At 31.7% G+C, this 144179-nt stretch overlaps 3 protein-coding genes across 8 annotated transcripts; 2 read left to right on the plus strand and 1 right to left on the minus strand.

The window, feature by feature from the left end:
- Positions 1 to 21665: 21665 nt before the first annotated feature.
- On the plus strand, positions 21666 to 104506 carry LOC134724860 (tyrosine-protein phosphatase non-receptor type 13-like). 6 transcript variants are annotated; one of them, XM_063588167.1, is made up of 42 exons: positions 21666 to 21798; positions 25478 to 25611; positions 26341 to 26474; positions 37746 to 37811; positions 40281 to 40373; positions 41956 to 42051; positions 42694 to 42907; positions 46812 to 47222; positions 60662 to 60791; positions 61970 to 62081; positions 62775 to 62849; positions 63605 to 63773; positions 64245 to 64395; positions 65559 to 65850; positions 66327 to 66377; positions 69312 to 69532; positions 70405 to 70490; positions 71315 to 71385; positions 72045 to 72103; positions 73065 to 73210; positions 73938 to 73994; positions 74984 to 75649; positions 76508 to 76673; positions 77660 to 77738; positions 78260 to 78353; positions 79469 to 79804; positions 81074 to 81288; positions 82294 to 82386; positions 84660 to 85397; positions 85954 to 86106; positions 86341 to 86499; positions 87958 to 88332; positions 88790 to 88890; positions 89795 to 89861; positions 91323 to 91414; positions 92063 to 92618; positions 94049 to 94139; positions 96166 to 96427; positions 98267 to 98432; positions 99108 to 99236; positions 100209 to 100271; positions 100917 to 104506. In XM_063588167.1, exons 2-42 carry the CDS (start codon positions 25488 to 25490, stop codon positions 100974 to 100976), a joined length of 7419 nt encoding a protein of 2472 aa, XP_063444237.1. In that variant the 5' UTR covers positions 21666 to 21798; positions 25478 to 25487; the 3' UTR covers positions 100977 to 104506. The 6 variants fall into 6 exon arrangements, with proteins under 6 accessions (XP_063444237.1, XP_063444236.1, XP_063444235.1 ...); XM_063588166.1 differs by lacking the exon at positions 89795 to 89861 and adding an exon at positions 89908 to 89974; XM_063588165.1 differs by lacking the exon at positions 89795 to 89861 and adding an exon at positions 90247 to 90313.
- Positions 104507 to 110213: 5707 nt separating this feature from the next.
- LOC134726316 (QRFP-like peptide receptor) lies at positions 110214 to 117896 on the plus strand. The gene is made up of 3 exons (XM_063590717.1): positions 110214 to 110222; positions 110959 to 111011; positions 116900 to 117896. The coding sequence occupies exons 1-3, from the start codon at positions 110214 to 110216 to the stop codon at positions 117894 to 117896; spliced, it is 1059 nt and encodes a 352-aa protein (XP_063446787.1).
- An 11899-nt stretch (positions 117897 to 129795) lies between these two features.
- On the minus strand, positions 129796 to 135467 carry LOC134724861 (chromobox protein homolog 8-like). Its single transcript, XM_063588171.1, has 5 exons — positions 135284 to 135467; positions 135131 to 135174; positions 134942 to 135007; positions 134589 to 134643; positions 129796 to 130889 (listed from the first exon to the last, which is right to left on the minus strand). Exons 1-5 carry the CDS (start codon positions 135350 to 135352, stop codon positions 129927 to 129929), a joined length of 1197 nt encoding a protein of 398 aa, XP_063444241.1. The 5' UTR covers positions 135353 to 135467; the 3' UTR covers positions 129796 to 129926.
- Between the last annotated feature and the right edge of the window lie 8712 nt (positions 135468 to 144179).

The raw sequence follows: 144179 nt of genomic DNA on the forward strand, positions 1-144179 counted from the left end.
TTGTCGCTTTGACACATTCCCCGTTTCCTTTCTCAATTTTACGGTCTTAAACCATAAATAAAAACAATACCACAATTCTATAGCCTGTTTTCCTATTTTTCAAAGAAAAACTGTATTCAAACCAAACTTACCAGTGTAAAGTGTGAGAGACATAAGCATTAGGTATTATGAAATGTATCTGTTCTTTTTTTCTGTTAACAAATGATGCTCTTACAAGTAGAAGGTCTTAGGATAAAAAGCTTTTAAATGATGTTTCAAAGTTCACAAGATAAAATCGAGAGCGATCTATGGCTACAATTAATGATCGGAACCGTCTATGAATGCACTCAATAGAATAACACCGTATAAGTATTATTCTAATTTTTACATCTATGCTAACACATTCGCTTAATTTCATTGAAAAACATTCAAGCGTTTCTTAGAGACATGACGGTAACAACGTTTATTCATTAGATCCATAGTTTAATTAAATTTGTTTCCAAAAGATCAAACATGATAAAAATCGTCCTGTAATTGGAAATTGGTGATTTTTTTCATTAGTCATTAGTTTCATTAGAGCAATAAGTAGCAAGCCTATCTCGCCAGATATAGCATTTTGACGAGTAGGGCAAGGTATTCACACGAACCTTGTCTGGCAACTTTACGATAATTTAACAATGCAACCGTGGTATGATTGTAATTTGAAATATTGAATAAGAATTAAATGCTTCCTCTTTGAATGTATCGACAACGGAAATGAAAATATTTTATTTACTACTATGGATTATAAATCGTGATATATATCTGATTGTTTGATTTAAATACGTGTCTTTCTACTTATAGAACTTGTCAATTTCTGAATCCTGCGCCTTACTTGGCTGTCTGCATATCTGTTGATTTAGATTTTTGCACTATTGCATAATGCTTAGCAAACTATCAAGTCTGTCTCTATTTCAACTAAACTAATGGCAATCATACCACATCTTCTTTTTTTATAATGTATTATAAAGGCGAAAGTTTTTCTCGTTATGGAAGATTATCATCGAACTAAAATACGATAGCATGTAAGATCTTGTCAGCATTACTCTCGGGTAACTGCGCATCTACAAAATCTTATATATAAACAATGAGATGTTGACAATCACAAGCTTCCCTTGAGTTGGTTAAATTTTGTCACATGCGAATGTTGCAAATGATCATGGGTAAATTGTCATGATTGTCAATACATTTTTATTGTTGCTGAACACTCATTTGGAGTTGATGTTATTCTTAGCGAGTTGCTAATAGGCAGTTTAAACCGATCACCAGACTTTACAACAAGTTTTTAATATAACTGATGATGAAATATATGCTTACTTTTGCGAAGCACTTCTTTAGCATACACGTCTGGTGAAATGATTGATATATGTCAATGAGATAGCAATCAATTCAAACATTTAAAGGTCAATATTCGATCTTTGTTTATATAGACAACTTCACAAGTGTCTTTACTAGTATATTAATCTACCAAGCTCTAAAATGCGTCTATTATATCATAGACGGATTTTGCCATGTATTATTCTATATATAGTATATATAAAAAGTTGATAAAAACTATATCCCCAAAGGGTGAAAATTTTTAACTATCGCCTACTGAGGTTAAAAGATCTCTGAATTGTTCATTGTCGTGTGAAAACACAGATAAAACCTAAAAGTTCGTTTTTACTGATAATCAAATCATGCAGTCGAACAATCTATAGTTGTTCAATGTAATTATATGCACTGCTACTGCATATCCATTTAATGAGCTGTTTAAACCAGTTCTTTGTCTAAAATTTGAACAAAAGAAAGAAAAGAAAAAACACAACTCTATATTGTTCCAGGATTTATTCTATCAACCAATTTATTTTTTTTGGAAAACTTTAAGAGAATCAAAGATTTTTACAACATAATCATAGCTATAACCATTGTTATTCGGCAGAACGAAAAGATAAAAAGAACACTAAAAAATAAAATTCAACAACTGTCAATCGATAAATCATATTTCATATCATGTATCATGCACATTTAATATCACAATCTAATAAAAGGCTTTTTAGAAAATTCACAGCAATGAAACATTTTTACTTTTAGTATTATTTCAAAAAATGCAAACTGCTTTTGCAGACATGTGCGTATCGAACCAACCGTTTTGGCATCATCATAAAGCATCCGGAAAGGTCACAAGTAATTGAAAATGTATCCAGCAAGTTTTGATTTATTTCCGCAATAGTTCACAAGTATTTGAAAATGTATCTTTCAGAAGTTGTGATTTGTTTCGTAAGTGTAACCATGCAATAATTTTCATGGATGTGATAAAGCTGAGAGCCTCAGATAGTTAACTGCTTATAATTTGGCAATTAATTTTCAATACAACAAATGCAAGCAGAATATTAAATCCTTGCAAAGGTTTGTAGATTTCGTCATTGCATTGCGGTTCCAATTAGGAAACGATCATTAATTTCAAATTATGGGGAGGGTTATGGCTATTTCATATAAGAAATGATCTTAACTCAATTCGATATCAAATAAATTGCGGTCATGCAGATGACAAAAAAAATTATTCTGAATCAAAATTAAGTGCTAAATTTTGAGAGAAAAACATAATTTGATTAAAAGCGTCGTAAAAATAAAAAATAATATTATCGCGCTTTGTGCGTATGCTAAAAAGCAAGACACAACTTCTCTACAGTTTGCTTCAACCAAATGTTATGAAACATCAAGTCTGAATTTGGATGGCGTCATATTTACCGTTTTAGAGTAATGTCCCTTTACAAATGAAAAAAATATTGAATTTACTAACTAAAGCCTCAACCAACTCTTATGAAACTTATACACAATGCTTATTAAAATACAGATGAAGTTCGAATTTAGGTGGCGCCACTTTTACAGTTCTTGAGATACTTCCCTTTATAACTTTATAATGGGCATTATGTTTTTGTCTGTGCGTCCGGATTGTCCGTCCGTCCAATGGTTTGTCCCTCCGTTCGTCTGTGCTGCAGATTACAGTTTTGGTCTTTCGGGTTTAAGTTTTTGGTCAAGGTAGTTTTTTTATCAAGGCAGCATATGTTTTTCTAAGAAGTTGAAGTTCAATCAACTTGAAACTTAGTACACATGTTTCCTATGATATGATCTTTTTAATTGTAATGCCAAATTAGAGTTTTTATCCCATTTCACGGTTCACTAAACATAGAAAATGAAAGTGCGAGTCGGGCATCAGTGTTCTATGGACACATTCTTAAAGCTGTTTTCAGATAAATCCAATATGTTGAATAAAGCACATTAAAAGATTTAAAGGTGCTTTAAAAATGTATCGTATATATGAAATATGATATAACCTGATCAGGACTAAAGTCTATATTATTTTAAACTTTGCTGTTTTTTGGTTTGTTTTTTTAATAAAACCCTTTCTTTTTTAAAAGAATAATAAACATACCAGTAACCTTTTCAAACATCCTGCTAGCATAGAACTTCTTTCATGAAAAGCAATTTAAAACCTTAATCTTAATTGATTTCTCTTGTTTCCCTAGGCTGTTTAATGCAGTCAATTCAATGCAATATTCCGACTTAGTGGTTTATGCATTAGATGTAATTGATTAGGGTAAAAATAAGAAATTTTCATAGAATTCAAATCCAAAAATGTCAACAGAAAATAGATGAACAGTCTTTTAACATTTTTAGTTATTTAGAAACGTCAGATTGCTTCAACAAACAAACACGATGTAATTAGGTGCGTGAATTGTAAAATGGTTATATATTCAACCATGAAAATTGCATTGTATGTATGCATGTGAATACAAAGCAATCAAAACTTGTCATTCGCTAGCTGTAAGTGAAGCACAAAAGTAATCTCCTTTGATATATTTTATTTTGCGATTGGAAACAAAAAATAAAGAGATGGAGCAATTATATCACATGATACAGTAACACCAGGTACTTTCTATACTAACGGGACTCGTCTCCATTGATTTTAACTAATTGACAACGCCGCTCGTCTAAAGCTAGTACCATACAATAAGCATAGTGTCGTACCTTTTATATAACAAAGTTTATAGCGGTTATTTGCGTATTTTAAGAATGTACGAATGCAACACCGAATGGCACCGATAGTTAGTACAGAAAGTCCCTGGATAAACCACGAACAAATTTGGTTACATGATTTGGAATTCTATATTTATATAATAAGCAGTTGCAAATGGCATGGAAAATTTGCTCTAAGTTACTATCATTTAAAAAAAAAACACGTAATAAGACAAAGAGAAACATCGCGAAAGAAACAACTTTAGACTTAGATAACAGAAAAAAGGATGATCTAGCACGAAACCATAAAAGAGGGACGAGAGATACCAAAGGGACAGTCATAAAACATTCGGCAAACCAGTGGATTGAACTCAAACGATAGGCAATGACTTGGCCAATAGTGACACATATTGTGATGCCTATATGTAGATGATAAGTCCATTCTAATAATAAATGCATGACTGTAGAATAAAAGGGAAGACATGCTTTCGACGACAGAAAATGCACATGTCCGCAGCGTACCGTTTGCAGAACAGATCTAGACATTTACCATAGTACACAATAATGTTACATTCACCAATTAGAGTTCGATGTCGATAATGGGGACTTATATGACTCTTATTGTAAATCTGTTGGCTGATATGGTCAAGCTTTTTGATATTGGAGAGTTATATATACACCCCCTTTTTAAATTTGTCATAAAGTTCGTTTTTTCGTTAATACTTTTTTAAAGCAACAAAATCAATACATCACTTTGAGAAAAAAGGGTCAAATTTTCTTGTAGCTAAGTTGAATTTAAATCAGTTAAACTGAAACATATAGTCTAAGAACTTATTCAAATATTTGAAAACTTCTCTTAAATGTGTATTTATACTCATTACAGAATTTAATATCATTTTAAATGTCAATAATTATAGATTATTCCTTCTGGCTTACCTACTTGTGGTATAAATTATGAAATTAAAGTTTTGATGATAAATCAGATGATATTTTAGACTTAAAGTTGATGTGAGGAAGTATTACGTGTACTTTGGACCTGATCAGACAAAATAAAAGTAAATGATTGGAATTGCTGCTGTTTCAGACCTCTTAAAAAAAACGAACTTTATTTTGAATATAAAAGAGGGACGAAAGACACCAAAGGGACAGTCAAACTCATAAATCTAAAACAAACTGAAAACGCCATGGCTGAAAATGAAAAAGACAAAAGTACAGGGTTATATATATATTGGATGCTCATTTGACCTTATTTTTCCAGAATTGTGCCATGGTAAATTTTTGTATCTTTGCCTTTAATTTTTACCACTGTGCCTTGTCTGTATGTTATTTTGTGGTTTTTTGTTACATATTTGTTTGTTAAATGGTGAAAAATCACTATGTTGACTGCTGTGCCCCTATTTTTGACCTATTTACTAATATGTCTATTTTGTTTTGTTCACATATCGTTGCCAATACAATGTAATCTAATGCTACTGTCATACAATTGAGAGGTTTGGCTAGCAATAAGATAAGGTTTAATCTACCATTTTCTACATGATAAAATGGCTGTACCAAGTCAGGAATTTGACAGTTGTTATCCACTCGTTTGATGTGTTTGAGCTTTTGATTTTTACTTTAATTACCGTATGGAATTTCCTCGGAGTTCGGTATCTTTTTAATTTTACTTTTTGTTCATTCATAGTATATATTTTATAAAAAAAAAAAGTTTACAAAACTTCGATCTGAATTTATATTCGTTGGATACCAATTTTCGTGGATTTCGTGAGTACAGGAGAACCACGAATTTAAATGTGAGACGAATTAGATATTTTCTAAAGGAATGTATGCAGACTTTGTCAAAAATTCATAGTATAGACAGGTATGCCTTTGGTACTTTTTGTTTCGAAACTATCATATTAATCAACTTTGAAATGTTAAAATTGCAAAGCAAGTCATTTTTGTTATTACGTATTTTAATAACTACTGTAACAGTTGAAATTAAACTGAATACTGCGGTATTTAATAAAATCATACAAATTATTTATGATTATAGTTTTGTATTTATCTTATCAAATCAATCATTTTCTTTCTATTTACTTCGATTTCCAATTAGAATATTTTCTAAATTGTGCTTTGCCTCCATAAATTTATTGTTGAAGAGGATATTGGTTGTATGAATTTTCTGTGATAACTTTTGATTCAAGTACTTTTGAATACTGTAATGTCACCGTATATGGTATTTGCTAGCACTGAATCAATAAAATGATTTAAAAGTGGTATAATTTCAGGAATTAATATCAAAGTCTCATTTCCATTGCAGTTCCTATAAAAATAACCCATAAAGATAAATTTAAACTTTTATTGTCCATACCTCAATACACCACTGTCTACAATTATACGGCCTAACGTCCGATAAACTGATGCATTGTCAGACATGTATCATCACAGTGCGTGAAGTGATCATCGATAATGGCAAATAATTATTCCGATAATTTCAAATGATCGAGCGTTTTTATTTGCTAATTTAAAATTAATTAGCTGAATAAAATCATTTAAGACAGCAAAGAAGATAATTCTATTTTACATGTAATTGTTTATTGCTATTTATACTGTTTATGATGTCGTCATACTTATTTATAATAAACGACAAATTGTTGAAATTAGATAACATGTTTTTATCGGTGCATGTATTATAATTTCATATCAACTATGAACTTTTATGTCAAATGTTTGGGGTTTATTTGTTTTAACTTTGCATTTTATGTAATATGATTTTGATTCCTTTTTATAAAACATAGCATAACAAGCTGAGACTCTGGCCTACATGTGTTATCATCAGTATGATGATGGTTTCTGGCTGACTGTCTTAAACAAGTTCACACTACAACGTCTCATGCTCGCTTTCATTGGTTACAAATCTTTCAGATAAACTCATCCAGAGACATATAATACATAATATTGTATTATATGTCTCTGACTCTTCATACTGAGATACCAGGATTAAATTTTTTTTACGCCAGACGCCTGTTTCGTCTACAAAAGACTCACCAGTGACGCTCGAATCAATATGTTAAAAATGCCAATAAAAGTACGAATTTGAAGAGCATTGAAAACCAAAAATTCTACGACCCATGATTTGGTCAAATTCAGACAGCTGATGAAAACTTGAATATTTAATGATGTGTATACTGAAAACGGGTTTTAACAATTTCACAAACATGTTTATCATTAAAATTTCATTCAATGTAATCAATAATAAACATTGATACTGAACAAACTTTTGATAAAGTTTTGTAAATTTTTACATCTTTTCGTAGGATTCTGCATTTGCAAATAATTTGCGGAATCATAATAAGCATTTGTTTTATTTCTCTTGAATACAATATGCGGCTTTTTTCTGTCAATTTAACAGTATGGTTGAAATTTTCTTTCTAGTTTGGAAATTCTCAATGTGCAAAAATTGTTAAACTGTTTCTACCATTCACTTTGCCTGTACTAAGTCGGGAAATAAAAGTTTTTGTCCATTCGTTTGCTATGTTTTATCATTTGATTTTTGCCATTTGATTAGGGACTTTTGAAATACATTCAGGGGGGGGGGGGGTCTAATTTAAATTTGAATAACTGATCAACTTATTTAATGACATATCACTGCCAAGATTTGAAATTCCTTCCTTCCTTCCTTCCTCGTTCGTTCGTTCGTTCGTTCGTTCATTCGTTCGTTCGTTCGTTCGTTCGTTCGTTCGTTCGTTCGTTTAATTCATTCATTCATTCATTCGTTCGTTCGTTCGTTCGTTCGTTCGTTCGTTCGTTCATTCATTCATTTATTCATTCATTCATTATTCATTCATTCATTCCATACTTTCTATTTTTATAATGCATATCGAATAAAGACTAATGAATTTATGACGTACATATGTGTACACATATAATTTGTATTTTAATTAACAATTAGAAACGAATTTGTAAGGCAAACGGTTATAAATAATTGATACAGAATAAATAGTTACAATAACTTCTGTGTGAAAATGGGATTTCTGTCATATAAATAATTCGTATGTTGTTCCCGGGTACTTAGTATATACTTATATTTGAATATACATTATATTTTATTGACTTTTGAACATTCTTCGGTATTACTAGTATATGATATTAAAAAACAGTCCGATTCAAAATTTACAATAACGATTATTTTTTTATAAAAATATTAGTATGGCATTTAATTGGTGTCACTTGTACTATTGCCATTTCAATAATTAATTTTACACGTGGACAATTTATATCAATATGATACATACTATGCAACGCCACAGCTGTGATACTCTCAGTCTCTGATATTACGTTATGTTGTTTAATTAATACTTGATGATATTTCACCTTACATGAAAAGTAAAAACACAAAAATACTGAACTCCGAGGAAAATTCAAAAAGGAAAATCAAAAATCAAAAGGCAAAATCAAAAGTCCAAACACATCAAACTAATGGATAACAACTGTCATATTCCTGACTTGGTACAGGCATTTTCTTATGTAGGAAATGGTGGATTGAACCTGGTTTTATAGCTAGCTAAACCTCTCACTTGTATGACAGTCGCATCAAATTCCATTACATTGTCAACGATGTATGAACAAAACAAACATACTCAAAGAGTAAAGATGTCAAAAATAGGGGTACAACAGTCAATATTGTGTTATCATCTTAATATCACTATAAAAACAACAAATGTAACGAAGAATCACAAAAAGGCATACATCAAATTTAACATACTCATTTTGCTTTTCTTGTACCACTTAATTTATGTATATAAAGTCTACCCGAAAAGGAAAGAAGGTTTTCATTGCTGGTGTAAAATTGCGCGTTTGAAATTCGTACAGGTAGACATAAAAATAATTTCGTCGTTCAAAGTATGAAGGCATACATACTTGCATCACAATAAAAACAACAAATGTAACGAAGAAGCACTAAAAGGCATACATCAAAAATATACTCATTTTGCTTTTCTTATACCACATAATTTATCTATATAAAGTCTACAGTAAAGGATAGAAGGTTTTCATTGCTGGTGTAAAATAGCGCGTTTGAAATTCGCACAGGTAGACATAAAAATAATTTTGTTGTTCAAAGTATGAAGACATACATACATGCATAGTCACGTAAACTTGATATAACAAACAACAGACTAAACAGTATAGGTAATAATAATAAATAAATAACGTGTGGTTCAAAGTATGACGGGATACATACGTACAGTATCACGTCAAATGAACAGACTTAACAGAAAAAGTATTATTATTAGATAAAATAATTTTGTCATTCATAGTATGTCAAGATCCATAAGTAAGAGTAATTTAAGTAAATGAAATAATTTTGTCGTTCAAAGTATGATGTTTTTATATAACCACAGAGTCAATCAAAAGAATATCTCAAAAATTGACTTAACAGTACAAGTAATATTAATAAAGACTAATAAAATAATACTATAACACGTTATTAAGATGATAACCAACATCAGTACGCAAAATCTATACTTCAAGACCATCTTGTATTATTTGTGAAGTTGATACGGAATATTTATTAACGAGTTCTGGGTATCTTCCGATGAACTTTTTTAGAAAAAGGACGAGACGTTCTTTTACTTACCCCTGGTTCATCAACTTTCTGCTCAGACACTGGTGACGTTTTACAAAGTCTGAATAGGAGCTGCAAGCTCTTGAATACCTAATAAGTTGGGAAATGTATATTCCATATGCAGGTGAAGTTGGTATATTACTACTAAGGTGGGGGAAATTGATAATTTCAAAATTAAAGTCGTCTCGTTTGTCATAGATTCTGGTACTGAGATGACAAATTGTATGTCAAATTCGAGGTATAAGTCTAAAAATGAGGCGGAGGAAGCCGTGTCTGTGGTCTCTTTAATTTCTAGTTTTGGTGGGTATATTAATGGAACCCAATCAGAAAAGTTCGGATTGTTAATGGAAAGAACATCATCAACATATCTGAAAGTGAAATTAAATAACCTGGCTTCTCTGATCTTCTTGTTTTTAACAAGTGTCTGAAGGAACTCCGATTCATATGAAAATAAGAAGAGGTCGGCAAGGAGTGGCGCAAAGTTCGTTCCCATAGGAATGCCGACAATTTGTTGAAAAAGTCTACCTCCAAATTCAACAAATATATTGTCAATAAGAAACTCTAGCATACTGATCACTTGTTCCTCTGTGTAGTATGTTTTACCCTTCTGTTCCTTATTAACAAAATATGCCTTATGGTATCCCAACGTGATAAATTTAAAGCGTATGCTACCATTTTTATGATGAAAAGCATTGTGAATTATTTCTTTTAGACGGTTTTTCAATTTCACATGGGGAATGGTTGTATACAAGGTTGAAAAATCACCCACAAAAGTTTTAATAGAACTAATTTCAGAAAAAGATCGAGATTTAAAATTATCCAGAAGTTCTTTAGAGTTTTTAAGAATCCACATATGATTAATACCACTACGTGAGTAAACAGTTTCACAGTATATCTGAAGACCCTCTTTAACTGCGGACAGAATTTTAGTCAATCTAATGGACAATTATTTAGTAGAACAAGCAGATGAGCCAGCAATGTACCGTTGTTTGTACGGAATTTTGTGAAGTTTAGGTATCCAATACAAACAAGGTAAGTCCTCCGATTTGTTGTCCAATGTAATGTTCATAGAAGCCATGAAGGACTTATGATTCGCTTAAATCTCATCCTTGTCAAATGATATGTTTTTGTATGTGGGATTACCTGAGTGCTCATTTATTCCTAATTCTTTTATAAGACACTCGTAGTAATACGATTTACATATAAAGACAATATTATTTGAAGCTTTGTCCGCAGGAACAACAACATACTTATCTTGAAGAGATGATAGACATTTTACAGCCTCTTTGTCACTAAAAATGGACTTGGGTCGATCATTCACACAGTTCTTCAACTTATGAATGCGACATTTTATCAGAGATCTGATTGTTTTGACCCATTCTGACAATGTGTCCAGTTGAACTTCTTCTCGTTTAGCCCATGCTCTGGCATATTTATCAATGGAATCCATAATAATTTTGAAGTTATGGTTCCAATTGATGTGTTGGGGTTCTCTGAACTTGGGACCACGGGAAATCACCTTTCGGAGATTTTCATGTTGAATTATGTTTAGATCCCCAGTCAGAATAACATGGCCAGAGGGGCTGTAATTGTAAGGCGAGTGGGAACAGTCACATGTCAGAGGTTTGTTAGGTATTGTTCTAAATCAAGGTCCTGTAATGCTTGTTTATAGTTAAATATTTTGGGTCAATGGTTTTGGTGTAACTGTAGGATACAATAGGAACAGACTGATTTTGAAAATAAATAGGAATTTTTTATGTTACCTCCTTGTGATGTAGAACGTTGCTGATGTTGATTGCATCAATTCCTCTATTGGTAAAGTGAACAGGAAGGAATTTCCTCTTTTCCTCATGTAAAGGTTCCGATCTTACTGGTTTAAAGAGACGGAAAAGAGCTACATCACAAATTATACTGACAAGTCTGTATATTGGAGAAAATGTATTGGTGCCTCCTTTGTCAAGTGCATAATTAATCTCTCAAACATTTTAGAAAATTAACCGGCAGTGAAAACAGAATAGTTCTAATGTAATGTAACCCTAACGGATGATGTAGATGAGAAAGAAGGTCATCAAAGCTTCCAGAGGCCGATCTCGATTTGCAAGACTTTTTTACATTAGGCCGGTGGTAACGTTAAATGGTTTTGATATAACGTAATGAGATTTTTTGCTTCATATTACTGTTATCATTACATTACGATGTTTGAACATTTTACGATTTCACACTGCAACCATATACTACCCTTCAAACAATATAAAAACAGCCTTGAATATGACTAAACAGTCTACATAAGATGGACAATGGTGGCTATGTGTGATATTTGACAAAGTAAGCATATCTTTTGTAAGTTACTTTTTAATGTCGGATTGGCATACTTAATGTACTATAATAATCTTACCTGACAATGTCGAGAGATCACCACTATCAGATGATTCAGTTGTAGTATTGTTATCTGTCGAGATTGCTGCAGCATGGCTACTTGACGATTGGATTGTTGCATGGATACCTGTCGAGATTGTTGCAGCATGGCTATCTGACGATTCGGTTGTAGCATGGTTACCTGGCGAGATTGCTGCAATTCGGCTACCTGACGATGTTTTTGCAATGATGTTTCTGGAAAACAATGCTAAAATAAAGAGAAGGTAGACATTGTAAAAGGGTCATGACTTTATTTATGTCACCCTGACGGAGGTCGGGTGACATATTGTTATTGTACGATTCTTTTTTTATTATTATTATTCCACACTTTTTTGTACAGACTATTTCTGAGAATAGGATGGACCAATTGTTATGGAACTATACCAAAATGTTAATGGCCATGTGCAGAAGTGCAGTCGATGGTTGGCATATCCAACATGGCTGCCGTTGTCATGGAAACAGAGAGAATGTAAAAATGTAATGGAACATTCTAGAACATTAGTGTTAAAGTAAATCTACGGCCATATAATGTTATATAATGGTATAATATTTTTGGGAGCACAATATGAAGCAGCAGTATGACTTTGGAATTTTCAAACGTTGCCATGGAAACTGTTAAAAAAAAGCAAAATTTTGAAAATTCTACAAACATGTATGAAACGTTACAGAAATGTTAACATTAATCTAAATGCGGCATTCAATTTTGGAATTTCCAAAATGGCTGCCGTTACCATGGCTGCTGTTTAGTGGCAATTGGTGGACCAGGGTGACATCCGCTATTGCTTGCAATGGCAATTCTAGTTTTATTTGTTATTTTGTGGTTATATCTTGAGTCTGAACGTGGTTGAGTTATAATGCTATTTTTACGGATACGTTTTTATAATAATTATTAATATACCGTAAAACTCTTTTTAAATTCGTAATAAAATACCACTATTATTCCATGGTACCGCTTACTCAGCATCCAGTGTTTCGGTATTGGCATGGTCTTAAATAAACATTCCCATTCTTAAAACTGTTAGTAATTTTATCATGTTCAAAAAAGATTTAAGCATCCATGACCTTCTATGATTAAAACATTCCAATTTAGCCTTTTGAGATTGTCATTTCACATGCTGTATATTGTAAAGTGTATACAGGAGAAACTCCATAAAAAATGTATCTGATCCTATCTGTATTATTGATAAATACACCTATACATATTCAGAACTATATTCTTAAATTGTTTCGTTTCGTGATTGTAGAGAAGCACACCAAAACTTTGTTCTTTTTTTCTATAATATTCGAAAACATATCGTTATATTTTCACAAATTCTACATTTAGAATATGATCAAAACATGCCTGTATCACACTTCTTCCCGGTCCAACCCCGTTGACATCCCCTTGGTCCGCATGAATCAGATAGTATTCCACATACGTCATTGCCACGGCAGTGACCACACGCCTTGTCACACGAAGTCTTATTATGCCGTGTAGTTTCACCTGTAGGATCAAATTAAAACTAGTTCTAAAAATAAGCCATTCCCGAACAGCTTCTGTCTAAATGTAATATGGTTTTCGTTCGTGTTTTTTTTGCTATCCGAATTACTAAATGCAAATATTTCGAACTAAACACATACAGAGACACCTTAGTGGGTTCTTTTTGGTCAATATTGCACTATTTGGACATCTTGAAAAGTTGCCATTATTCATTTATTCTTTATTTATTCGTAGTATTGATGACCTAATACAATCCTCATGGTCATCCCTGATTTTGTTGTGTTTATGCTGATATCTTTTGTTTTCTTTGTGTTGTTTCGTGAAATTGTTTGTCCAATTGTCTTTTTTCTTTCACAATGATGTTGTCTGTCCTTTTAGTGCATGTATTGTCCTTGTGTATGCATTCCATTTGTTGTACCTTTGGTTGTATATAATTTTAGAAAATGAAGAATTATTGTTGTTTTGTACTGATTGATATTCATTGGTTTCTTCTTATTGTTTTCCGAATGATTTTCATTATAGTTGGGATGTGTGGTAGAGGATGGTTTCATCTCGAATTCTTGAGAAAGTGATTTTTCGTACGGGTATGGATAGTAAACCCCAAATTGACAGAAACAATTGCCTGTGATTAAACTGGCTAGTCACGAGAATTAAACAAGCAATTCCACCCTCATTCATGGTTGTGAGAGAGAGCTATTTTATTTATAAAAAACGCTCGACAGACATTAGGAGCGATACAAATACTAATATCACAAGCCCACATGTATAAAAGACAACTTCTATTCAGTCTGATTTGAATACAGATTCCGAGTCCAAGCTTTGAATACAAGCCTTCTAAGCGAAGCTTGAATACGACTGGTTTAAACACCGAATGATCTCGATTTGAATCAGATTGGACTAATATTATAGTTGTAGTGCACTTATGATTTCGGTTTGATGCATGTGATTTTCTCCTGTGATATAGTAACATTTTTTTGTGTTTAAGTATAAAAAGAAGATGTGGTATGATTGCAATGAGACAACTGTCCACAAGAGACCAAAATGACACAGACATTAACAACTATAGATTACCGTACGGTCTTCAACAATGAGCAAAGCCCATACCGCATAGTCTATATAAAATGGCTGAATAAATATTTTTGAAATATACACAACTTTTTAAACCCCCTCATATTATGTGTTGCGATATTTAACGATCATTCAAAGCATAAATATGAGCTAAAACCATTAATTGTTGCTTACCTTTTCGTTGCACCTGTTCTCAAAACGGCATTGAATCTAATACGGGGAGTTCATTAATTCAACGATTTTTGCGCCGTATTTTTGTTTTGGGATAGCAGACCTGTGTATTTCGAAACTTAACATGTTTCAGCATCACATTCGATGTCCCCTTTTGTACAGTTACTGTTATTTCAAAGTAGAAGTATGTCAAAATAAATAGATTTGCACTTACTTTACCCCTGATATCTCAAATCCCTTATATTTCAAATTGTTTTGTCGCTCTGATCAATTTTTACATAATGGGTGTCGACTGTATTTCTTGCTTTCGATAACACAGCAAAACAGTTTAAAATACCGACATACATGTATTTTGCTTCTCTATACTAGTAATTGATACATCATCATGACAGGGGCGGATACAGCCATTTTAAAAGGGGGGGTCCTAACCCAGGAATTAAGGGGGTTCCAATTACATGTCCCCATTCACATGTATCGATCGTCCAAAAAAAAGGGGGTTACAACCCCCGGACCCCCCCCCCCCCCCCTCTGGATCCGCACCTGCATGACCACATCAGTGACTTATTTATCTACAAACCGTTAGTTACCTGGTGAGTAAAATCTCCATAAGCCATCATTGTTACTGTTTGTCATTATACCTATCCCTTTAATCTCTATCGGGTTAGTATTATCAGTCCATTCAAAATTAAGGTTACAGTCTTGTACAAGCTGAATTTTCCCATGGGACCATTGAATCGTAAAATTTCTAAATACATAACGATCCAGTATGGTATGATTTGCCACTATGGATGAATATGGTGATTTCCAGGTTGAATTTACTTGCTTCATCAGATTAAATTTCAAATTATTGCCTACTCCTATTCCTATGGCATAATACCTCTCAGAACGTAGGTTCACAGCTGATGATAACAAAATGGAGGCAAACGGACTTGCTTTCACACTAAACGTAAACGACTTAGTTTTGGGAGGATAGAAGCTGTAATTGCTTAAACTGACATAGTGTTCGTTTAGCTTCTTGAATGCTGTTATTTGCGACCCACGGAACGTTCTTACTTCCAAATATCCTGTAAATTACAGTAAAAAACATGAAAATACTTCAGGCGAAACGGCATCAAAATATGTCAGAAAAGTATACTATACATATTGGTGAATCTACAACTAAAAATATCATTATTTCCACTCAAAAGTATTACAACAAGAACACATTTCATTCTCAATTTTAATTCTTTGATATGATTTCACTTTTCTGTGCTATATTGTTTTTGTTTACTTAAGAATTGAATGCTTCTTTTTGTAAATTTAGTGGGGTGTAAAAGCGTTGACCGAAGTACATTTTGTATGAAGCGCGGAAGCGCTTCATTCTAAAAATGTACGCACGGTCAACGCTTTTACAACCCTATAAAGTTACAAAAAGAAACATTCAATACTTATAATTACATTTTTTAGATAGGATTATAAAAACACGATTTTCATGAAGTTTAATTTTTAAATTCACCTGTGCACTTTATTGTGGGACCTCGTGTCATCATGAATGAAATGTTATTGTCTCATGCAATTGCTTACGGAATAACATGTGATGTGCAATTAGCCAATCAGAATAACGTATTATAATGAAACATACATCTAATGTAATTATAATTAAAAAGACTGATCATTGCTTCAATGGTTTGGTTCATATCATAAGGAGATGTACGTAAAAGGAAACATTCCAGAACCATGATAAAATTTTAAATGATAAATGATAAAAAGATCTAGGTGTCAACAAATTGCTATAGTCAAGTCTAATACGATAAAAATGAGTACATCATATTTAAAACTTGGAATATATCGTGTTTAGTAAAGCTATGAAGAGATTTAACTTTAACCCAGATAAATAACCACTAACACTTATACTACATTTGATAAAATCAACCTTTGAGCTAAGTTCGAACGAAATAAAATCAGAATGGTAAAGTTCTGACCCTTGCAACATACGAATATCAGGGTCAGAGTCAAACAGATAAAGGAAAGGGAACCAGGCTGGAGAAACCCCACTTACAAAGTCCCTTACTTGGGATCTGAATCCCACTAACATGTTTAACCACCGAATAGTGTAGCACTTGCCTGACCGATATCAGAGGTTTCCAGATTTGCTACCGTACCAACCGTAGAACGAAGTGGGAGCCGTCATTAAACTTTTGAAAATTATTGATGTATACACTTTATATCAACAAATGTTTTAGAAATCATGTGCAGAACTGTTTTGAGAATTTTTGGCTGTAATTTGGGACTAATTTCATGTGGTTTCTTCTTGTATTCGTAGGAAACAATAGTGTGTGCACTTGATTATGCTTTCAAGCAACCGTTGCAAGTAACCGTCGGTACGAAAGGTTTATAGTTAAGAGTTATTTCCCCGTGAAACTACTTAGATACAAATAAGCTAAATTACAAAACAAATTAAAAACTTTATAAATTTTGTTTGTAATAACTTTATGTATCATTATAAAATGTTAAAGTTTTGTATTTATTTTGGTAAATTTTTAGAAAACATGATCAAATAAAATGTATTTGAACAAAATAAATTGACTTTTATAACAAAAGAAAAAATGACAAAATTAATATAAAACCAATTATTTGCTCAGTCCGGTCGCGTTAAGTCTGTGTACACTTGCAACGGGATATAGAAATAAGATATAATAACGTCCAGGGAGACATGCTATTTATCAAAAATTGACACTCCGTTACAATTGGTCCTGTTAATTTTATTACTATGATTTACTAGAAACCGAAGGTGTCAAAACGTTTGATTTCTAATTATTGTACTGATTATGTGTGTCATAATTATACTTTTAAATAACATTGCCTTGTGATCATTTTGTGTAAATAATATGTAATATATCTGTTGTATATGTATGTTGAAGAATTGAATAAAGATAGAAAAATAATCAGACGTCCGAAATGAAGTTATAAAAAATACAAGGTCGTTTACATCTTCAATTTAAACAATTATGCATAGAGATATATATGGCTGATATCGAAGTTACTTGGCATCCTTCCTTTTGGACAATCATCTTTACCGTCGGGCTTAAAGTTTTTCTTTATAAAAAATAACCCTCATGAAATCAATATGATCTATAAATTTTAGAAAAATGCCCTTTTTTAAAACACAACTGTTCATATATATTTTTCGCAGTAAGCCGAGAGAGAAAACTCAGAAAAACTGGAGTTGAACTATTTAAAGTAATATCGTATTCATGATACAAGTACATACAAACCTGAACAAATTACATAGAACCATTTACCAACCGATGAAAATTATCCTTAATTCGGAGTCCATAAATCAGTGTAAATGGTGCAAAAGACATTACATAGCAACATAGTATTTCCCGTAAAACATATTCATATTGAATTAGACTAAGTGTAAATATAGCGTCAAATTATTGCCGTTATCAGTGAACAAGTTCGCTGTGTTGTATGAAGTTTTTTCTGGCAATGCTGTACGACAAAAGGATTAATGGATGGATATTGGTTTAACATTACCCCTCGTTGATTATTTTATACTACTCACAGACACGTGCAATACACTATTTGACTTGCGACAATATTTACAAATATTAATGTAATTACAATGTCTAGTAACATAATAATAATAAGCTAACACGATGAAGTACATGTAACATCGTGATGATAAATATTTCGACTCAAAAAATGGTTTTCGATAGTGTCATAAAATTTATATTTATTCTTTAAGTAATTAATATAATCAACAATTTTATTAAAAAGTTCAGTAACAAAATATAAGGAAAAAGATAGATCGATAGTTTTACAATGTGTTTTGCGTTTTATGAAAAAAAATGTTGCTCAAATGATCGAAAAGATGGCTTAATTAGTGAAAAATTATTTTAATGAGAAATCAACGTACTCATTTTTGCCATTAGCACGTGTACTAGTTCAGTGACGCATCCAGAACTTTTCATAAAATGAGGGGGGGGGGGGGGAGGCGGCGCTCCTTCCATGCTTCAGTGATTCCCAAAATATTTAACCAAATTTTTGCCACGAAAAAGGGGGAGGGGAGTCCCCCTTCCCCTGGATCTGTCTATGTAGTCATTAACGACACCAGTAAGGTGCAAGTAAGATATTAGATATTATTAATAAGTCATTTCTAATTATTCCAAATTATATTTAAGTATTAGAAAACATTCTTTATTCTAATCCTTTTACTAATATACAGAAAACAAAAACATAGCCATACAGAAACGCAAATCTATATTTAGAATATAAAGGTCGAGGCAACTCAGTTCCAGTAAGGACTGTTTGATTAATTGTCTTTTGCACAAAATTAATTTTATCGTATACAATCACGTGCAAGGTTTTCTAGAAGCAGTGAAATCGTAATAAAATAAAAGATTTAGGTTTTTATCACTGATATGCAATTTTGTTTCTCTATTTTTATCATGATACATATATTAATCTCATGCATTAAGTGAACCTCCCAAACAGCACCAACGGTTGAGTTACGTACCAACCGTACCTGATACGTAGCAAATGTGGAAACCTCTACTAGGAGCCTGTATTTCAGGAGTTGTCGTTTTTTATTGTGTTACATATTGGTTTTTCATTCATCTTTTTGTACACAAATAAGGTCGTTAGTTTTTTGTTTAAATTGTTTACATTTGACATTTTTGGGCCTTTTAATAGCTGATTATGCAGTAATGGCTTTGCTCGTTGTTGAAGGCCGTACGGTAACCTATAGTTATTAATTTTTGAGTCAGTTTGTCTCTTGTGAAGAGTTTTTCTCATAGTCACTCATGCATATCACATCTCCTTTTTTATATGCATTAGTCAAGACTTCTTGGACACCTTCTTTGTATCTTCAACAGATGAATTACAAACACATTTCATCCATATAGTTCTAGAGTCTTACTACAAAAGTTCGGTTTGAATACACAGTCTCTTTTTCAAAATAAGTCGCTGCATGAGCAGAAAACTTTTTAATAGATAATGTGTACTGCATTGTTATGCGTTAAATTGTATGTTTACAAGAATTGCATTATAAAAGTATATTTTTGAGGGAAAGTATCTGTGAATTTTTTAAAATGTTCTGTGTGAAACTTGAGTTAATAGAATTTAAAATGAAAAATAATTTACAATAAACAAACATTTGTTAGACATTCTCAGGGACACGAAAGGCACCAAACCTCTACAATCTAAAAATGTATTGGAAGATATAAGCCAAAAATTCTTGACCTAAGAATTGGTAAAACAAACCCTAGACCATTCAAAAATATACAAGATATAACAAGACATGGAACTTTTAAACCTCAGGTAAGGACCATCATAGGATGATACAAGAACTTATCGAACTAAAACCTAACAAAACACCAGACCAAGACAATCCAAAAATATATACATGTATATAGTATAATACAAGACAAAGACCTTATAATAGATACGAAAGGCACCACTCCACAGACCTTGACAATCCAAAATATATAAGATGATATTACAAATTAGACCTTAACGATCTAAAAGCGAACAAAGAAAATAGACCTAGACAATCCAAAAATATATAGGATGACTCAAGACAAAGACTTTTAAAAACTTAGAAGACACCAAACGTAAACAATCTAAATTGAACATACATGTATGATCATGACAAGACATACCTTCTGAAACCATAAAAAAAAACCAAGACGACAGACGCCGAAACATAAATAATCGCTCAATTGTCCTAAAAGACAAAGTGAAATAAACAAGCCCGTCATAAAATAAAGTATAAATATATCTTACAGATGGTATAATTTAGAAAAGAGTTGAAATACTATTATCAGTATTCATGTATATGATAGTAGAGTCAGTTGTTTGGGCCTTTCCATTCAATCGTGATCGCGGATCATATAATCGATTTATTCTTCTTAGTTATATAAAGACCAATACTTATAAGATAGTCTTACAGCAAAGGAATTATTCAAGGCATTGTACATACCAGTAACTAGCGTAATCCAAACAGCAAGATGTATTAGATGCTGCATCTTTGTGATATAATGACGTTGGACTAAACTACATGGGACTTTTCAGATGATTGGAAATAAACTTGATATATTGACGTGTGTACACTTTCTATTATCTTAATTTGTGTTTTATTAAAAATCTTAACAGCAAATTAAACAATTGACCATCTAAATATTTTGCTTTTTGTTGTTTTAATTTACTATGTCAGATAAGACAGCTGTCGAGGTTCATTATTTAATGGTTTCTGTTTCGTCATGGGAATATCATATTGACAAGAACTACATCATATGATGCTTACATGGTTTTCTATACATGTGATAACATTTTTTTACATCGAAAATAAAATGCTTACATGGCTTTCTATACATGTGATTACATTTTTTTACATTGAAAAAAAAAACAAATATGTAAAAATTTGCAGTTATATTTTTTTATTTTTTTTATAAATTTGACAGGATTCTGATGCATGCAACTTGAGTTTGTCTCCTATAATTGAAAATTAATAAAAAAAAAAAAAAATGAAAGAGAATTTTTAACATGAAGATTTGATGTTTAAAATGATTCTTATTAAAATTTTTGAACACAGTTAAAAATATGATTTTTTGTTATACTTATAAATAGACATAACGGCTTGCAATAAATTTAAAATTAGGTGCTGTAACAATTAAAATTGTTTGCTATTTCGATATTCAAATGTCATTGTTTCTCTAAAGTGTTCAGTATTATTAAATCTATAAGTCAAACTTTGGTAGAACTCGTTCATAATGTTTCTTACAAACAAGTTTGAAAATGTAAATTATTTTTTTTACCATAGTGTATTTTTTCATAAATAACGCGGACGTCTTCGAGGACACCTTTACTTCAAAAGGAAAAGAGTTAACTTTTCTTGACAGTGATCTTCCAAAACTTTGAGCCAATCAAAATCGCAGAAACAAACATCAACAAATTAGGATTGACAGGCAATGGCGGCTAAAAGTTACACTCTTCTGTGCTTAAAAACTTTTCGATGACAATTTACACAGTTAAATAGTATCTTCTTTTGAAGATTTTGGTAAGATGATGATCTGACACACTTTATAAAGCATGAGGACAATGTAAACAACTCGGACATGACGCACATCGATTTCAAATAAAAAGAATCAAGTTTGAAAGTCGACGAACTCATTATAATTTTTAGCAACTTACATGTACTCACTTAGTCATTTTCGTTTATACGATCGCGTTCTATCTTAGTTATTTGATAAACTATACCCGTTTATTGGTGTCAAGGGATCAGATTGTCACTAGAAATTGCTGATCTCCGTACTAGCGGTCTAAGATTTTATCATATGAAAACAATTCAACAAATTGTGTGAACATGGTGAACAAATATTGAAATAAGAAAATCAATAATACTAAAAAATCAGTAAAAGAATAATTTAATGTTGAATCCAACATCATAATTTTTATTACAACCTTTGCATGGTGCATGTCTTGGTGATGAAGGCTATCATGTTGGTATAATGTTCCACATATTCTAAATAAAATTGAGTTAAGGTTGCAATTCTGTATTATATATACTCAACGCAATTTCCCATATGAACTTCTTTTGTATCTAAAACTGTGACTCTTTTAATATGAAGTTTCGTGAAAAATTATATCCCAGACACTACAATTTTATTTAAAGTTCAAAATACAGGGCTGTGCGGAATACAATCTCATAAAAATCTGATGTTCTCATATGCTACTCTCCACATTAGCATATCAGAACATCGGATTTTAATGAGATTGTGCGGCATATTTTCAACATTTTCATGTATATGCGCTAAACTTCTAAGAGTAAATTCTTATATTAAAATTCTATCCTACCCCTACCTCCTCGTTTTGGACCTAAGAATTAAATTTTAGGTGCTACCATGTTTTTCTAAACTGGTAACATTTCCAAGTCATGGCTCTATGAGATGAAACACAGAGAAGATATCTGGAAACCAGGATTTTAACAAGTTAGCATACATGTAATCATGTATCTATGAGGCCAAAATAAAAAACATGTTTGTTTCCCCTCGCCCCGACCAGGTCAAAAATAAGCCCCCAGGTCAAAAAATTATTTGCCCAAAAAAAATCGGATTTTTTTTTATTCCCTAAAATAATTCGTTTCCATTCCGACATTGGTTCCGATATTACCGGAAGTCTCCCCCGAACTTTCTGGAGTTATCTATCAATTAAGCGGTATGTATCGAGGGTAAACTGTCTGCTTGAGAGATGGGCGACAAGATCGCATTGTCGTCTTTAGCTGCGAAAACGTAGCTCTTAAGGTCCTTTTGATGACTATGGCAAAAAGAAATCAAAGGACAATAGAGCTACGTTTTCGCAGCTATGTCGTCTTCTGTACGAATTCAGTACAAGGACGCGACAAAGGTGTTACCCATTGTGGTAAATAGATTATACAGCTTTTCAAAAATGTGCACATGGAACGACCTGTTGAACAATTTAACTACAGATGATGGTCACAACATAGTCCGAGATTACTCTGACGAGATTACTCTGACGTCTGATGACGTCCGACGGGTGCTTTGCCAGGCAAGCTGGGGCCGTGGGACCGTGGCCCCAGCTTGTCTGGCAAAACAGCCGTCAGACGTCAGAGTAATCTCGGACTAGTCATAACATAGATAAATTAGATGAAGTGACAGTTTCTGTGTCTGATAAGATGGCTAATGGTGTGATTTGAGCCCATTTTGCCGAAGAAATAAGAGTTGTTCATGATTTTGACAAGAGACTCAAATACGTCCAATTTGACATTATAAGGCACGCACCACCTTCAAATGACAAAAACAATAATCAGACTAATAGTAATGCTCAAAATGCATTTGATGTCCTAATGAGAAAAGCTAATACTCAGGCAAACTCGAAAGTGCCTTCCAAACTTGATGAAACAGCACCAAGATAATACTGGTATTAGTAAGTTAAAATTATTTAAGGTAAGAATTTTCTTTATTTTCTTGAAGGCTTGAGATGTTGTATGGTTCATGTCATTATAAATTAACCTGCCCCACACCAACTCAATTTCTATCTACATCCCAAACTTTTGGCCTGGAAAATGGTGTGGGAGGGGCTAAAATGGTAGCTTCCTAGGCGAAATGCTGCTGAAATTTTTTACAGGTGTGGACCTTGTCATTTTTTATACCCCGCCACATGAGTGGCGAGGGAGGTATTAAGTGATATCCTCTGAAAATTTGTAGGTGTAAAGGGGAAATATTATATACCAAACATGATAGTGATTAATTAAGTCACACCATTAGCAATCTTATCAGACACAGAAACTGTCACTTCATCTAATTTATCTATGTTGTGACTATCATCTGTACATGTAGTTAAATCATTCAACACGTCGTTCCATGTGCACCTTTTTGAAAAGCTGTATAATCTATTTACCACGATGGGTAAAACACCTTTGACACGTCCTTGTACTTAATTGATAAAGTACTACATATGTTAAAACTTTTATTTCCAGTTCTATATTTTGGAAGAAATCAAAAGAAACAGACTCTTAATTATTAATCTAGTACAGTTGATATAAAAGTTTGTTCAGTGGCTCTTTTCATTCTAGTCATTGTGTGTTCTATTGTTCAAACCAGACATTCTGTTCTAGTCAGACACTTTAAATGTATTATTATATAAAATACATATATATATGATAACTGCAAAGTTTGATTTTCTTAATGTTATTTCCAGTTTTATATTTTCGAGATTTTTGTGCCAGGGTAAATATCCTGGAATTGAATACAGTATACATGTATAACAATCAACAAACTATGGCAATTTGGAATCTACACCTTGTCATACATGTATTAATATGTTATTAATAAAAGCTTAAATAACTGTCAAATCAGAAAGTAGTAAATATAGACTTTAATGCTACATTATAATTAGTTTTATGCACTAAATGTGCATATTTTGAATAGTGCTTGAAAGCAAAAGGATTGATAATCTAAATAAATACACTCAAATTGAGCACTAACATTGCTGATAAGTGGCCTCCAGTGGACAAGTCAAACCATCCATGACATCCAGTTGAAAAAAAAAAAATTACCTGCCTGCCTGGTCTGTTTACAAAGAGTAGACCCGGGGAGGGGAAACAGACATTCTTTTAAATGTGGCCTGAATATTATATATCTCCCCAAAAGAGTTGTGGCTTGTGAAACTGCTGTACCCTTCCTCATATTTTTCTGGTTTATAATTTTATAACAGTCTTCCTAATCTCTTAGTCTGACTATCAACAAGGAGACAAAAATAGTGACAAGAGATGAGAAGAAAAAAAATAGACTTTTCAAGTCTTTTCACTTATAAATCATTTTCTTTTTCATTATTTCTGTTTAATGCAATAGGGATTTTGGTATGCTTTTTGCCCTCTGCAACTCACTGGCAGAGAACTGAAATTTGTAACAAAATGTCCTATTGGTATATGCATTATTAAACCAGTATTACAAATGTATATGTTGTACATGTATCATGTGTACATGTATCTTTATTGTTTGTTTATGTTGATTTTGATAAAACTGAATTATGATTATGTCTTTGTCACTGTCCCTTAGGATATTGAATGTGGCACATGACCTACCTACCCTGTTTTCTATCCAGCATATTAACATGATTAACACACATACATTTTTGGGGCTTAAAAGAGTGTTTTTTTAAATAGTCCTTTAAACATGTTAAACAATGTTATATATTTCATTTTCAACTAATTTTAGATAAGGCAAAATGCCTACAGCTGAAATTACCGTAACACTACGTGAAGTACTAGAGTATCGTGGTAGTCCACTCCTGGAAACAGAAATATGGAGTGTACTCCACCAGTCAATGGTATACCTACAAGCAAGGTTAGGTAAGTACAATTGTAATGTACAATAGTGTAGGTTTAATTATTCATTCTTGATCATGTTAAGTCAAGTAAAACAAGTAAAAAAATGTAACATGCAAGGTAATTACTGTGTATGTTTATGTAAATAATTGAAACAATAAATAACTGACTTTGAAAGTAAGATTAATGTTACCATGGTTACTGGGGCCACCTGTAATAAATTCTTTGTTTGTTTTTGCTAATCCATGCCTTGTAGGGTTGTAGGTAGGACTAAGGTAGGGATAAAAAAAAAAGGCCAACTATATACATTTGTACATGTAAGTTACATGTAAATGTACATATTTTAGACCGGAAAACAATGTTTGAGCAGAAATAATGTTAAAAAAAATTGGAACCACATGTCATAATTTTTTTCTCTCTGCAAGGCTGCTTTTTAGGTGATTAGATACATATCAGTGTCAGATTCAGAACTTCCTATAAGGGGGGGGGGAGTCCGCACCATTAAGTACATGTTATGCCTCAGAGATTCAAAAATTGTAATGGAGGAAAATATAAAAAAGAGAAGAAAAACAATCGACCACATTTTCATATTTTCAATGTACCCATTTTCTCTCAATTCCTCCAACAGACTTCCCCCTTATTTTATACGTATCTGTAATTATTTACTGTAAGAATTTGAAAAGCTGTGCTTTTCGAGATTCGAAAATTTTATTAATTGAGACAATTCTGACAATGTTAAACTTAATTCAACAGGTGAAGGAAATACAGGTGTACTGCATTTCGTTATTACACCACGTTCCATAGCTTTTACCTCTGCAGGTAGTGTGATATTGTCAACAGATAGAACCAGTAAAGGGAACCAGTATGACTCAGCTGTACAGGATAAGGTAAGAACAAATTTAATTGCTCTATCTCAAGCAGGAGGCTAGAAGCTGCTTCTTCTTTGAATGTTGAAAAGAATTATGGTTTTTGGATGTTATCTTTTGAACGATATCTCCTACTTTTACTTACAACATCTACATGGTAATAGTTTTGATCTGCAAATGCTTCATGCTTGAAAAATGTAACATATCTTAACAGGATAATTTCTTTGATAAAGTCACACTGGTCAAAATTGTCAGTTGTCTCCTTATAGAATATGCCCTCACCCTTTGATGATAGTCTGTATCAAATTTAAGCATTCTTGGTTGAAACTATTGATTGGTTGATTGTGTGTATTTTAACACCACTTTCAGCACTTTTGGATGTTCCGGGCTGTCTGTTTTGATTTGTAGAGTAAGTTCGAGTCATCACATTAGAGTGCCCCATAAAAACAATCTTAGTCAATTAAGATTGGAGTCTAACACACCTACATGTACAATGTACCATGTGCTGGTTTCAAATTCACAACCTCTGTTTGGACAGGCTAGTGATACATGTATGTTTTTGACTACTGGCCACCAATGCAAGGCTCCAAGAAACTATAGAAGAAAGAGTGAAACAGTAAACAACATAATAAATCAACAAAATAAGATCAAGATCTACATTTAATTTAAAATGCAGGGTTCTCACTAAAGCTAGTCCATGAGTCCTGGACTCACCATTTTCAAAACTGATGAGTCCAAAGATGCATCAAGATTGAAATATTTTGTATAAACTGAACACACACATCATCATTTTATAGCAAAAGTTTAAAAGTAATCTGAATTTAATGTCAATGCATTACTCTATTACATTTTTGTAAGTCATAGAGACTAAAATAATAAATTGTATTGCAATAAAATATCTTCTTCTTACTGTTGGACTCACCATTGCCAAAAATTATGAGTCCCTGGACTCGCCTTCAAAAATCCTTAGCAAGAACCCTGAAATGTTTAAATTGTTAATCGCCTTCTAGCATGAGTTGTGTCTAAATCAAAGTTTTAACTGTTTTTCGTATTTGCCTAATGTACAAAATACATTGAAAGAATAAACATGGTGAATGAATAGACAACACATGGTACACTAAAACTGCGTTCTGCAAAACTATTCAACTTAATACTCTACATAAATATTCTTGTATCATATATATTGGTTGCAAAAATACCAGATGAGATTAACAGACTCCTTGCAATTGATGCCTCTTGTTAATTGCATAATTACTGTATGACAATGATCTATCATCATGATTTCATTCAAGAGACTTGGTTTAATATAGGACCCTATGGGAAATACATACAAATGTCTTCTTTTGGAGAACCACTGAATTTAATGAAACCAAACATAACATAAATGTTCCTTTCTTAATGAGGTGCTGGCTAAGTTTTTGTTACTTTGTAGCCAAATTTTACAATGTATCTTTTTTATATGATTTCAAAAACCCAAGTGGAATCAGGTGAGCTATACAGGCTTTTGAGAGCCTCTAGTTTAATTTGTTGTGAACTGTTTTTTTGCCAAAGTAGAGGTGTTGTTAATATGTTGACAGACCCCCTATTGCCCCCCTGATCAAAGTATATTATTGATAGAATTGAAATAAAAATGACATTGTAACTACATGCATCACAGCATCATCAATTTTTACTGAAGTATATGTTGGTGCAATTTCTTTGATTCAGAGATAAATTGAAATTCTGTGTTACATGCTGATCACAAGAATTGGCTGAGTATCAGAACTATCCTAAAACATATATGTGTGTTTACTGATGATTCACCATTTATTTGTATTGTAAGTTCTAGTTGATTAGAGGTAATTTTCTACCTCATATTATCAGTCAGAAATGTTAAAATTGCCATATTATTTCTGTATCTATGGTTATTGATTAACATGATTAGTGTATGTATATCTGGTGCAGTATAATTGTTACAGTTTGTGTAATTACAAACATGTACTATCATTTGCTGGTGGACTGTTAATGTTATTCCCTGGTGTTATGACCAGCCCAGTAGCCAATACTTATGGAACAGTCATTGTTAAGCAGCTGGGGGTTTGGTTGTTTTTATTTTATTTTTTTTTGGGGGGGGTGAAAATATTTTTGATGATCTTATATTGGGGGGGAGGGGGGGTGAAAAAAATGTTCCAATATAAAATGGGGGGTCAAATTTTTCAAACAGTATTTTCAACTACTAAAAATGTTATAACTTCTCCTTTCTTGACACAGGAATTCCTTTGTTTAATTAATATTGTTATCTTTGTTTCTTTACAAAGAAAACAAAATATAGTGAAAATATATCATATTCGGATTTCTCTTCACACATGCTCTTCTATTTTTGAAGATGACCCAAAAAAAATGGATTCCTGAATGAAGTTTGATTTTAGTTTAAATATTTAGATGAAAAAATTCAAACCTTGAAAACAAAAATCTTATCATTTTTATACGACCGCAAATTTTGAAAAAATTTTCGTCGTATATTGCTATCACGTTGGCGTCGTCGTCGTCGTCCGAAAAACTTTTAGTTTTCGCACTCTAACTTTAGTAAAAGTGAATAGAAATCTATGAAATTTTAACACAAGGTTTATGACCATAAAAGGAAGGTTGGTATTGATTTTGGGAGTTTTGGTCCCAACATTTTAGGAATTAGGGGCCAAAAAGGGCCCAATTAAGCATTTTCTTGGTTTTCGCACTATAACTTTAGTTTAAGTTAATAGAAATCTATGAAATTTTGACACAAGGTTTATGACCACAAAAGAAAGGTTGGGATTGATTTTGGGAGTTTTGGTTTAAACAGTTTAGGAATTAGGGGCCAAAAAAGGGCACAAATAAGCATTATTCTTGGTTTTTGCACAATAACTTTAGTTTAAGTAAATAGAAATCAATGAAATTTAAACACAATGTTTATGACCACAAAAGAAAGGTTGGGATTGATTTTGGGAGTTTTGGTTTCAACAGTTTAGGAATTAGGGGCCAAAAAAGGGCACAAATAAGCATTATTCTTGGTTTTTGCACAATAACTTTAGTTTAAGTAAATAGAAATCAATGAAATTTAAACACAATGTTTATGACCACAAAAGAAAGGTTGGGATTGATTTTGGGAGTTTTGGTCATAACAGTTTAGGAAAAAGGGGCCCAAAGGGTCCAAAATTAAACTTTGTTTGATTTCATCAAAATTGAATAATTGAGGTTCTTTGATATGCCGAATCTAACTGTGTATGTAGATTCTTAACTTTTGGTCATGTTTTCAAATTGGTCTACATTAAGGTCCAAAGGGTCCAAAATTAAACTTAGTTTGATTTTGACAAAAAATGAATCGGTTGGGTTCTTTGATATGTTGAATCTAAAAATGTACTTAGATTCTTGATTATTGGCCCAGTTTTCAAGTTGGTCCAAATCTGGGTCCAAAATTAAACTTTATTTGATTTCATCAAAAATTGAATAAATGGGGTTTTTTGATATGCCAAATCTAACTGTGTATGTCATTTTTGGTCCCGTTTTCAAATTGGCCTACATTAAGGTTCAAAGGGTCCAAAATTTAACTAAGTTTGATATTAACAAAAATTAAATTCTTGGGCCTCTTTGATACGCTGAATCTAAACATGTACTTAGATTTTTGATTATGGGCCCAGTTTTCAAGTTGGTCCAAATCAGGATCTAAAATTATTATATTAAGTATTGTGCAATAGCAAGTCTTTTCAATTGCACAGTATTGTGCAATGGCAAGAAATATCTAATTTCACAATATTGTGAAATAGCAATTTTTTTTTTAATTAGAGTTATCTTTCTTTGTCCAGAATAGTAAGCAAGAAATATCTTATTGCAAGATTTTTTTTTAATTGGAGTTATCTTTTTTTGTCCAGAATCAACTTAAATCTTTGTTATATACAATATACAATGTATATTCACTTTTTACTACCAACTGATAAATTTAAATAATCTTTACCATTTAGTGATAACAAGCAGTTTTTTTTACATCTTTATATTTTATGATGTATTTAAATGAGTAGTTATTGTTAGAATATTTTAATTGAGATTAGTTTTGGAATAAGGGAAAGGGGGATGTTCAATTTTTCTCATTTGAAATTTCATAAATAAAAAGAAAATTTCTTCAAACATTTTTTTGAGAGGATTAATATTCAACAGCATAGTGAATTGCTCTTAAGAGAAAACAAAAATTTTAAGTTCATTAGAACACATTCATTCTGTGTCAGAAACCTATGCTGTGTCAACTATTAAATCACAATCCAAATTTAGAGCTGAATCCAGCTTGAATGTTGTGTCCATACTTGCCCCAACCGTTCAGGGTTCAACCTCTGCGGTCGTATAAAGCTACGCCCTGCGGAGCATCTGGTTATTTTTATTTTGTATTTAATAATATTTGATAAATTGATTATTTACAACTGATGAAATTAAACTTAAATACAATGTTCTGTTTTATTTTTGTTGAATCAGGTAAAAAAAGATGATAACATTTTTTTGTATTCTATAACTATTGCTACATGTATACGGCTATTGCTTAAGTTGATGCTTTTGAATACACATTTTATACCTCATTTGTATGTCTCTAGCCACAATATAGTTACTCTGTGCAATATTAATTAAGATGATTGTGTTGCTACATTCTAGTTTTAAAATCATTTACACTATCAGAACTTAATACATGTAGCTGATGTGGTAATAAACATTTGAAAATCCTGCTCTGAAACAATTTTAACCATAACTACCCAGGCACTTGTATCAGTTTTTTGTTCCCTCCTATATATACCTTGATATTCAAATATGAATTTAGACAAGTAGAATTTTAAGGGGCCTGACATATTATTTTTATCATCCTTAAACATGCATAATTAACAGCCAGATTTGTTTATTATTAAAGAAATTGTTTCATACTCTGAGCATCTGATAATTGAAAACATATTTATTCAACATGATTAATAAAAGCATTTAGCTAGAAAATATTGCTAATCTAATATTTACAAACGTAAGGCAATATAAATTACAAAAGTTCATTTGAAATAAAATAGGTCTATAGAGATATACTAATGTAGTTGCTAACAGTCGAAGTCCAGTCTCAATCTTTCAGATATATTTTATTAGTCTATCATGATTTCAATAATTGTTTTATCTTTGATGAATGTTCCCAGCATAGGTTTGACAATTCCTTCTGTTATTACTGTTGGGTAAAGGATCCTCCACAATTTTCCACTTGATCAGTTGACAAATTTATCTGCAATTATCTACCATAACATTCTGACTGTAAAACAAACAAATTGAAAATAGTATTAACTGAGAAAACTTCATTATATTGATGCCCAATTATTTATATTATTAATAAACTTATGCACTTTTATAAACCTTTCTCCTACTTGACAATTCAATTCAGCAGGGTTAATTTACCAATTGTATTAAATATGGTATGCATGTTGTATATCCAAGATTTTGAATCAAACAATTCAACTCAACAGAAAAAAAAATATTACCAAACTTTACATTTCTAAATAATACCTCTACTTACCAGAGTTTTTGAGAATAAGCATATATTATTATATATGTAATACATGTATGATTAGGACAAGAAATTCAGAAAAAAATATGAAAAATGCTTTAAGGACCAGTTTCTTCCAAACTTAAGTATGTTTCATTGGTGACTACCAATTCAGGAATCCCGTTTTTTTTTACACAATTTGGGAAATTGCAGGAAATCAATAACACACATGTACAAATTACAAGTGTCGAATCTAGTGTATCCAGCATGTTTCAAAGTGAATAAAGCACATAATAGACTCTTGAAAAATTATGATTTGGTAATTGTGTAGGCTGTAAAGTTATTGAATATGGAAGTAATTTGTGATGGAATAGAAATTCTTTATAATATAAGTTCTAAATATGATCAGTTAGGTGTGAAGAACAGAGGTAAAAAGTGATTAGTAATCATTGGCCCATATCTCCAGGAACCATAATATTATAATTAGGTGGACCCTTAGGATTAATATACATTGTACTATACTGGAGTGGCAGTTTTACTTCTGGAAAAGCTTTTCAATAAAAAAAGTGCAAAAAGGCTAAAAAGAAACTTAATCTGAAAAATCCAATCTTGCATATTTTCTGTTTAAGGTGGTACCTAACACTTTAACTCAAATTAATTTGGCTCGTTTAATTTTCTTAAAATTTCGACAAAGTATTCACTTTGACCGTTTGACAAAAATATAAAAATTTCAAAAAATTTGAACCAACCGTTTTATCAGAAAAATTACACTGGTTATATAGCAGTTTGACAAACACTTATTTTGATCATTGAGAAGCTTAATATTCCCTTATGAACACTACGTCATAAAAACGTTCTACTGATTTTACAGAGTTATCTCCCTGTAGTGTTAGGTACCACCGTAAGTCATTTTTTGGCCAATATGACCATTTGTGGACCCTTTGAGCCTGGATAATTTTAATAAACACAATCTTATACTTTTCAATCCTTTTTCTTATACTGTATGAATTACATGTTAAGTTATTTGGAGAACTTTGTGTTGTTGGACCATGCATTTTTCATTCATTCTTTCTGTCTGTGTTATTTATTCATCATGAATGATGGACAACACATGCTGGAGAGCTTGGCAGACAATGTATTTTTTTGGGGCCTGTCTATTGTTGAATATATATATATTGTCATTTAGTCTGTGCGTCAGTTTGTTCGTCTGTTCATCCTTCTGTTCTTTCATCCTTCAGTCTGTCCTGCTTCATGTTAAAGATTTTGAACAAGGTAGTTTTTGATGAAGTTGAAGTCCATTAAACTTGAAACTAAATACAAATGTTTCTTATGGTTTGATCTTTCTAATTGTTATGCCGAATTGGAGTTTTTACCCCTTTTTGTGGTCCACTGAACTTGATAATGATAGTACAAATGGGGCACCCATGTTCTATGAACACTTCCTGTTTCTAGTAAGTTAATAAAAGTTTAAATGTTCAAATTAGGAATTGGAGATTCTGTTTGCTGTGAAGATATTAAAAATAGTAAAGTAATTTGTCATGGAATAGAATTTCTTTATAATATAAGTTCCGAGTTGGATCACTTAGGTGCCAGGGTAAAAAGTGATTAGTAACCATTAGCCCATATCTCCTGTAGCCATTAATATTATAATAAGGAATAAAGGAGGACGGACACTCAGGATAAATATACTATACTGGAGTGGTAGGTTTACTTCTGGAAAAGCATTTCAAAACAAAACAAGTGCATAAAGGCTATTGAGAAACCTTATCCCAAATTTCTGTGTAAAATAATATCTTGACCTGAACTCCAATTTTCCATTTGGTCAATACCATTTAATTAGGTCAAGCCTGGCAAATATGACCCTTTTTGGACCCTTGGTGCCTTCTTAATGGGTGATTTCAATGAACCCCTTCTGCCTTTTAGTCATGCCTTTTAAGCAAAAAAGTTTGACAAACAAAATTAATAAAAAAATCTGGGAATTTGGGAATAGGGAATTTCCTAACCAATATTAAAAATGAAATATTCCCTATAGAACTGAGAATATATACTTATATCATTACTGCCCTCAAACATACCTTGTAGCTGCCTTCATTACTTACAAAATTCTTATCAAATTGCTTGTCTAATGTTGTAATTATTACTTGTTTAGTTACTTGGAGAACTTTGTGTCGGTGGTCCAAAACTACAAATAACAGCGTATTATTTGAACCTGAAATTATTTTGAAGATGGAATTTGCATAATATCTTGTGCTTGAAATTTTTAATAAATTTTATGTTTATTTGGTATTGTGATGTTTTGAGCAGTTCATATAACACTTCCCATACATTTTATGTTGTGCACGGCACAGTATATTCTATTGAAAATATACTATCTTTTTTGTAATAGAAAGTGTTGTGCACAGCACAGAACATTATTGTACAAAATAAACATGGAATTTATTAAAAATTTCAACCACAAGAAATTATGCTAATTCCATAATTAAAAATAATTTCAAGTTTAGATAATAGCCTGTTAAATGTTCATCCTTTGTTTGACCAAGATTTCTTAGTGTACTGAACATGATAATGTGATAGTGTTAGGGGGCTTTGTGTCCTATGGATGCATATTCTTACATTTGACTTATTTAACATCATTATCACGGGTGTCATTCGGTTTATCGAGAGAAATGGGCGTGAAAGAATATCTAACGGCGGTAAAGTATTGAAAGACGATCGTGAAAGTTCTTGTAACGGATCGTGAAAGGCATTTAAAATACATTTTAGTTCAGAATCTTTGAAAAAATCGCTTAATTTTCAAAACGCGGAACAAATCCGAACAAACAAATATGTCTGTCAAAATAGTTTAACTTCCTCAACATAACTGTGAAAGAAGATAAAGAAAATATGAAGTACTTTTTGAAAAAACACAAAAGGCGAAATGCGTGTCTATGAAATGTATTACATATAACACGCTTTGTGGACCTATAATGGTCATATTTCAGAATATCATGATATATTTGAAATTTAATCTTTGGTGTATCTGATAGAACAGTAAAATTAAAGTATGTTCTTCCATTGAAAGCGTTAATTTGTTAATGAAAACCTTGAATTTGTTTAATTTCCATCAAACTTGATCGTGAAAGATCAGGCAACGTATTTTTTCGATCGTGAAAGAAAATGCGTGTCCAGACTTAATACTAGTAATCAGAAATCAGTATTTCTTTTACCATTTAAGTTCTTTATAAACAACGCAGAAAAGGATTAAATTTAACTATATAGTACATATTATAGAATACCAAAGCGCAAATGCTGTAATGTCTTGTTTGCTTTACTTATGATAGTATATTTGTTGAACGTCTATAATATCAAGGGTTTTACTAGAAGTGTCAAATGCGCTTAAGATTATCAATGTTTGATAAAAAAAAAAAAAAAAAAAAAAAGTCAAGGTCAAATGAACCATGCCATACAGATCTCTACAAATATCCCGTACACCAAATAAATGTGTTCCGATCCTTACAGTGCCTTATAAACTGGCAAATGTAAAAGTTATCCTTTAAAAGTGTCCTGTACCAAGTCAGGAAGATGGCCATTGTTATAATATAGTTCGTTTCTGTGTGTGTTGCATTTTAACGTTGAGTCGTTTGTGTTTTCTCTTATTTTAGAGATATTGAGATAAGATGTGGCACGGTACTTGTCTATCCCAAATTCATGTATTTGGTTTTGATGTTATATTTGTTATTCTCGTGGTGTTTTGTCTGTTGCTTGGTCCGTTTCGGTGTTGAGTCGTTGTTCTCTTTTATTTAATGCGTTTCCCTCGGTTTTAGTTTGTAACCCCGATTTTTTTTTCTCATGGATTTATGAGTTTTGAACTGGGGTATACTACTGTTGCCTTTATGTATCTCAAGAATGAAAACAACGCCGTATTTGGCACAACCTTTTTCAACTTTTGATCTTCAGTGTTGTACAACTTTGTACTTTTTTTTTCACTTTCGATCTTGTATATCTGGGCGTCACTGGTAAGTCTTGTGTGGACGAGGCGCGTTTTTGGCGTATTGAATTTTAGACCTGATGCTTTTTGTTATCTATTAATCATGTGTTTCTTTGTCTAATATGTTCTCCTATTTATTGTAGTCCTGTAATGTTGTGTTGTCATTTCAAAATTATATTTAACTTTGCCATTAAAGTGCGAGGTTTGGCATGCCACAAAACCAGGTTCAACCCACCACTTTTATTCCCCTTTAAAAGTGTCCTGTACCAAGTCAGGAAGGTGGCCATTGTTAAATTATTGTTCGTTTATGTGTGTGTTGCATTTTAACGTTGAGTCGTTTGTGTTTTCTCTTATTTTTGAGATATTGAGATAAGACGTGGCACGGTACTTGTCTATCCCAAATTCATGTATTTGGTTTTCATGTTATATTTGTTATTCTCGTGGTGTTTTGTCTGATGCTTGGTCCGTTTCTGTGTGTGTTACTTTTCGGTGTTATGTCGTTGTTCTCCTCTTATATTTAATGCGTTTCCCTCGGTTTTAGTTTGATACCCCGATTTTGTTTTTTGTCCATGGATTTATGAGTTTTGAACAGCGGTATACTACTGTTGCCTTTATTTAGCCAATTAGTTCAAAACATAAGGTCAAAAGTATATGAACTCTGACCGACAGCCAGACATAGACATCTTTCTATCATTTAATAAATCAAACAATGGAAATCATCATGGTCATATAAGAAACATGCAGACAGACATGTAAACCATACACGAACCACCTTGTCGCTATTGCATACATGTATATATTCAAATGGCCAAACAACATAAAACAAAAAACAAACATTTTACCAATGATAACAATTGGTAATAACTTTACTATCTCATTCATTTCCACATCATCTTTACAATATATGTGTTTTGCTTCTGTAACAATATCTGCATCTTCATCCTCTTCCATTGGCTCACCTTCACTGGATTGTTTTTTCGGCGTTTTGTTACCCACTGTCTTTTCTTATTGCCGTAATTGTAATTTCTTTTTCTTTCATTTTCTGAAAATATTAATACTTTGAAATGCTTAAACCTATGGAGGATATTGACCTATCTAGCCTGTCTCAATACCAATAACAAATATCAATTATCATATAAAGGAAGAATAATTTGAACGTCTTCGTAGCATCAGATCTTTCACGATCCTTTTCACGATCTTCAAAAATGCGGTACGTGATCTTTCACGATCCAAAAAATCAATTTTGTGTGAATAGTTCTTTATTTACCAAGTTTCAGATTATATTTATACAAAATAACTATGAGAACCGTTTAATTAATTCAAATGCAATGCCCTTATTTTGATAAACGTATTTTATCAAGTCGAATTTATGAAAAAATCGAGTTTGTTTACATTTTTTATGTCATTGAAATGTCGAGAAGCAATCTGCCTTTTGTCGTTTTGTAATAACTGTGAACTTTTGAAACTGGATATTCTGACATACTGATCATAATGTTGAACCATTTTGACAGACAGTTTTATTTTATCGTAAATGTGTCTGTGTAATTAATTAAATTAGAATATTTACTGACCTTTCATATGTCTTCTCGATTAAATGTCTTTCACGATCCGTTACCAGAACTTTCACGATCGTCTCTCAATACTTGACCGCCGTTAGATATTCTTTCACGCCCATTTCTCTCGATAAACCGAATGACACCCGTGATTATGTACTATGGCAATCATTGTTATTTTAGAACTGGCTAAAAAAACTTTATTTCAATTGACTTTGTTCATCACTGATTTTATAGAACTGACTCAGATACATTTATTTCAGTTGACCTTATTCTCCCTGGGATCATCGCTGATTGAAGCAGCTGAATATGGGCTTCCTAAAGGAATGGTAAGTCAATAACAATGTGATAACATTTATATCATATAATTTACAGATCATATGTTGGTTATGTTCACATATTAGGCCAAATACAACAGATTGTCTGTTAAGGGTCCTTTCCAAAGAAAAATAAGGTACATGTTACGTGATCCAGGAACATAGATATACTTATCCTAGAGTGATCCAAGAAATATTTCTTATTTTTCTGAGTATTTTTCATAGAATATTTTGAGACCTGAAATACTGTTTCAATTAAATATCAATAATATTAAAAAAAAATAGGTAGGTAATCTCAAGCCTTAAAGATATGGGAAGTAAAAACACCAGCATAAACATTTTTATTCATTTTGCCTAACAAGTGTGTGGTGGCCAACAGATTTATTCATTCATATATTCCTATGAATATTGCTCTACCAAACATTTCTCTGTTTCCTTTAATTAATATTTCAAAGATTGTTTTCAACGCGGATCAAAGGGGGGGGGGTTACGGGGGTTGGAAACCCCTCCCCCCTTTTTTATTTGGACGATCAATGCATTTGAATGGGGACATGTAATTGGACCCCCCTTTTTTAAATGGATGGATCCGCCCCTGGTTTTGTTGTTTCTGCAGTACAAAAGTTAACCAACAGCTTTTACTCAAAATTACTTGGCATACTGATTTTTTTTTTTAGAAAATCATAAAAAAATCTTTATACTGAGTTTAATTTTTTTATGGAAATTAAGCTTTTGTTTTCCACACAAATTATCTCACAGTTATCCCCTTAATCCCTTTTCAATAAAACACCACATAATAGTGAATGTGGTTTAAAGGAAGTCGTGGAAAAGTTAAAAAAGACTTAATTATAATTTGTCTTCTGATCTCATTGTGATCCGATTTATTTTTTTACGATCAGAGGAAAAATTTCCTTTGTTTACATAACTAAGAATGAATATATAAAAGCAAATATGAATGATAGATATAAAGTGATAAGTAATAAAAAAAATAATAAGTTTAAGATTGAAAATGATCCTATTATAAACAAGTTTGACTTAGTGCTCTAAGAAGATTAAAATAATCATTGATATTATGATGTAAAAAGAACTATATTTATAATGAAGGAAAATCAAAATGTAATGTTGCGTAAATCATTTTCTTTTGATTATTTTTATTATTGTCTAAGCTTTCTAGTTTTGAATTGTTTTGAGGTTTAAAAACACATGAATAAATCACCTGAACTCATTTTCCTAAAGTTCATCATAGAGAAATTTTGATGTACAGATAAATGATGCTTATAGAAAGCTGGTTGTGCATAACAAATTCTTGATACATTAACAAAACTGTAAACAATTGTAAAATAAATCATGAAAAATCTGTCTTCCAGAAATAAATAGTGTGCATGCACTACAATGCCTTCTTGTACTAAATGTATATTGATCTGACCAAATTTATAATTTATTGACTTTGAAAAAGTTTTTTAAGCTATCCATGCTACATTGTACTTAGTTTCATCAAATATTAATACATATTTTTATGGCATATATATATCCTTAAATTACATGATTACTAGAAATATTTGCAAAACCATTTGTTAAAAATATTTTCCCTGTTTTAAGTAAATACATATATCATGTATATATGCACTGCATGTGTAAGTATGTACAATATGTGGTTATGAAAATAAACATTTGATCATCAGAAATTAAGTTTGTGCTGATCCACATGATTCTCAATAATTCATACAATTTTAGTTTGAGCAGTTGAAAACAGTGTCCCTTATGAAATATAACTTTTATTCCAATTATAACGTCTCAGCACCAGGGGCGTATCCAGCCATTTTAAAAAGGGGGGGGGTCCCAACCCAGGACAAAGGAGGGGGTCCAACTATATGTCCCCATTCAAATACATTGATCGTCCAAAAAAAGGTTGGGTTCCAACCCTTGGAACCCCCTTGATCTGCCACTGAGCATGGTCCTTTAACTCTGATATAAAACAATTGTCTTTAAGCAGACTGAAAAAGTTTTTATTTACATATATAAGGATATACTTCAGGTAATGCCGTTTAATTTGCTTTTTAGTTTAATTTTGAGTGTTTTAAAGAAAGATAAAGAGATTTGGTATGATTGCAACTAAAACAGATATCCACTAAAGATCAAAGGACTTGGATACATGTACAAAATGTATTCAACAACAGCTCCCTGTGAGGCCTTTAACAATGAGCAAAACCCATACTGAATTTATGATGAGCTTTGTAAAGTTTCAAGATGACAAAATGAGAAATAATTCAGAGAAAAACAATGACCTGATTTAGGCTAATTAAATGAAACAAATAGACAATTATTGCAGACAGAAACAAATGGCTATCATTGGACTACATGCTCCTAGCTTGAAACAAGTTCTCTTGAAAATACGTAATTAATTATTTAAATCTTTTTAACCTTCAAGAATATATAATTCACATTCATTTATAAACTAACATATATGTATTCCTTGTATTTTAGCCAGTAAACATAAGTAATGATTTAGAGTATGTATTGTATGCCATGTGTGATAAGAATGGAGAACAGATACCAGAGGTGTCCCAATTGATGGAGGTAATACTCATTATAATAATTTATTACATTATTAAAACTTGATATGACAGGTTGCTATATGTCAATTGATAATGTTACATAAACTACATTATGCTTTGTGCAACAGATTGTTGAAATTTAATGTAAGTCCTGAAGTGTTTTTTTCAACATCTATGCAACTAATTGTCATTTTTTAGAATTGGATTGTCACTTTTTAAAATTGTTTTCTCAGAACCTGCTTTGCCAATATTTAATTTCTTAAAACTCATCATTTTGTTGCATATTTATGAACTCTTTATTCATAGCATTAAATTTGATCATGGCCAGCCCAGGCACTTTCCTCTGAAATAAATAGCCTACCGTATCTGGTTATTTTCGTGTGTGTTAATTTTGGGATTTTCATTGAATAAGGTATAGAAATATTTTGGCAGTTTCATATTTTTTATGCCCCACCTACGATAGTAGAGGGGCATTATGTTTTCTGGTCTGTACGTCCGTCCGTCTGTCCGTTCATCTGAATGTTCTTCCCACTTCAGGTTAAAGTTTTGGCCTAGGTAGTTTTTGATGAAGCTGAAGTCAAATCAACTTGAAACTTAGTACACATGTTCCTTATGATATAATCTTTTTAATTTTAAAGCCAAATTAGACTTTTGACCCCAATTTCACGGTCCATTGAACACAGAAAATAATACCATTAAGTCAAATCAACTTGAAACTTGGTACATATGTTCCTTATAATATGATCTTTCTAATTTTACAGCCAAATAAGATTTTTTACCCAATTTCACGGTCCATTGGACATGGAAAATGATTATGCGAGTGCCCTGTGCATCTGTGTACTTTGGACATATTCTTGTTATCAATACATTTGCATGTACTCATTTAAATTGGCAGAATTTATTTTGGCGATTATGTTCTATCTGCGAAACTTTACACCCTTCAAGAACCTTAATTTAAAACAAGTACTCAACTCACATATCAGAAAAGTCTGTCACTGATTTGCATTTAAATTTCAGAATGTTCAGAATTTTAACTCAGAATGTGATTTCTTAATATTATGATAGGCACCTAGTTGAAATATTTCTGAATAGTATAGTATTTTGATTCCATGGTTGTCAACACCACTGGAACATGTTAGGTACAAAATTCAAAGACAATATTAAGAATATTTTCTGTGTTCTCCCAAAGAGAGGTTAAATTTCTGATTTGAGAATTGCTTATAGCTACAATATAAGCACACAGATCTATAATGAACCTTCCTCAGTGAGATTTATCTTAATGGTAGCGGAAATAGACTATTATTTAGTATGCACAATAGCCCTAGCTATAGTAAAAAAGATTTTAAAAAACCTAACTCATATCATGCGGAAGTCTGTAAATATTTGCCAAATTTGAACAGATGCCTTTAAAAACAATCTGATATGGTTAAATTGAAGGTGTATGCATTGTAAGTTATGAAAGAGATGTATGATCAATGATCTTGTTACATGTATATATGAATAATTCAAGTGCATTGATGAATACTCTGTTATAGTATTAAAAATCAAGAACACAATTTCATAATGTTTTGTATTAAACTCGCTGCATTTCTCTACATTGTTAGGCTTGTGCAGGTTTTCAAGAGGAAAACTTTGGATTGGACTCCTTTTCCCAGTATACAAGAGACTTGTATAATGCTATTCTTGGCAGTGGAAGTGAGGCAAGTATTTTAAAGTTTTTATATGTTAATTGGAAAGTCAACCTAATGAGGTTACTACACTGAAAAAAAGTTGATGACCTAAAGAACATTAATATTGATATGAATTGTTACAAATGCTTTTAATGCCCTGTTGTATACCTGTAACACTTAAAATCTTCATACTATGATCTACTTTTAAAACAAAGTTAAACAACATAATGAATTTGATCTCACTTTATGTGTTTAAACACCACTCTGATACTTTAACTATATATGTTTTGCTGTACCTTTTATATTCACAATTCATCAGTCAAACTCCCTTTTAGGATCAGTTTGGATATCAAGATAGCTTGATTTCTGACAGATCGCTGATACAATTATAATATGCATAAGTTGCTCTATGATTTAAACACCTGAAAAAAGGCTTTAAAGGGTTATATTTGTACTGACTTGATGACAAAAGTTGAATAGTCTTTTAACCAAGTTATTCCTTCTTTCTGAAGTGTTCTTATGACATTAGGATTCTGCCCTTTTAAAATTTTGGCTGGGACATTGAGTATCTGTCAGATTTAACTTGTTTGTAAAAAAAAGTCATATTAATTACATTAATTAGATATTCAGGTGAACTTATTTTTAGAAATGTTTGGTTTTCTTTTACTTCAGGGTGAACTGTCCCCAGATGCTGCTGCCATTGATGAATATAGCCGCCATTATAGTAACAATTACAACTCCCTGTCTAAAGAAAACAGACCTGCAAGGTCAAGGGGAAAGTACAAGTATACACATCATCGGGACAACAGAAGGCCAAGGTCATACTCAGGGTCACAATCTAGATCAAGATCAAGGTCAAGGTCACCAACAAGAAGTTATGGTGAAGGTGAGTTACAATCTGAAATAAAGGAGGAAAATAAGACAAAGAGTTTAAAAAAAAATGAAATGAAATAATTCATGAAATGAAAAATTTTAATGCAGTAAGATCATAATATCATAGCAATGGTAGAATTATACAATTCACACATCGATTAAAAATGAAAGCATTTGTACATTGATATAAATCTTCATTTAGAAAAGAATATGATTTGTTATTTAGTTTATGCTCTTGTACAGCAAAATTATCTATCTTATATAGTGGTTTAAATATAGAATTTGATACCATTTAAATCTCATAATATAAAATATAAAAAATCCTCTTATTCTCAAATTTGTTAGTATCCTATACAGAATAGATCTTTTATCCAATTTCACTGAATATCTCAAAATACATTTATTTGATATATTATTTAGTGTACTCTAATGTATCTTATGGAGCCATGTGGGTTTCTGAATTTATTATAGAATGTTATAAAAATGGTGCTATGGTTATAAGGAAATATTTGTTGTTCAAAAACTGATGTGCATTTTGAAAATACTGGAAAGAACAAGTCATAAAATGGCACCATAAAAAAAATGAGATTAAAAAAATAAACTTTTCCTGCTTTTGTTTGGTATTTTTTTCTAATCTGAAGATGGGTTAGGAAGATTGAGTGCATATATATGACATTAAGATTGAAATCCTTTTAAATTTTTGTATTGATTTAAAAAGAAAAAAAGATAAAAAGAGTTTTATGTCTCTAAAAAAGTTTCAATACTAAGTAGGCTTAATAATACTACACTAATTACAAGGCAGAATGTTATTGTTATTATAAAACATTTTAGTGCCTCAAATATTGACACTGTTTCAATTCTAACAATATTAATTATATGTATTACTTAAAGTTTTACTTGGTAATGGATTATTGACCAGAAAGCGTAAAATATTTATGACTCTTTTCTATATGTAGCATTGATTGGCATCAGATCTTCAGATTTTTCTTTTCAGACGTATATTTTTCGTAACCTTTATTCTACTTTTCCATTATTAATATCTTTGTAGAAATTGATAATCTTATGAATTGTTTTTTAACAAAGTTTATTTTTCGGTCTTGATTTAAAAGGCGGGTTTAATCTATTTCATAGATTAATGAAACAACAGACATGTCGGAATTGTATTAGTTGCCATGGCTGATAGTGAAAAGGCTTTTTCTGCTTTTGTGTCTGCAGATTCAAAGCCTTTCAATATAGAATCAAGAAATGGAATCTTTTTTAGAACAATATTGAACTAAAAAAAAATAATTAAATAGCTCAAATGGTACATATGATACAGCATATAAAAAGTCATTTTTTTATGTGATATTTTTTTGTTTATGATACTTCCTTCTTCTGATATAAAGTTTTTATGTCTTAGGCATAATTCTAATGTCTGTCAGCTATATGAATTTTTAAATATTTATATGAAATTTCTGCTCTACAATTCAAGACAAAAGTCAATATAAAAAAGAAGATGTGGTATGATTGCCAATGAGACAACTGTCCACAAGAGACCAAAATGACACAGACATTCACAACTAACGGTATAGGTAACCGTACGGCCTTCAACAATGAGCAAAGCCCATACAGCATAGTCAGCTACTAAAGGCCCTGATAAGACAATGTAAAACAATTTAAACGAGAAAACAAACGGCCTTATTTATATAAAAAAAAAATGAATGAAAAACAAATATGTAACACATAAACAAAAGACAACCACTGAATTACAGGCTCCTGACTTGGGACAGGCATATACATGAATAATGTGGCAGGGTTAAACATGTAAGTGGGATCCCTACCCTCCCCCTAACCTGGCTGGGACAGTGGTATAACATTACAACATAAAAACAAACTATAAAAATCAGTAGAAAAAGGCTTTACACCACTGGGTCGATGCCACTGCTGGTGGACGTTTCGTCCCCGAGGGTATCACCAACCCAGTAGTCAGCACTTCAGTGTTGACATGAATATCAATTATATGGTAATTTTTATAAATTTTCTGTTTACAAAACATTGAATTTTTCGAAAAAACTAAGGATTTTCTTACCCCAGGAGTAGATGACCTTAGCCGTATTTGGCACAACTTTTTGGAATTTTGGGTCCTCAATGCTCCTCAACTTTGTATTTGTTTTGGCTTTTTAACTATTTTGATCTGAGCGTCACTGATGAGTCTTATGTAGACAAAATGCGCGTCTGGCGTATAAAATTATAATCCTGGTACTTTTGATAACTGTTTACACCACTGGGTCGATGGTACTGCTGGTGGACGTTTCGTCCCCGAGGGTATCACCGTAACCCAGTAGTCAGCACTTCGGTGTTGACATGAATATCAATTATATGGTAATTTTTATAAATTTTCTGTTTACAAAACATTGAATTTTTCGAAAAAACTAAGGATTTTCTTACCCCAGGAGTAGATGACCTTAGCCGTATTTGGCACAACTTTTTGGAATTTTGGGTCCTCAATGCTCCTCAACTTTGTATTTGTTTTGGCTTTTTAACTATTTTGATCTGAGCGTCACTGATGAGTCTTATGTAGAAGAAACGCACATCTGGCGTATAAAATTATAATCCTGCTACTTTTGATAACTGTTTACACCACTGGGTCGATGCCACTGCTGGTGGACGTTTCGTCCCCGAGGGTATCACCAACCCAGTAGTCAGCACTTCGGTGTTGACATGAATATCAATTATATGGTAATTTTTATAAATTTTCTGTTTACAAAACATTGAATTTTTCGAAAAAACTAAGGATTTTCTTACCCCAGGAGTAGATGACCTTAGCCGTATTTGGCACAACTTTTTGGAATTTTGGGTCCTCAATGCTCCTCAACTTTGTATTTGTTTTGGCTTTTTAACTATTTTGATCTGAGCGTCACTGATGAGTCTAATGTAGACGAAACGCGCGTCTGGCGTATAAAATTATAATCCTGGTACTTTTGATAACTGTTTACACCACTGGGTCGATGCCACTGCTGGTGGACGTTTCGTCCCCGAGGGTATCACCAACCCAGTAGTCAGCACTTCGGTGTTGACATGAATATCAATTATATGGTAATTTTTATAAATTTTCTGTTTACAAAACATTGAATTTTTCGAAAAAACTAAGGATTTTCTTACCCCAGGAGTAGATGACCTTAGCCGTATTTGGCACAACTTTTTGGAATTTTGGGTCCTCAATGCTCCTCAACTTTGTATTTGTTTTGGCTTTTTAACTATTTTGATCTGAGCGTCACTGATGAGTCTTATGTAGACGAAACGCGCGTCTGGCGTATAAAATTATAATCCTGGTACTTTTGATAACTGTTAACTCATCAGATGGACAAAAATAAGTTTTGTACTCCATGCAAATAAGTTTGGACAAAGAATGCTCACTAAGAATATTGATAATTATCCTGTTTTTTTTCTGATCACTTGGCATTTCAGGAATATGAACATAACAATCAAATGTAACTAACTGTGTAAAATTACTCAAACCAAGTGAATTATTTTAAAGAAATTTGTAGTTATTAATTGACCACTTTCTAAGATATACATGTAGTTTCAGTTCAGACTCATTGCTGCAACTTCATGATATCATAGAAGTAATTTAGTAATGCTTGCATATTCAGCATCACATTAAAAAAGTGTTATGAAATCAAGGGAACACTTTCAGCAATTTAAACAATGCAATAAAGTTGAAACTAGATGACATAATTACATTGATTCCCTGCTTTCTCTGCACTTCAGAACTGTGATCTGTAATTAGTTAGCTTTGTGCACTCTTTTACAGAATAATCCCTTCTTGATTTCATTAGGTATTTTTGAATATTAAGTTCTTTTAATATAATATAATTATATAATATAAAATCAGTCGTAAGAAGTAATTGATTTTTTCGTAATTTGAATTATTTCAGAAAAACGCCATAGAAACCACAAATCGTCATCAGACACATACTTTGATGGACAGAGTGTGTACCACCCATCATCTATGCAGACAGAAGTCTCCCCAACCACTGGACGGTCATATCACCTCTCTGACATCACTTTCTCTTCACATCAAAATGGCAATCAGAAAGTTAAACAAAGTGAAGTTAAGAAACAAATTAAACCTAAGTCCAAATCATTTGCAACTGGTGAACACATGGGTCAGTCAGCTTACGAAAAATACCTAAGGATAAAAGAAAGGCAGAAGAAGTTGAAAGTTTTAAGGCGTGGGCTGATTGGTGAAGACAGTGATGATGAACAGCCAATCAGAATGGCTGATCGTTATGATCACATGACAGCAGATACAAGATCACTTATTTCAACAACATCCTATCAGCAAGGTATATTTATGTCATATCTGTTTTCAGAAATCAACGTATAATAATGTTGTATCTGTTTTCCTAAACCTTCGATTGTCCAAAATTTAATGTGTGTTTTAGAAAACCAATCCTTGGAATGTTATAGGGTGTTTATATACACTTCATTTGTTTAAGAGTATCTGAAAGTATCATAATGGAATGGTAATGTTTACACTGTATTTTGGCCCAACCTCCTCTTTGCTTCAGTAATCCAAGGCGTAATATAATCTACATGCCACTTTTCAGTGTCAAATTACTGTGTATGTGCATGGTGTATGAACAATAAATATATTGATTGGATGTACAAATACAATCGGTAACATTTCGAATATTATTGGTGTATTTATTATTTAACAAAAATTGCAATTTGTGATAATATGAAAATTCTCTGCCATTTGTCACACTGTGTCAAGAAATTGATTACTCTATCCTACATTATACCTTTCTAATATTACAAAAAAACAAATGAATGTAATTGTATCCCAACTGGCTGAGATAATGTGTTTCAAGTATTTTGATAAACTGTTCTTCTATTCATGTCCTGAACATGCATGAAATATTTGCCACTGGATATTAAATAACCAACAATCAATCAATCTAATATTGGACCTGTTGAAATGAATAGGAAGTTTATTTTGTTTCCTCTTGTTGCACATTTAACTTGAAATCATAATGGGAAATGGGAAATTATTAGAAAAAAGTATCTCATAACAAATTAAAGAGCTAACAAGAAACTCAACTTGTTTGATCAATTGAAAGTCCAAAAATCATTTACTCAACTATAGATTTTCTCCCAGTAATTGGAAAGTCAATATTTGTTTGTGTATTTCTTTGCTTTGGAATAAAAAAGAATATCGTGGTGACGACTGTCCTTTGTTATACATGTATAACAAGCATACGGTTGCCACCAATTATAAAAGTGACATATATGATATAATTTTTTGTAAAACCAAGACCTTGTTTCATCCTCTATCATCAGAGTATCATTAATATACATAATTAGTTATTGCAAGCAGTTCTTTTAATCTTAAAAAGCAGGCCAAATTCTGCAGTCTTTCATCTTTAAAAATTTCTATAAAATTTAAAATTTTCTATTCAAATTCATCAGAATCTTATTGTTTGCATACAACATGTACAAACACATGTATGTATGAAACTAATGATGCATCTAAAAATGAATTTTACATAAAATATGTATAGCTTTTGTTATTTTAAAGAGCAATGCAGCTTTTTGTACGCATATATATATATGATAAAAAGATGACAACTAATAGGGATGTTTGGAAAATTTTGTCTGATGATAAAAATAAACAAAACATTAAATTTACTTTAGAGATATATCTCTTTACTTTTTGGCAGAACTTTTTCTGCTAAAAATGTGAAACCAACTTATTGGAAAATCAGAAACCTTTTATAATAATTTGGTTAACAATTTACCCAAATTTATGCTAAAAGATGCATTTAGTCTTTGCTTCATGTTTATAAAAACAAATAGGAGCATAAAATCTGATTAGAGATATTTTGTTGATTTGACTTTGACCTTAAAGAATAATTGTTTTCTATCTGCTGATAAAAACAAAGACATATTATGTATATAGCATGCATTAATAATTATTGGTTTTAACAGGTTCATGAGGTTAATCATGTTTAGCTTGATAAATTTTGAGCTTGATAATTTTTCAAATCTATTAAAGATTTTATTTAAGTTTCCATTTCCAATTCTATATATATTTATTTTCTATAAAGTTCCTAGAAAGTCAACCTAACAATGTTACATGTAAAGGTTAATCTGATTCTTTACCTCCTCCCCTACATGCCCTAGCAGGACTGGAATCTATACATTAATTATTTCTCTTGTCAATTCTATACAAAAACTCCCCCCTAGCAGTGAGTAAACACCTTATCCCCCTCCTCTAACCATAGCTGACATAATATATAAATATATATATATATAAATTTATATAATGAATACAAAATCTGTTCTAAATGTTGAAAACAGAACATCCTTAGATTGAATATCATGAAGAAATATCATTTATTTTGTATGCATGAAATGTAAGCATGTTAAAAGACTTTTACAATTTGATATGAAACCCCATGCACGGAATTTGATGAATTATCTAGATATGCCCACTTAAACTCAAATTGAAGGTATTGGATTTTTTTCTCAAAGCATTGACTTCCACATCTAAACTTCCCCGCCAACAGGACATCCTATTGTGAATGATAATCTGTTTTCTATTTTCTAATAGTAATTAGCATATCAGATTTCTTGGTAACATTGTCAAATGACAGATTACACAGAGTAAACAATGACAATTGTTTAACGTGTTCAAAGTGAAATTTGAATAATCTCCGTAGATAATATCTTTTATGGAAGTGGCTTTACAGATGATTCTGTGTGTTATAGAAATAAGATCGCAAACAGGAATTGTTGAAATTGAAAAAATTGATTTCATTTGTCAGACATGCACTAAATTGGTGTTAACTACGTTTTGTACATTTCAATTACAATGTATCGGAAGAAAATCAGTTTGTTTTTCTGGTATCTAAATGTGACAGATATATAATGCCATAGGAAGTAAGGAATTTAACAAGAGTTTTGTTTTTATCAAATGGGGTTTTGAAGATAGAAACATTACACAGCCTACATAGACTGATTGTATGGCATTATATCAAAATGCTTAAAACAAATTTTGATGAAATTGTGATCTGAAATCTCCATTTCATCTACAAAAAAATAGTTATTGTATAAAAAATAAGTTTTTGTCCTGTTCTAAATACTAACATGTATTTGTGTCAAACCCTGCTAGCAAAATATGTTGCAAATTAATAAAAGCCAAAAATACCTGTTTTCACTTATAGAGCTAATGAATGTTGCAATAAGGATGCCTATCTAAATATATCTGGTTGTTTATGTTCAGCCTTACATGTATGTGAAACCATTATATGCCATTAATTCAAAATAATTTGTTCTGAATGGAAAATCATGAAAATTGGAGATATGCTTTTACTGAACATGTAGATAATGTGTGATAATGCATATTAATGATAATTAAATGAATAATTTGTTGATTTGGGAAGGTCTTTGAATGGCCTCAAAAGAATTTTCCAGTATTTTATTTCATTGCTATATTTTTCAAATATATATATGTCTTTCTAGATGTATATAGATAGAGTATTGATCAATCAAAAAAAATTAATTGTATCTTTTATGAAATGCTTTTCAGTATATAATATTTATAATTTAATTTTGATCAAATATCTACAGGTCAATACTTCAAAAGTACAGGTAAATAAGTACACAAATGGGAATGTACTCACTTTATATGGTTGCATATATAATTATGTAGTAAATTCAAAATTACACTATCTTTTTTGTTGTTGTAACGTACTGTGGATTCAATATTATTCGTTGGATACCAATTTTTGTGGGTTTTGTGGGTAAGGGTGAACCACGAATTCAAATGTTCAACGAATAACATATTTTCATTAGGCTTTATATACAGAGATCGGCAAAACCACAAAATCAAATATCCACGAAAATGCAAGTTTTCAGCAATCTACAAAAATGGATACCCATGAAAATAAATGAATCAACAGTTATTTCAGAAGTCATGGTTCGTATATTGCTATCACGTTGGCGTCGTCGTCGTCGTTGTCGTCGTCCTCGTCGTCGTCGTCCGAATACTTTTAGTTTTCGCACTCTAACTTTAGTAAAAGTGAATAGAAATCTATGAAATTTTAACACAAGGTTTATGACCATAAAAGAAAGGCTGGTATTGATTTTGGGAGTTTTGGTCCCAACATTTTAGGAATTAGGGGCCAAAAAGGGCCCAGATAAGCATTTTCTTGGTTTTCGCACTATAACTTTAGTTTAAGTTAATAGAAATCTATGAAATTTTGACACAAGGTTTATGACCACAAAAGAAAGGTTGGGATTGATTTTGGGAGTTTTGGTTTCAACAGTTTAGGAATTAGGGGCCAAAAAAGGGCCCAAATAAGCATTATTCTTGGTTTTCGCACAATAACTTTAGTTAAAGAAAATAGAAATCAATGAAATTTAAACACAATGTTTATGACCACAAAAGGAAGGTTGGTATTGATTTTGGGAGTTTCGGTCCCAACAGTTTAGGAATTAGGGGCCAAAAAGGGACCCAAATAAGCATTTTTCTTGGTTTTCGCACCATAGCGTTAGTATAAGTAAATAGAAATCTATGAAATTTAAACACAAGGTTTATGACTATAAAAGGAAGGTTGGTATTGATTTTGGGAGTTTTGGTCCCAACAGTTAAGGAAAAAGGGGCCCAAAGGGTCCAAAATTAAACTTTGTTTGATTTCATCAAAATTGAATAATTGGGGTTCTTTAATATGCCGAATCTAACTGTGTATGTAGATTCTTAATTTTTGGTCCCGTTTTCAAATTGGTCTACATTAAGGTCCAAAGGGTCCAAACTTAGTTTAATTTTAACAAAAATTGAAACCTTGGGGTTCTTTGATATGCTGAATCTAAAAATGTACTTAGATTTTTGATTATTGGCCCAGTTTTCAAGTTGGCCCAAATCGAGGTCCAAAATTAAACATTGTTTGATTTCATCAAAAATTGAATAATTGGGGTTCTTTGAAATGCCAAATCTGACTGTGTATGTAGATTCTTAATTTTTGGTCCAGTTTTAAAATTGGTCTAAATTAAAGTGCAAAGGGGCCAAAATTAAACTAAGTTTGATTTCAACAAAAATTAAATTCTTGGGCCTCTTTGATATGCTGAATCTAAACATGTACTTAGATCTTTGATTATGGGCCCAGTTTTCAATTTGGTCCAAATCAGGATCTAAAATTATTATATTAAGTATTGTGCAATAGCAAGTCTTTTCAATTGCACAGTATTGTGCAATGGCAAGAAATATCTAATTTCACAATATTGTGAAATAGCTATTTTTTATACGACCGCAAATTTTGAAAAAAATTTCGTCGTATATTGCTATCACGTTGGTGTCGTCGTCGTCGTCGTCGTCTTCCGAATACTTTTAGTTTTCGCACTCTAACTTTAGTAAAAGTGAATAGAAATCTATGAAATTTTAACACAAGGTTTATGACCATAAAAGGAAGGCTGGTATTGATTTTGGGAGTTTTGGTCCCAACATTTTAGGAATTAGGGGCCAAAAAGGGCCCAGATAAGCATTTTCTTGGTTTTCGCACTATAACTTTAGTTTAAGTTAATAGAAATCTATGAAATTTTGACACAAGCTTTATGACCACAAAAGAAAGGTTGGGATTGATTTTGGGAGTTTTGGTTTCAACAGTTTAGGAATTAGGGGCCAAAAAAGGGCCCAAATAAGCATTTTTCTTGGTTTTCGCACTATAACTTTAGTTAAAGTAAATAGAAATCAATGAAATTTAAACACAATGTTTATGACCACAAAAGGAAGGTTGGTATTGATTTTGAGAGTTTTGGTCCCAACAGTTAAGGAAAAAGGGGCCCAAAGGGTCCAAAATTAAACTTTGTTTGATTTCATCAAAATTGAATAATTGGGGTTCTTTAATATGCCGAATCTAACTGTGTATGTAGGTTCTTAATTTTTGGTCCCGTTTTCAAATTGGTCTACATTAAGGTCCAAAGGGTCCAAAATTAAACTTAGTTTGATTTTAACAAAAATTGAAACCTTGGGGTTCTTTGATATGCCAAATCTAACTGTGTATGTAGATTCTTAATTTTTGGTCCAGTTTTCAAATTGGTCTAGATTAAAGTGCAAAGGGTCCAAAATTAAACTAAGTTTGATTTTAACAAAAATTAAATTCTTGGGCCTCTTTGATATGCTGAATCTAAACATGTACTTAGATTTTTGATTATGGGCCCAGTTTTCAAGTTGGTCCAAATCAGGATCAAAAATTATTATATTAAGTATTGTGCAATAGCAAGTCTTTTCAATTGCACAGTATTGTGCAATGGCAAGAAATATCTAATTTCACAATATTGTGAAATTGCAAATTTTTTTTTAATTAAGAGTTATCTTTCTTTGTCCAGTATAGTAAGCAAGAAATATCTGCAAGAATTTTTTTTAATTGGAGTTATCTTTCTTTGTCCAGAATCAACTTAAATCTTTGTTATATACAATATACAATGTATATTCACTTTTTACTACCAACTGATAAATTTAAATAATCTTTACCATTCAGTGATAACAAGCAGTTTTTTTACATCTTAATATTTTATGATGTATTTAAATGAGTAGTAATTGTTGCAAACTCCATTAAATATTTTAATTGAAATTAGTTTTGGAATAAGGGAAAGGGGGATGTGATTAAAAAATTGGGTTCAATTTTTCTCATTTGAAATTTCATAAATAAAAAGAAAATTTCTTCAAACATTTTTTTGAGAGGATTAATATTCAACAGCATAGTGAATTGCTTTAAGAGAAAACAAAATTTTTAAGTTCATTTGAATACATTCATTCTGTGTCAGAAACCTATGCTGTGTCAACTATTTAATCACAATCCAAATTTAGAGCAAAATCCAGCTTGAATGTTGTGTCCATACTTGCCCCAACTGTTCAGGGTTCAACCTCTGCGGTCGTATAAAGCTACGCCCTGCGGAGCATCTGGTTTTTTAATAAAGAGTTATCTTTCTTTGTCCAGTATAGTAAGCAAGAAATATCTGCAAGAATTTTTTTTAATTGGAGTTATCTTTCTTTGTCCAGAATCAACTTAAATCTTTGTTATATACAATATACATTCACTTTTTACTACCAACTGATAAATTTAAATAATCTTTACCATTCAGTGATAACAAGCAGTTTTTTTACATCTTAATATTTTATGATGTATTTAAATGAGTAGTAATTGTTGCAAACTCCATTAGAATATTTTAATTGAAATTAGTTTTGGAATAAGGGAAATGGGGATGTGATTAAAAAATTGGGTTCAATTTTTCTCATTTGAAATTTCATAAATAAAAAGAAAATTTCTTCAAACATTTTTTTGAGAGGATTAATATTCAACAGCATAGTGAATTGCTCTAAGATAAAACAAAAATTTTAAGTTCATTTGAATACATTCATTCTGTGTCAGAAACCTATGCTGTGTCAACTATTTAATCACAATCCAAATTTAGAGCAGAATCCAGCTTGAATGTTGTGTCCATACTTGCCCCAACAGTTCAGGGTTCAACCTCTGCGGTCGTATAAAGCTACGCCCTGCGGAGCATCTGGTTTATTGTTGCTAATGAAGTTTTCAGTCACATGGGAGACAAGTCTGTCTGCATTTATTTTTTAATTTTGTAATTTTCAAATTGCATGTAGTGAATCACAAAATTAATTTTTGGAGAATATAATTAAAAATATATAAATATTTTAAAATGAAAAAATAGTAATTTTTTATATATGTCATGCAGCACAATTTTATTGCATATATAGAATGCATCAATATTCTTGCATAGAAAATGTTTGAAAAAGTAAATTAGTACAAGCAAGTCAGTCTTGATATGCTTTTTGGGTTCTTGTGGCACTAATCAAGTTTATTGTTCTGCAAATAATCAGCATGAAAAGGTATTAGTTATAATGATGGTCTATTAATTATGTGTTTCTTAATTTATCTAGAATGAAATAAAAATGTTAACATCGCAGTCTATATATGACCTTCAACTACGAGCAAGGATCCATGTTGTAACAAGCTATTAGAATTTGAAGGCTTCTTGTTATAAATTAAACAGGGTATGTGTGGGAGAAATAAAAGGAATGAATATAAGTTATGTAAGCTATATTCATAATAGCAGATCTAGAATGGTGCAATTATAAAGTTTCTGTTTTTTAACAAACACAACTAGTATATGTCATGTATGTGTTCAGGTTAATCATCTATGTTCATACTTTTCCCATATGCACCTATTCTTTCACATAAAAATAGTTGTTTTTCAGTAAAACAAAGCAGAACTTAAGGTGGTACCTAACACTACAGGGAGATAACTCTGTAAAATCAGTTTTGATTACGTTGTGTTGTTAAGGGAATATTGAGCTTCTCAATGATCAAAATAAATGTTTGTCAAACTGCTATATAACCAGTGTAATTTTTCTGATAAAACGGTTGGTTCAATTTTTTTGAAATTTTTATATTTTTGTCAAATGGTCATAGTCAATGATAGTAAATACTTTGTCAAAATTTTAAGAAAAATTAAACAAGCCAAATTAATTTTAGCTAAAGTGTTGGGTACCACCTTAAGAATAATCTTTATTGGTCTTTACTCATCAGGTTGTTACTGATGGCAACACTATATATAAAGAAACAAAGACAATTGTATTTTATAATCTATACCATTGCACTTAGCTATATATAGTTTTCTTGTTTGAATTGTTTCACGTTTTTCATATCTGGCCTTTTACAGCTTTTATCTTTGTTATTTGAACTCTAGTGGATAGTTGTGTCATTGGCAATCATACTACATCTCCTTATTTATATATGACTGCCGTAAGAGGGGGCCTGCTACAGTCATGTTTCAATGATTCCTTGTATAATCAATCAAATTTTCCCAACAAAAGGGGGCCTGGTTAGATACATACATGACTGACAGAGGATGATACATAGTAGGTTGTTACATGTAAGTTAGGGATGCCACAAAATGTTAGGTCTTTTCAAATAATTACCTGAGATATGTATATACTTTACTAGAGTGAAATATCTCAGCTAATCCTGCAATTTGATTGGTCACCTTGATAGGGAATATAAGCATATATCACCCTGGTAAGGGAATATTAGCACATATCACCTTGGTAAGGGAATATAAGCACATATACCCTGTGAACAAAAATGAAGATAAGAATGGTTAACGATATTAAAATCCAGTAAAAATATAATTGTTATTCAGGCTTCAGTGGAGATATAGGCTCATATTTCCTTTAAGTGCCCTCCGCCTGACAAAGCAGGAGATATACATTGTAGAACACTGACCGGGAATAAAGAGTCCATATCGCTTGTGAAGATCCTGAATAACATATACATGTATATATGCAAATAAGGAGATACGATATGATTGCCAATGAGACAACTATCCTATAAACTTCAAATGAAGTGGATGTAAGCTATTATAGGTAACCTTACAATCTTCAACAATAAGAAAAAAAACATACTTTGAAGTACAGCATAATATTTTCAATTAACTATAATGTAGCACATCACTAAACTTAGTGTACTAAATACATGTATACTGTAGTCAATAATGATTGTATTTTGTACTACTAATTATATTTTAATTGTTGCCTAGTTGACAGCATCACATATGTAAACCACAACCCAGTTCAAGGAAGTGTTTATTTCGACTTAGGGACATTTTAATTTATTATATATAATGCAACTTTGCATATATATTAAATTCTTTTTATAAGTATTATATATAAGTATTCACTTCAGAGACCTACAAATACAACAACAAAAGGAGCTGAATCAGTCTTTTATTATATATTGATAATTAATTTGTGATTAGTTTGAAATCAAATTATAAGGTGTCTGGCTTTTCATGCTTGTAGAGTTAAACATTGTCATTATTTTCAATGTTACAGAATTAATTATATTTCCACCATTTGATGCATGAGGAAAGTCTATAATTGGTATACCTCTTTACGGTTAGAATTTGAATGAAATACTATAAATAATACTATTTATAGGTTTTTTTATGCAGTCAAAAGTAGTTAATTCTTTTTTAAGGATTAAAGGAAATTCAATTTTGAGCCCACTCGTGCAGTTTCATCCCAACTGTGATGCATATGCAGAACTTGAACTTATCTCAACATGCTCAAGTTAGCATTACAAGTCAAATACGCAAATCAAAACAGTGTAATATTTTTTCTGGCAGGAGTCATTTTGGATTAAAACTAAAGTAATTGTACAAATAAAATAATGAGTGGAAGATTAATGTAGTTTTTCATTGTTCCCTATGGGATTCATGATCAAGTGTTTTTCGATTATTTTTAATACAGTTTTGGTCACACTTTGATTGGTCATATCTGATCACTGTAATTGGTTTTCTAATTAAGAAAATTGAACTAGAAAACATTGAACAAAGATCATAATCCTGGTAATTACAACTTGTATGAATTTTTAAAATGCTAACTATGAACTGAAGGACACAAACACTATTTAAACCGGATGTGTAAGAGTACAAAATATTTCTGGATAGCTGTAATATTCAGTTGAGACGGTGATAAATTTATCCGGCATTAAATTCATTAATTTTGTTATAAAGTGCCTATTAAAAACATGATATATGTCTCTAATTTAAATAAATATTTTCACTGAAAAGAAAACAATACACAACTAAAATTAAGTGATTACACACAAAAAAAAAATCAAAGGAGTAACTGTAACTGTGAAACATCTTCAAAACTGTTCATGTCAATAGAATCCCCCCCCCCCCCCCCCTAACAAAAGTTTACAACAATCATTTTCAGAAATTTGAACCAATGCAGACATGACATTTGCATGACAACCTGTTAAGCAATATTAAGTGTTCTATTTGATTCTTTGTAACGCTGCTATTTCGATAGGGTTATAATTTTGCAATAGACGTGCAGTGAGGGAAATTTGTAAAATATCTCCATAAATGATATTTCCATTAAATAAAATTGTTTTATGATATCGTGTTGTTAACCACCAATAATGCACTTATTTACAATAATAGAAATCTAAAAACACTCGGGAAATGTAAAGAAAATAAACTTAAATAGAAATTCTTAATGCATGTGCCAAGAAATGACGATTTGTTTTTACAGCTATTCCCAGTATGTGGTAGAGCTTTGCACACTTTGGAAAATTGTTGAATTTTATGGTCACTTACTTGAAATTGGAAAAAATGTATGATAAATTATTTATATGCAGTCTTTTATGGAATGAGGAAGTAGATTTTTGGTGTTATTGTTAAATCATTATTTATTCAGACATGATCTATTAAAGAGTACCGATAGCATCCTCTTTTGACATTGTCTCTGTAACGTTTGTCCTAGATCGCCTTTCATTAAAATTAAAAATTTAAAGATGTAATAGAAAAATTTCAATCTGTCACCTAGGGAATATATGATAAGACACCTACATATAGGTGTAATTTCACCCATTGAAAAATATAATTAAAATGAAAATGATAAAAATGAATTTCATTTTGATGTTGCTCGCTTCTCTTATCACCAGAATGATCAAGTCTATATCATTTTCCATACTGTGACACCTTACATTGTTTAATTTGATATTGATTATGAAATATACAACTATTTTAATCAGCTTTGTTATCCAACCTCATATTGATTATTCTAACTGAAACTGTTAAATATATTCAAATCTAGCACTTTTTTTGTTTGCTTTTTAATGGAATTGAAGGAAAATATTGATTGAACATCATTTTAACAAGATCCTAGCTAAGGTATTACAAAAAAGTAATATTATTCTATTCTTTTATTTACCATGATAACAGAAGGTGGCTTAGTCTAATGTTATTTGATTTTTTTAAACTCCAAGGTAAAAAAAGAGAGGTATAAATTATTAAATTCAATAGTTGTCCTGATTATAGTTCTCTTTTGATCTTTGTTCTGGAGAAGTATTGAAAGTCTATGCATAAATTGTCAGGTTTTGTTATCCTACTTATGGAATAACATTCCTGGTCAAAGGGAGCTAAATCTGTAAAAAAATAAGTTGTATGCAATGCAAAGACTTTGGCAATTTTTTTCTGATTTCAGATTACAGAAATAGAAAGAAATTTCATTCATATATTAATATATTTTATTGTTTATATCACAAAAGCAAAGAATTGAGTATAAATTCAAATCTAAGTTCTTTGGCTACACTTATTCTGTGTCAGTAACGGATTATTTGTAAAATTTCAATTACAATCCAAATTCAATGGGAAGGGGTGGGAGGGGTCCTGATTACGAAATCCCGGGGTTAAAAGCATGAAATCCTGAGGTCTCAAATTTAAAGCAATTTAATTCCGTACATCCTGAAATTTGAAAAAAGAATTCCCATATCCTGAAAGGATCAATCTCAAAATCCTGAGCTTAAAGAGACCTGATCCGGATGTACTGAAAAAGGTCCTGCCTTCCCTCTTCTAACCTGTATCAAGCGTGAATAGTTTATCCATTTTTGCCCCAACAGTTCAGGGTTGGACCTCTGCAGTTGTATCCAGCTGAGCTCAGAGAAGCAATTTATTAACAGGTTTATAGAATTAGAAGAGAAAGGGTATTGCTATTTCCTCATATTTCTAAATCTTTTGTTTTATGAAAAAAATAATACAGATTATACCATTTTAATGTGAATTTGATCTTTCATTATTTTTTTATTTCCTCTATTGTTAGATTTAGACAGGAATATGTTTCTTTTGAAAGTATATTTTCACATTTTCCATGTCATTTAATCTCTTTATATAATAGAAGGACTTTGGTTTTAAAGAATAATAAGAACCTTATTAATATTACATTAATGTTTGGTAAAATGAATGGTGAATGAAGTATTATATACATGCTGTATTGTTTTCATGTACTCACAAAGTCACACTCACCCTTGTCATAATAGAACCCATTAATCGAACAATAAACCTAGTGTACCCTGTTTGACTGATAATTTCACATGCATAATACATGAAGTTTTGTCATAAAAGATGCAGATAAAGCTATCATACAAAATATTTTTATCATATTTTATATCTTTTTAATAGAAATATATTTACACCTACGATGATCTAATGGGATGAAGATTTTATGACAGAAATGAATTCTTTTCAAAACATTTGGTAAACAGCCATTGTTTTATATTTCGACAAAATACCAGAATAAAAAGGATAAACTGGATTGAACTGGTTGAAGTTGACTTTGCTGTTTGTTGTTTCAAAATCTCAAAAATGAATGAAAACTCTGCCAGTGTTATATATATTCAAATTGTTAAAACATTGGTTAGCTTTATAATGAGATGAGTACAAAAAGCGCTATGAAAAAAAAAGCCTGTTATCATAAATTATATTGTTTGCTTCTGACCCCTACTGATCCTTATAAGGTTAGTTAAATCCCTAGGGCATAAGTGGGAAGGGGGAGGAAGGCTATATCTACTATGGATTTTATTGACTCTCTACAGATCTGTAGGGGATCAATAGAGAACAGTTACTGGCAAGTTTTGTATAAAGATAATCCTTCAAATACAGTAACACAAGTAGGCTGAACAAGTTATCAGGTTTAAAATGATTAGTTCTAAGTTACATCTTTAGATAAAGGCCTACACACATGAGCTTCATTTTCCAATGTTAGCTGTTATCGGACAAATGTTGTTCAAAGTTGTTTTTGTGTTTACAGTAAAAATACTATCAGGCTTCAGATTTCATCAGAAGTGTACATTTAAGCCAGAAAATCTTCTGAAACTTTGAAAAGTTATTTTATAAACTGTCTTTTTCTTTACAATAGGCGCTTATTCACCAGCTATTCACATGCAGTATGGTTCAGAAGTTGCATTACGAATGGGTCGGACAGAATCAGACAGAGAAAGCATCATCAGTAGCGAAGTTTCTGCATTTAACAACCAGAATGCTATGAGGTAAGATTATCAATATTATACTGTCCATACATGGCATTATGTTTGGGATAGGCTAATTGCAGGCATGGAGGAAAATATTTTAGGCTTGAAAGTAATAATAAGATATATATACAAGTGGTACTATACATGGACTAAAAAAAAGAGCTTTACAAGTCCCCTATGATGAACTTATACATGGACTAGACAAAAGAGCTTTATTAGTCCCCTACCTACTGACAAAGTCTAAAAAGGAGGGGGGGGGGCTGTATCATTGTCATATTCTTTATATATCTCCTTTAAGTCTTTAGGACATTAGTTTTCTGTAACTTAGAAGGTATTTGACTTATGTAAACCTTAAGTTTTTTTATTACTAGAAAAAAAATCAGTTCAAAAGTGTAAGTCAGATTTGTAGTAGAAATATCAACAATTGATTAATCAGTGGTGTATTATTATGTATTAGTATAGAGGATTTTAACCTTAAGATATTTAAGCCTTATTGACATCAGTTTCAATTTGAAACTTCAGAAATGTTTTGAAATGAAGGAGATTGAATTGCATTATGGTAATTGATATATATTTTACCTAAAGAAATAATATTAGCTTTTAATACCTTGTTGAAAGACTTAAAAGATAAAAAAAAAAAACAAACATCAATAATGGCATATAGATGATTTATCTAATACTACAAGGATACAAGACTTGGCATATGAATAAAACATGAAGATAGTGATGACTTCTTAATAATTTCAAATCAAATGAGATTAAATGTGTACCTTTTTCTTCCTCGTCAAGACAGCAAGGTGTTCCTTTTTATTCTTATAATCTTCAGAATAAATTTAAACAATAGAGAGTTTTTTTTATTATTATTGTTTTCTTTTTCCACAGAAGGTGTTAAAAAAAACAGATCATAAAAAGGGAGTTTTGTACCTCAAACAGTAGAACATACATTTAACAAAATCAGCTTTAATGCTTTTTCAAATTTTGAGAAAGTAGAGTTCAACTGTAACTTTTGCTCAAAGCAGAAAGAGCAGCTATGTGATGATTTTCAAATTCTACTAAAGTTTTTTCCTTAGATATCAAAACATGATTGTTCTGAAGTTTTTTAGTAGATTGCAATTTGACCTACTTTGTTTCAAGATTTATATGGTTGTACATGAGCATATGAATATATTTAAATAATTTTTCTGTTATCTTTACAGATCCATGGAACATCATTCTCATCATGACAAATTCCTCCTACCACCTCCACCTTCACGACAACCTCCACCCAGACCTCATGTGTCTAATGGAACGATGCCAAAAAGAACCAGAGTAAGTAATTCCTCTTACCTCCTACACCTACATGTCAGCCTCCGCCCAGACCTCATGTGTCTAGTGGAACGATGCCAAAAAGAACCAGAGTAAGCTACTCAAATGTCTTTCTATATTACTGTGGGCTCTTAATTGTTCTAGGGGTATTATTTTTCATGCATTTTGTGGGTCAAGATACCTCATGAATTTAAGGTGTTCTACTAAGTAATTAATTCCTTTGTATTAGTATGCAGGGGGGCTCAATAGCCGATTGGTCTAAGTAGTTACTACTAGTTGCCAGTCAACACTGAAGTTGTGATTTTGAATGCCAATTTAGACAATTGTTCTTCAAATTGAAATTTTATAGCAAACTACGGGTCTCAATATAGCCTTCAGAAACAAAAACAAAAACAACCTTGGTTTGGGACTGGAATGCACAAAATTTGGCAGTGTTAAACCAGATTATTAGCATTCAAACTGACCCCTAACCTGGGATAGTGGTGTAACAACACAACATTACAACAAATTGAAAAGGGCCTGACTCATAAGTTCAGTCTCAGAACTAATCACCAAATTATTATATATTTGTGACAAGTATGGCATTTTATTTGCAATCTTTCTAATGGTAACTATATTTAAAGAGTTATTCCCAATATTTAACGAGTAATATGAGATTTAGTAAATTTTATGGTAAATTCAACTATATTATTTCAGGATTATTATGGACCAGAATTTGTACACAGGTCATCTAACCCTATCATTAGGATCCCTATACCATTGCAGGGAGAGGTATGTGTGTAACATGTTATCATATATATAAAAAAGTTCATTTATACCCACAAATCTGAAGTTAAAATATATTTTTGCTAAACCAATATGATTGTATGTAGCCCTGTGCACATTTCATTAATTTGATCCACTTTTCATTAATATTATGAATATGCACCTTTAAAAATTTAGTTTTTGCAACTATTGTTTACCATATGGGATCTTAAAGCAAACAAGAGCATTATATAAGAATTGTACTTATTTTTTGTCAAGCCATAAATATTATCCACTTTGAAAGCACAAAATTGCCTTTGGTTATTTAGAATATTATAGCATGCCTAGTTTGTTGCTTTTTTGGAATCAAAATGTAGTTAGTTCAAACAAAATAGTCACTGCACTAAAATTTTCATTTTGACAAGAATTTGAAAATGACACCCATTTTTTAAAAAGATGTCACAAATTTTAATAAAGAATTTAATGGGTCTGTTTTATTTTATTGGGGGTAAAAGCTATTACCAAAGCACTTTTTGTATGCCAAAAAAAATAAGAAAATTTGCCTTGATCAAAGCTTTCAAAAAAATGGGTTCTAATGAAACATATTGGTAATGTAATTTTTCTTGATTGAAACTGAATAAATTTATTTTTTTATCAGAAAAAGTGTCTTTTGTATGTTAGACACACAGTATTTGTTAGAATATATCACAAAATGACAGATTTGAATTTAAAATAATAGAATTTTTTAACAAGACATACAAATTTTTTTATTTTGATTTCAGAGTTTAAAGAATCCAACTCATGTTAGACGAGTTGTGATTGTGTTATTAACAGGACAGAAACTGGAAGCAATGTGTGACCCCAGTACAACAGGTCAACAATTGTTTGAAGCTGTAATTACTCATGCAGAACTGCCAGAATTTTTCTTCTTTGGATTGTCATACATTAATGGTATGTCTTTTTACGGTAAAATATCTTTGATAAAATCTTCATTTTATGAAATTGGAAAAAGTGTTGACATATTCTTGTTATGGATTCTGTAATATGTGAAAAAAAAATGGATGTTACGAAATTTCCATTATTGCAATAAACTTGTTTTAGTACATGGTCTAGTTTTACAAATGACTGTAAAATAAATAACTTATGATAAAATTAATTTCAAGTCAGTAATGTAAATCACCTGTGAATTTTGAGAATAATGAGTTGAATTTTATACAGTTGAATAATTTTTTTATTGAAAATGACAAAATGGTTGTTTGATAGTCTTTCAGGTTATATGTCTAATTGACTTTTCAATTTTTCATTTGCAAAATTTAATTTACCTGAACATTATCATGATTATAACCGTTGATGAAATTTTTAATTTATTAAACTTAATTTGAACCTGAATTTCCTTGATGAAATAAACTAATTGATATTTAGATGGAGAGCATTTTTTCATTGATGGTGATAGTAAGTTACATAAAGTAGCCCCTGAGGGATGGAAGGATGGATGGAAAGGAAACATGCCACCACTTACATTCACTGTGTACCTCAGAATGAAGTTTTATCCAGAACATCTGGGAATGTTGAGGTACCACAAGTATAGATAACTTTCAAATGTGGGCATTTCCCCATAAAATTTCTATGTTAGAATGCTTCCCAATTTCCATTCTCAATTGTATTATGTTATATAATGTCGAGAACCAATTCTTCAAGAATATCCTGTATGCTGATTGACTTCTAGTAAACTCATTCATAAAAGCAACTCTAGTAATCAATTTTGGTTTACACTTAAGACATATAGTTTCTTTTTTTGTAACGGTAAACTTTAAACTTGCCTTTCTTTGAACCCTTAAAATATTTATAAACAAAAATTATGAAATAAAATGATACATTTATATTCACATGTATTTATACCATATTGTAAGGATATCAATGGTTGTAATAAGTGGGATAGCTTAATAATAATAATAATAATAATAATAATAATAATAATAATTCTTTATTTAAAGAGGGTTACACAGTTAGCTATAAAGCTAATCTTCCCTGAGGCCCTCATGAAATACAATGAAATATGACAAACAATTACAAAATATCAAACAGACACACATACATGAATAATGAAATAAAAAATTGTCATGAAGTATACAATTTTCAAAACAGGTAAAAATTACAAATCCACATATGACATATATTTATAGTAATAACATCAACAATAACAAGTTTGAGTAAGTGTGTGAAAATTATTATGCATATAAAAATACACTCAGCTTCTTAATGTTCCAACCAGTAATTTTTTTAATCTTTTTTGAATGAGCTTGTACTTGATGTTGATTTTTTCAGGGATATTGGTAAATTATTCCATAAAATATAATGAAAATAGGCACGGTCTTCAGCAGTACAAAATTAAAACAAGACGGGGGAAAATGCATCACCTCATACTATTATAACTATAACTTATAAGAAATGTTGATTTTGAGAAGAAATCTTTTGATATAAAATAAAAGATGTTAAATATTATCCCTTTATATTGCATATAGTGATAACATAATAGCAAGAAGTTGTGGTATGATTGCCAATGAGACAACTCAAAACCAGAGACCACACGACATTGAAGTTTACAACTAAAGGTATCTGTTAAGCCTTCAACAATAAACAAAACCCATGCTGCATAGTCATAAATATATATTAATATTTAAATAGTCAGTGCCTTTAAAACTGTAATTTCTTACCATTAAAAGTTTTTTGCTTTAGACACAGTGTATCAAGACATCAGCTATACCTTCAATTACGACATGATTTGTTGGAAGAACGATTACTCTGTAACGATGAGAAAACCCTTGCACTCTCTGGATTAGCAATACAGGCTGAGTATGGTGATTATGACCAAGAGACCATGGGCAAGAACTACTTCATACCAGAGCATTATTATAGTGGGCGTGTCATCAAACGAGTGGGCGTCGGCTACATCAGAGATAACACAGCTGATTCCCATTGTAAATATACAGGACTATCACAGACGCAGGCTGAGGTGGAATTCATCAAGGTTTGTTGTTGACCTTCTTATCCAATTATACTTGCTGTTCTTTAAATCAATATAACACTGCACATGGCAGGTGCATGTTTGATTATAACACTGCACATGACAGGTGCATGTTTGATTCCAATCTGATGGTGATTCTATCTGTGCACTCAAGACTCCTGCACCAATAAAACTGGTCACTATTATATACCTGATACTGATGAAAGTGGCATTAAACACCAATAATTAATCAGTTATTGATATTATAAGAAAGAAGATGTGGTATGATTGCCAATGAGACAACTATCCACAAAAGACCAAAATGACACATTAACAACTGTAGGTCACCGTATTACTTTTTCTGATGAAAGAAGTTTTGCCCGTACAAAGACCTGCTTGTGTTATAAAACCTTCAAAAATATCAATAAAAAAAATTGTTTTTTTTTTCAGTCTTTATATGTAAATTTTATATTTCTATAAATTCATTTTTTTCTTTACAGATGAGCCAACAACTTCCAGAATATGGTGTCCATTTTCATAAATTACTGAAGGTATGACCTACTTATTATATAAACGATAGTTAAATTGCTAAAGGTATGACCTACTTATTATATAAACGATAGTTAAATTGCTAAAGGTATGACCTACTTATTATATAAACAATAGTTAAATTGTTGAAGGTATGACCTACTTATTCTATAAACGATAGTTAAATTGCTGAAGGTATGACCTACTTATTCTATAAACGATAGTTAAATTGCTAAAGGTATGACCTACTTATTCTATAAACGATAGCTAAATTGCTGAAGATATGACCTACTTATTCTATAAACGATTGTTAAACTGCCGAAGGTATGACATACTTATTCTATAAACAATAGTTAAGTTGCTGAAGGTATGACCTACTTATTCTATAAACAATAGTTAAACTGCTGAAGGTATGACCTACTTATTATATAAACGATTGTTAAACTGCTGAAGGCATGACCTACTTATTCTATAAACAATAGTTAAGTTGCTGAAGGTATGACCTACTTATTCTATAAAGGATAGTGTAATTGCTGCAGGTATGACCTACTTATTATATAAACGATAGTTAAATTGCTGAAGGTATGACCTACTTATTCTATAAAGGATAGTTAAGTTGCTGAAGGTTTGACCTACTAATTCTATAAACGATAGTTAAATTGCTGAAGGTTTGACCTACTTATTCTATAAACAATAGTTAAATTGCTGAAGGTATGACCTACTTATTCTATAAAGGATAGTTAAGTTGCTGAAGGTATGACCTACTTATTCTATAAACGATAGTTAAATTGCTGAAGGTTTGACCTACTTATTCTATAAACAATAGTTAAATTGCTGAAGGTATGACCTACTTATTCTATAAACAATAGTTAAATTGCTGAAGGTATGACCTACTTATTCTATAAACAATAGTTAAATTGCTGAAGGTTTGACCTACTTATTCTATAAATGATAGTTAAATTGCTGAAGGTATGACCTACTTATTCTGTAAACTTTTATTAAATTGCTGAAGGTTTGACCTACTTATTCTATAAAAGATAGTTAAATTGCTGAAGGTATGAGCTACTTATTCTATAAACAATATTTAAATTGCTGAAGGTATGACCTACTTATTCTATAAACGATAGTTAAATTGCTGAAGGTATGACCTACTTATTCTATAAACAATAGTTAAATTGCTGAAGGTATGACCTACTTATTCTATAAAAGATAGTTAAATTGCTGATGGTATGAGCTACTTATTCTATAAACAATAGTTAAATTGCTGAAGTCTGAAGATATGAGCTACTTATTCTATAAATAATAGTTGAATTGCTGAAGGGTTATAGTAATAATATATACCCACAGAAACTTGATGTATATTAGTTCTGTTGCATTGATGGGAAGCGTTTCTTTTTATTAATATATTACATACTATATACTATAAGCCAAAGGAAACTCCTGCTTTATTAATCATATTTAACAAGAACTCCAACAACTTAACTAGATGAAAAGTTAAGTTTTACATGTCTGCGTATTTACAATTAGTTCAAACAATAATTGTGAGATTAAAACATCTTACATTAGAACATGCATTCAGTAAAGTTAAGAAGATTTTTTTTTCAGTGCACTTCTAGGGTTAATAGTAAAAAAAATTGTAAGAGTTCCGCGGAACCCAGTGTCTCGCCTACTTTTGCTGAAATTCACAGGCTCAACAAAATGAGGAAAAAAATCAATAAAAATATTACTCTTGATACTATCTTTTGATTTTAAGTAGCTTCTGTCCAAGTTTAGTAAAAATCCAGGATAGTTTATGAATCTAATAAATGTTTAAAAACTTTAACTGCAGACTGTATGTAATGTTAACTGGAAGAAAACTTAGTCCATTTATAAGTAAAATACTGATACACAGGTACAAAATATTATCAAAATTTCCTTCTAAACACTAGCTTATGATCTTAAACAAGCTTCTGTCTAAGTTTGGTACAAATTAAAAGTAGCAAAAGAAAGTTTTGGTTTTTTTTAAATTTAACCACAGAGTGAACATGTTATTTCCTGGCAGAAAATCTAAGTACATTTAAAAGTAAAATACAGAAAAAATGGATTTATTTTTTTACAAAATTTCCTTATGCATATTATCTTTTGATCATAAACTAGCTTCTGTCTAAGTTTGGTAAAAACCCAGGATAGTTTAAGAAAGTTATTAAAATTTTAAAAACTTGAACCACAGAGTGACTGTAATGTTTCCCCGCAGAAAAACTAAGTCCATTTATATAAAGTAAAATACGGAAAAAATGGAATTTTATTTTTACAAAATTATCATTTGGATACTATCTTATGATCATAAACATGCTTCTGTCCATGTTTGGAAGTAATCCAGTATAGTTTAAGAAAGTTATTACAATTTCAAAAACTTTAACCACAGAGTGAATATAATGTTTCCCTGAAGAAAAACTAAGTCCATCTATAAGTAAAATACGGAAAAAAAGGAATTTTATTTTTACAAAATTTCCTTCTGGATACTATCTTATGATCATAAACAAGCTTCTGTCCACGTTTGGAAGTAATCCAGTATAGTTTAAGAAGGTTATTAAAATTTCAAAAACTTTAACCACAGAGTGAATATTTGTGGACGCCGCCGACGACGACGCCGACGCCGACGGAATGTAGGATCGCTTAGTCTCGCTTTTTCGACAAAAGTCGAAGGCTCGACAAAAATCACATTTATTTTTAAAAAACTCCATTGTAATAGCACATGTGTATCTTAACCATGTTAACAATACTCCTTATCAAATCAAATGAAAGGTTAATTGATGGCTGAATTGATGATACAGAGCAAAGGTTAACTTGAACACTGTTCAGTATTATATTGTTTACAGTTAAACAGATTTTTACAGATTTTACCATAAATAGACTTATTCCTTCTTTTTTATCGTAAATAAATATATTTCTACAGATTTTACTGTAAATAATTTCAGAATAAGAATGACTCCAACAGTTTGACATGGGTCGGTATTACAGTGAAATGTTTAGTGTTGGCAGATAATCATGGGATACAGAGAAACATCACACAACAGCTTGGTTGGCATACCATCATGAAAATCTCATTCAATAAACGTAGATTTAGTGTTCAGCCCAAACCTGACGTAGGACAGACCAAACCACCAAAGATCAATTACTTCACTAATAGCTTTAGAAAGTAAGTTTCAGAGATCAATTACTTCACTATTAGCTTCAGAAAGTAAGTTTCCAAACCACCAAAGATCAATTACTTCACGAATAGCTTCAGAAAGTAAGTTTCAAAGATCAATTACTTCACTATTAGCTTTAGGAAGTAAGTTTCCAAACCACCAAAGATCAATTACTTCACTAATAGCTTTAGAAAGAAAGTTTCCAAACCACCAAAGATCAATTACTTCACTAATAGCTTTAGAAAGTAAGTTTCAGCTACAAATACAATATGCTATTTTTATAACAAGATTGTTATTTTGGTCACAAGATGCTATTTTTATAACAAGATTATTATTTTCGTCACAAGATTAAATTTCATTTATTTAAAAATGTATAGTTTTAAAAGGCCTGATTTAAATGCGATTCTGAATGATAAAGTTGTTATTTTAGAATTGGAGAATATCATATGGCTTTTTTATATCATACTTGTATAAACCAGAGACTCAAATATAATCAAATAGGCTTTAAATACATTGTGGTGTCAGATATTTTGTATTATGACATCAAAATTTAACAGGAATGATAATGTCTAGAAATGATAGACAAATAGCGATAAGGTGTATTAATATCTTTATAATCATTGGTGGCAGATGCAGAAAGATTGCCATTAATTATATTACACATTAAATAACCTAGATGGGTTTCTAACTATACCATAAAGGTAGAAAAATATAAATAATTATTTTCCTAAAATGTGAAAATTCACAACTTCAAAAAATCGATAAATTACATTTTGCAAAATACCAGATTATGATAAAAAGGCAAAAAAGGAAAAATCATGACAAACTTACTGAAATGTGAAATAGCATTTGGCTTTAACTGAATCAATTTATATTACAGAGGTAGATACTTGCTGCAGTTCTCCACAGCACAACATAGATTCCAGTTAAAGATGAGGGCAAGAGAAACTAATCCTGATCAACACGGTATGAGGTTTTTAAATAGATACATAAAAGTTTGATTCAATATGGGAAGATCTGTTGGTGGCCTTAGGCTGTTTTCTGCTCTTTGGTTAGGTTGTTGTCTCTTTGACACATTCTCCATTTCCATTTTCCATTTTATTGGTATGTTTGAACTGAAACGTCAGTCTTATGTAGAAACTTAAATGACAGCAATTTAAATTATAATAAAAGTAAAGGTAAACTTCATAGACTTAAAAGATATCAGGTCAAAGGTAGACAACTGTGTCTGCACAGCTTCAGTTCAAGCTGTCATTTGTGGATAATGTAATTACTGAGCGCTTTTCAGTATTTTTAGGTCTATAAATTCAGAAATTACTGCATGCATGTATTTTTGCAATTTTTGTCACATTAGACTAAAACACGATTTTTTGCGATATTAAGAAATATCCTGTTCAATCCATAATAAACAATAATTTCTGAATTTATAGTTACCAAAACAAAAGTAATTTAAAAACAATTTTGTGAAATCTCAAATTATTGGTTATTTACAGATTTCTACAGTTTTCTTGCCATTCTGGTTGAAAATAGATTCCATTACCTTTAGTCCTCATGGGCAAGCATGTACTGTCACAATTATTGCAACCCTGAAAAATAAACTATTTACCTGAAGATTACTGATAGATGAATTGTTGCTTTCTAATGTCATGCAGATAAAGTTATCTTTATGTTCCTATATTATTTTTATCAACACATCTCTTTCAATGACTTTTAAATCATTAAACATATCTCATTCAAGGACTTAACCATTAAACAGGAACCATAACTCTATATTTTTTATTTATTTTCAGACGTGTTAGATACAACAGATATGAAACAAGACAATGGTGAAGATGTTACATTTACACCTGAGTTCTTACAGGTAAATCAATTTCATTAGTGTCTGTCAACGTTTTTATTCTAGTAAAAAAAAGTTAAGAGGAAATATTTTTCAAGGTTATAGAAAAGAATTTTTTTTTACATCATATGATATTGTGGTTAATCAACTGATTAGATTATTTTAAAAAAGTACAATAGTATTTTAATTAAATCATACTTGGTTTAATTAATTATTAATTTTACCACCTGTGGTGTTGCATTAAAGGTTATAGCCTTATAATGTATAGCCAGTCAAGGTTGTTAAAAATTTTCATCATTATAGCCCTAATATTCGCGTAAATGTCATTGGAGTTGGCACTGTTTCAGGACTTTTTGAAATTGTACAATTCATTATTTAGTTGATTAGATAAAATACCTGTTATGTCCATGTCAAAAGACAATACAAAAGACAATACTGGTGAGAAGAAAGTAGTTTTTATCACCATCTTATAACAAAAAGACATTTTTCTGTCTTCCTTTCTTGTGTACTTTTGACAAAAAAATGTCTAGTTAAAAATTTTCATGAAATGTAAATTTTAATAAAGGTTAGTAGTGAAATAGATTTTGCAAAAGTATTTAAAATATTTGATAATTAAGGTGACATTCATCTTTGATGGTCAAAGTTTAGAACCCTAAAACATTTTCTGTTTTTCTTGATTGCAGGAAAGTTTTAATAGTGATGATGAAATACAGCACAAATCTGATCCTTTACCCTATAGATTGTAAGTATTTCAGTCCATGAGAATATCAATGTGACTTTTTCTTCTTGGTTATTTTGAATAGTGATAAGATCAGAATAATTTGCCATGTGAGCATGAATTTGTTCCCTACAATTTCTTTGCAAAATGTGTTTAGTTGTTTATATGTTGTTAATGCTAAACCGTTGAAACTGAAATATATATGTTTTTCTGCATGTTATATTTGATTATGTTTATGTATTGTTCTTAGTTCTTAAAAGTCTATGATGAAATATATGACTCTAACTTATGTAATAATATTTGTTCTAAAACTAGTCTGCATCTAAATAATATACATATATTAACTTTGTAGCATGTGACTTACTCTTAAATACAGGATTTTGGGGATTTTACAAATTAAAATTTTAAAAAACTTTATTAGAATCTTCAACTATATTGCCATTATTCACTTTTTATATTGCTGATTGATTTTGTGAAAATTATTTGAGGTGCCCTTATTAAAAACTCTGATTTTGATATTTGTTTGGAGCAGGGTTATCATTCTTATGAAATTTTCTTGCAGTACCTCTAGTTATGTTTGTCATGTTGTTATTAGAATAATAAAACTACCTGAAATTTGATCATTATATACACTTTGCAAAATATGTCAAAGGAAAGCTTCAATCTTGATTTATTTCATTGTGAGGTGATAAGAAACTGTTGACTGGAGTCACAGGACACAGTTTCCTGTTGGCACATTTTTAATTTGATTAACTACCAAATATTAAAAACTTAATTCTGAGTTGAAATCAATCAAGAAACATCAGCTATGGATGAAAATATTTGAACAGCTAATCTATGGATGAAAATATTTGAACAGCTAATCTATGGTGATTCTGTATATACATGCATTTTGTATGGTTGAAGTCAAATTTTCTCTAGTAAACTGTTACTTAAACAAAGCATTTTGATTGCATGTATTACTGTTCTTTGCATGTTTGATCAGGCCTCCGCCATACAAAACAGATACCAGTATAAGTATGATGGATTTACGACCACCCCGTGATACCGGGGAAAGATTGCATGCTGCATCTATGAGTGATATACATTCTGCATTACAAAGGGATGGAGAAATTGAGGCTTATGTGATAGGTATGGCAGGAACAATAACATTATACAATCTTCATCATTAAGGTGGTACCCAACACCTTCACTAAAATTAATTGGGCTCCTTTAATTTTCATAAATTTTTGACATAGTATTTACTTTGACCCTGTGAACAAAATATAAACAAATCTAAAAATTTCAACCAACCATTTTATAAAAAAAAATACACGGGTTATATAGAAGTTTGACAATCACTTATTTTGATCATTGAGAAGCTTTATGTTCTCTTAACGCAACGTAATTAAAACATTTAACTGAATTTACAGAGTTATCTCTATCTCTGTTTTTATACAAATGCTGAAATTATAAATACTGAAAATTGTGAAATACATATTAATAGGTTTTTTTTATTCTCATTTATTAATAAGACAAATAGTTGAAAACAACATTTCTCCAAAATATTGCTTACTATATATGTATTTTTAAAAGTTTAAAAAAAAACAGGAAATCTATTGCCCATTGTAGAAAAACCACATCCACATCATTTAATATCAGGCAGACGACAGGTGTCATATTGGCAGTATACATGCCACCACTCCTTATTTTGATATTTACTAATTTTTCCTTTTACACAATTTACAGTTACTATTATATTATTTTAACAGATAAATAATTGAAAAAAAAATTATATGAAATGTTTGACAAGCAATATAAAAAGTATTAACTTTCATATACTCAGAGTTTGATATAAATATAATTTAATGTATTTCAGAGCCGAGCAGCCAGTCCCTGGATATGGTAGCATCACCTGTTAATGAAACCATTAATTGTAAGTATGAATGAAACTGTTTTGCTTTTAAAAAAAAAACTAGGTTATTCAAATATATGTTAGATAGTAAAAATTATATTGACTGTAAATGTGCAGATTAATAAGTTAAGTTTTTTGTCGGATTTTGTCTAATGCTTAGTCCATTTCTGTGTATGTTACATTTTAAAGTTGTGTTGTTGTTCTCCTCTTATATTTAATGTGTTTCCCTCAATTTTAGTTTGTTACCCCAAATTTGTTTTTTGTCAATAGATTTATGAGTTTTGAACAGCAGTATACTACTTTTGCCTTTATTTAAATGACTTATCTCATAGAGAAAGCATTATTGCTTATTGTCAACTTGAAAAAAATAGCTCAGTAAAGGTTATATTGTGATGGTTTTATAACCATTGTTTGATACTTGAAATAAAGGTTATTGTTTTTCGTCATCATCAGAGTGTCTACATGGAGGAAAATTTATAGATTCTTTCCTTCATTCATAGTTAAAAAAAATGATTGCTCGTTAAAATGCATGATACTCCTTGCCTCTCTTAGGCAAAGCCTTGTCCATAATATACCTATACTAATGATAATTGATTTATTAATGGAACTAGATATAAGTGTATCATGGAATTGTAAGGGGTAACAACTGAATATTTAAAATCAAGAACACAATACAAATACTGTAAACCAACTTATTTTCACGGATACTTTATTTCGCGTTTTATCTTTACAAGTCCACTTCGCACTATTTAATTTGGCAATTTTAAATTTATATGAAGTAGTTTAATAAGGAAAGATCCTTGTTTTACATTTTCGCGACCATTTATTTTCGCGTTAGTTTTCTACTTGCGAAAGTCGCAAAAACAGATCGCTCAAGAAAATAAGTTGGTTTACAGTACTTGACAACTGCAGGAAAGAATTGCCATCAATGTTCTGCAGACATTGTATGAATAGATATACAAGAGAAACTACTATTGTTTTATATTTTAATTGTATTTGATTCTTTTTAGCAACACTTCAGCATAGATTTGACAATGAGCTCCTTTCTCCAGAAAAACAAAATGGTGGCAGAATATTTGAAGTTGTTCTGGAAAAAGAACCTCAGTTTGGGATTGGCATCACCATTGTAGGAGGGGAAAACCCCAACAAAACAGACCTGGGAATATTTGTGAAAACAGTGACACCTGGTGGACCAGCTGACAAAGATGGACGAATTCATCCAGGGGACCGCTTGCTTGCAATCAATGACCAAACTATTGAAGGAATGCAACAAGCAGTTCAGCTGATCCGCGAGGCTCAAAACTTTGTGAAATTATATGTGTGTCAGATAAAAGCACCCAAGTCTGTACGCAGGAAAATGTGTGATGATGTCATCTCGACCAAGTTAAAACAATCTATGGCTGATCCATCAGACCCTCTCATTTATCATGAAAATATAAACCCATTGCATGACGATTCCGATGAAAGTTTTGATGATGATGATGATGATGATGTATATAATTCAGAATCACCTCATACTAATGTATATACAGATGTACAGCATGATGTACGCACTGATGTACATACCGATGTATATACCGATGTACATACAGCTGATGTATCTACTATGTCACAGATTGAATCTATAAAAAGTGAAATTGTTGAAATCCCACAACAATATGCCCCATGTAATACTGGTAAGTATGCACCATATAGATAAAAAAAAATGGATTCATTTATTTTGTGGGTACAAATTTTTGTGCATTGAGGAAACTGGCGTTTTGGTTGATATTTTATTTCATAATTTGCTAAAAATCTGCATACATTTCTATGGAAAATTTGTATTACTGTGGATTCATTTATTTTGTGGGTACAAGTTTTTGTGCATTGAGGAAACTGGCGTTTTGGTTGATTTTTTATTTCATGATTTGCTAAAAATCTGCATACATATCTATGGAAAATTTGCATTTCTTCGACTATTTTTAAAAATTTTGTATTCCCGTGTACCCATGAAATCCATATTGGTATACATTGTACAACAAATTATGATGAATCCACAGTAATATATGCTGTAACATCTAATAATTTTCTGTTCATGTTTTTTTTCATCAAATAATATTTCTATACCACTTTTTGGAATATCTCATCTTATATTCCCTTTCTTCTCTCTTTAAATCATTTTAATTTGAAAACTGTAAACCAAATTATTTTTGAGTTTTTTACCCTTTCTTGACCACTTCGTGGCTATTTGATTTCAGGATTATCTGATTTACTTGATGAAGTTTATATAGGAAAGATCAAAGATTGACATATTCACGACAATTTATATTCGTGTTATTTTTCCACTTGCAAAAGTTGCGAAAATAAATCGCTCACGAAAATAATTTGGTTTACAGTATAAGAAGATGTAAATGAAGAGAAAAAAAATAATTTCATTACCAGTTATATATTAGAGTAAATAATTGCAATAATAGCCATTACTTTATAATTTGGAACAAAAGATACGCAATATGAAATAAAAAGTATGTGATTTTTGTTCATCTGTTTCTTTATAGTGATAGAATCTGATACAGATTCAGACTTTGACCAAGCTATAGAATGTGTACAGGAAGACAAGCCATTAAAAGAAGTCCTGCAAGAGGAAGTACATGCTGAACCAAATAAAGAAAAACAGATAAATGTAGTTCAACAAGAGGAAGTAATAGTTGAGTCAGTACTCAAGTAAGAATTAATCATTGTGTGTCTCTTATTACTTAGAGTCTATCTCTTGTCATTTCTAACATTTTTATGAAGTTGTTGTAATTTTGTTACTTAAAAGTTAATATCAGTTGAGATCTCACAAACATGTTTAACCCCGCCGCATTTTTGCGCCTGTCAGGAGCCTCTGGCCTTTGTTAGTCTTGTTTTATTTTAAGTTTAGTTTCTTGTGTACAATTTGGAAATTAGTATGGCATTCATTATTACTGAACTAGTATATATTTGTTTTGGGGCCAGCTGAAGGATGCCTCTGGGTGTGGGAATTTCTTGCTACATTAAAGACCTGTTGGTGACCTTCTGCTGTTGTTTTTTTATTTGGTCGGGTTGTTGTCTCTTTGACGCATTCCCTATTTCCATTCTCAATTTTATTATAGTTTTTAACGTGAAAAAATGCAATTTTATTGAAAGAATAATGGCTGTATTGAAATGATGGAGTAAAATGTAATGCAGATTTATAGAAGTTTCTCTTCACGGTTCAATTGGTAGATGATTGACGTTCACAAGCACACAATTGTTTCATCCGTTAAGTTAAGTACCAAGTAACCAGGTAATCCAAAGTTTTGTTACATATTTTTAGATATGAACTTTTATACGTTAAAATAATATATTAGATTGGTATTTAAATTTGTAATTTTTAAGATAAATTATTTAACACAAATAGAAAAAATCATTTTACACAAATCATTTTACACAAATAGAAAAAATCATTTTACACAAATCATTTTACACAAATAGAAAAAATCATTTTACACAGATCATTTTACACAAATAGAAAAAATCATTTTACACAAATCATTTTACACAAATAGAAAAAATCATTTTACACAGATCATTTTACACAAATAAAAAAAATCATTTTACATAAATCATATTACACAAATAGAAAAAATCATTTTGTAAAGATTTGTCTCCCCTGTATTATATATAGTAATCCTTTGCATTCATTACAGAGAAAGGAAAGAGGTGTCTATAGAAAGTTACGAAGTATATTTGACAAAGAAAGATGGCAGCTTTGGATTAAATGTCACAGTATGTCACTACTATTTATCATATTTTACTATCATATTCAAATTAATAAAGCATTTCATTTCCCTTATTCCCACGGCTAAAAGTTTGCTGAAACTATACATGAATATAGATTGAACGCAACGTTTCAAGGAAAATTTGTCAAACTAGCAAGCAATCACATAAATCTTAGATCATGAGGAATGTTATTAAGTTTGTACTTATAGTAAAACATAAAATCACAAAAATACTGAACTTAGAGGAAAATCAATTCGGAAAGTCCATAATTACATGGCAAAATCAAATAACAAAATGCATCAAAAACAAATGGACAAGAACTGTCACATTCCTGACTTAGTACAGGCATTTTCAAATATAGAAAATGGTGGATTAAACCTGGTTCTACAGGGCTAACCCTCTCACTTTAATGACAGTTTCATCAAATTTGGTTATATTTACATTGATGCATTAAATAAACAGACACAATAGATAAAATAGTCAAAATATGGGTACATCTGTAAAGTTCTCCATATTTTATGTTACAGGGTGGTGTAAACACTACAGTTAGACATGGTGGAATATACGTGAAGTCCTTTATACCTGATGGTGCTGCTGACACTGATGGAACAATACACAAAGGTAAGTTCAGTGATGAGGTTCTTCTCTTTTAAAACCAGGTTTAATCCACCATTTTCTATATTTGAAAATGCCTGTACCAAGTCAGGAATATGACAGTTCTTGTCCATTCGTTTTTGATGCGTTTGTAATTTGATTTTCCTCTAGGTTCAGTATTTTTGTGATTTTACTTTTTATAGAATTTATTAATTGTAATTTGACAACCCTCTGTTAGATGACTGAATCAAAAAGAGAAATTTATATGAATTGGATATAGATTGGTGAAACACTGGGAAATTACCAAATGTATCAATGAAAGTATTTTATTTTGCTCTTCCTTAGATATTTGCTGGAATATTTGATTTTATGAGCTTAAGGTGGTACCTAACCCTGCAGGGAGATAACTCTGTATTTTAATTATGTTATGTTGCAAAGTGAATATAAAGCTTCTCAATGATCAAAATTGGTGTTGTCAAACTGCTATATAACCAGTGTGATTTTTCTGACAAAACGGTTGGTTCAAAATTTTCAAAATTAAATTTTTGTGAAGGGTCAAAGAAAATACATTGTCAAATTTTATGAAAATTAAACAAGCCAAAGTGTTGGGTACCACCTTAAATACCACAACCTAGAGAAAGATTCATTCTACTCCAGAAACATCTTGGTTAATTCTTTATTTCTTGTCTGTTCCCCAAGATAATAAAATTGAGAAAAGTAATGGGGAATATGTCAAAGAGAGAACAACACATCCAAACAGCAGATAACTGTGATGCAGCCGAAGGCCACCAATGGGCATGCTTAGCAGCAAGAAAAAACTGCTTCCAGAGATGGGCCTCAGCTGGCCCCTAAATAAAAATGTATACTGTGGATTCATTAATCCACGTGGGTACCAATTTTCTTAGATTGAGGAAACTTTGTTTTTTTGTGGACATTTGATTTCATGGTTTTACGAAGGCCTGCATATTAGCCTGTAGGAAATTGGTACTTCTTTGATCATTTAAATTCGTGGTTTACCTATTACCACTTAATCAACGAAAATTGGTATCCCACGAATAATAATGAATCCACAGTATTGGTTCAGTGAAAGTGGACATCATACTTAAATCCAAAACATACACATGATATTTACTTTTACCTAGGTGACAGAATACTGGAGATCAATGGTAAAAGTCTGGTTGGTGTGACCCACAAACAGGCTGTTGAGATTATCAGGGATGCTACTGAGAGCTGCTTGTTAGTGATGGAGCGAGGACATTCTCTATCATCAAGAAGTTCTGTGAAGTCATCTAGATCTTCTGCAGGGTCTACTGGCCAGCCTGGTACTAAAGACATGACTGACGTGAATGTGTCACCGCCAGTGGCAGATCAGGTGTTCAGAACGAACTCCAATGCTGACACTGAGGATGGTAGTGGTACAGGGAGTAATACATCTGAGACTGAATCTAAAAGCAAACCATATCCATTTGTTGACAAGGGTAAGACATTTTTAAATGCTCAATGCTCAATGCTCTTCAACTTTTTACTTGTTTGGCTTTATTAATATTTTGATATGAGCGTCACTGACGAGTCTTATGTAGATGAAAGGCGTGTCTGCCGTGCTAAATTATAATCCTGGTACCTTTGATAACCAATTAAAATTTGTTCATGTGATGATCATTGATGATAGATCAGAAAGTGAGAAACACACCCCTTTTTCTATCCCCTTTTCATAGCCAGGGTAAAACAGAAACATGCTATATATTTTGCTTGAAAGTTCCTAAAGATGCCAACAAAGCACATAATGGAGTGAAAATATTTTCCTTACCAGAGGCATAGCACTCAAATTTATATTGGTACGGCAGGATTGTTTATGGGTTGTGAGCGACTCATCCCGCTAATGAGGCAGATATTTGGCAGGGGTTCAGGGCCTAAAAATGTTTTTAGATAAATGGTGCAAAATCCTGACCCTTTCTGGACACTTAAATTTAACTAATTAAAACATCAGTTTTAAGCAACAATTTGACTTATGACACTTTTTAAAGTCAAATTCAAAATATAGGGAAAAAAAGGAATTTGAAACATGAAATGTGTCAAGAAGTCAACAATCCAAATGGATAAAAAAGTGGAATTTCTTAGCTAACAATAATACTTTCAATTTGTGTCTGATGCCATGCTAGGAGTTTTAGCACACAGGGGCAGATCCAGGATTTTTCCGAGGGTAGAGAGGTGAATTTTTGTTGGACCTTTTGCTCAAAAACATATAATAGGTGTAAAATGCACTAATTAAAGAGTTCCTGACCTGGGGCATGTATAAATTATTAAGTCAGTACAGTGTAAGGGTTAAACATTTGATGCCATATTCTCTTACATTAAATGTCTATTTTAAATTAATATTGATTGGATGGATCCAAAGTTATATACCAATATATTATGTAGGATTTGTAAGTGAAAAATAGACATAGAAAAATTCTCCCTAGGTAAGTCGGTCACTGTAATAGAGGTCATAACTAGTAACTGCAGAATGCATTGTGAATTTCTTATTAAAATTTATTTTGAGTTTCTAGAGATGACTTCTATACAGATCTTTCGTCAAAGCCAAATAACTAGGGTTCAACTTCAACAGAAGTATATTCCTCTGATTTCGTGGAGAAAATCGTCAATGATTCTGTCATAGTCAAGACAAATGTTTTTATAGATATAAAAAAGTAAAAGGGCATTTAAGCGTTAAACAATACGCCTGTTTTTAATACATTTGCATTTTCCAGATAACACATTAGAAGTTGATCTAGTGAAAGGAAATAGTGGTTTGGGGTTTAGTGTCCTAGGTGTACAGGATGTACCTGTTGGTGACCCATCTCATGGACTACCCAGAATAAAGAAGATATTCCCACTAGGAGCAGCAATGGATTCTGGGAAGTTAGAAGTAGGAGATGTGATATTAGAAGTGAATGGTCAGTCTGTCAAAGATTTATCTCATGCAGTAAGTAGGAAAAAATTATCATGTATATAAAGTTAGATCTACAAAAGTTCATTGATAATAGTTTTGAGCTGCATTTGCATGTAAAAAAATATTTTCAAAGTTATTTGAATTCATTATTCTGAGTTGTGTTGAGATTTAAATAAAATACTGAAATAGTAAGAAGCTTTTTCATCTCAATTGAAAAAAAAAATGTTTTGAAATTTTGAAATTTTTGGTTAAGAAAAAAATGGAAAAAACAAATAATTTCATAATTCAAATACATTGGGCTTGGTTACCTTGATAATCAAACTTGATAGCAGCCTTACTGCATAAAGGATCACTTCAGGTTATAAATATTCTGAGATATTTTTTATAGTGTACAAATTAATATGCTACCTGTTTTTTTTTGGTTTTCTCGCATATTCAGAGTACTAAGTTTTAAAAGATGTTGGATATCCCGGTTTGGTATGATGACCCCAAAATACATCATTGAACACTAATGTTTTGAAAATGCTTTTAAACAAACTCTTAAAACAAAAATGATAACTTCCAAATGTCACAAATCAATTTTCACATACATATATTAATGTCAAGACTGAAAAAATGCATGAACTGTGTAAATGTGTAGCCAATCAACTCCTCTGTAATAATTCTATAAATAAGTAGAATTAAATCCTGTTCTGTTTATTTTTACCTCTCATGTTATTGTTCAGTTTTACCTGTTTGCATGTAAGTGTCTGGACTTTTTATTTTGGTATAGCATGGTTTGTAGAAAATAGAATTGGAATAGTTGTAGAAAAAATACAATTGGACTGATAATATTACTGTTCAGAATACTAATCATTGGAAACTGATGTTGAATATTTTTAAATAAATGCACATTCTAATTGAAAGTCACTAAATATAAGTTTTAGAAGTATTTCACATTTTATAGATTAATTTTCATTTTGATAATATCTGTCGATATCTGCAGTGAATTTTTGTAAATTTTCAAAAGAAAATATTTCATGCATGATTAATTTTCAGGGAACAATGGCCGCATTACGCACAGCTGCGTGTAATGTAAAATTATTGATATGTAGACCTACGTCTGAGCAGTTAGCTCCCCTTAATCGATTTGTAAGTACGGTTTGTAGAGTGTGCCGTGCCTTCACTTGTAGTGCTTCAAATTCTTTTAATATTTACACCTAGTTTGCAAAAAAAACACAAAAAATTTAAAAATTTTGTTTTTGTTGTTCCTAATTGATCCAGAAGTTTAAAATTTGTTAATTTTAGTATATGGTTAAAAAATCTGTTTAAAAAATAGTGAGAATAATATTAAAGAGTGATATATTGTAGACAGTATAATATATATTTATATGGAATCAAGAATTAACCATTGTCAACTTTGACAGTATAAAATATATTTATATGGAATTAAGAATTAACCATTATTATATGCATGTTCTAACCCTAGATAGAAAAGTGCGACTTGACAAGTTTTGGTCTGCTATATGACAAATATAGAGGCATGCTGCAAGTATAGTATCTACTTAGTTTGTAGTAACACGGTAGCGGGCAGTGATTTTTTTTGACAATTTTTTTTATCACGATGTTTAAAAAATAAATGCTCAATCATTTTTCTTTACAGCTAGATGATAGAATAGATTTATGTTTAATTTTATTTTAGTTACTTTAAAATATAATTTATGTAACAGAATAGATAATGTGCATGTTCTCCCGTAGTTTTTGAAATTAGCTTGTCATTCTAATAAAATTACATTTTTATGCCCGGTGCATTACGTTTGCGCGCATTACCATTACATTTGCGCGCAAAAAGCATTACGTTTGCGCGCAGCTTTCCTTTACATTTGCGCGCATTTTTTTGGCAGGTAAACTCAGGTAAAATACAGGTAATAATGCTTATTTATCTATTAATTTGTTAAATTATTTATAAGTATCGGTACCCCTTCCGTTAGTCTTAGTATGTTGTCTCTTTTACACATTCCCCATTTCAATTCTTAATGTTATCATAAGGCACATATTTTGAAAGTATTAGATCAGTAATTTTTTAGGGAAAATACAGATAATAATGCTTATTTATTTGTTCAATTATTTACAAGTATCAATACTTTAGTATAAGTCTCGTAAGGCAGGGGAAAAAGAAATAAAACCGCAGATTTTTTTCGATTTTCAGACACAATTCAATAAGACAAAGGTGTATGCAAAATTTTAAGAAAATCTGTGACATAGCCCATTCATATATTGTAACTTGACCTTCAGCTATAACGGAGTTTTTACTTGCTTTTAAAATTCAATATGAACAGTACTGTATATAATTTGACTATTAAACAAACTATTTTTAAAATTAATAATTGATTAATATGAAAATACAAAAAAAATAGTTATTTATAACTTAATATAATTTTTATTTATATTTTTACCTGAGATTACCTGTAAATTAAATGCGCGCAAATGTAATCAAAAGCTGCGCGCAAACGTAAAATATTTTAATCCTCAAATGCGCGCAAACGTAGTGCGCCCTTTATGCCATTCCAATCCTGATTTGATATTCCATATCATCCCATGTTTGTTGTGTTTTTATTTTACTTGATTATCAGAGCCATGATCTGTTGCCTAACAATTCATTTGTTAAACTCTTTGAAAACTATTGAGTTCTCATTGCATATTTTGTAGTGTGTTTTTACATAGATTTTTATCTACTTCACACAATGGTTGTTTTGCTGTGTATTGAACACACACGTAGTCGGTATTTTGCATGATATTCTTTACTTTACACATCACATAGTGAACATAAAAATGCACAGGAACCTCAACTGCATTCATGGTCTATGTCTTAAATTCGGAATTCAGATTTAAGTCAAATCAATATCTAAGACAAATTTCTTTTCTTTTTTTTTTTTCTTTCTTTTTGTTTTTGCATTTTCACATATTTCAGATATAAATAGACTTATTCAGATGCAACTTTATAATAATTTTATTTTCATTTTCTTTTACTTTCATTTTTTGAAATTCAGTGTGAGTTTGTAGTGAAGTTTTGTTGTCATCTTTTATTGAATTGTTTGAATAACTCATTCAACTGCATTACAACTTAAAAAATAGGGATGTCTTTCAAAAACAAATCTAATGCTTTTTACTTCGAACATGTCTTTTGACTTTTTTGACAAAGGTACTTCAAAATGATATTTAACATATTGTATTAATGCGAGATTAAAAATAACCTGTTACCAAGGACCATGCACACTATCATGTAGGTATGTAAAGAGAACATATCGAGTTTTAAAGTTTTGCTGGTAAGGACTGTGATTTTTTTCTAAAAAGAAAAAAATCCCCAAAACATCTGCTAAAATGATATGAAAACCTAGTCTGCAGAAGTATTTTTATATTGACAGGATAGTGGAGAGCTAAAATCAATCTCTGCTCCCAACAGTATCTTAAAAAGCACTTCTACCTCTCAATATGAAACAGAATCAGAAGATGAACCAGTCCTGTATCGTGATTCAGTGTATACACCTCCATCGGGATTTAATTCTGATACCAGCTTCAGAGAGGACATACCGGTACATCCACAACAGACTAGTCAACCACGACTACCAACAAGTCCTATTCCAATGCTGTTACGATCGGGACAGTTTGAGTCAGAGGACGAAGATCTGAATTCTACCTTGTCGAGTGTATACCCTGAAGTGGATAAATACCAGATGAATAAGTACTCAACATACCAGAATTTAGTTGTTTCCCCTTTCAGAATGGGGAGCAGTCAATCGTACAGTAGTAATGTAGACATAGACAGTCAGTCAGAATATAGCGAAATTGAAGAGATAGGAACTCCATTTAAAAATATTGTAACAGAAAGTACTCCTCGGGAACGTGAGCAGTATGAAACACATCCTATGGAAAACTATAGTGAAAATAACACAGTTGAAAAAAGTGGTGACGAAAAAACAGATGATGTTAATGAAAGACCCGGCAGTAGTAATTCTTATAGAAGTTGTTCATCGACTGATTCTGTGATAGCTTCACCGAGAAAAGATTTGATGCAAAGTCAGAGTATAAACCAGAGTGATGGTGAGGATGGAGATATTTCTAACAATGCAGATCCAGAAGAATCATTATCACCTAGAATTGGTGTAAGTTGTTGTATGGAAATATTTATCTGTTGATGAAAGCCTCTTATATACAGATAATAAGATGTGGTATGAAACTATGATTGCGAATTTAATGAGACAACTCTCCGTGGTATGATTGCCAATGAATTCACCAGAGTCCAAATGACATAGACATTAACAACTATTGGTCATCGTATGGCTTTAACAGTAAGCAAAACTCATATCTGATAGTTATTGTTGTTAGCTATAAAAGGCTGTGGAATGTAAATCAATCCAAACTTGACCTTATTTATTGTTGAAGGTTTAAGACACTTTATCAATTGATAATTCACAACAATCACTTTTGCACAGTGCTGCTCTAGATGTTTTATGTTGTGACCTAGATATTTTATGTGTATATAAGTGTTTTCTTGTAATTAGTAACAAAACATTTTTTGTCTTCTATGTAGTTTGTATTATCTATAGTAGAAAAACAAATAAAACTATCTATGAAGACTAAGATGATCTCTAGATGTCTTGGTTTTTGTGGGATAATTAGTCTCATTGACCTATACCCACCTTTATTTTATGACTGTAGGAACTAGATGTGACCCTGCAAAGGCAGGATGAAGAAGGCCTCGGTTTCACATTAACTGGAGGGGCTAGCAGAGGGGGCTGCTATATCAAGAAAATCATTCCAGGCCCTGCACTTTCTGATGGGCGGCTACAACCTGGTGATAAACTCATCAAGGCAAGTATTTATTGGTTTAAAAAATGTTTTGATTGTAGAAATTATTCAATGGTCATCTTTTCTAAACTTTGTATTTTAAGTAACTTTATAACCTATCTCCATAATGTTCTGTTGTGTTGTAACTATCTTATCTGTTACAGGTGAATGGTGTTGATATGACAATGTTAAATCATTTCGAGGCCGTAACACATCTCCGTAATGCTCCGTCTATTGTAATTATCTTATCTGTTACAGGTGAATGGTGTTGATATGACAATGTTAAATCATTTCGAGGCCGTAACACATCTCCGTAATGCTCCGTCTATTGTAACTATAAGGGTCTTTAGAGATCCAGATACACAGAAGAGTGAAAAATGCACAGAAGATGTGACATCAATAGACAACAAAACCCAGGTAAACACTGACTTGGGACATTATAGTGTAATAGACAACAAAACCCAGGTAAACACTGACTTGGGACATTATAGTGTAATAGACAACAAAACCCAGGTAAACACTGACTTGGGACATTATAGTGTAATAGACAACAAAACCCAGGTAAACACTGACTTGGGACATTATAGTGTAATAGACAACAAAACCCAGGTAAACACTGACTCGGGACATTATAGTGTAATAGACAACAAAACCCAGGTAAACACTGACTTGGGACATTATAGTGTAATAGACAACAAAACCCAGGTAAACACTGACTTGGGACATTATAGTGTAATAGACAACAAAACCCAGGTAAACACTGACTCGGGACATTATAGTGTAATAGACAACAAAACCCAGGTAAACACTGACTTGGGACATTATAGTGTAATAGACAACAAAACCCAGGTAAACACTGACTCGGGACATTATAGTGTAATTGCTTTTGTGGTTAATTATTTATTTGGGGGGAATTTGAAATTATTGTACAGGTATGCGTAGATTTTTATAAAAAAATTAGTAAACAATTATTATATTTTCTATTTATTCATTGACATTTCTGTTTAAAGACAAAGATATTGCAAAAAGGAGATGTGATATGATTGCCAATGAGACAACAATCCACAAGAGACCTAATGTCAAGAGGTTCACGCCCATATTTAAAACTTGGCTTTAAAAGACATTGTTACTAGTAACAATGTGTCATAGGTAACGTGACGGTACCCTAATTGCACCAATTTTGACAGTTTTTTCACCTACGTTTTTTTATGATCAAGAAAAAAATGTCCATACTGTGTTTATTTTGTAGCCCTATCCTTCTTTATTGTATAGGTACACCAATTTAAATTTTAATCCATATTGAGTCATAAAAAAATGGGTTTGAATCAACCTCCAAACTGTCCATGTTTCTGTAATGAGGAGTACCCAAATTGCATCCATGCTTAAATTCACAAGTCTAATAATTGAGCTTTTGTTTAATTTCTTCAAATATTTTTAACAATTGGATATTAGTCAATGCTTAATCTTTATATTTTACGAAATGGATACTCATAATATATTGTATTTGCAATTTTTAAAAAGATGACGTTTTGATGACGTCGCATGGTGACGTTTTCGTACATTTTGCTTTTTCAGTAAACAGTCCCTCTGTTGATAAATACTGTGAACGTTTTGTGTATATCTAAATATGTTTACCTATGTTGAAAGATGTGCATAGTATCAAATCATAAAAATACAAATTGTTTAGTCTCTAGGAAATCTTGTAAGATTACCGTTGCTATTTATTCTAAAATGGTGTAATTTGGGTACTCGGTGCAATTTAGGTACCCTTACGTTATAGGTTAGTTACTATAAAAAATTCTGATGATAACATAAAGTTGAACCAACTGTTATGACTGTTAGAAATCAAAACTTATTGTCTTATCTGTTTTGAAGGGAGAAGAGGAGCTAGTCCTAAGTGACGAGGAGAGTGACCCAGTGACAGAGAGTGCAGAGGCTAGTACTGGTCAGTTTGAGGAAGACAGTTTAATCTCAACTGACCAAAGTCTTTTGACCACTGATCAACTGAGCCACTCAAGTTCAGTGGCATCAGACACTGTGAACTCGGAGAAAATAGACTCCTATATAAATGAACTAAAGACTAATTATGACTTTGACAATAGTGGTAAGGACATATATGAATGTGATAGTGATAGTGCAAATAAAAGTGATAGTGATAATAAGGTTGTGATATCCCCTCCGGGAAATAAGCCTGGCCTCAAGTCTCAAGAAAGTGAAGAACTTGATTCATTTGGAATGGATTTATCTGAGGTAGGTATACTGTAGAGTTATTCATTTAAAATATTTTGTTTTATTAATGATCCAACTTTGAACATTTGGATTATGTTAACTTATGCTCCATATAGTATACACAATAGGTTCTCACCTGACCAAGAATAGTAGTTCTCTAGGTTATGGAAAAAATGTAGATCTGTGAAAACCTATATATTGCTAATCTCCTAGAAAGCTTCTCTCATGGTCATCACAGGAGTTTTGTGTAATTCAACAACTGTATCACTACCTTGACAATGCTGAGGTTGTGAGCTTGATCTCCAATCTTAATTAACTAGGATTGTCAGTCTTCTTGATGATGATCTGTTGATCTCCAGGCACCTTCATTAAAGCCGACAGCCACAAAATAGTCAATATTGCTGAAACTTTCTTTAAACACCTATCATTCAATCAATAATATGAAATGTTGTTAAATTTAGTGTGTTAATACTTACAGACTGGCTTATTAAAGATTGAGTTAGAAAAACCCCCAACTGGAGAACTTGGCTTTGGTTTGGTCACGGCAGAGAAGGACCAACAGACAGGAGTCTTTGTCAGGTCCATCACAGAAGATGGTGTTGCTGATAGAGATGGAAGGTTACAGGTCATGGACAGAATTGTACAGGTAAGTCACAGGTGTTAAGTAGGTTACAGACAGGAGTCTTTGTCAGGTCCATCACAGAAGATGGTGTGGCTGATAGAGATGGAAGGTTACAGGTCATGGACAGAATTGTACAGGTAAGTCACAGGTGTTAATTAGGTAACAGACAGGTGTCTTTGTCAGGTCCATCACAGAAGATGGTGTGGCTGATAGAGATGGAAGGTTATAGGTCATGGACAGAATTGTACAGGTAAGTCACAGGTGTTAATTAGGTTACAGACAGGTGTCTTTGTCAGGTCCGTCACAGAAGATGGAGTGGCTGATAGAGATGGAAAGTGACAGGTCATGGACAGAATTGTACAGGTAAGTCACAGGTGTTAATTAGGTAACAGACAGGTGTCTTTGTCAGGTCCGTCACAGAAGACGGTGTGGCTGATAGAGATGGAAGGTTACAGGTCATGGACAGAATTGTACAGGTAAGTCACAGGTGTTAATTAGGTAACAGACAGGTGTCCTTGTCAGGTCCATCACAGAAGATGGTGTGGCTGATAGAGATGGAAGGTTACAGGTCATGGACAGAATTGTACAGGTAAGTCACAGGTGGTAATTAGGTAACAGACAGGTGTCTTTGTCAGGTCCATCACAGAAGATGGTGTGGCTGATAGAGATGGAAGGTTACAGGTCATGGACAGAATTGTACAGGTAAGTCACAGGTGTTAATTAGGTAACAGACAGGTGTCTTTGTCAGGTCCATCACAGAAGATGGTGTGGCTGATAGAGATGGAAGGTTACAGGTCATGGACAGAATTGTACAGGTAAGTCACAGGTGTTAATTAGGTAACAGACAGGTGTCTTTGTCAGGTCTGTCACAGAAGATGGTGTGGCTGATAGAGATGGAAGGTTACAGGTCATGGACAGAATTGTACAGGTAAGTCACAGGTGTTAATTAGGTAACAGACAGGTGTCTTTGTCAGGTCCATCACAGAAGATGGAGTGGCTGATAGAGATGGAAGGTTACAGGTCATGGACAGAATTGTACAGGTAAGTCACAGGTGTTAATTAGGTAACAGACAGGTGTCTTTGTCAGGTCTGTCACAGAAGATGGAGTGGCTGATAGAGATGGAAAGTTACAGGTCATGGACAGAATTGTACAGGTAAGTCACAGGTGTTAATTAGGTAACAGACAGGTGTCTTTGTCAGGTCCATCACAGACGATGGTGTGGCTGATAGAGATGGAAGGTTACAGGTCATGGACAGAATTGTACAGGTAAGTCACAGGTGTTAATTAGGTAACAGACAGGTGTCTTTGTCAGGTCCGTCACAGAAGATGGTGTGGCTGATAGAGATGGAAGGTTACAGGTCATGGACAGAATTGTACAGGTAAGTCACAGGTGTTAATTAGGTAACAGACAGGTGTCTTTGTCAGGTCCGTCACAGAAGACGGTGTGGCTGATAGAGATGGAAGGTTACAGGTCATGGACAGAATTGTACAGGTAAGTCACAGGTGTTAATTAGGTAACAGACAGGTGTCTTTGTCAGGTCCGTCACAGACGATGGTGTGGCTGATAGAGATGGAAGGTTACAGGTCATGGACAGAATTGTACAGGTAAGTCACAGGTGTTAATTAGGTAACAGACAGGTGTCTTTGTCAGGTCCATCACAGACGATGGTGTGGCTGATAGAGATGGAAGGTTACAGGTCATGGACAGAATAGTACAGGTAAGTCACAGGTGTTAATTAGATAAAAGGCACATGTCTTGGTTTTGTCACTTATAAAAGATGGTATGGCTAGCAAACATCAGACTGAAAAAAAAATGGCAAATTTGCATTGTCAGCAATCAACTTTATTTTGCAATAACCAATTGTTATGAATCTTATACACACCACTTAATACCACCAAAATAGGCCTCACTTTCACCCTTCCTGCTTTATGCTCCTTAATAAATAAAAAAAAATGCTGAATTTTCTATTGCTACCCTCTAGCCTTAGTTTTCCTCAACCAAATGTTTTGAAACTTAGTAACAATGCTGACCATACCAAACACATATCAAATACATATTTGTGTGGCATCACTTTTGTCTCTCTTGAGTTATGTCCCTTTGTTAATTGAAAAATTGCTGAATTTGTCAAATATTTGGAAGCAGGGGATGACACATTATTCATCTTTTTTTAAGTGATGTGCAAAATTTTACAATTGAGTTTTCAAATGCATTCTGCTGATGTCATTGGCAGAATTGTGCAATTTCATGGATGTTCTTCTCACTGAACATGAAAAAAACCCAAAATAGATGCTGTTTTGACCTTTAAGTTTGTTTCTGCTTTTGTTTGTTTTGTGTATTGAAAGACCTAATATCGATCTAACTATAGTTTTATTGTATTGTAATTACAGATTAATGGAGAGTCATTGGTTGGTTTAACTCACAAGAAGGCAGTTACTATGCTACATAACATCAAAGGACAAGTTATATTAACTATATCAAGGTAACTTTACAATAAAGAAGATGCGATTTATTTCAATAATATTCTAGTAGGTTATTTTTCAAAAGGATGTTGATGATTTTAATATATAAATATGTTGCAGCTATAATTTCATTTACTTACAGGTATTTCTGTAGAGATATTAAAGAAAGTAAAACATGTACACATTCAGGAATATACATATATTTGTTGGAATATAGCCAACATGTTACATAAGCATATATATGTATGGTGGACAAGCCTATGTAGGAATAATCAGAAGAACATGCATGTTTATATTTGTGTCTGTCCCAAGTCAGGAAGCCTGTAATTCAGTGATTGTCATTTGTTTTTTGTTCATTTTTTGTACATCAATTTGGCCATTACTCTTCTTGTTTGAATTGTTTAACATTTGTCATTTCTGGGCTTTTTATAGCTGACTATGTGGTATGGACATTGCTCATTGTTGAAGGCAGTACAGTGACCTATAGTTGTTAATTTGGTCTCTTATAGAGATTTGTCTCAATGGCAATCATACCACATCTTTTTTTATATATATATAGTAAATGAATGGATCACATGTTGGTTAGTGGTTTATCCAATAATTGAATATATTACATATATATTGCAAGTATACAGACAATAAATAACTTGACAATTTGTACATTTTAGATTATCAGCCAGGCAGTTAGATTTGATGACACCTCCAGTGATAATGGATGAAGATTACTATGACAATGAGCATTCCACAGAAACAAATGTAAAGGTCAAACATGAAGTTGAAGGTCAGTCTTATGCTAATGGAGAAAATGCTGAGAATAAGCATGTAGAGGTCATTGAGGATGCTACAGATTCCGAAGAGGAAGAAATGAATGAATTAGTAATGGCTGCTGAAAAATTGCTAGCAGATACGAGCGAATTTGACACAGAAGATATTGTACCACAGAGAAATGACATTCAAAGTGATTTGAATGATGGATCACTTGAAGGCACACTTACTTCACTTACGTCATTGAATGAAAATGAAGAACTTCACACTAGAACTTTTAACATGTCTTCTCTACCAAGAAAACTAGACATGAAAGTGCCTGAGGAGGTTAACTTTGAATGGCTATGTTCATGTGTGCCCCTTATGACCTTGAAAAATGATATGAAGTCAACAGCTGAAGATGAGGCAAAGAAATTCCAACAAAAAGTAGATCAAGGTGACCCAGCTGAGGAATACAAGGTTTGTTATGTAAAGATAAGTGAAATTAGAATGAGCTTGTTAAAGGTAGAGTGGGGCGCCCATATTCGCTGGGGACACAATTTCGCCGTTTTATAATTTTGAGATGTAAAAACTTCAAAGAATGGCTGAAATGGAAGACATATACTGGTGAATGATATTATATAACAAATATGATTATTTTTTTAAACTGAGACAAAATTGCGGCACCTACTGAAAAGGACCGAAAAATGGACAACGATTTTCGGCCAATTTCTTAAACAAAAAACATTAATTCATAGAAGTATTTCTAAGTAATTCTTTGACTGAATGCCCTAAATTTACGTGTGTAAAAACGGCGAATGTGTGTCCCCCGTTGACAAAAAATCAGGAAATTTCAAACACCCTTTAATCTAACTTTTCAGATGATTATATTCAAACAAACATGCTTTCAACCTTAATTAGATATAGGAAGATGTGGTGTGAGTGCCAATGAGACAACTCTCCATCTTTTGCATTTGAAGTTATCCTCATATAGAAATATCAGTATACTTCAAAAACATTTAGACCTGAACATAAACTGTTAAAAACATGAAAAGATGTGGCGAAAATGAGCACCCCACTCTACAGTAATATTGATGCTGAAAACATGAAACTTTTGAGTCAATAACTTTAAATTATTTCAATGTTTTTATTAATTCAAAAAATCAATATCATCAGGTTTGCAATGATAAAAAAATGTATTTATAATTTTCATAGCGTAGAGTAAAATCACAAAAATACTGAACTTTGAGGAAAATTCAAAACAGAAAGTCTGTAATCAAATGGCAGTAAGGATTCACAATGATAAATGCATGTTAAATTCTGCTTTTTTCATGGAGGTAAATCTATGAAAAATAGAAACATCTATTGAAGTTAATAAATATATAGCTACACAGCTACTTTTGCATAGGTACTATTTCTGTACTGAAAATCTGTAGTACTGGAAATTTACTTTTAATATTTAGTACTATTTTGTTACTTTAAAATGATTGTAATATTTAGGTACCTTGGTTTTACAGAACTTTATTTGTACTTGAATTTAGGTACTACAGATTTTTGGTTACTACCGTTACTTTTTCAGCATTTTGAAAGGTTTTCAATTTCAAATCTCTTAAAATTATGATTTTCAAACATGGAATATTGTATTATTTCTGTACCAAAATATTTAGTACAAATCAGGTACTGTAAAATACAAGTACCTAAATATTAAAATAATTTTAAAGTAAAGAAATAGTATTTAATATTAAAAGTAAATTTCCAGTACTACATATTTTTAGTACAGAAATAGTACCTAAGCAAAAGAAGCTGTGTATGTGAATAATACAATGCAGTTCAACAGTTGACCCAGATACAGTAGTATCAGTATAACCAATATCATGAATATTGTATTTAAAACTTGTCATTATTTGTAGGAACTAAGACAAGTTAAATTGACTGATAACTGTAGCATAGCCAAACAACCAGAAAACAAACTGAGTAACAGATTCAGAAATGTTCTACCATGTAAGTATACAATTAAGGGAATTAAGAGAAACACCAAAACATACTTATGACTTTTTGATTTATTTGTTTATTGAAAATAATTTGATAATCACCTTTAATATAGACCTCTTTCTTTAAAATTAAAATCGGCTACAGAAACTATTAGATGAAAACTATTTAGCTTAAAGTTCAGTTTCTTCAGTGAGATTACCAATGCATTGATAAAATTGAGAATGGAAATGGGGAATGTGTCAAAGAGACAACAACCCAACCAAATAAAAAAAACAACAACAGTAGAAGGTCACCAACAGGTCTTCAATGTAGCGAGAAATTCCCACACTCGGAGGCGTCCTTCAGCTGGCCCCTAAACAAATATATACTAGTTCATGGATAATGAACGCCATACTAATTTCCAAATTGTACACAAGAAACTAAAATTAAAATAATACAAGACTAACAAAGGCCAGAGGCTCCTGACTTGGGACAGGCGCAAAATGCGGTGGGGTTAAACATCTTTGTGAGATCTCAACCCTCCCCCTATACCTCTAACCAATGTAGAAAAGTAAACGCATAACAATACTCACATTAAAATTCAGTTCAAGAGAAGTCCGAGTCTGATATATATTTGTAATGAAGTTTTTAGCTCACCTGGCCTAAAAGGCCATGTGAGTTTTTCTCATCACTTGGCGTCCGTCGTTGTCTGTCGTCGTTAACAATTTTTCAAACATCTTCTCCTCTGAAACTAATAAATGGATTTGAATGAAACTTAGCATGATTGTTCCTTTGATTATCCTGCACAAAGTGTGTTCTTTGATTTTTGATCCGTCAAAAAACATGGTTGCCGTTACTTAAAATAGAACATAGGGGTCAAATGCAGTTTTTGGCTTATATCTCAAAAACAAAAGCATTTAGAGCAAATCTGACATGAGGTAAAGATGTTTATTAGATGAATATCTATCAGCCCTGAAATTTTCAGATGAATCAAACAACCCATTGTTGGGTTTCTGCCACTTTTAAGGGGTTATTGTCCTTTAACCCTTTCGCAGACGAGTCCCAGTTTACCTGGATTCACGCTTCAGACAGCTGACGATGAGTCCTGTTTTACCGGGATCGGAATACCTCTTTTATATATCTCGCTCAAACAGTGCAAACATGAGTTATCTTTCTTTGATGAATAACCCGGATGAAAGTGTAAACATGGCGGTTCCGTTTGTTGAAAACCGTGTCAAAATCAGAGGAAATTTACGGAATTTACGAGAATTTGAAATGTGGGAACATTTTTTTTAAAGTATTTATTAGGTCAAGGTCTACCTGTCCTGGAATTTTCACCCGAATTGGGTAACTGGTTTTTCAGGTATAATGCCCCTGAATTGATGATTTTAAAGAAATTTTGCAGTTTTTGGTTATTATCTTGAATATTATTATAGATACAGATAAACTGTTAATAGCAAAAATGTTAAGCAAAGTAAGATCTGCAAATAAGTCAATTTGACCAAAATTGTCAATTGACTCCTTAAGGAGTTATTGCCCTTTAAAGACTTTTTTCACAATTTGTTCATCATGTTGACTTACTTTAAAAAATCTTCTCCTTTGAAACTGCTCTATCAATTTCAGCCAAACTTAGGCTAAATGAGTTTCAGAGTATCTAGTATAAATTTTATATTTCATTTCCTTGTATGTCAAGAAACATAGCTCCTATGGCTAAAATAAAACATAGGAGAAAATGATTTTTTTTTTGCTTTTGAAGAAAATAGGACGATTCAAAGATCATTTAAATAAATTGAAAACCCAAAATAATCATTGATGAGAGATTTAATCAAAAAAATTAAGATGAGCGATTCAGGCTCTTGAGAGCCTCTTGTTTGGATTTCTATTGCCTTATACAGATTGACATCACTTTATGTGAAATTCTCTTTAAAGTTTACACATTTAAATAGGATATAAAAGGGTTTAAGGGATATCTGCAAGTTTAAAAAAAAAAATACTTACAGAAGTATCGTGTAGCTATGTACTTTAGTTTAAATATTTAAAAAAACGCCTCTTTCAGATGACTTTAACAGAGTGTGCTTAACAGGACAGAATAGTTATATCAATGCTAGTCACATCACAGCACCTGTAGGAGAGGAGGAATGCCATTATATCGCCTGTCAAGGGCCACTCCCCCTCACCTCAGAACATTTCTGGCAGATGATCTGGGAACATGATGTCTCTGTTGTCATGATGTTGACCTTGGATGTAGAGGCTAGGAAGGTCAAATGTCACAGATACTGGCCTGATTGTACAGAAACACCATTGTTTGTGTGTGATAGGTGAGAATTAAAATTAATGACTACATTTTTTCCCTCTTTATGTAGACTGACAGAAATAAAGATTTATTTACCAAATAAACTTATTTGAACTGTTTATAATCTTGCTACAAACACAGTTAAGATTCTCCTGTCCAATTTAGGAGAATATCCTGGAAATTATATATAAACTTTTGCCATATGATAGAATTTTTTAAACATATTAAACTAATACTGGAAAGGACAAAAAGAAAAAGAAAAATGTGTATACATTCTCCAATATTTTTAAGTTGGATGATACACTGATTTCTTCTTGAGTTGCTATAGTGACTCATTGTTGGTTTGAAAATAGTTCTTCTTCAAGTCATGGGCAATGTCATTGCAGCAAGTATTGTAAGTAGCAAAGGTAAAAGTCATCCAAAAGATCTAACTATTGAGAAAACAACTGTGGATTCATTTATTTTCGGGGATACCAGTTTTCGTGGTTTGAGAAAAATTTACATGTTCGTGGATATTTACATGATTTAATTTCGTGGTTTTGGCAAAGTCTGCATTCATTCCTGTAGAGAATTTGTGATTTGTTGAACATTTAAATTTGTGGTTCCCCAGAACCCACGAAATCCACGAAAATTGGTATCCAACGAATATTAATAAATCTACGGTATTGGTAAAACAATATTACTGTTATTTTTGAAACACCTCTTGTTGAATCAGAAATCTTGCTTCAGTTGAACACATATATGTTTGCTATAATATATATGTTCCGGACCATATGAGTATTTGGACCATACGCGTATGGTCATGACCATATGAGTATTTGGACCATACGCGTATGGTCATGACCATATGGGTATATACTCATATGGTCCGACCATACGCGTATGGTCGGACCATACGCGTATGGTCGGGGTAATTAACACTCTGTTACAGTTTACTTTTAATACTTCTAAACTCTTCATATGGTATGACCGTTCATACAAAAGACGCTATCATATAGGTAATTTTATCACTATATTATAACAAAAAGATAAGCTAAATAAAAATAAGAAGTTTCACCAGAGACATATAATACAATATTGTTATTTAATTGTCAAATTTAAAGTAAACACATTTTATACCGATGGTCATTACCGATGGTCATTACCGATTTGATATTACGAGTAAATGGCAATATGTCGACTAAAGAATTTAATTCCAAAAATGTCTTAATGAACTGTTACATAAGAAGTCACTTTAAGTTGTGTTGTGGAGATGGTGTACTACAGTCATTTTACGATATTTGAGATCTAGAGCTTCTTAAAAACACCGTACACATCAGAATTGCCAAATACCTCGGTATCACTGTACGCAGCTGTAAAAAAAAAGGCTTGTTTTTCACTCGCAAACAAAGTTTTTAAATGAAAAAGTTAGTGCACAAATTTCTTGCAAATGCAAAAAGCTATGATACCGTTTGGAAGTGAATACCATCCAAGCCTACATGCACGAATGTAAATAGCGATGAAAAACTAACTATGACATCAATATTAAATTTAAACGTAGTTTTTTTGGATTATAAAATTAAAAAATTGTCATGTTTTAAACCATCACTGTTTTTTAGATAAAGTTTTTGTATTATTGAAACGATTATAATGTAATTTGAAAAAAATATAAATACCTATATGGTCCAAATACTCATATGGTCCGGCCCGTTAATAACCAAACGAGTATTATACTCATATGGTCCGACCATACGCGTACGGTCGGACCATACGCGTATGGTCGGACCATATGAGTATACGCATATGGTCATGACCATACGCGTATGGTCCAAATACTCATATGGTCCGGAACATATATACAAGTTGTTTTTTTTTAACTTTTCAGTCAATTGAAAGTGAGTTTAGCTGAAAGCCAGTCATTAGAACACTTTGACATTAAAGAAATTGAAATAGAGAAAGTAACATCAGGAGAATTAAAAAGAGTTTATCATCTGAACTATACAACCTGGCCTGACCATGGGGTACCATCTTCACCTGTCCCAATTCTACAGGTAATTTGCATACTGGTGAATAAAGAGAAATAATACAAAAAAGAAGATTGAACGAATTGTGATTTGTTTAAGAAATTTCAATGTGCAATTGATACTTTTGTAGAAACAAATATTAAACAAAAAAAAATAAACAGACACTTTTAAGAAGAAATAAAAGCACATATAATACCTTGGATATTTTTCTAGTTCTTCATGTTTCAAAAACTGCACATCAATCCAATATTCTTGCAGTGCTTTTCATTGTTATATTTTACTGTATGTTTTTAATTAATTGATGAATATTAAGGTGGTACCCTAACACTACAGGGAGATAACTCTGTAAAATCAGCTAAACGTTTTAATTACATTGCGTTGTTCAGAAAATATTAAGCTTCTCAATAATCAAAATGAGTGTCAAACTTCTATATAACCAGTGTTATTTTTCTGATAAATTGGTTGGTTCAATTTTTTTGAAATTTTTATTTTTTTGTCAAAGGGTCAAAAGTAAATACTTTGCCTAAATTTTATGAAATTAAACGAGCCAAATTGATTTTAATGAAAGTTTTGGGTACCACCTTAAGAGTTATAGTTTATAAAAAAAATTCTGTTAGCTGTGCAATTGTGTTATTTATTACATTATATATATTTTCAGCTTTCTTTGAATTATTTGTATGATATTTTTCCTCTGTTTTCTAGTTTCTACAACTTGGTCATGTATACCATACTAGTGGACCTTTAGTTGTACACTGTAGTGCTGGGATAGGAAGAACTGGTGCCCTGATTACTATAGACATTGCTCTTGCTAGACTGGAAAGTGAAGGAAAGGTAAACTTTGATATAAGATCTGAACGTTTTAATTGTATTGACATTTTATGAAATAAATAAAATTCTTTGTGATTTATGATAAATTACATAACATCAAGTTTCTATTATCAGTTGATATAGGCCTGTCAATAAATTATAGTTATTTCTAGAAGGTGATACATTGAGCTTCAGAACTAAAAATAAATATCAGTCATACAGCAAACCTGCTAAAATAATCAAGAAGCAAAAGCACATGACAAGTTCTCATTCATGGGGATTCAACGTTATTTCTAAAATAAGACAAAGATAAATTTGTTATGAAATATTTGAGATATCAGTGCAATATATTTTGGATTTAAGTGTTATATATAGATTCTTACATTGATACCAGTGGATTATCGAATTTATCCAATCGAGATAGTTAAATTATCAATTTTAAAGTTCAAGCCGCCTCTGCGAGTACTTTAAAATTTATAATTTAACTATCGAGATTGGATAAATCCGATAATCCACGAGTAACTATGGAAGAATCTGTTTCTCTAATGATTAAAAAGACATTTTCTTTTTTTGTTTTTACCGAAAATCCCCTTCGAGTGCCTTTCACATTGCACGAAGTTGTCAATTTCATTAACACCTGTTATCATATTTTGATTCATCCAGTCAGCCAAAAAGGTCATGACCCTTAAAATCATCCAATGATCTTCTGATATCACCAGCAACCACACGTTGATTAAATTTTTTTATACAATGGGTTCGAAAAGGGATAAATTTCCATAGAATTAGAGAAATATTGATATTTCAATGTGACAGATTCAAATTATTGTACATGTAGTGCCATATATTGAGATTTCAGTGTGGTAGATTTGATACATTTATTTTTTAGTGTGATATATTTAATTTTTTAGTGTGATATATTTAATTTTTTAGTGTGATATATTTAACTTTTTAGTGTGATATATTTAACTTTTTAGTGTGATATATTTAACTTTTTAGTGTGATATATTTGAGATTGTGAAGGACCTAAGAAGACAAAGACAAGGAATGATCCAGACCAAAGTAAGTGTCTCCGTGATTCAATTTTAATGTTTGTTCATATATACATTCTGCATGAGGAACAAATGCTCTATGGGATCACATTACACTAAAAGTTTACTATTGAGCAGGGTAAAACATTGAAAATGAAGTTTCAAACTTAAACATACACAGGTAAAAAAATAATTCAGAAATGGTAATGAAAAACACAATACTTCAGCTTTTCTGAAAAAGATAAATCTCGTAGTATAAGTGCCTCCAGTTAACCATTATATCTTTCTAAAACTGAGGCTAAACAAGAACATGGAATTTATCGTGTAGATTAAGCAGATAAATAGACAATAACTGTTTTAGAGTCTTTAAATATCAGCTGTATTTGCACAAGGCTGAGAAACAGGTGTAATGTTAGCTTCAGCTAGTTTTTGAATTTGAAGATTGGCACTTTAGAAAATTGACTTAATCCTCCTGTTCATGTTTGTTTATGAGCAAAAAGTGGGTTAAGAATCAGAAACTGGACCAATATGTCATTGGTGTGTGTGTGCAATTCACATGCTCAGGTCACAAAAGTTCACACACTCTTACACACAAATAGTCCGCCAGTGTACACTCTAGCAATATATGCTCTTTATCGAAATTGTTTCATCATAGTATTTATTTGTATATTTGCAGGACCAGTATTTATTATGTTACGAAGCATGTTTAGCAGCCATGTTAAGTGCTGTAGGATAGATAATGACATCATCATGTAGTAGTCACATTACCAGTGCCATCAGTCTTCATTCTCCGTCCATTCTTTCTCTCTCTCATGTTTTATATGCTTATCAGCAAATCTCATGTTTACAAATAGTGCCAGAATCTTGTTTTATTTTAAGTTTTATTTGCTATAATTGTTTTATTTCCCAGTGGTTGATTTTATTTTTTACCTCCATTTTATTTTATTGTGCTTCCTATGTATATATTTACCTGATCTGATGCACTGTTATGTTATATTTGCACATTATGAAGGGATGGTGTAGAAACCTATCAGATTGAAAATTATATTTTTCTAATTCTTTCTGACATTGTGTGTCCCACTTGCCTAGATAAGTAATTTATAAAATAATATTGCATGATAGCCTGCACATGTAGTGGGTCTCATTGGGGTCTAAGCGTGACGCGGGGTTGTTGATTTTTTGTAAGTATTTCACATAATAGGAAATGAGGTCTAGGGGGACCTGGGAAATGACAAAAAAAAAAGAATTGCTCACATATATAGTGTAAGCGGGATACAGGATTCTGACAAAACAGTAAGCGGGATCCGGGATCGGAACCCCCCAATGAGACCCCCCATGTATAGATAAATGATATATCTCTATGCCAAACTCAGTTTTTGACTGAATAGTACAGACAATACATCGTGTCAATCAACATTTATTTTGCAAATGGTTAAAAAGTTTTGTGATATGATTCTATTTTAATTATTTATGACTATACAAGAAATAAGGTATTGTACAATTTTTTGTGTGTTTCAAACGTTTGTCAGTTGATATTTACAAACTTAACCAACTTTCCAGTGTTTGTGGGACACATTAGTGACTTTTCCAAACACAGTCACATGTAAAATTGTATATCACAAACTATCTATTCAGTAGAGAACTTTTATATTTTAACTTAATGTACGAGTAGACTTCATTTTAAATAATTTTAAATAGTTTTTATGTATCCATTCAGCATTTATTGTTATAACCTCATGTGCAATATATTTATTAATTGACTTTTTTATCTTGTTAGTTGGTAAAGGAACGTATAGCCCTTGCCATAAGCAGTCTTCCAGCAATTTTTTAAAATGTAGCGGTGCTTCTATGTTGTGATATTAAGTAATTCTAAGTCTCATATGTGTTTATTTTACGTTTTTAACCGTCCTTTTAGTTTGTCTCAACATGATGTTTTTAGCAATTTTTTGTTTTTATCAAATAAGTGTTTTAGTACATCAAATATTAAAGTATGTTTTGAGGTTTAAGGAGTGAAGTTGAAATTTGTATTAAGATATTTGAAATATAAACAGAAAAGGCGGGTTTCATCTTTGTGAATTAATAGGATTGATTTCCTTTTGTTGTTATATTCCCTGACATATACAGTCTATACATATTAAGACAATATTAAAAAATATTTAAAAAAAATATTTTTAAATTATTTTTTTGTTCCAAAATTTATATTAAAGTGAAATTTAAAGAAATGTTTGTTTCCAATACAAATGACAAAAACTTAGATTTTCTATTTCAGTATCATGCTGCTTTAAACTGCCTGATTGTTGTGTCAGATTTGGTTGTTATTTTTATCATATGTAATTGCAAAACATGTATGTTCATGCCATAGAAATGTATTCATAGGTTCTTGTTAAATTTTTTCCTTTCAAAATTCAAGGCCATTTCCACTTAATTTATTGTGTGGAATTAACATACAGGAAATTGATCGCATCGCTTTAATTGAACTATTTTAAACTTCAAATAGTTGAAAAAATTAATTGGTGTTTTGAATGAAAATGTATAACTTTGTTTACACATCAAACTTCGGAAATTATATTTAAACTCCTACAAATATTCACTAATGTTTGTGTAACTTGTCAGTCTACATTTGTATGTTAATTTTACCAAAATTTACCACGGAGCTATAAGGCATCTAAATCAATACAGTTTGCTTAAGATGACTTTTCAAATTTTAATTATCAAATTTGAACTTGAGCAATTTGATGTTAACACTTGATACATTTCAAAACAGCATAACAAATAAAATCGGACTGACAACATTCAAATTTGTTTTAATCATTTTTGTATTAAAAATTGATGCTATCAGGGACTTGTTTAGAAGAGAACCTGTGAATTTATTTAAAATGGCTTTCATTATGGTTGTGGAAATTTGATTGTTTTTGTTATCCATTAACACTAGTCTTTCCAGTAAGTTTTGTTATTCATTGTTGCTATTTAATTGTCAAACTTGTTGATGTTTTTTTATAATAACTGTGGTAGACAGATGGTCTTGTATAAAGGTCAATGTCATGCAACAAAGAGGCTTTTCATTAGCTTGCAAGGATTGTTTTCAATTTATAATATTTAAAACAGAAATAATTCATGTGTTACTTAGCTTTCATGCATTTGCAATTCAGTTTAAATCTTATCAAAAGCTATTCAGGCCTATCACAGATATTAAATGAATTCTGCCAAAGCAGTTTGGTTAAGCACCTAATTTTTTTGGAACTTTTTTCTATACAATTAACATATAATTAACTATAGCTGTAAGATTCTTTATTCTTCTTCTGCATATATCTGTTCACATTTTTTCAACATTTCATTATAAAGACTTGGTTAGAAACTTTTGAACATCATAATAGAATAAAGATAGTATTATCCTTAAGCCAAAAGATTAGACCAGTTATGTAAACATAATTATATATCACGTACCCCAAAAGATAACCAAAAATATTTTTAGGTATACATTTTATGTTGTTTAGTTTTAATCATGCTAGGCAAACACCGACCTTAAATGAATTGACACATTTTCATTCAGAATAAAAAAAAGAAAAAGAAATCCATAAAGATGATGTGATTTTTCTATTTTTGGATGTGTTTGGATATACGCCTGAGGCGGCCTATGAGTAACCATAGGTCACCTCAGGCGTATTTACCCATAGGCCGCCTCAGGCATATATCCAAACACACCCATAGTGTTTGTTTGCAGTGATCCACCCTAAAAAATGAATGAAAAATGGTTGCATGTGTTATTTCACAATTAAGTTATTTTGTGATCAATTTGTCTAGGGTCAATGTATGTCTAGTTTGAATTGATGTTCAGAATTTAAAAAAATGTTGTATGAAAAAAATGATGGTTCATATTAGAATATGTTTGTAAACCACAGGGCCTTCACAAGGGAATTTGTAACGCAAAAAATATTCTGCGGTTTCAGGCATATTTTAAAAGTGAACACTGCATTCATTGTAGAGAGAAAATCTAATATTAATTAATTTAAAATCATTTAGTAAAATTCCTGTGACATTACCATTCATTTCATTGGTAATTTTAGTATTTCATTATTTTTGCAACAAAAATATCAAAAGATTAAAAACAGCTTTATCATTAAAAATCTGACTACAAATTATTGTGGTAAGATATTTAGATAAGGTACATTCCATATATTCTACTATAGTAATGCATTGATGTCATTATTAGACTTATATATTTATGTAACAATAAACTTACCAAAACCTTGAAAGATTTGTTCTTTATTCTTTGTGTGTATTGTTATTTAGCAGGAGATCCTAGATTTGTTCTTTATTCTTTGTGTGTATTGAGATCCAGTAGTTAGTTGGGTTCCTGTTGCTTAGTCTTTAGTTTTCTATGTTGTATCTTCTGTATTATTATTTAAAATTGAGAATGGTAATGGGGAATGTGTCAAAGAGACAACAAACCGACCATAGGAGAGAAAACAGCAAAGGTCACCAACATGTCTTCAATGCAGCGAGAAATTCCTGCACCCAGAGGCGTCCTTCAGCTGGCCCCTTAACAAATATATATATACTAGTTCAGTGATGATGAACGCCATACTAAACTCAAAATTGTACACAAGAAACTAGAATAAGAATTAATACAGGACTAACAAAGGCCAGAGGCTCCTGACATGGGACAGGCAGAAAATTGCGTCGGGTTAAACATGTTTATAAGATCTCAACCAACCCCTGAAGACCTCTACCCAAATGTAGAAAAGTAAACGCATAACAATACAGTAACTCACATTAAAATTCAGTTCAATAGAAGTTTCAGTCTGATGTCAGATGTCAGATGTAACCAAAGAAAACTAGAGGCTCTAAAGAGCCTGTGTCGCTCACCTTGGTATATGTGAATATTAAACAAAAGAAGCAGATGGATTCCTGACAAAAATGTGGTTTGGTGATGGTGATGTGTTTGTACATCTTACTTTAATGAACATTCTTGCTGCTTACAATTATCTCTTTCTATAATGGCCCAGTAGTTTCAGTGGAAAATGTTAGTAAAAATTTACAAATTTTATGAAAATTGTTAAAAGTTGACTATAAAGACACTAACTTCAGTATTGTGCAATAGCAAAAATTTTCAATTGCACAGTATTGCACAATAGCAAGAAATATCTAATTGCACAATATTGTGCAATAACAAGAAATTCCAATTGGATTTCAATTGGAGTTATCTTTCTTTGTCCAGAATAGTAGTTGAATCAATTTAAATCATTGTTTTATACAATATACAATGTATATTCACTTTTACTACCAACTGATAGATTAAAACAATCTTTACCATTCAGTCATTGTCAGTTATAACAAGCACTTTTTTTACATTTTAATATTTTATGATGTATTTAAATGAGTAGTTATTGTTGCAAACTTCATTAGAAATTTGAATTGAGATCAGTTTCGAAATAAGAGAAAGGGGGATGTGAAAAAAAATGGGGGGGGGGGGGTCATTTTTTTTCATTTCAGATTTCATAAATAAAAATAAAATTTCTTCAAACATTTTTTTGAGAGGATTAATATTCAACAGCATAGTGAATTGCTCAAAGGCAAACATTTTTTTTAAGATCATTAGACCACATTCATTCTGTGTCAGAAACCTATGCTGTGTCAACTATTTAATCACAATCCAAATTTAGAGCTGAATCCAGCTTGAATGTTAAGTCCATACTTGCCCCAACCGTTCAGGGTACAACCTCTGCGGTCGTATAAAGCTGCGCCCTGCGGAACATCTGGTTGGTTATTATCTTGAATATTATTATAGATCGAGATAAGCTGTAAACAGCAATAATGTTCAGCAAAAAAAGATTTACAAATAAGTCAACATGACCGAAATGGTCAGTTGACCCCTTTAGGAGTTATTGCCCTTTATCTTCAATTTTTAACCATTTTTCGTAAATCTTAGTTATATTTTACAAAAATTTTCTCCTCTGAAACTACTTGCCAAATCAATCCAACCTTGGCCACAAGCATCTTTGGGGTATGTAGTTTGAAAAATGTGTCCGGTGACCCAGCCATCCAACCAAAATGGCCGCCATGGCTAAAAATAGAACATAGGGGTAAAATGCAGTTTTTTTCTTAAAACATAAAAACCAAAGCATTCAGAGCAAATCTGGAGTAAATTTGTTTCTCAGGTCTAGATTTATCTGCTCTGAAATTTTCCGATGAATCGGAAAACATGTTGTTGGGTTGCTGATCCTGAATTGTTAGTTTTAAGGAAATTTTGCTGTTTTTGGTTATTATCTTGAATACTATTATAGATAGAGATAAATTGTAAACAGCAATAATGTTCAGCAAAGTAAGATTTACAAATAAGTCAACGTGACTGAAATGTTCAATTGATCCCCTAAGGAGTTATTGTCCTTTATAGTCAATTTTTAACAATTTTCATAAAATTTGTAAAATTTTTCTAACATTTTCCACTGAAACTACTGGGCCAAGTTCATTATAGATACAGATGATTTTAAGCAGCAAGAATGATCAGTAAAGTAAGATGAACAAACACATCACCATCACCAAAACATAATTCCTTTTCCTTTGTTTAATATTCACAAAGACCAAGGTGAGCGACACAGGCTCTTTAGAGCCTCTAGTTTAAACTAAATATCCAAAAAATGATTATGGCTAAGTTTTAATTAATTTGGCCCAGTAGTTTCAGAGGAGAAGATTTTTGTAAAAGATTACTAAGATATACGAAAAATGGTTAAAAATTGACTATGACGGGCAATAACTCCTCAAGGGGTCAACTGACCATTTCGGTCATGTTGACTTATTTGTAAATCTTACTTTATTGCTGTTTACAATTTATCATTATCTATAATAATATTCAAGATAATAACCAAAAACAGTAAAATTTCCATAAAATTACTAATTCAGGGGCAGCAACCCATCATTGTGTTGTCCAATTCCTCTGAAAATTTCAGGGCAGATAGATCTTGACCTGATGAACAATTTAACCCAATGGTAGATTTGCTCTAAATGCTTTGGTTTTTGAGTTATAAGCCAAAAACTGCATTTACCCCTATGTTCTATTTTTAGCCATGGCGGCCATATTGGTTGGTTGACCAGGTCACCGGACACATTTTTTAAACAAGATACTCCAATGATGACTGTGGCCGAGTTTGGATTAATTTGGCCCAGTAGTTTCAGATGAGAAGATTTTTGTAAAGGATAACTAAGATTTGCGAAAAATGGTTAAACATTGACTATAAAGAGCATTAACCCCTTAAAAAATTGTTTTGTTTTATTTTGTTTAAATCTTTCGACTATACTGTTAACCAACAAATTTTTAATAGCAAATAGATTTATATTCGCGAATTTTCCAGTGAGAAAAAAATAACGCAAACATGTATTGAGTCCTTCGAGAAAATATATATATATATATATATATATATAAAGAATAAATCACCGCGGAGTTGCCTAAAAGGACTGGTCGGATAATAAAGAATCCACAGAATATGTTGATTCACATTTGATATACTTATCGTTATTTTGTAAGAATTTGTGATTGGTTCAAATTTTATAATCTGTTCAAATTGTTAGCTTGTTGCATTGTCTGCTTTTTTGTCACCTTTCGTTCTTTCTTACTCTGCTTATTTTGAACTATAGCCGGTGGATGTGACTGTCTTGTTGGCGTTCATCTTTGTTGACTTTGTTTATCACGGTTATATTTGTCTTATCTTTGGTGACTTTGTTTATCACGGTTATCCATATGTTATCTTTGTTGACTTTGTTTATCACGGTTATCTTTGTGTTATCTGTGTTGTCTTTGTTTATCACGGTTATCTTTGTGTTATCTTTGTTGACTTTGTTTATCACGGTTATCCTGATGTTATCTGTGTTGTCTTTGTTTATCACGGTTATCTTTGTGTTATCTTTGTTGACTTTGTTTATCACGGTTATCCATATGTTATCTTTGTTGACTTTGTTTATCACGGTTATCTTTGTTGACTTTGTTTATCACGGGTATCTTGATGTTATCTTTGTTGACTTTGTTTATCACGGTTATCTTTGTCTTATTTTTGTTGACTTTGTTTATCACGGTTATCCTGATGTTATATTTGTTGACTTTGTTTATCACGGTTATCTTTGTTATTTTTGTTGACTTTGTTTATCACGGTTATCTTTGTGTTATCTTTGTTGACTTTGTTTATCACGGGTATCTTGATGTTATCTTTGTTGACTTTGTTTATCACGGTTATCTTTGTCTTATTTTTGTTGACTTTGTTTATCACGGTTATCCTGATGTTATATTTGTTGACTTTGTTTATCACGGTTATCTTTGTGTTATCTTTGTTGACTTTGTTTATCACGGTTATCCTGATGTTATCTTTGTTGACTTTGTTTATCACGGTTATCTTTGTTATTTTTGTTGACTTTGTTTATCACGGGTATCTTGATGTTATCTTTGTTGACTTTGTTTATCACGGTTATCTTTCTGTTATCTTTGTTGACTTTGTTTATCACGGTTATCCTGATGTTATCTTTGTTGACTTTGTTTATCACGGGTATCTTGATGTTATCTTTGTTGACTTTCTTTATCACGATTATCTTTGTGTTATCTTTGTTGACTTTGTTTATCACGGTTATCTTTGTGTTATCTTTGTTGACTTTGTTAATGACGGTTATCTTTGTGTTATCGTTGCTGACTTTGTTTATCACGGTTATCTTGATGTTATCTTGGTGTTTTGTATCGACTCAGTATCAGCTTTGCTATAGATGTATGAATTTTGTAGAAGGATTTGAAATCTGGGTTTCGTTTTCGGATATTCCATGTTCTTTTTCTCTTAATTTTACTACAATCTTTTTTTTTCTATGATGGACTTTCCGTTTTCCTCGGAGTTAAGTATTTTTTGCTATTTTACTTTTTAGTTTTTCTAGTAGTTAAAGATTTTTAAACAGAAAATTTCCAAAAAATGGCTATAATCTACATCAATGGTTCAACAAGCAAAGTGACGACTTCTGATTTGTATAAACCGTCATGAACGAAACGTCCATCAGCACTAACGTCTACCCAGTGGAGGTAAAACACAATTAAATATAACAGAAATATAATATGCTTCGCAAGAAGAGTGTTTCGTCTAAAAAGTGTATTCAAATCACTCTTTGGGACTAAGAGTCCATCAGCACCGTGTGAAACAGTGGTAGTAATTACATTTGGTTTCATCTTTAACTATTTTTTATATATGTTTTTTTTAATTGTGATAAACTTAAACGATGAACAGGCATACCACAAAATGTTTGAAATACACGGTATAAAAAAATACTCACACAACTGTAAAGGCGAACTAGTATACACATATTATACAACTAGACATTATGCAAAAAAAAATCGATTAATGGCACGATTATTTACTATGACTGTCGAACTATATATGAATTAATTGCATTATCGGGGAAACATTGATTCGATGAAGATTCATGTCTTAATAAATTATTAAGACATGAATCTTCATCGAATCAATGTTTCCCCGATAATGCAAACACTATCACAATGTAATGCCATTACAAATCCTCACTTATAAGTAATGGAATGATGATGTCAGCTCGTTTGTCACTGTGAGTGCTGACCCACCTACATACCCATCAATGCTTCTCCGATAATGCAAACACTATTACAATGTAATGCCATTACAAGTCCTCACTTTTCAGTAATGAAATGATGATGTCAGCTCGTTTGTCACTGTGAGTGCTCATCCACCTACATACCAATCAATGCTTTTTTTTATATCAAGGTTCACATCAGAAATATCAATTAGAACTTAGATCCCGCACCTACCTTAAGGAATATGTCAAATCTTTCCTAGAGTTTTTTGCTTACAGAATTTTGCGATTAAATGAAAGCTTCTCATATGCATTTCCATCGGTGCAGTCAGTAAAAAAAAAACATAAATGACAATGTCTTTTTGTTTTCATTATGATGCTTATGATAACACATGTTCAAATTACCATGTTAATGGTAAAAACTGATGTTGCTAGATAAACGACCTTATTCTATCAGGATAACGTACATTAATTTGACATTTCATTTCCGTTCCTTCAATCTTTTTATGCACTTATTGTGCTGCTCAATATATTAATGTTGATAATTATATGTATATAGAATTTTGAATCAAAACAAAGTCGATTTATTTCAGTTTATACTTATTTTTTTATCTGACTCTTGTGTAAACACCCACTGACAAATGTGGTCAATGTTTTATATTCTTATTTTAATTTAATTATTTGCGTGAAAAAACTGTGGCTTCCATTTAAATCAGATGGTTTCCATATATATATTTGTTTACCGTTAAAACAGTCTCTACAAAAACTACGAATCAAGTTGAAGTTTAAACAAAAGGTCACAAGCGTCCGACAATTGACTTGAATAAAGCCAGTATTGGAAGACAATTATAATAGAAACTGTTTGGCATATTCATGAATAACTAATACTACTACACGTATTGGTTGAAGAATAACGTTAGCCCGTCGTCTGTTAATACATTTATATGTGTACTTGTTTAAATATTTCTAATTTTCTTTGAAACAGTTACCAGTATTTACTGTTGTGCAAAAAGAAGCAAATGCGCCAACCATCTTAAATTTGGTTCAATATTTGATTTTGCCAGGGGTATCTTTCTTAAATTTCTTTTTTTTATGACATGAACAAGCTTGAAAGTATTATAGGTTCACAAATTACCTTATAATTCAAACAGAACTCCAATTATTTATGGACTTCTGAACAATCTCAATATTACGACTATATTGAAAGATAGCATTCAGTTATGTGTGTAACCCAGTAAAGACTAGAATACGTAAACATGAAAATAAAAATAAAAAGTCCGGATAACAAGATAATTAAAACAGCTTTATATAAGGCATACATCAGAGCATCATCAATACAACCTACAGTGTTCTAGCTAGGTTTTCAAAAGGGCAGGGTGCAAATCCTGAAAAAGGGCATTTAACGCGCGATATGATAATATGAAAAGGGCATATTTTAATAAAAGATGTTAATCAAACATTTGTGTTTATTCATTGAATCACAGGTTATACAAGAACAACATCATCACTTTTAAGGCTGAAAAACTTGTCAAGCAGCTTGTCACAAAAGTTTTTTTTTATCATTGCTTGGCACAGTTGAACTATGTATGCAGTATGTTTTGAAAGGTGACCTGTTTCATACTGTTTCTATGGTCTGACACATTTTACCAGTTTCACCTTTCTACCCCTGCTGTGCTTAATGGCAATACAGCACAAAACAGCTGTGCTCAGTAAATTCACAATTTTAGGATATAAAGCAACGGTGAAAAATTGTATCAAAAATAAAGAATACAGAAAAAGATGACTACTTTAGTAGTACATTGTAAAAACAACCTGGAAGTTATTTTCCTTTTGTTTGCTCAGAACAAAAGGTTTTTAATCAAGATGTTCCACTTGGCATCTTTCTAAAGTACTGACTACTATTCTTTCTATAGTAAAAGATGGCTTTCAAAAATATTGTGATGAGATGTGTTCTTCCAGTGGTCTTAATCAGATGTGGATTCTCGTAAATTCTAAAAAGCTACTCTTTACTGTTTAATCACAATCACAACCTCTGTAATTTTGCTGCAACATTAAGACTTTTGATTTTTCTACGCTTTACACTACTATTCCCCATGCTCAATTGAAAGATCAACTTCACCGTCTCATTTAACGGAGCTGTTTCTATAAAAATGGGAATCGTAGATAGAAATTTCTTGTTATGGGTTATAATAATTCTTCTTTTGTGAAGAACCATACTGATTCTACCAGAAAATATACTGAGGATGATATTATCAAAATGCTGGACTTCTTTTCATCGATTATATATTAGTTCAGTTTGAAGGATTGATGTTTCAACAGACATTCGGTATTCCAATGGGTACGAATTGTATATCCCTACTGGCCGACTTTTTGTTGTACTTGTATGTAGGAGGATTCATTCAGAAATTTCTAAAAGACAAAAAGAAAAAGCACCTTGCGAAATTCTGAAATCTGACCTTCAGGTATATTGATCATGTCCTATCACTGAATAACCCATATTTCATCATGTACTTACATCTCATATATCCTAGTGAATTAAAATTAGGAATAGTACTGATACTAGAAGGACTGCTTCATATCTTGATATCTTCTTCAATATTGACATAGATGGACTACTTCACACTAGAATCTATGACAAACGGGCCGATTTCAGCTTCCCAATTATCAATTTCTCATTTCTTCTCAGTTATGCTGATGCATGTTCACACAATACGGACTTCAAATACAGGAGTGTGCTCCTTACGCAGAAATTTCTCAAACAATGGTTATGGGGATGAAAGATTAAAAATGACACTCTGTAAATGTTATGGGCACTTTCACGAATTGATTGATCCATACGATGTGTTTGTGTTTAAACTAACCAATGACATGTTTCCACATCTTAGATTGTGGTGTACAATTTACGTCGTCTAGTCTTTTAAGTATCGAACGTGACCTATTCCCGAATATGATTGTTTTGCTGAGTGTGAATTCGCATTGCTATAAGACGTGTCTCTGTATTTGTTTAATCAGCGATCGTGTATTTAGTTACGAAGTTTTATTTGTAATTCGGATCGGATAAATTTTTGTGTCTGATCGTTTGTAATTGTGATTCTGTTTTTCTACTTTCTATTCGGATGAAAAAGTAAAGATAATTAATCACTCAGTTCATTTGTATGGTTTTAGTTTAAGGCAACTATGTGCACATGATTCATTTGTTTTACACAGTTTGAATTAGAAGGAAGGCCGACATAGTTTGTTGTACTGTTACTAACACAATTGTGTATTAATATTCTTGTAATTGTTATAAAATATGTCAAATACCATAATTAGAAACGTTATCTTGATCTTTATCCAATTTTAAGAAACTTACATATAACGTAACTTTTTGAGGTGTTGATACATTCGTGTGGCAGACATACAGTTCGTAATTCTGTTACGCTGTTTTGTGTGTACTGTCCTGAATTGATTAAGGTTGTCCGTTGTTTTTTTAGGGTAACATGTCGAAATGTACTATTATATAATTTATTTATGTATTTCTCTGTCTTGGTGTTCTTGTACTTTTATTTGTGCTGTGTTTCCTTCGTGTAATGTTATCATGTAAGCGGTATATTAAACATTCCCATTAAGCGAGGAGGTTTGGATAGCCACAAAACCAGGTTCAGTCCACTTCTTTTTCTTAAAATTTCCTGTCACAAGTCAGGAATATGCTAGTTGTTATCTATTAGTTCGTTTCTATGTATGTTGCATTGTTGTGGTTTTTTTTGGTTGCACTTCAGTGTTGTGTTATTTCGTTGTTTTCCTCTAATTGTTGATGCAATTCCATCGGTTTTAGTTTTTAGCACGGATTTGTTTTTTTCTCAATCGATTTATGACTTTTGAACAGCGGTTTACTTCTGGTGATTTTTTTTAATGTATCTATTTTGCAAACAAAAGCTATACAAATGGGTAATAAGGGTAAATTTATTGAAATGAATTTCAACATAGCTTAGAGCAATGTTATCTCAGTCACCAGAAATAAAAGATAACTTTCTAGAGTAACGTTGAGGCTTTTGAAATTGTGAATATATTTTTCATGTTGTTGATTTTTTTGCTTGTTCTATAGTGCGTTCCTATTATATTATTTGAGTTCTTCCTTTAGTACAGTGTACATGATATATTGTTTGCGTATTTTAAAAAAATATCCTGCTCTCTTTCTTGTTGATATTTTTCTTCAATAACTTTGTTCAAGTTATTTTGGTGTATGTTTAACGATGCATTTAACTTTTTGCTATGATGTCGTTTTGATGTTGTTTTTTTAAAACGGTTGTCAGTTTTATTTCGACTTATGAGTTGGATTGTCACTTCCGAAGTTTTCGCCTCCCTTTTGACTCAGGGGTACATACATTTTCGATTGTAAGGTTGCATCTATTATTTTTATGAGCTCTTACATACCTGGGCACTAAAATGTCGTACCCACAGAATAGGTAACAAGTCAAAAAATTGTATTTTCCGGAAGCAAAGCCCATTAAAATGAGAAGAACAAAAACACAGGCAACAGTAGTATACCGCTGTTCGAAAGAATAAATCGATTGAGAGAAAACAAATCCGGGTCGCAAACCAAAACCGTGGGAAACACATCAACCACAAAAGGAAAACAACGAAACAACGGAAACACTGGCGTGCAAAAAAAAACGACAATGCAACACACACATAAACGAATATTCTCTTTTGAATTGTTTTACATTGTCTTATCGTGGCCTTTTATAGCTGACTATGCGGTATGGGCTTTGCTCATTGTTGATGTTGATATCGGTGTCATTTTGGTCTTTTGTGAATAGTTGTTTCATTGGCAATCATACCACATCTCTTTTTTATATATAAGATAACAACTGTCATTTTACCGACTTGGTACAGGATATTTTAAGAAAAAAAAATAGTGGGTTGAACCTGTTGGCTAGTCAAACCTTGCGCTTTTATAGTAATGTTAAATATAACACTGAAATGACAACATTGCATGACAGGACTACAGTACAAATAAATGCAAGAACATTCAGAAATGAGAAACACACAAATAAACAATGCAATAGTACATTTCGACATGTTAATGGTTATCAAATGTACCAGGCTTATAATTTAATACACCAGACGCACGTTTCGTCTTCCTAATCAGTGACTCTCAAATCAAGTTAAAGCGCTTTGATGAACCAAAATTCCGTGTCAATTTATTTAGAATAATTCATAATTATTCAAACAATAAGTATATAAAAATATAATTGATATTTATGTCAACACCGAAGTGCTAAGTACATGATTAATTAACCACCGAATAAAAACGAACAAATAAAATAACCTAGGACAACACATAAAAACTTATAATAATTGGCTTCGAGAAGTTCTTGTTTTCCTACATGGTTAATAAAAGGTAAGTTATCTTGAAAGAGCGCATTTAATGTTTAAGGGAGAAAAACGTTCAACTACATACCAGAAGAAATACAAAAGTTATAGGTATTGTGAAGTCAGATCATTGATGTTGTAAAAGTTCTAAAATAATACAAAAATAATGTTGAACATTTCTTTACATTCATGTTTGTAATGTGGTTTAACTTGTTATCGTCTCTCATAAAACTGTATACTAGTATATATATATGTATTAAAAAATGTCTTTTAATATATGATTATATTATATATTTGTGGCACAAAGCAATTTCACCAAAGGGATATTAATCTTCTTATATCTATCATTAGTCGGTGACAGGCTAACAACGATATGGCAAAATAAAAAAAAACGTAAAAACAAAAAAAACACTATACACAACACAACATATGGCGAGATCTACATAAAATTTTGAATTATGATTCACTATATATATAGACAACGTTTACTATATATAGTTATCAAAGGTACCAGGATTATAATTTTGTACGCCAGACGCGTGTTTCGTCTACATAAGACTCATCAGTGACGCTCGTATCAAAATAGTTATAAACCAAACAAATTCAAAGTTGAAGAGCATTGAGGATCCAAAATTCCAAAAAATTGTGCCAAATACGGCTAAGGTTGACTAGTTGCGCCGATATTTCATTGGATGTCTCTAGTAATATTTTTGCGATCTGAAGATTATGAATATCCATAATGTTTTCGATGTTTTATGTGGGATTAGTAAACTTATTTGACCCGGATTTTCTATATTCAACGTCCTTGCTTATACAAACAAAAAATAGATCTTAAAGTAGCAAGTAAACATGCATTTACAACAAATTTGAGAACCAACAACTTTGATACATTTCATTCCCAATACAGGTAGAGCTGTCCCAACAATGATATTCAGATTATTATATGTTACAGGAAATTGCTAGATTTAAACAGTCTGTGATGATCATTTGACTTATCTTACTCATGCCATATGGTTTCTTTGTACGTTGTTTACTCTGCAATCATAATATGCGAACAAACCGGAAATGACGACATTGGATCCATAGCATCATATCGAGATAACAGGGGGCGTTAGATTAAATACTGAATAAGTAGCAGAAAGTACTTCGCGAAAGTATAATTGTATATGTTAATGTTATAGTGGGATAACATATTACTACATGGCTATCTGACGTGATGAAAAAAATCCAAAAGGATAGTTTATTTGCAACCCTCACTTTATGAGATAAAAGATAATATGATAGGTGAGAAGCTTGAACATATGCGCAGAATCAAGTGCAACTATTGTCGTCAAAGAAATTACTACGATATTCATTTTACTTGATGACGGATAGTTGAGTTGGTCTTAATCATACCGTGTACAGAATGGTGACCTCACCCGTATTCAATCCGGGCACGACTGAAATGTCAGATATGACAACATCATATTCAAATACAAGTAACATGCATTTTTACTACAGTACGATAGAAACGACAAACTTTACAAATTCAGCATACGAAACCAGCAGTGAAATAAGCAGCCATGGAATATTTAGTCCTAAATTGTTCGGTTTATTGTATAAAAGAATGTGTTGCGGAAAAGCAGGAGACAGTTCCAGTCCTTGTCAATTTTTCTTGCGCTCGTTTCCGTACTTATCCCTACCGGACAATTATGAAATAGGAAAACAGTTGCAATCCGTCCTTGTAACTTTATATGTGCTAATAATTGCCGTCTCCATTGTTGGAAATTCATTAGTGCTTCTGACTTTCATATTCAACAAGCATATGCGTTCTACAACAAATATCTTTATCGTTTCCTTGGCAGGAAGTGATTTGCTTTTGATTGTAAGTACTGTGCCATTTAATATTGGATTTGTTATTTCGCATTATTGGACATTGGGTAGATTTGCATGTAAGTTGGTACCTTTTATGACTACCTTTTCAGTTGGATGTAGTTCGTTGACATTGTGTTGCATTGCCCTAGATAGATTTTATGCCATAGTTTTCCCTTTCAAACTACAATTTTTTCAAACAAAAGTTAAAATGGCGTCTATTCTTTCGACAGTTTGGATTGTGTCTGCTTTATCTGGAATTCCGCAAGCAATAAGTTATGAACTGGTTGAATTTTCATCAGGTTGTGAAATAAAAATAACTGAATGTTTATTTCCAAAATACGAAACACCACAGCAACAATTCTTACGACTCTGGTTAAGTTTTGGTATACTGTTCATGTTTCCCTTGATGGTAATGGCGATTTTATATGGGATAATCATACATACACTATGGGGAAAATTTAATTTCAGTACAACTTCAACTGTAAACCGCACAGATGGATCACGTCTTCGTCAAAAGAGGCGGGCAATTAAAATGTTGGTCACAGTAATTTCTTTATTTGTCGTGTGCTGGCTACCATTGCAGCTTTTTAACATTATCACAGAAAAGAGCAATACAAAAATCTCTGTCACTGTAAACACGATTCGTGTTTTTCTTCAGTGTCTGGCGATGAGTAGTAGTTGTTACAATCCGATCGTCTACGCATTCATGAACGAGAAGTTCAGGAAAAGCTTTGCATTGTTCTTGTTTTGTAAGAAGAGAAGACCTCGTATCCATCCTGTGGACGAACGCAAAGATCAAAACATTTCGAGGAAGGTGACACAACTGAAATGTGAAACGGATTGTAAAAGGATCAGTGGTACAGCAGAAACAAGAATGTAGTGCTAATTAACGTGTAGAACAATACAGTGAATTCATGACTTTCGACATGGTTGATATTGATTTATAATAAATTAATAAAAATAGTTGATACTGTATATTTAATTTATTCATTGTTTAATAAAAAAAAAAATACACCATTTTTAATACCGCATATTTAATTTATTTTATTTTGGATTAAAAAATAGTTACATCATTTAAAATATTGCATATTACATTAGTTTAATCATTTTTCCATGTGTTTGACTTTTGCAATATTCAAACACTGCACTTCAATTTAACATCGGAGGAAAATTGTTATGTTAATTGAGATACTATCAAATAACGGAAATAATACAAGTGCATAAATAACCCCAACTTGCGTCATCGTGATAAAATCTTTGAAAAAAAACTTTCCGAAAAATTCAAGATATACAAGTTCAATTTCAAATCAATTATTTTTCCTATCTTAAATTTTTTGTTTTATCTTATTTTGTTTAATCATCTAAAAATGCTAAAACTTTTTTTTATGTAAATACTATCATGTGAAACTGAAAAAAATAATGTTGAAAGTTTGTTTTCTAAGACAAAAGTACGATAAAAACCAAAGCCTCAAATTTCTCTTTTCATATATAATTGTGAAGGTTTATACAGAAAGCACTTCTCACACTGAAGATTCGGCATTTATCTCGTTTATCAATTTTTCATTAATTTAACTTAGCTTTTTTTAATCAACTTACAAACTTTAAGTCTATAACGTAAGTTGCCTTCAAAAATACGCAACGTGCCCATTAAATTGGTTTCAAAATAATTATATTTCTATTGCTGCGTAAGTTACAGCTGCTGCTGTTGAATGATCAGTCATTGTTATAATCAGTTTTTTCTTCGATTAAAACATGTGATAAATTTTGAAAATGCGTTCAAACTAATATGACAATTTCTACAGTCGAAATTTAACCTTGAGTGAGTTAGATCTCTACCAAAATTATACTCCATGCACCTTTAATTACAAAGAAAACATGTGATGTTATTTATGAAGAATTAATTAATTATGTAGACATCGTTGAAGTTTGTACCTATAACGCGTTTCTTGACAAAAAAAATCCCACCTAATAAAAGAGGCAACATTACCCATCAGACAAGAACTGACATATATATATATATAACATATGGCCACCGAAAGCTCTTTTTTGAGAGCCCAGGTGGTCGTGTGGTCTAGCGGGACGGCTGCAGTGCAGGCGATTTGGTGTCACGATATCACAGTAGCATGGGTTCGAATCCCGGCGAGGGAAGAACCAAAAATTTGCGAAAGCAAATTTACAGATCTAACATTGTTGGGTTGATGTTTAGACGAGTTGTATATATATATATATATATCTATTTATTCTTTTACGTTAAAATGTTTAATCATGAAAATTGTTAAAAGACGAACACGGAGGATAATTTTTAAATAAGAAATTGATATGAAATCTAATTATTTGGAGCGAGGAAGATAACTGCGTGTTATATGTATGATTTTTGTATCCTCAACAAGAAGATATAAGTAAATAAAATCATCATAGATACCAGGGGCCTGTTTATCGAAGCTCTCTTAGGATTAAGACGTGTCTTAAGACCAACTTAGGACACATCTTAGCCCTAAGTGGGTTTATCAAACATGGCACAATTTAGGAAAATCCTAGGAATTGTCCTAACTTTAAGATACCAAATTATGTGTCTTAAGATGGTCTTAGTATGACCAGGTTGTTGGTCACCTCTGTCATGTTCATTAGTTTCGGGGGAAACTAGCGGTAGTTTAGATAAAGTCCAAGTCGCTGGAAAGTTTACATATTTATTTCACATCCATATATTTCAAATATCAAAACATAACTGAATAACAACATAAAAACAAATATAAATTACAATTTCAAAAGACTGATTGACATACGGAAAATGAACCAATGAAATATCTTTTTATTAAATAATATTAATTCGCGTTTTGCCGAAAGCGGGGATAAAGGATTAAAAACATGCTTCGTATAAGTTTGTCAAGAATGGCTTTCGGCAGTTATCACTTAGTGTCAAATTATCTATATGCTTTGTTACAAAACCTTTTATCTTAAAGACGGATATAAATCTTTGATAATTAATCTAAATGAAAGGATTATAGTTAAGTGTACAATACAAGTAACCTTTGAATAGCGTAAAATACAATAAACTAATAATTTATGAAAACACATTGACGACTCGGAATAATTGATCAAAAGCAAATATTATAAAATATACAAAATCCTAAATGTGAACTTTGAACGAACAATTGTCGGGTCATATTAGGATGGTTCTAACTTTAGAGGTCGGTCATTTAGAGACGTATCAACCGTATCATATACGTTGACGTATCCGTATTTGCAGATGTACCAAAAAACAGTATGTGATCCCAAGCTTTAATTTTGTGTATTTTCAATAATGCAAATGGGCGACTGATTAATTTCTAATGCAGAAATTGACAAAACAATTAGGAAATATCGAGTTTTTTGTGGAATATGTAACCCGACTTTTAAAGATATTCCGGACAGTTGGAACAGTTTACAGGCATGATAGGAGTGAATACGGGAAACTTTGTTTGTGTGTGAACTTGTGCTCACGTAGAACGAAATTGTTATTTGACAAATAGAGTGATACTCAGTACTTTTCTATTACCTTTACGATAAAATCGCAAATGAACAATATTTAAAGTTCTTTACATGAATATAAGTAGTACACATTTGATTTTTTTTGTGTTTATTCATGTAAGATCTTGAAATATTTTTTAACTAGATTTTTATAGGATTGTGTACAATATTCGTGTACCTGCACTACATTGGCTCCCTTTTAAGGGCATGTAAAAGTTGTTTATAGAACCCCTTATTTTTTTTTTTACAAAACACCACTATGACAAATATTGAAAGTGTATGTTTGATTGCTTCAAAGAGATTCCAATTATGTTTTTTTTTAAATGAAGCATGGTCTTATTAATAAGCTCGGGATCACATATTATTTTTTGATATATCTGCAGATGCGGATACGTCAACGTATACGATACGGTTGATACGTTTGTAAATGACCGACCTCTAATAGGGTATATGAATTTCGTATTTTGTTCATTTTTACACGTTTCTTTAAGCAGTTATAATATAGTTGATTTTATATTTATATGAAAAATGCACGAGACATGCGAGATTTGCCTTTGAAAGAATAAATCCGTGACACTTCGAATTCAACTGACTCAAAAAAGGGAATGATTTTTCCGATTATATATATCTAGATTACAATTTTTATATAAGGCCACACCAATTTAATTTCTTGTTCTACGGATTTTTGGACTCCAAAAATTGGGGCGAGCGAGCGATTTGAAAATTTTAATAAAAAAATATTTAATTTGCAAATTTTTGAGGCGAAGCTTAAAAAGAAAAGGCGAGCGATTATAATTTTTTTTTGTATAAATACGTAGTTATTATGTGTGTTATATGTTTTGTTTTATACAGGGTAAATGTACAACTATTATACAAAAAATATTTATTACCTTTAATTTTAAACTGACTAAAAATAAGTTTCTAATTAACCATATTTGAAATAAAATGATTAAATATGATATTGTATTTTATTTTTTCATTTGTTGTTCTTTTCCGTCAATACTTAGGACATCGATTAGGACGTCCTAGCTAAGATATACCTAAGATAGCTTCGATGTGCATGCTGAGATGTGTCCTAAGTCGGTCCTAACTTTATCCTAAATCCTGTCCTAAGAAATTCTTAGGACGGAACTTAGGATATTTTCGATAAACAGGCCCCAGGACTAAATTTTATATATTCGCTAGATGCGCATTTCGTCAAGAAAAGACTCATCAGTGCCGCTCGAATCCAAAAAAGTTTTTAAAAAAGCCAAATAAAGTACTAAATAAATAATATCGCCAATATTTTAAATGATAATGATAATATTAAAATTCATATACATTTGCTATTCAGTGTATATAAAGTGCGAATCCAGCTAGTTCATTTTTACTGTTATATGCGGGTATGTCTATTGTAGAATAAAGGATCATGGGAAAACTGTATTTGTTTACGTTTTGAAAATATCAAGTTAAAGGATTTTAAGTTAAAGTCATAAGAAACCTCAAATTAAAAAAAATATATGCATATGTTTTTACAACTAAATGGATAGTTTTCATTATACAACTTAAGTACATATACTTTTTTTCTGAGGAAAATTTTTTAATTTGTCCACATTTTGAAGAAGTTTACTTATTTTTAATTGCTTGCTTCCGGGAAGCAATTCGCCGACATATTTCCCGTATGCATAGTGACCCGAGCGTAACCCTCCTCGTTAAAATCCGGTGACCACAATACGCATGGATCTGTCATTATAATAAACAAATATCTGATTATACATGTTAAACACGTGCTCAATACCCATGCTTTTTGTGATTTGTTTACTATAAGGTGACAATCGGTAAAACACGGCATTTATTGAGCAGCCATATTTGTTAAATCATAACAAACAGAGAGAGAGAAAACATTGACGATTAGATGATATATTTGCGAAAATAATGATAAAATCGTGCACAGAGGACTAAGTTTATGATGTATACATGCATTGGTTCAAGAATTGGACAAACATTATTTTTCACCACTCACTCGTTTCATATGACTTTAAGTTTTAACATATTTTCATTGTGATATGTCTTTATAATATACAAACATAGCATTAAAGTTCAAATAAGTGTTATAAAAGCATCATAATACAGCATATCGATTATTGAAAGCGATCCATTTTAACTATAGATGCGATGAATTATCACTGTTAGTGCAGTCATTATTAATGTAGAATTTTCAAAGATGCGAGGAATTTTTATTGTAGAATTATGTGGTAAATGCACTTGCAACAAATGAAAAAAAAACTTAGTTGATGACTTTAGGATTTATGATACATGTATTTTCAAATTGAAATACAAACTCCTCATTCATTCTTCATCAAATATATAGCTTTTCAAACTTGTATAACAAAAGTGATTCTCAAAATGTGATATTGTATTATTCAGATTACGTTTCTCCTTGATTTTAACTTATATAGGGAATCACTGGAGCGTGACAGCAGCGGGCCCTCTTAGGCAGTCAATGGGCCCCTACTTATGAAAAATTCTAGATCCGCGAATGGATACTACCGCAGAGGTAAAACATGCACATTTGGGTTATTGTACACGAAATGCATGCTACAATTCATTTTTGTTGATTTTAGATCCTTTGGAACTCTATGTGGGCTATTTCAACAACTAGGCAAAAAATCCCCAAACTAGATACACGGTTAGATTCAGCATGTCAACGAATTCCAAATATCTATATTAAAGGACTTTTGTCTATAAATTTGGACCCCACAAAATTGAAAAAGGGACCAAAAAAATAAAAAATGCATGCATCGGATACATTTGTTATTGAAGGCATGACTGTAACAATTGGATGAATATACAAAAATATCTTATTCTGGGGTCTCATTGGGGGTTTCTGATCCCAGATCCCGCTTACTGTTTTGGCAGATTCCCGTATTTCGCTTATTGTTTTGTCAGATTCCCGTATCCCGCTTATACTATGCAGTTCTATTTTTTTGTAATTTTCCGGGTCACGCTAGACTTCATTTCCCGTTTTTCACTACACAATCATTTGACTTTCACCTGTCACGCTTGCAAAAAATCGGCAATCCGGCGTGACGCTTATACCCAAATGCGACCCACTATTTTACTCTGACTCATATTAAGCCCATTATAAATGTATTAAAAAGTAGCGTGGATTTTTTTATCCCTTTTTATCCCGTCTCGTTTCGTTTTTGAGCCATATATAGATGTCGTATGTGACAATGAGACAACCCTCCATCCGAGTCACAATTTATAAATATAGACCATTATACCTCAAAATTCGCTTCAACATGGAGTCTTGGCTCACACCGAACAGCAAGTTATAAAGGGCTCCAGTGTAAATCCTTTTAAACGGGAAAACAAAGGTGCAATCTATATCAAGATGTACGTAATTAGTGGTGAAGTGTCATGGAAATGGATAAAAAAAATAAGGATAAAGATCCCTATACGCTTTATAAGAAACTAAATGGAATACATTTGAAATAAACGTTGATCAATGTTATTTCTATTGAATTTATTAGAGTGTTTTAAAACCAAACTTTCCTCCGTAAGTTAAATTTTATCAAATCTTTCTCTTACTTTATCTATTGTTTGAGCAAGTCGGCTAAATTAAGGCTTTACAGCTAATTTCCTAATGCATGTAAAGCAAAACTTTGGTTGGATTGCTTGCTTTGTTTGTATAATTGTTTATACAAACTTTGTAAATAAGATTGACATTTTTAAACAATATGAATAGGCATAGTTTAACCTGTATTTTTAATATTTGAATTAAATTGGGTGTTATCATAATGATTATCCAAAAAAAAAAAAGCAAGCAAATCAACTAAAGTCTTGCTCTATATGCTTAAAGAAATGAGCTGTAATAGATAAAAAAAATAATAATTATACAGTGAAAATGCACCGCATATACAATACTAATGATTCGCTCCACAGTGAAAATGAAAGAATAGTATCATTATTCGACAGTAAACATGACTAGCATTACGAAATCATCATAGTGAAATTTAGTTAAATATGAAGAAACTGAATGACAAAACATATTCTACGTTATACAACTTTAATAATTGTATTAAAATGAATATTTTTTACTGCAACAACATCTTATCTGTTAGTTATAAAGCCCCTACACGATCTGTTAGTGAAATGTCCTGAATATTCACCTATTTTGGTATATATTTCACAGCTGGATGGCTATAGGCGCGATAAAACCCGCTCGCATCTCTTACTTTGTTTTATTAGTATTATGTATTTCTGAACATATACATTTTAACTCATTTTCTTCATTTTCTTCAAAAATTAAAAAAAGTTCGTCTGTTTATTTATCATTCTACATTAGACATTTCTGTCATATACAGTAAAAATGATATATTAGGATCCGCACTTTACATACACTGCTATTTATAAATTTACAATTGATTCATGTAATATGTAATTAGTTATATTCTTATTTGGTTAATTACATTTTATTCTATATAATATTGTTATGACGGAAATATTTTCTATTGTGTCTTAGTGCTCCTGATATATTTGATGAGTTCCCCTCAGTTTTAGTTTGAAACCCGGGGGCCTGTTTATTGAAAGTGTCCTAAGATCGGTCCTAAGAATTTCTTAGGACAGAAGTTAGGACCGACTTACGACACGGCTCAGCATGGACGTCGAAGCTATCTTAGGATTATCTTAGCTAGAATGTCCTAACCGCTGTCCTAAGTATTGGCGTAAAAGAAAATAGCAAATTAGAATCTAAAATATTGTAACAATTACTATGAATTAAAAAAAATTAATGATTATCAAATAATTATTAGTTTAAAATACAAGGTAATAAATAGTTTTTATATTATAATTGTTCATTTTAACTTTATAAAACAAAACATATGACAAAAAAATGTAATTACGTTTTATATATAAGAATTGAACGAACTAATTGTATTTATTTAAAATTATCGCTATTTTGTGCATTTTTCCTTTGATCTTTTTTGGTGAAAAATATAGATTCTTACATTGATACCAGTGGATTATCGGATTTATCCAATCGAGATAGTTAAATTATCAATTTTAAAGTTCGAGCCGCCTCGGCGAGTACTTTAAAATTTATAATTTAACTATCGAGATTGGATAAATCCGATAATCCACGAGTAACTATGTAAGAATCTGTTTCTCTAATGATTAAAAAGACATTTTCTTTTTTTGTTTACCGAAAATCCCCTTCGAGTGCCTTTCACATTGCACGAAGTTGTCAATTTCATTAACACCTGTTATCATATTTTGGTTCATCCAGTCAGCCCAAAAGGTCATGACCCTTAAAATCATCCAATGATCTTCTGAGATCACCAGCAACCACACGTTGATTAAATTTTGTTATACAATGGGTTCGAAAAGGGATAAATTTCCATAGAATTAGAGAAATTTTCATATTATGCTACTCGCTTGAGATGGAAAATTATGGCTAGAAACCAAGGAGGTACGTGGCGTTGCTTAGGAAATTGACATGAAATTGACATCGTCGTCATAGGTAAACAAGGTTGGTGCTCTCGAAGCTATCTTAGGATTAGGACGTGTCCTAAGTCTGTCTTATGACAAGTCTCTGTCCTAAGTCGTGTCCTAGAAGCTCTCTTAACTTATGATATATCTCATTTTTCGTCCTAACTTTAGGACACCCAATAAGGTGTCTTTAAAAGAGCATCCAATCTTCATCCTAGTGTAATAAAGTTGGGATTTCGCTTTTTACTCATTATTTTATGTAAAAATGAACATGAAATGAAATGCATCATCGGTTATTAACTCGTATATAAAGAAATTGTGCATGATTTTAAACTTTGAACTTCGTGTTTCACGATACGATTATACTACAAACTTAATTCTCATTTCAAAACAAATTGTTTTCCAGTTTAAATAAAAATCCTTTTTGATATAATTACATAGGTTATTATGCATTTAATTATGTATAGGTTATAATAAATTCGTAAACAATTTATTCATTAATAAATGTTTAACAAAAAAAACATCCTAACATAAGATTCGTCTGAAATAGCTTCGAGACACAACTTAAGAGTGTCCTAAGTCCATCCTAAAATTGGTCTAAGATGTGTGTTAGGACGAATCTTATGATACTTTCGAGAACACCACCCCTGATTATCAATGGTCATCTTAGCTCGATTGCTTTCCTCTCTTTCGCCGTACCAGCTCAAGCTAGAAAAAACATTCTCGTTAAGATGATCAACGATAATCTAAAACTAAATATGAAATCGGTTAAATCACTATATGCATTGAGTGAGCTGAATTCGAAGTATCAAGGTTTCATACTTAAAAGTTTAAAGGCAAATCTCGTGCATATTTTTGATAAACCACTTAGGACTAAGATATGTCCTAAGTTGGTCTTCGAACACGTCCTTATCTTAAGAGAGCTTCGACAAACAAAACAAAAACGGATTTGGTTTTTTTCTCAATCGATTTATGAATTTCTAACATTGGTATACTACTGTTGCCTTTATCTCTACTATCTTCACACAATCAATAAATAAACCAGATTTGAAATATTTTTTAATGTTAATTCGTTCTTAATTATTATCCGTTTTTATTACTTTATTCAGAGACATATACAACATATGTCTCTGGTTTATTTTATTCCAAAAGCTTTAAGAAAGAGTAAATAATGGACATTCAAACAATCAAATATAGTTTTTCATTATTTTGGTCTTTTGGAAAATTTAGTTTGTGCTGTATGTAGAGACCCCACTAACAAGAAATTTGTTTTGCACGTATGGAAATTGCGGATTTTTCAACGCAATCATAGGTTTAAACGTTGTTTTCAATTTACACTTGTTTATTTTTTCCGTTTGGGGCTTGAATTAGATATGCCTTTGGGTTTATATAACAGTTCATTATATTTCAAATCTCCAGAATTCAAGTCTATCCTAAAGGAGTAAATCCGTTAAGGTCCGATTTTTGCCTAAAATTTCAAGTACATCTTACGAAAGATTTTAGACACTTTTTAAACACTGAAGTGTCTATTATAATTGATTCGATTAGTTTAGGTGAAAGATTTTAACTGATTTAGTTATTAAAAACGCTCAGATTCAAGCCTAAATATGAAAAATATATTAAATATGCAAAAAACGTCACTTTTCAGATCGTTTTTGTCAAATATGAAAGTGGCCACAAGCGTGTTCATCCACAACCTTTTATATATTATGTGTTATCAACAAATGCAACTTACTTTTCAATATTTATGAATGAACACGGCTGTGGCCACTTTCATTTAAGAAGAAAACCGTCTAAAATTTAACTAAAATGCTAAAATTTTGAAGATTTCAGTAATATAGCACGACTTGATGATGTTAGTACTCGATATATGTGCATTGTATTGTCAAAAACAGCCCATTTTTATTTAGCAGAAGCATTCTTCTTTACAATAAATAGTTTAAAGATTAAGTTTTCACAATTTTGCAAAACTGCTATATTTTGGGCCAAACAAAAGGTCTTACTGAACCTACTCCTCTGAGGTAAACGGCCTTCCAACTACCGTTTCGATTCCCAACATCATTGAAGTGTAGAAATCCGGATATGGTGTACCAAATTTTGCACTTCATGTTAAATGTACATCATCTTTCTGCAAATTTCTTGTTTTCTGTTTGTTATCAAATTAATAAATATAGATCTATTTTATTATACATCAATCGCCATGGTAGTCAGCAGGGGTTAAGAACAGCCGTTGTTCGACCTGCTAGTCAAATATGATTCAATCATAAACGTGTATATGAACGATTGAAACAAATTTAAAACTAACAAGTTGTTGTTGTTGCCATTGTTTTTTTTGTATACGTACAAATGGAAGTAGGTTCTTATAGACACTAAGTATTGAAGACTTTGTCAGCTGACGTTGGTAGACCGCTAATCTTTATATGTTAAGATAGTCGGTTTGGTTAGATAAATTCGTTAAACGATGTGCTAGTGACCTGATACGATATACAAGTATATTGGGTCATTAAATTGCTTCGCTCTTACCCGGTATGGAATTTACTGATCCCATATATATCGTATACGATCACACAATGTAACTGTAACTAAAAATATTGGGTCACGCTGCGCAAAACGGTACATAATCTTCAGATCACAGAAAGAGTAGACTTAACTACTGACATATTTACATAAAGAAGAGGAAGAAGGTAAGAAGTTTAAGACCAACAATTCCAAAAGGTTTTGCCAAATACAGCTGAGTTCATCTATTCCTGAGGTAAAACAATAACTGAACTATTTCGAACAAGAGGCTGTCAGATTTCCCTGAAGAGGTCAAACCCTGAACAGTTGCGCAAATATACACAATTTAATACAGCATAATAACAAAATAAATGTGGTTAAAGAACTGGAAAATGTGAAATTAAACATTTACCTATTAAGGTCCAATATCCAAAATATAAGTACATTGCTAGAATCAGCATTTCAAAGAACCCCATGAATTGATTTTTTGATTAAATAATTCTTAGTTAAACCATTTCTGTTAAAGCATTGGTTGAACGGTTCATGAGTAAATCCACAGACACGACTGGCAACGCCATTTTTTCAATATTTCAAGAACCGTTACTCCAGAACGGTAAAAGTGAAAATCGTCATTATATGACTTGATCTCCATTTTGTCATCAGTAACAACATTTTAAAATTTGAAACGCTTTTTTTAATGGTTCATGAGTAAATGCAACGGCATGAATGGAAACGCCATTTTTCGATCTGTTAGGAACCATAACTCCTGAACAGGAAAAGTGAAAATCGCAATTATTGAACTTGACTTCCCTTTTGTCATCATTCACAACATATTTAAATTTAAAAAGCTTTAGTTGAACAGTTCATCAGTAAATGCACGGACACGACTGGAAACGCCATTTTTTCAATCTTTCAAGAACCATAACTCCTAAAGGTAAAATTCAAAACCGTCATTATCAAACTTGAACTCAATAATGTTGTCAGTGACAACATATTAAAATTTTAAAAGCTTTGCCTGAACGGTTCATGAGTCAATGCACGGACTTTAGCTGCCGCACGGCCGCCTCCAACCCAGACCGTCTACCTGCCCGACCGCCCGCCGTATATCCCGGCAAAAATCAATAACCGATATTTCCTTCGAGAATCCTGTAAAAAATCATAAAATATACCACGGATATCAAAAAAGGAATGACTGTGGAGATACATACGAACTAATAGTTCAACAGCGATAGTTCTAAACAAACTACAATATTGTCATAAAAAGAAATGCAAGCATGTGAAACTGTGCAAGTTAAACAAAAATGTTTTAAAGACAACAATTTTAATTTATTGCAAACATGGTCAACAGTTTCATTTGCTCAATCATTCCACCATCCAATCATGCACCTTAAACATATAGCACCATTTAGTACAAGCAACAGAAAGCCACATACGATCATTCACTGTCCTTTGATGAAGGAGATCCTATGCTCTCATCTCGGTTTTTGAAAAATCCGTCTTCACTCGTAGCCTCTCGGATAGTTATCGTCGCATCAGCGGAAGTTACGTCAGTTATTTTCACTTGGTCCAAAACACTTTTGATACTGGTTGGAGGAGTCCAGTAATTTTTAATTTCCATAGATTTTTGTGTCCTTTCCATGAACGGATTTCTTCGAATTTCATCTGGACTCGTACTACCCTCGTCGTCATGGTTTGATTGTTTGTTCGAGGTACCTCCATTTCTATTCAATATGTTTTTTATTCGTTGTGCCTTTTCTTTCATCAGTTTTCTTCGCTCCATACTACTGATTATATTTAAACTTCCTCTACGAATGGAATGAATGTTACCACGTGTAATCGCAGCTCTTAAATTCAAGGGTGGTCTTCCCACACGACCCGTACCCCGGCTCCCGAAAGGTCGACCCGGACCGCGACCCCTACCTCTCCGTATTCCTCTTATCCCTCTCATTCTTCCTCGTCCCCGCCCTCTTCCCCTACCGCGTAGCACAACCTGTAAAGGCGGTGGTCCAATATCTCTGCGTACCAAAGGTGGTCTACCACGTGGTCTCCCTCGCGGACGACCACTTCTACCACGTGGTCTTCGAATATTTATTGGAGAAAGGGTTGGCGGAAGAGGAAAATCGTTCTCGTCGGTCATATTTCCATCTGAAATTGAATATTTTCTATCGTGTTTATTTTCACGTCTTTCCTTTTCACTATCTTCATTCTTTGTAGACTTTTCATCGTTTGTATCAGATTTGTCATGTTTATTATTTTCAAATTCCGTTTTAATGAACGAATCGTCTGTTGACGAATTCGCAGATTCGTCACTTGAGTCTTTGTCTTCGTCGTCATTTTTATCATCGTCTGTGTCGGAGTCACTGTCTGAAGTGTTGTCCTTTTCTGCAGCCTCGTTTTCCTGTAAATAAATCAGAGTGGTAACATCAAAATTAAATATATGGATGAAGACTTCAAAAGGTACAGAATTGTTGTGGTTCGCTGTTTCGTATTAGTAGGTCACTGAAGCATCTTATCAATGAGCTTGCTAACATATACAACAAGCATTCTTTGGTACGATATTTTCATAGATATGTTTTACATGTACTTGCATGTGTGATGTCTGAAGTGATTTTTTTGATTGATTTTAAACTGGACGTTCTTTTGTGTATCTTAAAAATACCAGTTTTTACATAGCTAATAACTTTTTATGAATGACCTATAGTCAGGACATGCGCCAGTGGTTGTATCTTACATTCCTTATGCAGAGATATGCAATAAAGGCTTTTTTAAATTTTATTTTTTTGTTAACTTTGCAAAGCTTTGAAAAATTATATTCATTTATACTCAAAAGTTCTTTCCATTCGCATATTTTTTTTAATCCAAGTACTATCAACATGAAACAATTTTCAAACTAGAATTTAAACGCACCGGATCTTGCGATGTTTCTGTAACATCCGCCAAAAAATAAATATTCTCTCACGGTATGAATATATATCGATTCAAAGTTCTGGGTATAAAACTCAAATAGAACCATCAATTAAAAGTTATATATATATATATAGTTATAACAATTTAAAATGTAGGTCATCTCGATTTTTAAACAAAAGATTAATGATTGTTGTTAGCATAACTTCCAGTGGCAAATATGTAAGGCTCATTCAGAATGATTTTTTTTTTATCTTTTTCCGATTTATTTAATTTACCATCTATAATATTTGGAATGTGAGGAATTTGTGTACATAGCAACATCAACGACTAATTTTAAACAAAACTCTAACAATCTAGTGTTCTTTTCGTTTTATAATTCACGGAAAGTGATAAAATACGCATTATATATTTATTTTGCCAAAATATATCACATACGAAAGCTATTTGTTTAAGCCGAAAAAAAGCGTCTGAGAGAAGGATCAGTTATTACGTGTATATGGCTTTGTACGAATTCGTAATACATAGTATTTTTTTTATTTTTTTATATATCTTAGGAAAAAAATTACACTACAGTTTATTATATTTATTTACAACTCAGGGGTAGTGTTCTCGAAGCTATCTTAGGATTAGGACGTGTCCTAAGTCTATCTTATGACAAGTCTTTGTCCTAAGTCGTGTTCTCGAAGCTCTCTTAACTTATGATATATCTCATTTTTCGTCCTAACTTTAGGACACCCAGTAAGGTGTCTTAAGATCATCCTATCTTCAACCTAGTGTTATAAAGCTGGGATTTCACTTTTTGCTCATTATTTTACATGAAAAGGAACATGAAATGAAACGCACTATCGGTTATTAACTGGTATATAAAGAAATTGTGCATGATTTTAAACTTTGAACTTCGTGTTTCACGATACGATTACACTACAAATTTAATTCTCATTTCAAAACAAATTGTTTTCCAGTTTAAATAACAGTATTCTTTTATATAATTACATTGGTAAATATGCATTTAATTCTGTACATGTTATTATAAAATTCGTAAACAATTTTATTAAATAATTTCGTCATTAATAAATGTTTTATCAAATAATATCTTTCACGATTTAAATTTTCGACTTAGGATATGTTTAGGACTTCCTAACATAAGATTCGTCTGAGATCGCTTCGAGACACAACTTAAGAGTGTCCTAAGTTGATCTTAAGTCCATCCTAAAATTGGTCTTATCTATGACTTAGGACGAATCTTAGGATACTTTCGAGAACACCACCCCAGATTAATTAAACAAATACAAATGTATAACAAATATGTAAGTAATGTTTTTGCCGTAAAAACGGTTAACCATAATAGTTCCTATATCGCGACCGCCTATATTCCCAATCAAGCAAATCCATACAGAAAAAAAACGGAAGATTTACATGCACATAAAATCCCATAAAATAAATCCTTATACCAAGTATCCATCGGCAATGGCCTTGCAAGATCTTGCAACATTATAGAATTCTATAATTTTGAAGTAAAAAAAAGTTTTCCGCAGTAAGCTTCAAGCTGATACGAACATTAATCCATATGTGTATTTATCGTTCATTCATATTCACGTTATTTCTTTTTTTTATTTTAAACATCGAAATGTTAAATTTCTGTCACATTGTCACATACATTTACTTTAGTACTCTTAAATATGTCATTGAGTATTGTCTTTCAATTGCACAAATTTATTACATAAGCGTATAAATGAATGTCTCAACTGGGTCGATATAGAACTATAACTGAGTATTCTTTTAATAGAGCTATTCTTCGTATCGTATCTAATGATTAAATGATGATTTTTTTAATAAATTCAGACACGCATTTGGTGTAACCAAAAAAAACTACAAAGCAAAAGGTATGATGTATAGGTCAACGAATTTCCTTCAGAAACAAATTGTGTAAAGTATACGATAACCTATTGCTGCTTTTTTAATAGAGAACAAGAATCGAACAGACTGCATGCAAAATACACGATCCGATTTTTGTAAAATAATTCTTCGATTACAAATAAGTCACCTGAAGTTTAGTTTATTTATAATTAATGTAATCCACGGAATGCATCATGGCACAAGTTTGGTATCTACACGTGCACGAAGATGCGACATTAAAATTAATCAAGATTAAAAGGCCTGTTGAAAATGACAGAATGTGTCGATGAAAGAATTTAGTGGAAAATTTATCTATTAGTAGATCTATTTTGTTAAAACGGCCTTGCCTATTTACCATCATGACGAATTATTTATTTTTTAAACTTGTGTTTACATGTTGTTCATAGTTTGAGGCCATTGATTAAAGTACATTCTAAACTTCGCGATCTCCGTACCCAGTATAATTTCTCTAATCAATCTTGTTAAAAGCTATAACATGTTTCTCTCGAAAGGTTTATTTTTAACTTCATAAATTCCACAATGCACGTTGAAAAACAAAGTCTCCTTTTTATTATTCTATTTAAATTGCCTTTATAGTTTCATACAATGTCAACTTGTTTGAACAATTTCATAAACATGTAACCAAGTTCTTATATACATCCGTGCATAATTTTTCTGCGAACATTAACGAGCATTAACGTACCAACAAAATAACAAAACATCTATCATTCGGATATTCTTCTTAATTTAATACCACTTCATGAACATTTTACCGAGGATGTTGCATTGAATTAAAGTATAAAAAAGCAAATCAGAATAACCCAAGAACATATTCTGGTAAGAATCTTGCATGCACAGTATGATAGAGAAAAAAGTAAATGTTTATATTTTACCACAATCACAGGCATAATAATACAGGTTGGCTATATTTAAATCATAATATATATATATAATACAAACATGACACAATTAATTTCGTTTTAATATTTAAATATTCTACTTTGACCAAATACATATAATTATCATTTATATCTGCTAGATTATAAAAATTAACAAGAATTAACATTTATAAAAGCACCAAAAAAACATCCTAGATTAAAAAAAATACTTACAAAATATATATATACATGTATTCACAAGCATTATTTTCTAATGCATGAAACAGCTAGTCAAATATCAGACATATCTGTATAGAAAACATACCAATAAAACTTACAAGAAATCAATAGACACAATTTTCTGTTTTATTTAAAATATGTTAGCAAATTTACTTAAGTGCATTTAAGTATATTACCTGTAACTTTTGTTTCTTGGGCTTTGGTCCTCTTTTCTTCGGTTGTGCCTCATCGCTGAAATTAAATTTATCAAGCGTTTAATCTTTCTTTTCCTTTTTAATGTGCATGTTAAGTCGTTGTGTAAACTTCACGCGATCACGATTAAATTTATCAGAGTAGAAATTAACTTAGTTCGCAGTAATAAATCAATACAAATGTGACAGTACACCAGATCAAATTTATTATTTTTTTAGATGATATAATATTATTACAATGTCAAACATGTGTTTAAAAAACGAACATTGTTATATAAAATAAATAACAAAGTTAACTCCAATACACAATTGCTTAATTTCTTTAGTGTATTACTTACCTAGAATTGAAAGCAACAATTAATCTAGAATCCAAGATGTTTTCTTCTGGCTCCCACGTGTTGTATCTGATAAATTAAAACATATAAATAAGATATTAATTTAATCTGTCATGAGTTAACATGTCAAAATTTCAAAAAGTATTATTACACCGATTTTTTCAATTAACAAGATAAATAATGTTTACTTACTTTGGAGACCAGCCTTTCCATTTTACAAAATATTCAACTTTAGCCTGCAAGACAAATAAAACAAAATATGAATCGTTAAGTAGGGCGAGGGATGACCGAGCTTGTGGATGTCTCGCGCCAAGATACACAAAGGGAACAAAGGATTCAACATACCTTTCGGATCCTCTTCTTTAGAATACGTTCGGCGGCAAATACTCGTTCCCCCATTTCGTTAATATCCATAATATGCTTAAAATATCAATAAATTCACATTTTATTTATGACATCTTTGCCAATTTAATGTTGTTTACATCCCATAATGCATTTCGGCTGACGTCACGGGCTTGTTCAGTCTGGGGTTAAAAATAAATTATCGGAAAAAGAAATATAATACAAGTGAACAATTTTGAATTTAAATAAACATAATAAACCAATCGTTTTAAAAATTAAACATGCGTAATAAAAACAATTTGAAATTGTTCTTGGTATTAATTATTGTGACTTAAAATAAAACGTTTTGCGTTTGTAAACATATCGTATGTAAATAAAACACTAAGTTCGTATTATTATAGGGATTAAAATTTGTGTATTAAATTTTAGTGCAAGAATGATTAAAAGAAAAATAATACAAATGCAAATCTTCACCATTTAGCTCAAGTTGATAAATAGTTAATGTTAGAAATACAAGTGTAAATTTCTTTTTACATTTTTTGTCTAGAAGTTTAAATTGAATCATAGATGTAATACCAATCTATGATTGAATGAACATTAATGCATATTTTTTTTTTAAATATTCAAGGCAAGTTATCCCTTTTCATATTGATTTTATCATGGACTGCATTAGCGATGCAGGATTTTTAATAAGATTTGTTTATAATTTGAAATACATATCAAAACATTTTTCATTAAAAAAAACCTTTTAAGCCATAAGAAATTAAGCACTTTTTGCAAATAGTTCACCGAGATCATTTTAATTGTGGTAATTTTCTCAACAAGTAGGTTAAGAATATTTCCATTGACGGGTATTTTATAACGTTAACCATTTGTGTTATAGCCATTCGAACATTGGTCAAACGAATATTGAATATAAATATAATTTGACGATAATTTCGAGAGAGAAAAGTAGAAAATATATATGTTCATACAAAGTCTATTATAGTATAAATGACACTTTCAATAATTGAGTTGAATATGTCCTTATGGTATTACAAGTGCATGTGAAACTGTATAGATTAATATAGGTATAACATTTCTATACACATTGATATTATTTGAATTTTCAAATAACATAACTTTGACGAAAAGGACGTTCACGCACTCTAAGATATATTCTAAATCGGCTATCGCGTAATTGTTTCGCCGTCCCAAATTAGCCGACGAAAAAAACCAGCGCCAAAACGTAATATTTTCTTTAAACGGCTTCTTACTTACATTTGCGCAAAATGTTATTGGAATAAAAAATAGTACTAAAACAAAAACTACATATAACCCTTTTTTGTTTGGATTAACAAATCAAATTGAAATAGATGAAATGCATGTATAAAAAAAAATGAACGTACAAAAAGCTAGGTTTCCAATGAAAAATTAAGTCTACTTTAATTCAAATTCAATTCAATTTAAATATTTATTGTCATAAAACAAAGAAGATATTTATTTTTTTCATTTTCTCGCCAAGACATAACATCTGGCATATGTTTAATTACGTTTCCTATTAAGTTATCTCTTAGTTCAGCATTTTTTGGCAGTATAAAATTTTCAATGACCATCACAGCTGCATACATGAAGCTATAGCATTTCATATAGCCGAAGATAAAAAGGAATTTTGAAAACGACCGTGACAGCAAAAGAATTCAGGAGAAAATGTCCCAATCGCTCCAGAGATTTGCAGCTTGTACAAAAGTCATGTTGACTTATGTATATCTCTAAGAATTTTGTATCTTTTTAAAACCATGCTATTGCCTTTAATTAATGTCAAAGAGTATTGTACTGGTCACATGTAATAAATTCAGAATTACTTTCTTTGATAATATTCAGTTGATTTGTTTTACAGCAAGTACCTAGATGTCCGTTGCCAGGCGCGGATCCAGAGGGGGGGGGGGTTCCGGGAGTTGTAACCCCCTTTTTTTTACGATCAATGCATTTGAATGGAGACATGTAATTGGACCCCCCCCTTTTTGTCCTTGGTTAGGAACCCCCTTTTTTTAAATGGCTGGATCCGCCCCTGCGTTGCTGTAATCATATTTCCAAGTTAATGCCATGTTACTAATGCTATAAAGTCACTATAGATACAGAATTTATTATTTGTAACCACCTGCTGTTCATCATGCTGACTTGAAAGAAATATTCATAATTTTTTTATAGGGTTGGGTATTTTTAGTATTTCAAATTTCTAGGTGTCGGATGTGAAATGTCACAACAATTTATTTCAAATTAAAAGAAGCAATCATATATCTTTGTGGATATACAAAACTAATCCCTTTTTGGGATGTATAGTAATCAATATTTCTTTAAAGTTAGATGGTTTTATGAATATAATTTTTATTCTACAAAATAAACTTTAAGTCGGTTACTTTCAAATAAAAGATTTTACTTTGACTCACTGTACAATTTTAATTCTCAACATACTCATGGACTTATTAAAATTAATGTTTTGCCCCATAAAAAAAAATCCTGTATTGTCAAGGTCAGTGGAAAGTATCACAAAAACTAAACAAAAAAAACACACTTTAGGCCTCAATGCAGATCTATAGTTCAGGAATATATAATTTTTTTATTTAAGAAATTATTTAATGCAAATATGCATGAAAAGTCAAATACAGTTTAGCGTTATCATAACGCGAACGTCGAATTAGGGTGTCGGGGACATATCATTGGACATCTTAGATAGTTTCGAATTTTCTATCCGCAGCTCAAACAAAAGTACATATCATATCATTTTAAAAGAAATTACATGTATTGTCCATTCATATCAATTAACACGTGTTAAAGATTTAAGATATAATAGAATTTCGTTTATAAAAAAGCCTCCGAATTATAATTCTTTGAGTTATTTGTGCATCGGGACATTTTATTGGACACGGCAAAAGTGACGATGTTTTAAAAGTACGACCGGAGTTATTAAATGATGACTTCAGATAGCTTTTTTAGAACATGTATACATTTTCTGATATTATCAAAATCCATTTTCAACCGTTATATCCCATACAAGTGACGACAGAATGTTTTTGTACGGGTAAAGCAACTAATTGTGACATTTTTTTTTCTTCCTTATCTCGTCTCTCCTGACGATTTTTCTTCCCTCACAGTAAAAAAACGTCTACAACGCCGTTTGACATTATTGTCACACGGTTTTTCTTTGTGTTATTTTAGGCAAGATTGCACAAAATTTGCATTTTAATTCCTGAAGATTGTCATTACTACATATACTTCTAGTATATTGTGTATACTTATTGAGATAACAATAAAATTCTCCATAGATTTAAAAAAAAATAAAAAATATTATTAATCAAGGATTGTGTGTTGAATAACATGGGAACTATTATTTTTTTTATACATAACACAGATAATAACTGTTACGTGTTAAATGAGGCTCGTTAAATCAATTGTTTTATCCAATCTACAGAAAATTATGGGCGTTTCAGTTTATGTCAATCAACACATTCTTTCAAGTACCGATTTCAGTTTGTACCTACTTTACTTGTAGTTTGCTACAGTTGACATTTTGTACCTTTTTATCGAAGTGTCCTTAGATATAACTCTTCAAGGGAGACGCATTTATATCAGTTTTTCTTGTTTCCGAATCCCTGTATTTATATTGTATAATTATATTTCATGCACTTTTTGCTATAAAATATTGTTGAAACTAAGTCTTTGGATATAAATAAAAATAATGATAGAACCAATTTAAGATATGTATGAGCATACAGAACGAAGCTATCTTAGATTTACCCTATTATAACAAATATGTCCTAACCACTGCCTCAAGTAAAAATAAAAAATGTATAAAAATTCATTGAAATTAACCAAAAAACTAAAATTTTGATAGGATAAATAATTAGAAAAATTATTAATATTATTATGAACTGGGTAATACATAACAATTTCAACAAATATATAATTATTTTACGTTGAAACTCTTTAAAAAAAAAATAGAATGAAAACAAATATATAACTGCATTTTATGTGAATTCATATTTTTTTCCACAATGTTCGTTTACTTCCTGCAAACGTTTATTTGTTTTTTTTAATTACATGTTTATGCCCCACCTACGATATTAGATATTGATAGCAGCTACGTAGCCGTAGCTGTCACGATATTGAACTCAACCCTTGTCGCTATTTAGTCCAATACGGGGAAAAACAGTCATTTAAACAATTTCCTGTTTGGGTCAGGCTGCCGAAAATAGAGGTCATCAGTAATGAGCTGAGGGGAGGAAAAACTTTAGAAAGCGAATATTTAGAAACTTTGATAGAGTATGATCCCCTTTTTCGAAATTAAAATTGAAATAAAAAAATATTTTGTTTGAAGTATTAAGGTAGTTTAAACAGGTCTCATTAAAAAGTATCACATCTTCGTATATCTTTATTATTACATAACATGTATATGTTTCATTATAATACGTTATTTTGATTGGCTAACATCAGTACACCTTATCCCTATTTATATAAGTCCAATTCCGCGTTTCATACAAAACTTCGGTCACTGACACTTTTACACCTCATTGTGAATGAATTTGAAAAAGACGCGTTCAATTCTTAAAACATATTATAGCATTGATACGAGGGGAAATCAAGTGGACATCACATTTTGACTAGAGCGCCGAATTCTATAGATTTTTTTTTTAAAAGTTGCAACCATTGGCTTTAAAAAAAGTGCTGGGGATACGATCTGCAGTTAAGTAAATCATGTCAGACCATAACCGAACAAAAAGGATGAATTTCGAAAGAAATGGTGCACTCCCAGAAGTAATTCAAAAGAGGAGACTGAAACAATATGCATGTTTCCAAAAAAAATGCATAATTTACGTTTTTTGATTGAGTTAAGCCAATTGATATTTTATCGTGTGTTTTTCTATGTTGTGATGTTATGCTATTGTTTCAGAAAAAGGGAGAAGGTTTGGTACCATTAAAACGTTTAATCCCGCTGTAAATGGTTGCACCTGTCCTAAGCCAGGAGTCTGATGTACAGTAGTTGTCGTTTGTTTATGTAATTTATACATGTTTCTCGTTTCTCGGTTTCTCGTTTTTTTATATAGATTATACCGTTGGTTTTCCCGTTTGAATGGTTTTACACTAGTAATTTTGGGACCTTTTATAGCTTGTTGTTCGGTGTGAGCCAAGGTTCCGTGTTAAAGGCCGTACATTGACCTATAATGGTTTACTTTTTAAATTGTTATTTGGATGGAGAGTTGTCTCATTGGCACTCACACCACATCTTCCTATATCTATATGATGGATGACCTTTCCCTTGATGTACGGACTCACTAAAAGATAAAACGGTGGGAAAAATAGGTAACAAACCAAAAAGATGAAATAGAAAGCGGGATTGATACATGTCCTCACGTAGAAATGGGCGGTCTCCTCGTTGAAGCACCTACTCAGACGAGAGATTCAGACTATTCAAATGATATCTATACTATTAAACGAGAAGACCTCATTTTGGGTGTCGCTTCTCTTCTTTCCACAATAAATTAATCATCATGCCTCTGTGTCCTATTGGTACAGTGCATAATCGCATTTGTCATCCATTCATATGATTATTCAGATTGAGGTATTTTGGGTGAAAAACGAGAAAAAAGACGTCCGGATATGTTTCCGTCATTGGGCGAAATTTTAAGTCAGATTAGACTTCCGGTTTGCGTTTTTTTCTGTATACTTTGAACATACATATTAATATACTACGAATACAGTGTATTTTCTGTCTTATATCCGTCATTGGACGAAATTTAAGTCAGATTAAATCCTCCGGTTTGCGTTTTTCTTTTTACTTTGAAACAAATACATATACTACGAATAAAGTGTATTTTCTGTCTGATATCATTTTCAAGTTTACTATCCACGGCAGTCACAGGGTTTATTAAATAGAGAGTGTCCGAATAATATATCAATGGCCGCTGTGGATCAATTATTAAACTGAGAATTTAAGTCAGATTAGACCCTCCGGTTCGCGTTTTTCTTTTTACTTTGAAACAAATACATATATACTACGAATAAAGTGTATTTTCTGTCTGATATCACTTTCAAGTTCACTATCCACGGCAGTCACAGGGTTTATTTAATAGAGAGGGTCTGAAATATATATCAATTACCGCCGTGGATTAATAATTAAACTGAGAATTGACTGTAAAAAGAAAATACACTTTCGGGACGTCTGGAACGGGTGTTTTTAAGATCAAAATTTCAGGATTAACCATTTCGGTATCCGGGATTTCTTTTTTCGAATTTCGGGATGTCGAGATATTCAATTTGTATAATAAATTCAGAACCTCGGGATTTCATGTTTTAAAGCCCGGGATATTGGGATCAGGGCCCCTCCGCAGTGGCGGATCCAGAAATTTTCATTCGCAGGGGCCCGTTGACTGCCTGAGAGGGGCCCGCTCCGGTCATGCCACTGTGCTTCCCTATATAAGCAACCAATTATTTTCCAGAAAAGGGGGAGCGGGCCCCTAACTCCGCCTCTGCCCCCGACCCCCCCTTTTTTTGGATGTTCATAATATACAGATAAGCGCTAAAATTATTCATGTGTCAATAAAATTAAAAGAGAAAAAGGAGGAGCCGGGTTAGAAAAACAATTATCCTGTCCCAAATTACCTATGACTTTTGATACCTTTTCTGAAATTCTAAAGTCACTAACTGTTTTACAAAAAAGAAAAGATGTGGTATGAATGCCAATGAGACAGCTCTCCACAAGAGACCAAAATGACACCGAAATTAACATTTAAAAGTCACCTTACGGCCTTCAACAATAAGCAAAAGCCGATACTGCATAGTCTGATATAAAAGGCCCCGAAATGACAAACTAAAACAATTCAAATGAGAAAACTAACAGCCTTATTTATGTACAAAAAAAATGAACGAAAAACAAATATCATTGAACCACTGAACTGGCTCCTGACTGGAATGTTCATAATACATGTACACTAAATGTATGTTCATAATGAAATTATTAGAAAACAAAAAATGGGAATTTTGGAAATAAAGGAGGAGGATTAAAAAAACATTTGCCTGTCCCCAAGTACCTATGACTTTTGATACTTTTCCTGAAATCAAATCTTTTACAAAACTCTTCCTACAACACTTTACATCCTTTCAAATACGCTCTGAATGCCCGCGATTTCGCGGGTGTGTTCTAGTATATTTAAATCAAAGAAATGATTGCCAATGAGACAACTCTTCAAAAGAGATCAAATGACACAGAAATTAACAACTATAGGTCACCATGCGAGCTTCAACAATGAAAAAATGAGAATGGTATTGTGTTCTTTTCAGAAATTAAACGAACATACCTAGTCATGTAGCTCTTTTGATATTTATTTTGCACATCAATAAAAGCCACTATGAAGGTACTACTTTGAATGTTCATATATACCAGTTTGTACATTTATGTGTATATGAACACTATAAAATACATAAAGCCGATACCACGTGTACCAGTGTACACCATGACAGTCCCTCAAGCTAAAAACAAACTTTTTATATATGCATATGCAGATCAAGTTAGTATATTACTACTAAAGTGTGGGAAAATGATAATTCCAAAATCAAAATTGTCACGTTTGTCCTAGGTTCTGGTTCTGAGATGACTGTGTATGACGAAAAACGAATATGCATACTTTAAAATTACAACGGACAAGGTACGATACGGCCTGTTTTTGCCCCGCCCCCTAATTTCTCATTTTCAAATTCTGTTTTGGAAAGATACTTATTATGTTATAATATTCCATGAGGTTTGAAGTTTGTTTGGATAAGCTGCAACACCACTAGCTTTAACAACCGGGTGAGGCGAAAGTGGGGGGGGGGGGGGGGGTGGGGGGGGGGAAACTTTCTGTTATTAATCCAATATTGTAATTATTATTCACTTTGCATGTGGTACAACGAACTTTTAGTTTTTAGTGACTGCGCCAACTTGACACAGGATTTTTTTTTATTCCAATGTCATGAGAACTGTGTTTGCTGTCTAAATCGCCATAATTTTCTCCGAGTCACGTAGACGCACGCTATTAAATTTTAAGACACAATTGCAAAAAAACGTAATTTTACCTTCTTTTGGCGTTCCTGATGCATTTTTATACCCATCACCTCAACTATTTTCTGAAATTAATGGCTTTGAAGTTCATCCAAACAGATTTGAAACGTAAGGGAATATTTTAACGTGATTTGTAGCTTTCAAAACAAAATTTTAAAAATGAGAAAAATAAAGGGGGGGGGCAAAAAAGACCTTATCGTACCTTGTCCTTTCCTGCTATGTATACGAGTTCTAACACTATCGTCTCCTTTTATACAATGAAAAGAAATTTTGATGACTTTTTATTTCCCTTCAAAATCTCCCGTTCGTCAGTCTATAATTCGCCCTAGCTCTGCCTCTGCCATTTAAAATTTCCATTGTACTCTTGTTTTTTCTTTGCACCATTTACTACATAATGCGGGGTTCACACATTGCCGATTATTGGTCACGTTTGAGATCAGACGGCGATACGACACGAAAAGTCAAAAAGTCGGATTAGTATCCTCAATTATCTGGAATGTCCTATTATTGTCTGAACGCAGTCGTTTTAGTTCGTAACAGATTCCTACTGGTCAGGGTCCTAAAAGCTCGGCAAAGCACCCCGACAGTTAGGTGCGTCCCGCAACATTTGGGAAAACTCAGCCGATTCTGTCTAGTCGGATTACAATCGTGCCTATGTCATGACAGATTCTGCTGTATCGGATCGAGTTCCTAACAATGTTCTGTGTATTCGGGACGGTGTCCTGTGGAACGGGAATTATCTGGAGAAATTGCTGTTTTTCTGCCGATTGAGTCCAGATTGCATCCAGATCTTGTCGATTGCGAACCGTTTTTGCCGAAACCGTT

Source organism: Mytilus trossulus, chromosome 7 (assembly GCF_036588685.1).
Source record: "Mytilus trossulus isolate FHL-02 chromosome 7, PNRI_Mtr1.1.1.hap1, whole genome shotgun sequence".
NCBI lineage: Eukaryota > Metazoa > Mollusca > Bivalvia > Mytilida > Mytilidae > Mytilus > Mytilus trossulus.

What these genes read in the sequence shown, in the direction of transcription:
- LOC134726316 (XM_063590717.1), top strand. An exon ending in CAATATTACGACTATATTGA is followed by an intron (nt 111,012 to 116,899) that starts AAGATAGCATTC and finishes AACTTTATATGT; the next exon opens with GCTAATAATTGCCGTCTCCA.
- LOC134724860 (XM_063588164.1), top strand. Translation starts at nt 25,488, where the DNA reads ATGCCTACAGCTGAAATTACCGTAACACTACGTGAAGTACTAGAGTAT. An exon ending in ATGGGCTTCCTAAAGGAATG is followed by an intron (nt 37,812 to 40,280) that starts GTAAGTCAATAA and finishes CTTGTATTTTAG; the next exon opens with CCAGTAAACATAAGTAATGA. An exon ending in CTATACCATTGCAGGGAGAG is followed by an intron (nt 62,850 to 63,604) that starts GTATGTGTGTAA and finishes TTTTGATTTCAG; the next exon opens with AGTTTAAAGAATCCAACTCA.
- LOC134724861 (XM_063588171.1), bottom strand. Translation starts at nt 135,352, where the DNA reads ATGGATATTAACGAAATGGGGGAACGAGTATTTGCCGCCGAACGTATT. An exon ending in TAAAGAAGAGGATCCGAAAG is followed by an intron (nt 135,175 to 135,283) that starts GTATGTTGAATC and finishes TTTGTCTTGCAG; the next exon opens with GCTAAAGTTGAATATTTTGT. An exon ending in ATTGTTGCTTTCAATTCTAG is followed by an intron (nt 134,644 to 134,941) that starts GTAAGTAATACA and finishes ATTTAATTTCAG; the next exon opens with CGATGAGGCACAACCGAAGA.